Source organism: Lithobates pipiens, unplaced genomic scaffold, assembly GCF_037356315.1.
Source record: "Lithobates pipiens isolate NorthernLeopardFrog02 unplaced genomic scaffold, aLitPip1_a1.2 Scaffold_18, whole genome shotgun sequence".
NCBI lineage: Eukaryota > Metazoa > Chordata > Amphibia > Anura > Ranidae > Lithobates > Lithobates pipiens.
In genome coordinates, this window is record NW_027507758.1 from 247,248,761 (window position 1) to 247,392,939 (window position 144,179).

Here is a 144,179-nt window from a genome sequence, read left to right on the forward strand (position 1 = left end):
TGTATGGCCTGCATTAGACTTGATTTCCAGTTGAAAGTATCTCTCCAAAAATGACATTTTTTGTTGCAGGGGATGCCTGAAATCTGACTTGTATCTTACGCAGACTTCTGGGAAAATTGGTGAGCCAATCACACAAGCTCCTGCGTTTCTGGGGGGGGGTGGTCAGTACACATTCTGTGTACAGAAAACTCCAGGTAGCCATATTGCAATGCATTCTCAAAAAATGACAGCGGCTGCAGATTGAAAAGGAAAGGTAATTTTAACATTCAACCACAATATGATTAGTGTCACAATTATATCTGCTATATTGTTTATACTTTATGTGCCATTTTTTTTTCCATGAAAGTAGAGAAAAAAAAAATTTCTTTAATGCGATTGGATAATGAAAGTCAGCAGAGTTTCCCTTCATTTACCAAGCCCTCATGAAAATTCCCTTGCAAAGTGAATCGTCTAATTGCCTTTAGTGAATCAACACCCATACATTCACACAAACCTGAGTCTATCAATTAATCTATACATTATATTCTACAGGTTTGTAGGAAAAATGCAATTTAAAGCTGATCAGCAGTAGCTCCTATTGACATCAATATTCACCTTTTTAACCTAATAGGTTTTCTGATAATATGCGGTCTTTGACCTTCTTTAGTAAAAAAGGATCAAAAAGACATGCAGGGCGTTGCACAAGAGACCAAAATAGAATCTAATCTACCTGCATGTATGCTTCCCATCCTGACAAGCAAAAGATTTATTGTAAGCTTGTTTCAAATCCAGATCAACACAGCTTTGACACAGAAAGTAAATGTCTATGGATAAGAAGCAATAGCAAATTATGGCTGTTCAGTCAATTGTGCCCATTTCCCTTTATTCCCGAATACCTTTCAAGTATTTATTATACTTTTGTGTTTTGGTACTTTATTATAGATTCAGAGAGAGTAGACGAGACTGTAATATTTCATATCCTTCCATGGACCTGATGCTGGGAGTTATAGTATTATGTACTGTATGCAAAATAATACATTTCAAACATTACTCACATGTAAAAATAAGGATTGATTAATCAAAGTGAAAACAGGCACTGCCCTTTTCTTTGAGATTTTAACCCCTAACAAAAGTGTTAAGATCATTTAAAATTTTAGTTAACACACAGTTGTAGGTGCTTTTGCTTTGCTACAGGAGCACTGCTGGACTGAAAGGGATTTATCAATAACTTTCTGAGCTTGCAAAGATAAATTCCTGACAAGGAAAAAATATACAAAAAAAGTATAATAATAATAATAATAATAATAAAGTGTACATATGAATCACTAAAAATCAGAGGTGCAGTCTGGTAAATGACATAACCAGTCTGCTGCAGCCAGGGGAAAGGTATTCAGTCTCCCCTTTAGCTGGTCATACAGTATACAATTTTCTTGATCAATTTCCTTTATATTTACAACTATGTAGTGCAAGGGGCTGCCTGATTGCATACACATTGAAAGTGTTTAGGTGTGACCTCATGTTATAAGGTTTTGGTAAAGCTAAAGGAACGTTTTAAAAGAAAATTGTATAAAATGTATGGCCAGCCTTGGTCAGTGATCACTTGCTTCCATTTTTATAACAAGTGGTTAAAGTAGAACAGAAGGCAAAAGTTTTTGTTTAGTTGTAGACAGAAAGGAGAGGGACACCCGTCAGTTTTGATTGCTCTCTGTGCCCCTATTCATCTTCTTTATTATTCCTGTTTACCAAAAAAGCCTGGTACACTTTCCTTTTTCTTCTTTTCTTTTTTTTTTTTTCAACCCAGCGGACTGAATGAAAAAAAGCTCAGGAGGAGCCGCTGTACTAACAATCCAATATTAGTACAGTGGTCTACCCCACTGAGCTTTTGTGTTCTGACAGGGGGATCCCCCCTCCCTCCTGCCAGAACACATTGGTCAGCGCTCTCAGCCATGTGCTGATCTGCTGTCAATCGGCACACCTTCAACAGAAGCCAGCCCGGCTGCCGTACACACAGGCCAGTGACACCTGATATTCAGTCCGTGTGTACGGCCCTTTAGCATTGAATGTGAAAGCAAAAGAAAATCCCAAATTTTGGGTTGTCCCCAGAAAATAGACGGGAAATTTTTCAATGGGGACACAAGTTTTGATGACCTGGGGATCACAAAGGTATTCCCTTACTATTCAGGGGTTTCTTCTCACTGTGTTGGCTATGGAGCAGGAAGTGGAGGTAAATCTACACAGTGAGGCACTGGCAGCAAAAAATAAATCGGCAGGGCTTATAACCCTCCCTTATGCGATCCAAAATGAAACAAAACGTTTTGCCTATAGTTCTACTTGAGGCTCGGTTCACACTGGATGCCAATGTGGCTCCCAGCAGGGGTCTGGTGTGTCCTGGTTCACCGTTTCAGGTCTGATTTTAGCCTGCATTTTGGGCTGAATTCGGACTTGAAAGACCAAAAGACACACAGGGCTCCTGTGCAAATTCGGACCAGAGCCGCATCGGAGATATGTGAACCGGCTTCATAGAGAGCCGGTCACATTCTCCTGCTATTGCGAATTGGATGCGGTATTCGCAATAGTGTGAACCCAGCCCCAAGCTATCCAAGATTGTGTGTTTATACAGTTTTAGATATATTCTTACCTATAGTATGTAACAGCAATCAAAAGCAAATATAAGTAAATAATTGTCTTGCAACCAGGTATGCAAAATGTGATTTTTATTTTTCAGTCTGACAAGTGCAGATGATCAGTGATAAATTATTTGTGGTTGTAGTCATTACATCATCGTTTTGTATTCCTAACCCAAAAGCCATGGGTGTACTATCTGGAAAATTTGACAGATGGTATTATCAACTTATTTAATAACAGTCACAACCAAAGGAAAATGGAGCGTCTTCATGATATCAATAAAATCAATGCTTCAGAATTCATAATCAAACACTTAACCAGCAAGAACATTTTTCATAAATCATAAAAACATTTCAAGTGCCGTTTTGTCCTTTATGTTCTCTATGCTATTAGAAAAGAAGAGTGCTTTAGATTGATGGCAATATTTAATTATATTTAACCTTGGAAAAAAACAAAAACCTAATAAAAGCAAAATTATAATTGCAAAAAACATACCAGTATTTACATGTATAATATGTCATATTTCCCTATCTGCTCAAAAGCAGCAATGTTTAAATGTATATGAAACCCCTCAAGCTCGAACATTATAGCAGCAGATTAGTACACGGCTGGGATTCTATGAAATTATAAACCTTTACAGTATCTTAAGGCTTAATATCTTTCATTTAAACTGAAATACAGCATGCTTTTATTTGATGAACATAAAAAGAATGTCGCTAGTACATCAATGACTGGTTATTTACAACAGGATCTATGAAAGCAACACATCAGATATCATTGGCATGGAATTTGAGACTACTAAGCAAAGAAAAAGATAAATCTCCCTAAATTTAAGACTTATGATTAAATTCTTTATTTTTTATTTGTCCCCAACAGTATATTCGTAACTCTTGGTCTTTCTTCCAAAAACTCTTTTTAATGCACATTTTCTTTTCCTCAATCAACTCCCCTGTCGGTTTAATGGTCTTGCATATTCTGCAGTAAAGGCAATGTCCTAGTTATTAAAATAATTAATACATTTATCATATCAGCACATATCAGTACATACACACTGGGTACCAGTCTACACTTAAGGCTGGGTTCACACTTCGCATAGTATGTGCCCAGCTCTCTATGGACATGGTTCACACATCTCCGCAGTGGCTCTGGTGTGGATTGCACGGAGTCTTTTTGGTCTATTTCAGGTCCAAATCCAGCCCAAAATTCATGCTGAAATTGAACCTGAAATGATGAATAGACACACTGGACTCCTGCTGTGAGCCGCTGCGTGTTCTAGTGTGAACCCAGCCTTAACCTAGTATGTAATCCTCCAACTTAAACCAACAGGACATTTTTTAGTGAAGCAAATAATTTATGGAATTATAAAGCAGGTTCTACAACTTGTATTTTTCTCCAGATTCAATACCACAATATTCATAACGAGATGCAATGTGATCAACCTAGATTAGGTGTGTATAGGGAGGGGAGCACAGCAAGTAAATCTATGATGGAAATCAAAACTGGTTCTCCAACTTCTAATGAAGGGGGTGTTTACAGATAGTTTTTTTCAAATAAAACTTGAAAGCCTGACCATTTGGTATAATGGTATTGGGTTTATTTAAAACCTTGAATGTCATCTCATGTTACTTGGGTATGTACATGATTTTGATCAGCAGGACACCGTTAGTGAGCAGATGTTACAAAAATTGCAAATAGCTTTCTATGTTGTCAGAAGTAGTCCAGGTTTCCAACAACCAAATCGATTAAATTCAGGGGTCCGCTGTTGTAAAAGCAGCCCACAAGCAGCTGAACAATATACTTGTAAACAATAAATGGAATTGGAAATATTACCAATGCTCTAAATCTCTACATTTCTGGTACTTTTCTTTCTACGTCCGGTTGACAAATTCTGTTATGTGTCCCAGCTAGCATGGTTCTGGAGCATATAGGGATTGTGGTTATAAAATTAATTTATAAAAGTCTTCCTTAAAAATGTTTGCACATCCCTGACAGTGTTATAGTTTGTATAAACATGGGAATAAAATAGGAATTCATTTACCGAATATCTCTATGTGGAATGAATACATAGTTATTTTCACAGAACTGTTTCTTTACATTTTATGGGGTTAAGTGTTTGGATTCCTTTATAGTTAGGGCTAAGTATTAAGGGTTAGGTTTCATTTTGGGGGTTAAAATAAGATTAGAATAAGTTTAAGGGCTAAGTGTTAGAATCAGGCAAGGGGTTATGTTTTATAACATGGTACAGTGTGGAGTGTTGGGGAAAAGGTAAGGGTAACGTTAAAGTGATTGCAAAGGAGATTTATTATATATATATATATATATATATATATATATATATATATATATATAAACACATTTTTTTTTTAACCTAAAATAAAAACGTTATACTCACCTGCTCTGTGCAATGGTATTGCACAAAGTGGTCCCAAACCTCCACTCCTGGGGTATCCCGTCGGCATTCTCTGCTCCTCCACCTCTGTCTGTTCCCGTAAAAAAACTGCTTGCTATGGGGGCAAACGTGTGAGCAATACTGCTACTGGGACATTTTTTTACCTCCAGTACAGGGCATGTAGCAAGGTAAAAAAAAAAATTATGATTTTAAAACCAATTTAAGATTAAATGTTGGGTTCAGGTTTAGAGGAACAGGGAATGTTTTGTATATTCTCTTTTTATTCAATATAGGGTAATCGTTTTTTCAGTACTGAAAACCCTTTCCCTCCACCTCCCGTGATTTTAATGTTAATACTTCTATCCATAACACTATGCCTGCTGCAACTTTGCTATCATATAGAGGTTTGGTGGTAAAGCTGTAGCAGGCATGGTATACTGTCATCAATTAGAGAAGTTACAATCTAACTCCCTACCACCACAATACATACGTATTTACTATGAATAAAGCTACATTTATGCCAAAATCCATGAATGAAAAGGAATTGCATTTTCTTGTGTTGACTTGCGTTTTGGATACTTTTTTTCCCCTAAAGGCTTTTCATTTTCATGAAGCAGAATAGCAAAATGCAGGCCAATGCACCAAAGACATTGCATGCACAAGCTTTGCCTAAAGCTGGCCATAGAGGGGTATTTTTTATTTATTTTTTGTTTCCATACAGCCAGCAGGTGGTTAGAGGAATCCCACCTTCTGGAACATTGTATTCTGACAGCAGGACCCGCCACCATCAGAACACACTGATCAATTGCTGCAACCACTGATTGACACAAGTTTTCCCAGCATGTCCTTTTGCTTGACTTCTGCTGAGCAGGAACAGCCACATATTTTATCAAATATTGGCCAGTCCCTGCTGAACCTGATAAGTCTATGGCCAGCTTAACACACTACAACTAAATAAAAGTGTTTGACTTTCTTTTTTTCAGTCTTTATAAACCAAGTATTTCCAAAGCCACGCAACCATTTACTGTACGTTTCAAGCGATTGCTTATGGGACGTCGTCTAAAGATAGAACCAGACTTTTTCAATGAAGTCTTTAAACAAATTCTGTTTTTGGCTCATCTTATTACCCAATCGGGGAAATGTTTGGAAGAAAAAGGCTTTAATTGGCAACATACAATTTCCTTTTTCCAAAAACACCTACAGCTAACATCACCTAGGAGCTAGCAATCTTTATAGAAGCAATAATCTGTGTACTTATCTTTGTGACTTGACCTTCCCCTTTTAAGCAGCACAAAAATCAATATGTGCATACGGTAAAATAAAGTGAGTTGTGCAACAAAACGTTTAGTTAGCTGATAAAACCATTTTCATTCATTAAAATAAAATAAATAAAAGCAATGAATGCCCTTAGTTAATGAAAATGCTGCATGCATTATGCTCTAGTGAACCGATCCTAAAAGTTTTTATCCTAGAACCTAAAAAGGGGAAGACAGCCAGATAAACTTAAAGGGATAGTTCACCTTTACCACAAAACTGCCTATGCAGATAAGAGGCATCTGTAGATAAAAACAAATTCTGACTAAAGTTGAATAAACCCCTGCTATAGGTGTAGGCCATTTACATACCTTATGAAGCTTGACTGGAATACTTCCAGGAAGTTGCAAAGTACTTCCAGGACATTGCTAAGTGAGGCCTAGTCATCACTGCTCACCTCCACCATAACAGGAGTGAGCTCTCAAATGCTGAGCTCAGAGCTACTGTATCAGGGAAGAGAGAGTATGTGAGGAGGTGTGAATCAGAGTAAGAGCCTGTGATGGTGGAGGTGAATAGTGGCAACTAGGCCTCACTTAGCAACGTCCTGGGAGTACATAGCAACATCCTGGGAGTATTCCAGTCAGGCCTTATAAGGTATGTAAATGGCCTACATCTACAGTAAGGGTTTTATTCAACTTTAGCCAGAGCTGCACAGTTTGTTTTTTATCTACCAACATCCCTTACCTGCATAGTAGAGCTGCACGATTAATCATCAAGAATAGTTATCGCGATCTTGACTAAAGTGTTTCTCGATTCTTTCTATGCAAAGAATTCTCTCTGCGCTTCTGAAGCCACAGCCCCCAAAAGAAAGGAAGGAAAAAAACGGGCAATCTGCCAAGAATCAAAACATTCTTTATTAGTTGAACTTAAGTATAAAGATTGTAACAATTTGTCAATAGAATAGACTTCCTGTGTAAGTGAAAAAAGTTTAACCACTTAAACACTAAACCTTTTTCTGACATTTGTTGGTTAAAATCATTTTTTTTTGATAGAAAATTACTTAGAACCCCCAAACATTATATTTTTAAGTAGACCCCCTGGAAGAATAAAATGGTGGTTGTTGCAATATGTTATTTTACACTGTATTTGTGCAGCAGTCTCTCAAATGCAATTTTTTTGGAAAAAATGACTTTGACTGAATAAAAAAAAAAAGAAAACTAACCAGTAAAGTTAGCCCATTTTATTTTGTATAATGTGAAAGATTTTACGTTGCAAGAATTGTGATCTTTTTATTCCAAGCAAAATTCTCATTTTGGCCAGAATCGTGCAGCTCTACTGCATATGCAGGTATTTTGTAAAGGTGAACTATCCTTTTAACTTTACTTACCAACAAGATATTAACATGGTCATTAACAAAACTATATATACCGTATAAAACTATTTTTGGCTGTCAAGCCTTTGATTGGATAGTGAAGGAATGCAAAACTGACACGGTTAGCTTTCTTTTCTGTCATCCTATCAGCATGTTTCTTTCTTTTTTTTCAAATACTTTATTGGTATAGAAGGAAAAGGATAACAAACGGGAACAGAATCAGTCTCAGAGTACACAGAGAATAAAATCACGCCATTTGTGCTGGGATGCAGCCCTTATTAATTTGGCGAGAAAGGTGTTCATAACATACACTAGCTGTTGCGTAACTCTATGCATAGAGATGTGGTTAATCCGAACTGTTCAGCTAGAACAAAGGAAGCAGAGAAGGGAGGCTCACTACTCATGGTGGATAAACACATTTGAGGTGTTGTGTGAGCTAACTGCCAAGAAGCAACCTGTAACATTTGGGGTATTTAGGTAAGGATATCGGGCTGGATAGTTTAGAGGAGCGACTTATGCTGTTTTTAAAGAGAATATGCGGAGTAAAGATTCCGTGGCGATAGGTGCTGTTACCTTTTAAGCATGGTATTGTATGGATGGGTTGCCCCCTATAGGGGTAATCAATGTTGGGCTAAGACTGTGTGATCTGAAGAGGAAGGAGGGTATGGAAGAAAGAAAAGAGAGCTAAAGGTGGTAGGGGAAGGGGGGGGTAACAAGGATAGGTCCCGGGAGGTGTAGTATTAGAGAGTATTAGGGGTCTTCACTCAGTGGTCCCTAGCGACATAAGTAAGGGAGGTTAAGGGGACAGCAGTGATCGATCGAAGTCAGAAGGGAGATAGTGTTCCACCCATGGTTTCCATAGGCTTTGATATTTTTTTACTTTGTCTAGGAGAGTAGCTTCTACTTTAGCATGGATCATGGTCCTAGAGACCCTATTTTTGGTTTCTGTGATGCTAAGGCATGGAGTTTTCCAGGCCTTCGCAAAGGTTTGCGTCACCGCGGTAGTGACTTGCAAGAGAAGTTTAAATTGTGGGCGGGTCACTTCTGGAGGCTTTTTACTAAGTGTGGCTGGGTTAGGGTCCAGTGGTCCTTTGAACAATGTGCAAAGAACATGGAAAACTTCAGCCCAGAATGTTTGGGCCAGTGGGCAGGTCCACCAGATGTGGAGATATGTACCAGCATCTGGGCAGCCTCAAAAGCATTTGGGAGGGTAGGTGGGGTGTAATTTGGCAATCTGGAAAGGGACCAGATACCAGCGCATAAGAACCTTATAATTAAACTACAATGCCACGATATTCTGTGACGCTGACTTGGTAGCTTCCCAGATCTCCATTTAGTCCTTGGTGTCAAGAGGAAGACCCAGATCTCTCTCCCACTTAGCTGCATAGGGTATGGGTGTAGAGGAAGGAGAGTCCATAAGTTGGGTATATATGTTGAAGATTAAGCCACAAGCATGGGGGTCTGTTTTATAAGTGCGCTTGAATGTTAACATGGTGGGTAGGGATGTGTCTTTTCAGAGGCATGAGGTGAAGAAATGCTTAATCTGGAGATAACGGAATATTTCCGAGTTAGGGATATCATGTGATTCGCAGAGGGTGGGAAATGACTTAAATTCATTGGGAGTTGTAAATTTGTAGGCAGGAATAAGGTTAGCAGAAGACCACCTGTGGAAAGAAGAAGGGGAGGTCCAGGCAGGGTAGAAGGCTGGATTGTGGAGGTATGACAAGAGTGGATTATGTGGAGATTAGAAGCATACCTATTTTTAAATCTGTCCCAGATCACTAGTAGTGACAGGTTATTGGGTTGTTTAGTGCTCTGCGGTCTCTTGGGTGGAACTACAGTAAGTTGGGTACAGATAGGGGATCGCAATCCACTGACTCCAGTGCCACCCACAGGGGGATTTCCTGTGTCGCGTGATATTTGGGGAGTTGAGCAAGGTGCACTACTTGCTAATATTTGGTGATACTGGGGAGCTCTAGGCCTCCGTTGAGTTTGGAGAGATACAGAACATGCTTTGCGATTCAAGGTCTTTTACTGCCCCAAACATAGTTGAACACATGATGTTGCCGGATTCTTAAAAAGTGGGATGGAACTGGGATCGGCAAGACTCGAAAGAGGTACAGTATTTTCAGCAAGATTGCCATTTTGGTAACTGTGATGCGGCCCATCCATGCCAGGGGGAGTGCAGACCAAGAGAACCTGAGATTGGTTAAATGGGTCACCATTGCTGGGTAGTTGGTGGAACACAATGCATTAGGGTCTGCAGTCATGTTGATTCCCAGGTAGGTGATGTATTGGGGGACCAAGAGAATGGCAGTGCTTGTTGAAGTTGCGGTATGAGGGGAGTATGGATATGTTAAGGGCTTTAGATTTCTGAGGGTTCACTACTAGGCCGGATATTAACGCAAACTGGTCTAGGCTGTTTAGGAGATTAGGAAAGGAGGTTAAGGGGGAGGATAGGAAGAGAAGAATATAGTATACAAAATACTCAAGCGCTGATATAAATGAACCTAGTATCTGAAAAAATAGCTGCACCAATGATAATGATCCCTCACTAATCAAAGTAAAATAAATATGAATATTAGTGCGCTAAAAAACTAGGATGATTAAACAATAATTTAAACACAATATTGTGTCTTAACTTTACATGAATTTACGGGATATACCCTTTTCTTATATCCATGAGAAAGTGCTCTCGTGAAGGAAGAGAAGAATGTCATCCATGAATAGACAGAACGTGTGGTGGTGGCCTCCTAGCTCTACTTCTTTTGATGTCAGGATAGGAATGGATTAGTTGGGCCAAAGGTTTGATGGCTAGGGCGAAAATAAGTGGTGATAGAGGGCATCCCTGTCTTGTTCCTCGTATGGGAAAAGAGTCAGACTTATATCCTGCATACTTAATATGGGCTGTAGGGAAGGTGTGTAAAGGGCATATCCAAACTAAGAAGTGTGGCCCAAAACCCCAACGTCCATGCACAAACTATAAGTAGGGCCAGGAGAGGGTGTCAAATGCTTTTTTTTTTTATGTCAAATGACACGCAAGCCGGTATGCGCCACTTGCGGGCTGCATGGGCTATGAGGACTTCCTTGCGGACATCATCTCCAGCTTGCCGTAGAGGTATAAAGCCTACATTATCTTTGTGAATGAGAGACCTATGATCCAATTCAGACACAAGGACATAATTTTGGCCATCAGTTTGATGTCTATGTTTAATAATGAGATGGGGCGGCAATTATTCCAGGATGAGTCATCCGTTTGGGTAGTATGGAGATAATGGCTGAGAGCGAGAATGGTCGAAAAGAGTGGCCTTTTCAGGATGGAACTGAGGGCTCCTACTAGTAGAGAAGGTAAGTAAGAAGGTCTACAAATTGTTTACAATAGGCAGCCCTAAAGCTATCTGGGCCTGGGCGAGTGTTAGTTTTCAAGGTTTTGATTGCAGTGCAGACCTCTAGATCTGACATGGGTTGCTCAAGGGTAGTATGCTGCGACGTTGATAGAATGGGGAGAGGAAGATTGGATAAGAGGGCCGTTGCGAGTGTTTCGTCAAAAATATTTTTTGTGGAATACAGGTCTGTTAGGTGTTTACGGAACAGGGCCAGGATTTTTATAGGATTACTGGAGTAGGTATTTTTCGCTAGTTTTTCTAGTTTCAAGCAGATGGATTTGCGTGCACAGCAAAATCTGCTAAGGGTCAGAGCGAGAAAAGTGTCTGGCTTATTGCCTTGCATGTATAGTTTATGCCTAGATTGGCTAAGTGTTTTTTCGTCAGATTCCATTAGGAAGAGGTCTAGTTCCAGTCTAGCTTTGTCTAGGGCTTGTCTATGTTGGGGTGAGGGGGTCATCTTGGAATGCAGTGTGGGATCGATAGAAGATGGATTCTAGCTGGCGATGTAGGGCTTGGCTTTCTTTCTTAAGAAAGGAGGCTTTGCTTATACAAACCCTGTGTAGGACAGGTTTATGGGCTTCCCATAATGTTATAGGTGTAATGTCATCCATGGAGTTATGAGATAAGTAATCCTTAATAGCCAAAGCAATGTCTGTTCTGTGTGAGGGATGTGCAAGGAAGGTGTCGTTAAGGCACTACAAACGATCGACTTGTCGCGGTACTAGGAATTCCAGCGAGGTGAGGACGGCATTGTGATCTGTCCATGGGTATGGTAGGATAGTGGATGAAAGGAGAGCTGGAGAGTTCCTGATGAATATTAGTATGTGGTCTATACGAGAGAATGTTTTGTGGGGGTGGGAATAGTGTGTAAATTGCCACCTCACCAGGAGTCAAGAAGGGAGTGTTGCTGTAGCAGTCGCTGAAAGGTGAGTTTCTTGGGGCTAGAGGAGGGTGAAAAAGGTGATTTATCCAGAAAGGGGTAAATCACCTGGTTGGAGTCTCCGCCAATCAATAAGGAGCTGTTTATGCTTGGCGATAACTTGCAGCAAGTGGGAAAGAAATGAAGGAGGATTGCGGTTAGGGGCATAGTAGGAAACTACTTTTACCTCTTCGTTAAGAAGCTGCCCTGAGAGAATTATGCATCTGTCTTCTGGATCTTTAGTCTCTGCCCAGAGCGTAAAGGGGGTTGTACCATAAAAGGAAATTAAGACCCCTCTTTACTTGGTGTCCACTGAAGCAGTAAATACCTGAGGGTAGCCCAGGCCAAAGGATTTGGGGGTGTGCTTTTTAGTGAATTGTATCTTTTGCAAATATATTACACAAGCTTTGGTTGAGGCAAAGGATCGGAAGGCCTTGACTAGTTTATGTGGGTTGTTCATGCCTTGGACATTAAGGGTGTTTAACGGGGCCATAGAGGGAAGCAGAAATGAGGCTGGTTATAGATATGTGGCCTCGAGCCGGACCACCCCCCTCGGGAGGAAAAGGAAGAAGGGACGGGTGAGGAGAAAGAATCAGGGATGGAGATAGATTTGGATATGCTGTGTAGGATGACATGCAAGAGTTAGGGGGAGGGAGGTGAAAACTAGTGACTCGTCCATTTGAGTGGGTCGAGTGGACCTAATCAGAGGGGGAAGAGGCATCCTACGAGGGTCTACACGAGACCTCTGAGGGCAGAGGTGGGGGCTGCAGTGGTGATCAGTGGGGGTCACACCAGCCGCACATTGTAAGCAATTAATGAGGGTTATACAATGTGAAAAGGTCAGATTATGGAGTGAAACTAAGGGGTATGGCATTTTGGGGAGCCAGGGTGTTACCTGTTGTTCAACGGAACCAGGTTTTGGTGGTACCTAGAAATGGGAATGCATGGAATGCAGGTGAACACTGAGGTTAGTGATCATCTATTGCAATTGGCTAGAGCCAACCTCAGCGTGTTACCCTGAAGCGTCACGTGGTGTGGGTAGAGTTGAACAGATATCTGTACTGTCCCCAGGATATGATTGTTTTTGCGTAGTGTATTAGTGCCGAAAAGTATCTACCACAGCTGTTTATTTTATGGAATGGAGAGACGCTCTGGAAAACTGTCTGCACATGGGTTCTCAGAGAAAGCATAAAAATACCAAATTTAGGATCTCTTAGGGATCTGGTTGTAGGTATGTCATGTATGTCCTTTTCTCAGAAAGGGTGGGTATAGAACTGGTGCGAGGGGAGAGATTGACGTTCTGCGAGAGACTATGCAAGCCACGGGCTGGCATCATCAAAACAGAAGATATACAGGAAATAAGAACTGAAAAGTAACAGAACAATACTAGGCTTCGTTGGAGAACTTCCTTTTCTCCTAGCGACCTTATACTGCACCCAGAAGCAGGTAAAAGGGGCAGTAGGAATGGAGATGTGTCCGCCATCATAGAAGGTCATTGTTGCCAGATAAAAGAGGAGAGGTGTCAAAGTGCCAAGTCAGTCAAAAGTGAGGGTACTCACAGGGGTGTGAAGTGGGATGCTCAGCAGTGGTGGAGGTCACCTTCAGTCTATGGAGTCAGATGGAGCCACTGGGGAGAGGCGACTCTGCCTCGGTTGTTCACTGCAAATGTAGCGCAGGGAGCCTTCAGCGAAAGCAGAGCAGGGAACAGGGTGGTGACAGTGGATTGCAGATCGAGTATAGATTCAAAGATTCCTCAGATACGCAGATTGGACCTACGGGCCCTATTCTCATAGTCCTCGAATTGGGTTTGCAGGGTTATATTTTCTTCTCTGAGGGCTTCCAGTTCGTCAGCATGATTGCCCAGAATAGCATCCAAATCTGCTCCTGTTCAGATGTGCTCTGGCCCAGCTTCCTGATCTCCTTGGTAAGGCAATCTGTGATTTGATCTGAGGTGTGTTTGAGTGCTTTCTGCAGCATTCGTTCAAATTGTCTGAGCAGGTCTGGCTGTGCTGTAGAGGCTTGGGAGGGCAGAGGATAGGCTAACAGTTCTGTGTCAGACTCACCCTCATCTCTATGCGGCAGTGGCTTAATCTGTGGGGAGTGCTGTGCCCTGTGTAAGATGGAGGTATCTGTGCCATTTTGGTGGAGGTCCTGGCTAGGACCTCCCGTATTGTTTTTGCTTTTGGCTTCTGACGGGTGCCGCCGGGCACCATGGCGGCCGCTCCGGATCGCTCCTCGGCTCTTGTGGGGGTAGCGTGTATATGTTTTATGACCTGGCAGTCCCCATTGTGCGGAGCCATCAGTCGGACATGACTGGCACGGATGCTTTGCGAATGCGCCGCATTGAATGGGTCCCTATCAGCATGTTTGTTAGTTCATGTGCATGTAGGACATCTGATTGGCCCCCAGTGCAGACTGCGAAAAGCACAATGAAATCAGAGTAAACCATTTCAGCACAGTAGAGGAGTCTGAACAACTCTCAAGACTGAAGGAAAGGCTACGAGGCAGCTATAAAGAATGCAGAACTACATTTATTGTTGTTTTTGTTTTTTTTTCATATCTGCTTAGAGTGCATATTTGAGAATTTACAGACCTTACAAATTTTTTTCCCAAGTTCTCAAAAAAAAAAAAAAAAAAGTGTCTTAGCATCCCAAAGCATTTGTCCTATTAGAATGTCTCTTGTTATCCCCATCAGCTGGGGTATTCAGCAGTGAACTCTAAAGCCATTGTGTTGGGAATTCTGCTACTATAGACGGCTAAAAAGTGAGAAATGTGAAGTGAAGTGGTTTCATTGGTTGGAACCTGGACACTTTACTGCTTGTAGCTAATGCTCTAAATGTAGGCATAAGCAAGGATCATCAACAGTAAATTAAAGGAAATGTCTCACCATATATTATAGTTTGTAAATGACCATGTATAGCATCTGGATGGCTGTGTGGTTCTTTACGGTTCTGAATGGAGAAATTAGCCCAACAGCTATTATTCAGCTGTTGATATTTAGAATTGCATGGAGTCAGTCGTGACTGTTTTACCAACAGAATATAGCAGAATATATTGCATTACAACCAACACAACGCCTACTATAATTTTTTAATCTGTTCTCACCTGGGACATAACTTTACTTATTTCGACCAACATTTAAAAAAAAAAAAAAAAAAAAAAAGTTTGTCTGGAGCTGCACAAATTAAAAACCGATTCTGGAACATAATTTCTAGATTGGAGTCTCACCCACATCACGTTTAGGGATGAAGGTCCAAAACACAGGTCTTTGTATTCTAGATCTTCATTTCTGAACGCATAGGGCCCTAAACCCAGGTACCACTCCGTACAGTGTTAAGCCCCCTGCTGCAGGCTGCTGTAGTCTTTGTACAAATAGTCCAGCTATTGCAACGATGTGCTAAAATCATAAGATGCACACAATTGTGTGTAATGTTCGATGACAAGTAAAAATAATCAGTGATAATGTTTAACTTGTGGAACTCCACCCAAATGAGACAGTGGGGGATATTTACTAAAACTGGTGCATTCATAATCTGGAGCAGATGCATGGTAGCCAATCGGCTTCTAACTTAAGCTTGTTCAATTAAGCTTTGGCAATAAAACCTGGAAGCCGATTGGTTTCTATTTAGTTGCATCAGATTTTTCACTCTGCAGCGTTAGTAAATAACCCCCAGTGTTTCAGATTGTCTTTATCTGTACAATGAAGATGGTCACTTAACACATACTTAATAAATAAGTTGGTACAAAATAGTAAAGTGCAGAGTGCAGCAGCCACATGAGAATTTTATTGTTTACAAATGTGAAATTAAACAAACAGTAACCCACTGGTTACTGCACTTTGCCTTACTAATCACACTGAACATTTCCTACTTTTTGTATATTTTTAATCTCTATACTGTATATCATTGGAAGAGTACAAATACGTCTAAATGTTATATTTGAACTAATGTGTATTTTCCTTAAAAAAACAAAATAAATTGTTTCAGCACTGCCCTCTAAAATACAATTCCATATCAAACATACAATTAGAATTTTGGCGACCCATCTTTACATTTGTAGGACATTTTTAATATTTATTCAAATAAATACAGCACCCAATAGAAAAAAAAAATTCAGTGCTCTTCAGAAAAACAAACAATAGTACCACAAACACAAAAAAGTTAAAATGGTAATGAAGAATAGTTATGTGAAATATCCATGAAAAAAATGAATGATCAATATCTTAGATTGACCATCTGAAGTGCTTTGGGAAAGAAAATGATTCATATTCATCATCACTTTTATATTATATTCAAATCCAAACATATAAAACTGGCATCAATCATTGCTTCTATTTTTTTCAATAGGAAAAAGGCTAGTTAAAAAAAAAAAAGCAAACAGCTTTAAATATCAAATTTGTTTTTAAAAATGGCCAAGTTTACTTTGGTGAAAAGTAATTTTTTTTTAAGTGCTTAGTCACAAAGGTTATTTTCTATTAAACAGAAATTAGATAACTATTATCAACCCCATAAAGGGAAGCCATCACCATAGAAATATGAAAGATGCCATTGCTGACTTATTTTTAAAGGTGTAAGCACCAAGGTCATCATTGTCATCCTTGCTATACTAAGAAGTGTTTCACTAACCTGGAATAAATATGCATTCCCAACTTCATCAACTGCATACCTGTAGTAGATCATTGACAAGCTAGGTTAAGATTACCACCCTGGAACTTATACCAATAAAAAAAGTTAGTTATGACAGTTCTATTTCTAGAAGCACAGGTTCACTTTCAACAGGAAAGAAAAATACACTTTGCTGGCATAAATTTACATTCACCCGTCAAATTTCCATTTTACATTCCCCAGCCATGAGGGGAAATCTAAATACTATTTACAAAGTTTTTGTAACACAATACAAAGAAAAAAAAAAAGCTGAAACTTTTTTTTTTTTTTAATTAGAAAAGTTTGTTTTCACAGAATATTTCCTATAAAAGATTTGTAACAAAGTAGTAATACCTATAAAATGGCTATTACTAAAACAAAGCTTTTGTCAATAAGCCTCTAGTACTTTGTATGAGGAGAATGGCTTCACAAAATGGTAGTCTAAATTCCCACAGTGTGGACACTGTTGAACGTTGCTGTACTCCGAAAAATACTGCATTCCAATGCGTACATCAATGACAGGCTTTCCACAGTGCTTGCAATTCAGTCTGGCCTGTGTCAGCAAAAAATGACAAGAAAAAATGATTATCCCTTCTATGAAATCTAATAATATACATTTAGTATCAACACTCTGCAAGAAATATTCACTCACATCTAGTCAATGTAAAATATTTCCAAACTCAAGAATAAAAATACAATACACGGTCAGTCCTTAGAGATGGTGGCTACATTTCTTTTTTTTTTGTTTCTTAATCTTGCCAGAAATCCTGTAACTTCCGGTGCACTGAATTAAAACTTTAGCCATTGCCAGTTCTCTGTTGTGAGCTATAGAATACCTGTCTCTTATGTTATAGAGATTAGGAGAGGGTGAGGTGTGATGTAGACCAAATCAGAGAATAAAAAAAATGAATGCAGCTATTAAAACTGAATTTAAACACTTGAGTTTAGATATGCTTTATTGGCTGAGTGGAACTGAAATTGATGGGCAGCTCTAAACTTATTGATTATCCCGATGCTGCATTCTCAACATCTATGTTCCCAGATTTGCACATTTGCTTGCAGATGCAAAATTAAACAGTATAAGCACTGGTGACTTGTGGTATTACATTTCCACTCCACTAGTAAGAAATAAGGTTATGAATATGTATACATTATTGCAGTAATTTAGTATTCTTGTAGTTCCAGTGCAGAAAATAATTTGATCCCGTGCGGGTTTTGTAAGTTTGCTCACTTACAAAAAAAATGAAGGGTCTAATATTTTTATCATAGGTGTATTTTAAATGATAGAGACAGAATATCAACCAAAAATCGAGAAAAAAAACAAAACAAAAAAAACACGATACAAGTGTTATAAATTAAGTTGCAGTTCGGTGGGTAAAATAAGTATTTGATCCATTACCAACCAACTATAATTCTGGGTCCCACATACTGGCTACAGTATATGGTAAACAGATTACTACTGTCACTTTAAGAAGGCGCTCCTAACGACAACTCGTTACGTGTATAAAAGACACCTGAATCCACAGAATCTTTCCTCCATTCAAACCTCCCCATCATGGGCAAGACCAAAGAGTTGCCAAAAGGATGTTAGGGACAAGATTGTAGACCTGCACAAAGCTGGAATGGGCTACAAGACCATCAGAAAAAAGCCTGGTAAGAAGAAAACAATTGTTGGAGTGATTATTTGCAAATGGAAGAAATAAAAAATAACCACCAGTCCTTCCTCGGTCTGGAGCTCCATGCAATATTTTGCCTCATAGGTTACGGAAGATCATTAGAAAAAGGAGGGATCAGCCCAGAACTATACGGGAAGAGCTTGTGAATGATCTCAAGGCAGTTAAAACTACAATAACCAAACAAACCATTGGTAATACAATGCTCCGCCATGGATTAAAATCCTGCAGCGCCCGCAAGGTCCTCCTCCTCCTCCTCAAGAAGGCACATGTACAGGTCTGTCTGAAGTTTGCCAATGACATCTAAATGATTCAGAGAAGGATCGGGAGAAAAAGTGTTGTGGTCAGATGAAACCAAAATTGAGCTCTTAAAGCGGAGGTCCACCCTAAAGTGGAGCTTCCGCTCATTGGAACCCTCCCCCCTCCGGCGCCACAATTGGCACTTTTCAGGGGGCAGGGGGGTGCAGGTACCTGTACCCACTTCCGGCGTAGATTCTGCAGAAGCTACGCCCCTTTCCACAGAATCTACGCCCCTTTCCGAAGGTCCCCCACTGCCTGCTGGGAAACACACGGATCCCAGAGACAGCGGGGACCATCCTTATTGCGCAGCGCGACTCGCGCATGCGCAGTAGGGAACCGGGAAATGAAGCCGCAAGGCTCCACTTCCTGATTCCCATACCGAAGATGGCGGTGGCAGCACCCAAGAGACGATCGAGAGATTGGCTTCGGGTGCCGACATCGTGGGCGCGCTGGGCGGGTAAGTGTCATTATTTTAAAAGTCAGCAGCTGCAGTATTTGTAGCTGCTGGCTTTTAAAAAAAAAAAAAATGGCGGACTCCCGCTTTAACTCATCTCACTGTGTTTGGTGGTAGAAAAATGCTGACTATGACCCTAAGAACACCATCCCCACAGTCAAGCACGGAGGTGGAAACATTATGCTTTGGGACTGTATCTCTGCTAAAGGTACAGGCCGACTTTGCTGCATTAAGAGGGCAATAAATGGAGCTATGTATTGTAAAATCTTGGATGAGAACTTTTGTCCCTCAGCCAGAACACTGAAGATGGGTCTTCCAGCATGACAATTACCCAAAACATACCGCCAAGGCAACAAAGGAGTGTTTCAAGAGGAAGCACATTAAAGGTCATGGAGTCTCCATACGCCGGAAGGCGGGGATGATTGGGAGCCACTCTCTCTCTCCCCCTCTCCACGATCACAAGGAGAGAGGGGAGGAAGAGGCAAGACAGCTGAATCATTTGAGAGTGGGGATTGCCCGCTGTAATAGCTTTTATCTGAATTGCTGGGTGTTCCCGGAGCTCAACGTCACATAGTCCCGCTGCATTGATGGGCACTGGTAGGGTGCACTGATAAAGTTCTTAATATTTATTTTTGTAACTTAATTCTACATAAAACATTTAAGTGTCATTTCAGGAGAGGATTTATAAGGGCGTGTTTAGGTTCGGGGCAGGGTAGGGGTTGAGTGGGGCAACTGGTAACGAGTAACCCTTAAGACCTGGCTAGTAGCTCAGGACTTGAAATTTTGAGCCCTGCTGTAGAAAATTTATGGAGGGAGCTGAAATTTCAAGTTGCCAAGTGACAGCCAAGAAACCTTAACCACTTCCCGACCGCCTCACACAGATATACTGTGGCAGAAGGGCATGTACAGGCAGATTAACATACCTGTATGTTGCCCTCTAAGGAGGCAGGTTGCAGGCGCACGCGCCCACCAGGAGATTGATCACGGGTCCTGCGGACTCTGTATTAGCGGGGATGCCCGCGATCGTCTCACGGGGAGGAAGAATAGGGAAGTGCTAATGTAAACGAGCATTTCCCTGTTCTGCCTAAAGACACTGATCACTGCTCCTTGTATTCGGGAGCGGTGATCAGTCTTGTGTCACACGCAACCCCTCCCCCCACAGTTAGAATCACTCCCTAGGACACACTTAACTCCTAAAGCGCCACCTAGTGGTTAACCCCTTCACTGCCAGTCCCATTTACACAGTAATCATGCATTTTTAATTGCACTGATCTCTGTATAAATGTGAATGGTCGCAAAATCGCGCCAAAAGTGTCCGATCTGTCTGCCATAATGTTGCAGTCCCCATAAAAATTGCTGATCGTCGCCATTACTAGTAAAAAATTATTAATAATAAAAATGCCATAAAACTATCCCCTATTTTGTAGACGCTATAACTTTTGTGCAAACCAATCAATAAACGCTTACCAAAAATATGTAGAATGCCTATTGGCCTAGGAAAAAAATGTTTTTTTATATATTTTTGGGGTATATTTGTTATAGCATAAAATTATTCAAAATTGTCCCTATTTTTTTGTTTAAAATGCAAAAAATAAGAACCGTAGAGGCGATCAAATACCCACCAAAAGAAAGCTCTATTTGTGGGGAAAAAGAAACGTCAATTTTGTTTGGGAGACATGTCGCATGACCGCACAATTGTCAGTTAAAGCGCCGAATCGCAAAAAAACGCTCTGGTCTTTGGCCAGCCAAATAGTCCGGGGCTTAAGTGGTTAAGGATTTAGAAAAGATCTATACAGAAGAGTGGACCAAAATCTCTCCTGAGATGTGTGCAAACCTGGTAATCAACTATAAAGAAATGTCTTACCTCTGTGCTTGCCAACAAGGGTTTCTTCACCTATTACTAAGTCATGTTTTATTTGAGGATCAAATACTTATTTTACTCACTAAACTACAACTCAGTTTATAACATTTGCATCATGTGTTTTTTTCTGGATATTTGGTCGATATTCTGTCTCTATCATTTAAAATACACCTATGATAAAATTAAAGACCCCTCATTTCTTTGTAAGTGGGCAAACTTACAAAATCTGCAGTGGATCAAATAATTATTTCCCCCACTGTATGTTCGTGACATGGTATATAGAAGTTACCATAAAAGGTTTTTCACATTTCTGCTTATGACTGTATACATTTATGTGTCTGCAAAAGTAAAAAGGAGAATCCAAATGAAAAATCCAACACTTGTTATGTGACCAGCTGGAACTCTCCCCATGTAAATAAAAAAATATAACAGCTGTGCACAAATAAGAAAATAAAATAAAAAATAATATACTGAATATGATGTTTATTATATGTACTAATTGGATGCACTAATTGAAAACCCACTATTTTTCATGATCATTTAAATGCATCAGTGCTGTTCAATAGGTTACAAAATAGAGAGAATTTATCAAAATTATTCAGAATTCTATGCCAGTTTTCTACAAAAAAATGGGACTTATCACCCCTGAGTCATCTTGTACTCTTATAACTTTTGTCTGTTTTTTCTAAATTTCCACAGGTCTTAAATGCTCAAGCCTATACAACTCTATATGGTTGTATGGCTTTTATAAGGCTGGATTCACACCAATGCATTTTTAGTGCTTTTTGCATTTTGGAGATTTGCACTACAGATCGTGTTCCATAGGAAACCATGTTAAATGGACTGTAGTGCAAATCTGCAAAATGCAAAAAGCACTAAAACTGCATAGGTGTGAATCCAGCCTTACATTTATTCCCTCCTAGTTATTTTTTTCCTTTCTTTGTACGCCATTTTTATGGTCGGTAATAGTTACTATGTACTACTTGGACTAGATTTCCCCAGTGTAGCTTTGGCACTAAATAGACTTGGGAGCCAAAATGCAACTGCACAAACCCCATTGTACTTTTTGTTTCTAATACAGATTCATACAGTCACCAACATGAATGAATTTAAATCACTTTCTTATAAATACCTTATGACAAAGCAAAAAACAACAAGCAAAGAAAAACAAACATTTGTTAGGTTTTTAAGAACTAGTAAAAACCTACCTGACAGCATGGGGAAGCTGCCAATATATCGTAAGTGTACATCGTTCCAAGCTGGTGCCAGCTTCCATCCCATCGAGATTTGCATTTGATGCAGATGATTTTGTGAACGCCTTCTAAACAGTCCACACATACAGCATACAGGTGCATTAACCTTCCTAGGAAAAGAAAAGAAAAAAAAAACTTGAATATTTTCAATGTTATTAAATTGTCATTGTAAGTAAATATAAATCCAGTAATAGGGTTAAAAACTTTAAAGAATGTTTTAAACAGTACCTCAATCAAATTTATACTGTTCTCCTTTAACTCCCACATTGTCAGCATTCAGAATTTTGAAAAAGGGGCACCAATGCAAGCCAATCGGGCTTTACTACAAACCTTATTATATAAGGTATGCTGTTTGAAGAAAAGAGCAAATAGATGGCCTGGAGGTGCTGGAAGTAGGAAGACTGCACTCCAGCCCTTTTCTGGCAGTTCTCTCTGCATCTAGTCTCCAGGGCCCAGCCAGCAAGGATCTCTACTGCCTTGTCATCCAACTCCTGGACCAGACCTTTGAGTGCTTGAATATGAGGGTACCCAGCCTGTAGCTTTGTCCTTTCCATTACTACCACAGCTAGTTACTCTTTGCACCTGGACCAGAAACCTGGATCATTAGGCACAGCAGGCATTGTGGAGTGTGCATTATGCCAACACTCCAGAACACTTCCAGCCACACAGAGTTCTTCTTGTATCCAAGACCAGGCTTTCTGCTAGCCCTCCCGTGTAAAGAATTCATTTTTAAAATTCCTTATAGCACCAGTGGCTTGCTTTAATTTTCTTATAAACTCATTCATGAGAGCCTGTGACATCTTAAAGGGGCGGAGCGGGGCCAGGCTGCTTAAACAGGGGCCGACAACAATTTCAGGAAGTGCCTGTGTGCAGCCACATTTAGCTGCACTGTTACCGTCAGTAATAGACAGGAAGGTTGCTGAATGTCTAGATTAGACATTATTTCTAATTGGACATTTGGAAATCCAGATTAGTGCTTACTATAAATGTTTACCATATTCTTCATATAAATAAAGGGTTCATTTTTATGTTTATCTGGAATTCCACTTTAACTAGATTCAAGGATTAGGGAAATGGATACATTTGTAAAAAAAAAAAAAAAAACCACACAGAATAAGGTATATAAAGTACCTAAATCCGATGCTTGAACGGATTGCCCCAAAGGATCAACTTTGTACATTGTTGGAAATCCAGATCCTTCCACACAGGAGAAGAATAAAATGAATTAAAGGGGTTTTTATTTTCTAAATAGGTTCTTTTAAGCTAGTGCGTTATTGGTTGACTTACCCTTTCCTTCGATTTCCTTTCTAAATGTTTTTTTTCTTTGTCTGAATTGCTCACTTCCTGTTTCTCCTCAGTAAACTTCACACCATCATCCGAGCGGTGTTTAGTCAGCCAGGACAGCTTACTGAGGAGGAACAGGAAGTGAGAAATTCAGACACAGAAAAAAAATTTTTGAATGGAAATCGAGGGAAAAGGTAAGTGAACCAACAACACACTAGCTTAAAGAAACCTATTTAGAATCTAAAAAACTAACCTTTACAGCCCTTTAAGGAACTACATAGAGGTAGTATGGAAAAAGGAATACCCCCCACAACATTATAGTTACATGAAGAATAAAAAGGTGTGATTTTTGGCTAAGCAGTAACTGATAAAAAAAATAAAATAAAATAAAAAAACACTAGGGCATTGGCTCTTCAGTAAAGTTTTTAAGAGCATTTCACAATGGAGAAGCTAAGAAATATTATCTGGCACTAAGGTGGGTATATCAGAACAGTCAGAACAGAACAGTGAGGCTGCCACAGACAAAGGGAGTGTAGGAAGGTAGTGGAAACTGATCCTCGTTGAGCAAGTGTCATGAAAATGGCCAGAACCTCGTTATGGTTGCGCCAGATGAATCCCCGCATGCATGCAGATGCGCGACGGCGGGTGCACGCAGACGCGTGCACAACGTGACAGATGTTGGCGCCCTCAGGCCAATTTAAACCCACAACTGACACATGCAGATTGCTGGATTATCTTCAGCTTCCCGTATCTCCTGTGCCTTGTGTATCCTGATCCTTGGACTTCCCGCTACAGACCCGGCTTGCTGTACCAGTTTATCCTGAACCTCTGGCTTGACCCATGGCTCGTGTCTTAACCTCTGCTCCTGTCTATCCCACCGTGATTGACACCAGCTTGGCTGACTACTCTGCAATCTCCTGCCAGCAATGTATGACCTGGCTTGCTCCTGTACCCATATGGGACTGATTCTACTGTGTATGACCCCTGCCCTGGCTACGGACTCTGTTCCTGGTTAACCCTGTTGTACCACCTTGCATGGCTGCCAACACAGTTTACCCAGAGCACCCCAGCTGCTCTCTGTTAAGCAGCTCATCCAAAAGCAGTACCAGCAAACCATGCTTCTTTGGGCACTGCACTCCCTGCATCACTCCCAGGGGTGTGTTGGACTTAGTCGCAAGGGCGCCCTCTTAGAAACCCGGCCTCACACCTGAAACCTGGCAGCAAGCAAGTCATAAAATCCCTCAAGGGGAATAGGACCTGAGGAAGGTAAAGCATCAAAAGGAGTGCAGATCAGGACAATGGACTTCACTGCATAGTGTGGGATTCAGTGATAACTCACCCTCAAGGATAGAGATCTACTAACATTGGAATCGGAGGATCCCAGGGAGCTCAAACTATATGCCCTTATAGGAGAATACTTCTTTACCTGAAATCGCAAAGCTGGGCACTTTTGGCCTATGTAAATCTAGAGGTATTGTAAATCTAGCTCAAGTGTGCACTAAAACTGTGCTAAAATAATTCCAATAATTACAGGAAGAATACAATATCCCTAGAGGTTGTTTTTTTTTCCAATACCTCCAATTATACCACGCATTCCATGTCCAGCAGAGACAGACAGACAAGACAATCTCCACTATTGTTTTATCAACCAGTTGTCCTTAACACAGTACTTCAAGCAACCTCCAAGCAGGGGAATAGTTGTATAGCTGCAGAGACTCTCCACTCCGTCCAACATGTCTTAGAGATGAGGGAGACCTACTGCACATGCTTTGGCATTGTTCAAAGCCATTTCAGTATTGGCATGGCATATTAGACATAGTCAGTTTGGAGTGCAATTCCCAGATTCCTTTTACCCATCTCACTTGTGCCTTGGGTGGGCTGGAGTGTCATTTATAGCCAGGAAACCATGAAGTGGTGGTCAACCTCTTCTCCAACAGTAGAATCTTGGATTAAGGAGGTTTATTCCTCCCTCTGTTTAGAAAACCAAAATTCATCAGTAAAAGGGGATGCCCACAAAGATTTGTGGAGGGGACGGGAGTGGCTGAGAGCTTAAGCCAACCACTCCTGCCCCCTCCACAGCCCAGTGCTCCAGTAAGCACTGAAGGGGTAGGGTAGAGAGCCGGTGACTGCCAGTCACCGACTCTCTGAACATTGAAGCCTGAGAATTGAGCAATCAGTTCCCGGTCTAAGAGGTGGTGGGGAGCATCCACCTGGGCGAGTATGTCCACACTTCTCTTTAAAACTGTGTGTGTGTGTGTGTGTGTGTGTGTGTGTGTGTGTGTGTGTGTGTGTGTGTGTATATATATATATATATATATATATATATATATATATATATATGTATATGTATATGTATATGTATATGTATATGTATATGTATATGTATATATATATATATATATATATATATATATATATATATATATATATATATATATATATATATATATATAGCGTTCAGAGGCAGTTCAGAGGCAGTAGTGCCTTAGATGCTAGCCATGAGATTTGGTAATGTCACTTTCTCTGCTGCTCACTGTTCTAATAGGTGCTTACTGGAAAGAATGCTGTTTCTGAGCTCCTGCAGTGCAAGGAACTTACAAAACTTGAAGGGTTTAAGCATTGGAAGTGAGCCAGTATATTACTACTTCAGCATCTGTATGATAAGGACATTACTGCTTTCTTTTAGTACTTTGACAGAGCTCTACTAGGTCCCAAATAAGCGCTTTTTTCAATACCTTCAATTTAGAGCTGCACAATTAATCACCAAGAATCGTTATCAAGATCTTGACTAAAGTGTTTCACAATTCTTTCAATGCAAATAATTTTCTCTGCTCTTCTGAAGCCACAGCCCTCAAAAGAAAGTAAGAGAAAAACTGGGCAGTCTGCCAAGGATCAAAACATTCTTTCAGTTGAACTTAAGTATAAACATTTGTAACAATTTGTCAATGGAATAGACTTCCTGTGTAAGTGAAAAAAGTTTAGCGACTTAAACACTAACCTTTTTCTGATATTTGTTGGTTTCAAGATAAAATCATTTTTTTTTGCTAGAAAATTACTTAGAACCCCCCAAACATTATATATTATTGTTTTAGTAGACACCCTAGAGAATACAATGGTGGTTGTTGCAATATTTTATGCTGTATTTGCACAGCAGTTTTTCAAATGCAATTTTTTGTTGAAAAAATTACTTTAATGAGTTAAAAAGATAAATAACCAGTAAAGTTGGCCCATTTTTTTTTTTTGTATAATGTGAAAGATTTTACATTGCGAGAATTGTGATCTTTTTATCCTAAGTAAAAAAATCGTGATTCTCATTTTGGCCAGAATAATGTAGCTCTACTTCACTTGCATCATGCCCTGCAGAGTCGGTCTGTTTTTTCCCCATTAAAAAAATAACCCTTCCTCGATCCTCACAATGGCTGTATCTACAGCTCGCTCTAAGCGGAGTCTGGTGGGTGATCTGTACTCCACACTCAAGACAGCTGCTAGCATTAAATTGCAGGTACATAGTGGTTATCTGTGGAGGCAGGATGTAGAGTCTTTGTATGATGATCGATGGACCCAAGCACTGGAAGTTTTTACTCAGGTCTCATTGTCCCCCTCGCAAAGATTGGCCCAATTATTTTTCCAACATCGGGGTGCATTATACGCCAAAGAAGATGCATTCATAGGGGCAAGATTCATCTCCCAGATGTACTAATGCCTCAGGTACTCTTATTCATATGCTGTGGAGATGGCCCAAATTTCATTATTATTGGTCATCCATCTACAATATACTTAATATTAGCTCTACGTGGATAGTTAGAACCAAAAGGTTGGCTATTTTATCCTGGAGGACCACTTTTTTATCCTGGAGGACCACTGCAGAGGTTAGTTTGCTTTGGACTAGGACTTTGTTTTTAGTCCGTAAATGAATACTTCAGAAACGACAATTATCAACGCCCCCTACCGTCTCTCAGTGCTGGAATGCATTTAATTTGAACCTATGTAGGGAAGAACTAACCTATAAAACACAGGAGCTGTCCCAAGAAGTATCATAAGACATGGTCCCCATGGCTGACCTCTGCTGTATCAACCCCCATTTTCCAGCTTGTAGATGCTGATTTGGAGGCATAGGGAGGATTGGGGCCACTCTGTGCAATAACATTGCACAGGGCAAGTATGTATAACAGACCATGTTTGTTATTTTAAAAGCAAAAAAGTTTGACTTTACAAACGCTTTAACTTTGTTATTAAAAAGCAGCAGGAGAGGGATAAAAACAGATAATATTACCCCACTAATCATATTAGCATTTAGGCCCCTCTCACACGGACGGACCCATTTAGATCAGCAGGGGATCTTTCCGGTTGATTCTTTGTTAATCAGAGCGGGGTGGTTGACAGTTCCGTGGCTACTCAGTTTATGCAGAGTGGACATGGCCAGCCCTGTGCTCTATGGACCAGCGGATGTAAATGGACTGTCAGTTTACACTCGACTGACCTTCCACCTAGATGGAGGAGGGCAGATCCCCTTCCATTCTTTTTTAGCAGACTGAATTGGAGGTAGGCGGGTGTAAACAGGTGTAAACAGACACAAGTTTGTTTATACCTGCTGGTCCATAGGGGTGGCTGGAGGGTCTACTCAGGTCTGCCTGAAAAATTTACAGGCAGACCTGATTGAACCCTTTGTGCGAAAGGGGCCTTATGAGATCACCAATCATTGGTGACAAGGGGATTCCAGCTATAACACTAGGAAGAAATTCCCTGATCCTACTGTACTACTCCACAGTGTGGAGCATGACATCGTTAATCAGTAATGGGGGAAATCCAGCAGGAAGAAGTTTACAGGCAATATTGGTAATTAGTTCTTTGTCCTCAGATTCCCTTTTAAGGGCACAGCTTCCACAGTACAGGACTTAATAAAATCAACTTTTAACCCGAAACAGCGCTACACTTAACATTCAGCTGAAAGGGACATATACCAGTGAAACTGCCGAATATATTGAATTTAAATATTGCATAAAGAAACATTCAAAAGCAATAATCTAGTGGTTTGTAACATAACAGAAAAAAGGGAAGCAGAGAAGCTAGTGGAAAATAACTCAATGCAAAACTGCCTGTTTCCTGTATTGACTGGTTCCAGGTATCTACAGTTGTGTGTCACACGGTTATCCAAGCATTTGCTGAAAGAAGCAAGCAATGCAACAATTAACAGCTCGATTATCTCAAACAATACTTGCTGTACAAGATGCATTTAGCTGCATCTGTGCAGTACCATGGGACATCTAGTTAAAGCATTACTAAAGGCTATTTTTTATTAAAATAAAATAAAACATGTTATACTTACCTGTTCTGTGCAATGATATTGCACAGAGTGGCCCCGAACCTCCTCTTCTCAGTTCCCTCTACCGGCACCGCTTTGGTGTCTTACTATGGGGGCAGAAGTGTGGGCTTGCTCCCAAGCTGGGCTGTGTGTGTCTATAGACACACAGAGCTCAGCCCTGCCCCCCACTCCATCCTCATTGGAGGGATGGAGGAAGTTCATTTTGGAAGTTTTTTTTTTTACAGAGAGCGCATTAAAAAGGTGGAAGAAATACCTTTAGCCTTTGCAGCAAACAACTTTAGATTAAAATGAGATTGCACATGTGCTTGCATTTTACAACATAGTGGACATTTCTGTAAATGGTTTAAAAGGATAAATTCACTTTTTAGAAGAAAAAACAAAATAAATATTTTTTTTTTAGAGCCTGTAAAGCATTGCACCAGCGATCAGCAAATCGCTGGTGCCATGTACAGTGAGGAAAATAATTTTTTGTATCCCCTGCTGATTTGTGTGTTTGTCCACTAACAAAGAAATGAGCAGTCTAGAATTTTAATGGTAGGTGTATTTTAACAGTGAGAGACAATAACAAAAATATCCAGAAAAAAACGCATAAAAAAAAAAAATTATGAATTGATTTGCATTTCATTGAGTGAAATAAGTATCTGACCCCCTCGCAAAACATGACTAATGCCGGCCATAAACGGTTCGAATTTCGAAAGAATTTTCTTTCGAAAATCGTATATCTAAGAATTTTCGTATGAATTTCGCACCATTAGTGGGCTGCAGCAACAGCCGATTTTCGTGCGGAAATAAAATTTGAGGAATCGGACATGTTGGAAATTTTTAGAAAAACTAACGATTTTCTAATCAATGATGGGAGAATCGTGCGAGAAACGTAATAAGAAAAGAAAAATGTACGGAGATAAAAGAAAATGTACGGAGATAAAAGAAAATGTACGGAGATAAAAGAAAATTTACGGAGAGAAAAGAAGATTCCCAGCCAAGAAAATTCTTTTCTGTAGCAACATGAGGTGAAATTGAAGGCTTGGTCGGCCGAATTTCGAAAATCAATGGTGGCATCATCGGATCACAAAAAAAACGAATTTTCTGATTTTGAAAAGAAAATTCGTTTGAAATTCGACCGTGTATGGCCTGCATTAGCACTTGGTGGTAATAATTGACAGCTGTAATGGAACATGATTGTACACACCTGTAGCCAGAACTCATAATTTTAAATCCAATTCCCATTCTTGTATTAATTTTGTCCAATACAGATTTTACAATATTATAAACTTTCTTGATAAGAATACCTACCTACTAAAAAACCCTTAGGGGAATCCTTCCGTTTTTAATTTTTTTAGTACTTTGTGGCAAAACCCTTGTTGGCAATCACAGAGGTCAGACATTTCTTGTAGTTGGCCACAAGGCTTGCACACATCTCAGGAGGGATTTTGTCCCACTCCTATGCAGATGCTCTCCGAGTCATTAAGGTTTTGAGGCTGACCTTTGGTAACTCGAACCTTCAGCTCCCCCTACATATTTTCGATGGGATTAAGGTCTAAAGACCGGCTAGGCCAGTTTCATCTTGAGCCACTCCTTTGTTGTCTTGGATCACTGTCATTCTGAAACACCCATCCATGACTCATTTTCAATGCCCTGGCTAAGGGAAGGAGGTTCTTACCAAAGATTTGACTGTACATGGCCCCATCCATTGTCCCTTTGCTGCAGTGAAGTTGTCCTGTCCCCTTAGCAGAAAAACACCCCCAAAGCATAATGTTTCCACCTCCATATTTGACGGTGGGGATGGTGTTCTTGGGGTCATAGGCAGCATTCCGCCTCCTCCAAACACGGCAAGTTTAGTTGATGCCAATGAGCTTGATTTTGGTCTCATCTCGCCACAATACTTTCACCCAGTTCTCCTCTGAATCATTCAGATGTTCATTAGCAAGCCTCAGACGGGCCTGTACATGTGCTTTCTTGAGCAGGGGGACCTGGTGGGTGCTGCAGGATTTCAGTCCTTCATGACGTAGTGTGTTTACCAATTGTTTTCTTGGCGACTATGTGCGAGGCTGCCTTGAGATCATTGACAAGATTCTCCCGTGTAGTTCTGGGCCGATTCCTCACCATTCTCATGATAATTCAAACTCCATGAGGTGAGATTTTGCATGGAGCCCCAGACAGTGGGAGATTGACAGTTATTTTGTGTTTCCTCTGATTGTGAATAATTGCACCAACTGCTGTCACCCTCTCGCCAACCTGCTGGGCAATGGTCCTTTAGCCCATTCCAGCCTTGTGTAGGCCTTCAATCTTGCCCCCGACATCCTTGGACAGCTCTTTGGTCTTGGCCATTGTGGAGAGATTGGAATCTGATTAATTGCTTCTATGGATAGGTGTCTTTTATACAGGTAACAAGATGAGATTAGGAGCACTCCCTTTAAGAGAGCGCTCCTAATCTCAGCTTGTTACTTTATAGAAGACACCTGGGAGCCAGAAAGCTTGCTGATAGGGGATCAAATACTTATTTCACTCATTAAAATGTAAATCAATTTATAAAACTTTTTTGAAATTCGTTTTTATTTTATTTATTCTGTCTCTCACTGTTAAAATAAACCTACCATTAAAATTATAGACTGATCATTTCTTTGTCAGTGGGCAAATGTACAAAATCAGCAGGGGATAAATTACTTTTTTCCCCCTCACTGTAGGACCCCAGCAGATCCGCCAGTGTATACGTGTGCCCATACATCCCGTACAGGCAAGCAGATACAATCTAAAAGGAAGAGAGAATGAACTACCACGGCACTCCACAGCTCCACAAATTACTAGCCAACAGCTGCAAAGGCTTCTGGACTTTGTAGTTTTCCATTCACAGAACACTGTGAATGAATGATGCAGCCAGGCCCCGCTCGGCCACGTTTTTTTTTTTTAATTGTGACAGCTATAGCGTGGGGGGAGGGGTTGAGAAGATCCCCACTAGATCAGGAAATCAGGGAGGTGCGGGGGTTGGTCCGTTTGTAACATGTTACACCCAAATTTGGTGAATGGTGAACTCCTTTAAGAACCATTGTCTTTTCTCTACAAAATAGACAATTTTATATGCTTGTCTGCTTTAACCGCTTTAATACAGGGCACTTATAGACCTTCTTGCTCAGACCAATTTTCAGCTTTCAGCGCTCTCACAAAATGTTTATAATTTTTTCCCTCCACAAATAAAGCTTTCTTTTGGTTGGTATTTGATCACCACTGGGGTTATTTTTTGCGCTACAAATAAAAAAAAAGACTGAAAATTTTGAAAAAGAAAAAACGTTTATGGATAATGGCACAAATTATTATAATACAAAAACAAAAACAAAAAAAAAAATAAAAAAAATAAAAAAAAACTGTATACAGCTATCAGATGACCCAGCTATTCCTCAGCCTGTCTGCAGGGAAACATAAGCAGGAGGAGCTTCTAGTCCTCTGCTGCTGGTCACATGTTCAAAATGAAAAAAAAACTGTCTTTGGAATACAGAGTAAAAATTCATCTTCGTCAATAAAACTGTTTTAAATTGTCATACATACATGCATACATACATACTGTTGATATCAAAATGTATTATGTTTTGGAAATAACATGGCGTGGGGGCGGATTTCTGCCAGTCACAGGCTATGCCACACCCCTCTAGCTTGTGTCTTAGAATAACAGGGAGGTGAATCCTCTAATAATCAACAGGTAATATCCCCCCCCCCCCCCCATTGTGTTTAGTTGATTAGTGTTCAAGAAGGATGAGAGAGGGAGTGGGCTGTCATTTACCACTGTCTATATGCCCACATGTGTGACACTATAGTTACATGGGCTGCTCAAGATGTGATAGGGAGGAAATGCTCAGCATAGAAACTCACTGAAAACTGAGCACGTGCAGAGCTGCCAACACTGCTCTGCAAAATCCCTAGCCTAGTTGGGGACATGGAAAGGAGGGGGAGGGATTTAGTGACAATTTAAGAATTTTAAGAATTTTTATAGTGGTGATATTATGATAAATAAAACGACTGCAACTAATACATTGTGGTTTAGTGCCATCTACTTTCAAATATGAAGTCTTGTCATGGTCTGTTAAGATTATGCAAAAGTTATGACACTTACAGCATCTTTTAGACAACAAAACTGACAAGAGTTATGTGAGGACAATGAAACAAGTATATGCTTAAAATTGAGGATAATTTCTGTCACCCTGTTTGTGCATCACTAAAAATAAACTCTGCTGTAGATTCACAGGTAAACTCTGGCTTAGAGAGCCATATCTGTAATAGACCTAAGCAGATTTATAAGCCTCATTCCCCTTTACCCCTACGTTAATCTGATACAAAGCATGCGATAAATACTGTACTTACCAACAGTACATGACTATAAGTTAGCATGTTTTTAGACACAACGTTCTGTATGTGTGTGTTTCAGTGTGAAAACCAGTATCTCCAACACTCATCTTTAATCTATTACATAAATCCAAACTGCAGAATTAAAATTAATTTGGGGAAAAATCCAACTGTGGAATCTCCCTATTAAACTACTAAATTAAAACTGTCACAATATTAAATATCTAGAAATATAACAAAACCAATGTCAGATAATTCCATTTTTACGCATGGAGAGTTTAAGCAAAGATCTGCATTACAATTTAATCTTACAGGAAGGAAATTAGCAGAAGCAAGAAACCGTTCAAACCATTCTTAAAGCCAGGCTGTAGCTTCCACAAAAAAAAAAACCACTCAATTAAAGCTTGCAAAGTCATACATTCTTTGGGCTTGCAAATATTTTTCCGCTGCAGTGCAAAAGCCTGAAGCCTGTTTCTGGCTAGATTGCTGCAAAAAGTGCTGTGTGTGTGTGTGTATGTGTGTATGTGTGTGTGTGTATGTATGTGTGTGTGTGTGTGTGTGTGTGTGTGTGTGTGTGTGTGTGTGTGTGTGTATGTATGTATGTATGTATGTATGTATGTATGTATGTATGTATGTATGTATGTATGTATGTGTATATATATATATATATATATATATATATATATATATATATATATATATATATCAGTTTTTATGTAAGTAGTCCAACATGCACGCATAACAAAATCAGCAAAGATTTGGTGTCCGTTCAGAGAGGGAGTCAGTGTTGCAGGGATAATCCGACTGCTCAGAGCTCCAGGACGCTAACGAAGAGTTTGGTTTCCTCTCTTGATAATGTTCCCTGGACTGCCAAAGATTAAACAATCTGAAAGCCTTGTGTGTGTTGTACCTTCCAGTTGTATGGAAGAAAAGACATTCCCAGAGTTAGAGCTGGGTTAGAGATCCACCAAGATAAGGAAGTTTGTGCTTGGCTGGATAAGTCTATGGAAAAAGCCTGTTTTTTCCCCATACTGAAAAAATGCCTTGTTGTAGAGTTTTGAAATTGAATTGAGCAAAAGGTACTGTGTTGAAGAAGGCAACCATTAGGCCTATAACTCTCATTGCGAATCTTACTATGGTATTAAATTACAAAAAGAAGCATCACCACAGGGTGGTGCTGTGGATGTGAAACATTGGTCAACAGTGCCACGTCCTTAATTGGAACCGGTGAATGCGCAATAGCAGCGGCCAGATTAGATGCCGTCATGCCAGTGACGAGCGTTACAAGCATCCCGGCCAGGACAGAGGCAGCTACATAAAGCGCAATGGCGCTTACTATATTCCATGCTGCCTGGGTGAGTGGAGGACAAGTGCATGTGTAGCACATCTACTAAGCAATGGTAGGTTCACTTAGGCTTCTACTACCTGGGGGATGCTTTTTTTTTGTATGTCCTGATTCAAGGACTGAGTGTATATATGCTATCGCTGATCATATGCTTGTGTATCTTTGTAGGTATCAATTTACTGGACTGAATAACAGACCCTGTGAGATATACTGGGGTGGAAAGCAGTGTAGAGGTACCTGGGGATCCTGTTGGACCATTTATGATATTTACATATTGCTGTCCTACTGACAGTATAGCCCATTTCCTGACAATCCCCTTTTGTCCCGCTATAAACTATATTCGATATGGTTACACCACATTGCTTATTGCAGCTGTGGGCAAGTATCCTAATTATATCTTGGGCATAAACATTTATCATTCTTGTTTCTTCTTTATGGTTTATTTCTGTCCATCATCCCTCCCTCTATTTCTTCCCCCCCCCCCTTTTTTTCCTGTTCTTCTTTTCCCTTCCCCCTTCTCTTTACTGGTCCACTTTTTCTCTCTCCCCCCCCCCCCCCCCCCCATTGCTTTTTCCGCCTTCTCTTTTTCCCCTTTAATCATCAAGCAGATTACCCTCTTCTGTTTGCTGGTGGAAGGAAATGTTCTCTTCCCCCCCCCCCATCTCTTGTATTCTAGAAACTGAGCTGCTTACTTCATTTTAGCACACTATGCAACCCTTCCACTCCCCGGTTGCTCTGGCTCACCATGGTGGTGGTCCTCTGCATGTGTCCCCACATCCATACTGCACTCTCCATCCCACATTGTTCTGCTAGTGATCAGCAGCCGGCTGTATACAGTGCCTTGCAAAAGTATCAAGTAAAAGTGTCACATGATCTGTCATTACATATACAAACCTTTTTGAAAGGACAGATACGCACCTTTTTTTGAAAGGCCCCAGAGGCTACACCTAAGCAAGAGGCACCACTAACCAAACACTGCCATGAAGACCAAGGTAAGGGACAATGTTGTTGAGAAGTACAAGTCAGGGTTAGGTTATACAAAAATATCAAAAATCTTTGATGATCCCTAGGAGCATCATCAAATCTATCATAACCAAATGGAAAGAACATGGCACAACAGCAAACCTGCCAAGAGATGGCTGCACACCAAAACTTATTGACCTGGCAAGGATGGCATTAATCAGAGAGGCAGCACAGAGACCTAAGGTAACCCTGGAGGAGCTGCAGAGTTCCACAGCAGAGACTGAAGTATCTGTACATAGGATGACAATCATCCGTACACTCCATAGAGTTGGGCTTTATGGCAAAGTGGCAAGAAGAAAGCCATTACTTTCAGCAAAAAACAAAATGGCACGTTTTGAGTTTGCAAAAAAGCATGTGGGAGACTCCCAAAATGTATGCAGGAAGGTGCTCTGTTCTGATGAGACTAAAATTTAACTTTTTGGCTAATCAAAGAAAATGCTATGTCTGGCGCAAAAACCCAACACATCACTTCATCCAAAAAACAAAACTGTGGGGATGTTTTTCAGCAGTCGGGACTAGGAAACTGGTCAGAGTTCAGGGAGAGATGGATGGTGCTAAATACAAGGATATTCTTCAGCAAAACCTGTACCACTCTGTGTGCTATTTCAGGCTAGGACGGAGGTTCACCTTTCAGCAGGATAATGACCCCAAACACTGCTAAAGCAACACTTGAGTGGTTTAAGGGGAAACATGTAAATTTGTTGGAATGGCCTAGACAAAGCCCAGACCTCAATCCAATAGAAAATCGGTGGTCAGACCTAAAGAGTAAGTAAACCCTGATGGGTTTACTTCTTCTTTGTTTCCCTGCAAAGATAAAGCATAATGGGCTACTATGCATCGCATAGTAGCCCATTATCTGTCACTTACCTGACACAGGAGCCAGTGATGTCACCGCTGTCCCCTGTAGTATGGAGCATCCATCTTCTTCCGGGGTTAAGCTGCTCCGGCCACTCACAGCGCATGAGAGCCGCCACTAACGGCATATCGCCGTTAGCAGCATGCCGCTGCTAACGGCGATAGTGCGCCTGTGTGCCGCTGTCTACGGCACATGCACCGCAGACAGCGGTGACTGTCTTTTAGTAAATATCTCCTAAACCATGTAGGTTTAGGAGATATTTCTTGGACCTACAGGTAAGCCTTAACCACTTCAGCCCCGGACCAATAAACACCTTAAGGACCAGAGGTCTTTTTCCAATTTCGCACTGCGCTGCTTTAACTGGTAATTGCGCGGTCATGCAATATTGCACCCAAACGAAATTTGCGTCCTTTTCTTCCCACAAATAGAGCTTTCTTTTGATGGTATTTGATTGCCTCTGCGATTTTTTTTTTTTGCGATATAAATGGAAAAAGAGCGAAAATTTTGAAAAAAAAAAAGATATTTTCTTCTTTTTGTTATAAGAAAAATCGAATAAACTAAATTTTAGTCATACATTGAGGGCAAAATTTATTCAGCCACATGTCTTTAGTAAAAAAAATGTCAATAAGCGTATATTTTTTGGTTTGCGCAAAAGTTATAGCGTCTACAAACTAGAGTACATTTTCTGGAATTTACACAGCTTTTAATTTATGACTGCCGATCTCATTTCTTGAGGTGCTAAAATGGCAGGGCAGTACAAATCCCCCCCAAATGACCCCATTTTGGAAAGTAGACACCCCAAGGAAATTGCTGATGGGTATGTTGAGCCCATTGAATATTTATTTTTTTTGTCCTAAGGGATTGAATAATGACAAAAAAAAAAAAAAAAAATTTTTTTACAAAAAGTTGTCACTAAATGATATATTGCTCACACATGCCATAGTTATATGTGGAATTGAACCCCAAAATATATTCCGCTACTTCTCCCGAGTATGGGGATACCACATGTGTGGGACTTTTTGGGAGTCTAGTCGCGCACGGCACCCCGAAAACCAATCACCACCTTCAGGATTTCTAAGGGTGCAAATTTTTGATTTAACTCCTCACTACCTATCACAGTTTCGAAGGCCATAAAATGCCAAAATAGCACAAAACCCCCCAAAATGACCCCATTTTGGAAAGCAGACACCCCAAGCTATTTACTGAGAGGCATGTTGAGTCCATGGAATATTTTATATTTTGCCACAAGTTGCGGGAATATTACAAACTTTTTTTTTTTGCACAAAGTTGTCACTAAATGATATATTGCTCACACATGCTATGGGCATATGTGAAATGACACCCCAAAATACATTCTGCTGCTTCTCCTGAGTACGGGGATACCACATGTGTGGGACTTTTTGGGAGTCTAGTCGCGCACGGCACCCCGAAAACCAATCACCACCTTCAGGATTTCTAAGGGTGCAAATTTTTGATTTAACTCCTCACTACCTATCACAGTTTCGAAGGCCATAAAATGCCAAAATAGCACAAAACCCCCCCAAATGACCCCATTTTGGAAAGTAGACACCCCAAGCTATTTACTGAGAGGCATGTTGAGTCCATGGAATATTTTATATTTTGCCAAAAGTTGCGGGAAGATTACAAACTTTTTTTTTTTTTGCACAAAGTTGTCACTAAATGATATATTGCTCACACATGCTATGGGCAGAAGTCAAATTACACCCCAAAATAAATTCTGCTGCTTCTCCCGAGTACGGGGATACCACATGTGGGGGACTTTTTGGGAGCCTAGCCACGTACGGGACCCCGAAAACCAAGCACTGCCTTCCGGATTTAAATATAAAATGCTACCAAAAAACCTGTTAGCGATGGCAGGGATCAGGCCTGACTCTGCGATCGCTGCAGTTATGTGTTTAGTGTTTTGTAAGTGACAGTGATCGATCGATACTGCACTTGGGTGGGCTGGGCAGAGGGGCAAAACGCAGGTGCTAGCAGGTATCTGGGCGGATCCCGCTAACAATGCGTTTTTTGTGACACTTATACTGTGATCGCTGGTGAAAGGGGGTGAAAGGGTTAACTAGCAGCAATCAGGGGGTTAAAACCATTATTGGGTAGTATATCGGGGTACCTAGCGCTATAAAAACCTGGCGGTGAACCTAAAAAAATAACTAGCTACCTAGCGACACTAGCGACACTGATGCAGCGATCAGAAAAATTATCGCTTAGTGACACTGGCAAAATGGGGGTGAAAGGGTTAACTAGCAGCAATCAGGGGGTTAAAACCATTATTGGGTAGTATATCGGGGTACCTAGCGCTATAAAAACCTGGCGGTGAACCTAAAAAAATAACTAGCTACCTAGCGACACATGCAGCGATCAGAAAAATGATCGCTTAGTGACACTGGCAAAAGGGGGTGAAAGGGTTAACTCTAGGGGCAATCAGGGGGTTAAATCTTTATTGGGGGGTGATAGGGGGCTACCCTGGACCTAACACTAACTGTCCTGACAGTTTTTACTGTCACAACTGACACTGAATGCATTGATCAGTAAAGAAATGATCAATGCAATCAGTGACACTGTGACTGGGGGGGGGGGAGGGGGGGCGGGGGGGGGAGGGGGCGATCGGGGGGGGGATCGGGGGGGGGGTTTGTGTGCCTGTGTGTACCTACATGTCAGTGTAGTGTTGGTGCACACTTACTATTAGTCTTCTCCTCGTAGTCCGGTCAAAAAGACCGCCCCGAGGAGAATGACATCACTTCCTCCTTCCTGTGTAAACAATACACAGTGGGAGGAAGCTTCTCATTGGCCAGGAGCGATCCAGAGGGGGTGGCCGAAAACGAACGGCCATCCCCTCATCACGGAGTGCTCCTGGAGGGAACCGGACCGTCGTATCCAACGGGAGGGGGTCCGATCGGACCCCCCACCCGCTGGAAGGCAATCACGTACATCTACGTGATTGTGCCTGCCTGTGCCATTGTGCTGACGTACATTGGCAATACGGCGGTCCTGAAGTGGTTAATCTAGGCTTACCTGTAGGTCAAAGTGGTTTGGAAGGGTTTACAACCACTTTAAGGATTGCTGTTCACAAGCGCAAACCATCCAACTAGAAGGAGCTGGAGCAGTTTTGGAAGGCGGAATGGGCAAAAATCCCAGTAGTAAGATGTGGCAAGCTCATAGAGACTTATCCAAAGCGACTTGCAGCTGTGATAGCCGCAAAAGGTGGCTCTACAAAGTATTGACTTTAGGGGGGTGAATAGTTATGCACATTGACTTTTTCTGTTATTTTGTCCTATTTGATTAACAATAAAAAAAATCTTCAAAGTTGTGGGCATGTTCTGTAAATTAAAATGATGTAAATTCTCAAAAATCCATGTTAATTCCAGGTTGTGAGGCAACAAAACACAAAAAATGCCAAGGGGGTGAATACTTTTGCAAGGCACTGTATGTAACTATGACAGTTTGACTTGTTAGATGGTTTATAATTACTGTTTATTATTGTACATCAATTGTTGGCACTTATTGTATATATTTTCTCCCACCTGAAGCCAACTACCTGAAGCTCCTGAAGAAGTGCGTCAGCGCGAAACATGTAGAGCATTGAGCCTTCAAGCTCTTTTACCTGTGACATCAACTCACACCAGGCCTCCAAATGCTATACATAATGCTATGGTTATAGGTCGAGTCACATTATGGCCCATGAGTAGTATTGGGGATGTTCTTATGTGGTAGTTTGTCTAGCGTATATTGCTAGCAATTTTAAATTGCACTGGAGTCTGTTAGTTTTTTAACTATCAAATGATGACTATATTTTAATATTGTGTATATTGTGGTGCCTAAAAAAATCAATCTAGGTGTTCACTCATTCCACTAAATCTCACTATGGGGTTTCTCTTTAATCTCAGTTGTTGTGTGAGCTCTTAGAGAAAGAATTTTCTTTTCTAGGAGAAAAACTTGTGATTGAGAAGTGTCCAGGATCAGATTCTAGCCACAGGGAAGGCTGGCAAGCAGACTTGTTGAAATGTATCACCCAGCCAAAGGCCTGGAGCAGCTGAATTGTTGACATTTTCTAAACTGCAAAGGAGATGAATCCTTCAAGTTGTCTTGATAGTCTGGGACTTGAATGCCTCGAGTTCTGAGAAGGGCAAGCAAGGGTGCTAAAACTTTTGTGAACATGGGAGCAGGGGATAGGCCAAAAGGCAGTGCAACAAACTGGAAGTGTTTTTCTGTCACTGCAAAGAGCAGAAAGCACTAGTGAGGTTGTTAAATGGAAACATGAAGATATGCATCTTGGATGTCAATAGATGTCATGCATTTCCCTTGTCTCAGAGAGGCAATTACTGACCTTGCAGATTGCATTAAAAAAAAAAAAATGAAGAAATTTGTGATTTTGAGTCCAGAATAAGATGAATATCCCCATTGGTCTTTGACACTGTGAACAGGTTTTGGAGGAATCATTTGAACCTGTCTTTTGGCAACAGCCCATGGGACAAGAGTTGGTTCAGGGTATTCTGCAATCCTAACTGTCCTTGGGTAATTTTTGGCCGATTTAAAAGAAGAAAGCAGTGAGGTGGTAGAGTTTTGAACTCAAACTTGTACCCTATTGAAACCACTAATTGAACCTACAGGTCTGGGAGGTCTATAACCCAGAGAAAGGCAAACGGTAACCGATATCACCCCACTCTTAGGAGTAAGGATGTCCATTCATTTTGAAAAGGGCTTTAGAAAAGACTTTGTGTTCTTTGTGGTCCAAATCTTGTGATTAAAGGAGCAGCTGAACTTAGGTTTGGAAGTTTAAGCCTAGTCAGTACAGTAACAGACTGAGATACAGGGTAACCCCGTTTTACCTGTCCATGATGCTGAACTGTAAAAAAAGTCTAGGCTTTGCCCATCATACACCCGAAAGGGTCTTTGGGAACTGGGTTCTAAAGAAAAGGACTACGGCCCTGTACCTGTATAGGGCCCTGAAACTGACTCCATATATTGCACCAAGTGCAAAGGTGAGAACCCATACAGGATCCAGTGCCCTAAAGTGGATGTAAGCCCTTACATATACCCACTGAAGTGACTAGCATCAGATAATCCAGAGATGAGACAAATCCTCCTTCATACATTTTCTAGTTTATCTGCAGCACTCTCTTCTTTATAACCCTCCAAAACATACATTTTACCCAGCATCTCTCAGGAGTGGGAATTTAAAGTGTCATACAGCAGAGCTCTTTGGGGGGGGGGGGGGGGGTGACACGGAACCCTGATTGGAGAGAAGGGACACACTTCCCTCCTCACAGTATATGGGAACATACACAGCTGTGGCTATCAATTACAGACTATCTGGAGCTCTTCTCCTCCTCCATTAATTGGGTCTTGGAGTCAGGAAAAGCCATCAGAAGTGACTCAGAGAAGAGGACTGGGGCAGTAGAGATTAATCAAACTCAATGCTTTGGATGGGGGCAAGTAGACAGTGTAGAAGAATATGCTTTGTTCATATTTCATGTCTCAGATGTACAACCACTTTAAGCAACATTACAGGCCATCCCTGCAGCGTGGAGTCTGGGTACGGCTCTCAAGGTTTACTAAATTTTCACCGATCCAGATATACAGCTTCTATATAAGCATTAGAAGATGGTGAGGTGTTCTCTGTAAATGAGAAGAGGAGGTCTATTACTTTCAGACACTACCAAAAAAAACAAAGGACTCATGGAATCGTAGTCATACGGAAGGTGCCCAAGGGGGGGGGGGGGCGTGTCCTCAAAAGCTTGCCAGGGTCAAATCATCTGAAAGTATGCACCTATATCCTATGGAATATGAATATGTCTCCTGTGTCCTGAACTGTATGATTTCTAGGTGGGAGAGTAGAGATTCATCCTATTCAAATATCTGCTTTTACTAAAGTTTGTGTAGAAAGTTATTCCTTTTTTAAAACAGTAACGCAGAATAATCTTTAAATCGTTCAAAAACGTATGATCCGGCTGCAGAAAACTGAGTGGAGAAAGACAGTAAGGGTACAAATGTGTTTCCTGAAATCCAAGTAGCATGATCATTCACATGAGAAATGGATACTTTACCTATTTTCCTTTCTACTGTAAAGCAAACTGTCAAACATTCTCAAAGACACATTTCTCAGAATACCTTGATTTATAGGATGCAAAATTCACTATATTTTACAGTATGTTAATGCATTTATAGGGAAAGGTCCACAATAACTCAACAGGAATCATTGCACTGAAGGAAGTTTGTAAACTGAACTTACTTCTGTCACTAATCCTCCCATTCACTATGTTTGAGCTGGAGTGAATATTACAACCCAACCCATGCCCCAGTCTCTGTGTGTATCAAATATTTACCTACCTCATCCAGTGGGGCCCAGATCTAGAAAAGGCTACAGCTTTGCAGTAGTCAGTACAACTGGTCAGAGGTTATGAGGACAGAGCACACACAAAAAAAAACAAATGTACTTTACAGTCTATTTTTGCTGTACCATAGGTTCAACTTTGATACCTTATCTTGGATTTCCTTTTAATATGACTTATAATTATTAACTTATTGTACTAAAATGTTTTACCTTGAAGATGACAAGGTACATCATAGTCAATCTCATCATGCCTAGAAGGGCTGAGAAATAATGTCCCATCCACCAGTGGGAACTGCTCAAATACAGGCAGCACTCGGTGACACAATGCACAGTTGACTACATTTCTATGACTGGCACTAAGGGCGGACAAAATAAATTTCCGTAGGTCCTCCCCCTGTCCAACCTGTGCATCATCCTCCATGCGTACATGGAAAGTATTCAGTTTATGCCGTGGTATGTGAGCTAATAATTCAGAAAGGTCAAGTCTCCGGAGAAACTGCACTGGTGCATCAGAACGCCCAGACCTGTGAGCTTGCAATACAGGAACACTGTAGTCAAAGTGAGTGTTCCTGAGCAGTCCTCCAGAGGCTATATTTTTCTTATGAGGCTCCAAATGAATTGCATTCTTTAAAAATTCTCCTAAATATCTAGAACTGCGAGGAACATTGAAGTGAGAAGGAGAAAGGATGGGGTAGCCAGCAGGAGGAGACTGGCCAGGAGAAACACAAGGAGAACGCAGACCATGTAATCCTCCACTGCTACCCTTTTCTTGGGAGTTCTGTCTGTCCACTGAATGTCTTCGAGGAGGATCAAAGGACAATCCTTTTTGGAGCTTTGTTGTAGCACGGCACTTTTTTGCATCATCAGAAGACTCGGATACAGATCGGCCTGTTGGCTTTTCAGGTACAGATTTTTTCTTCTTGTCATCTTGCATTCGCTTTACCTGATACCAGTCTGTGTCTTTCTTCAAGTGACCCTGACCACAACGGCATGAGCAAAACCGGAAAGCCAAATCATATCCCTTTTTAGTCCACATGTTCTGACGGCACTGCTTTTCATTCCAGCTTCGTGCTCTACCTATACAGTTGAACTGGACAAGTATGCTGCTTTCCCATTCATAAAAGCACTGCAGATGCATCCAGGTACTATGTGGACAGTGTTCATTGTTACAGATGACTTTCTGGTAGTCGTCCTTCTCCAGATCAATAGGTCTGCATACACTACAAATCAATGGTGTAGCACAAGTTGCTTCTGCAAAAGAAAACACAAAACACTAAATATTAGAGAATGCAAAAGGTGTATTGCTTGCATTAGGATACATTAACAGCAGTGTTCCGAGCAAATATGCAAACAAGCTAGAATGCAAAATTGATCTTTAATTCATCCAGAATCATTACTGGCCTTTTAAAAAAAGGTCCATTTGAAGAGATTTGGTTATATACTAAAATGTTTTTAGCCAAGGACATACCTGTAAAGAAAAGAATGGAAACTCTGTGGTCCCCTGCAGCTTTGACTTGTTTCTTCCTCTGAACTCGTGTCACATAGGGTAGTGACTTGAGTTTAAAGGGAGGAACTAGTGAAAGCTATGGGGGACCCACAAAATGGCACTCCTGGAAGTGTCAGTGTGCCAGCGGACAAGTTCTTAATGTAGCAGCACTCAGGGCCGTCTTTAAGGCAGGGCAAAAGGGGCAGCTGCCCTGGGCCCTGTCATTGTTGTGGGGCCCAAAGTAGCTGCCTCATACTTGCTAACTATCCCAGTTTAAATTTCCTTGTCCCTTGAAGTTTTAGCCCTGTTGTTGTGTACAGGTGACTCACCTGCAGTTTACATGTACTGTGCTTGCATGTAAATAACTGGCATTCATATGTAAATAGCAGCAGCATTACTAAGCAAATAGCTGTGGCCAGCTGCATTGATATGTAAATAAAGGTGGCATTCATATGTATATCATGCTTCCCTGCAGTGAGAAGATGATGTGCTGTAACCTCTAGCAATCAGTGAGCAGTATTACTGTACAGTAATCTCTACCAACTAATTAACAAGCAGAAATCATTTGCTGTAACCTCTAGCAACTAATCAGTGAGCTGTAATGTGTGCTGTAACTTCTAGCAACCAGTCAGTAAGCAGTAATGATATGCTGTAACCTCTGGCAACCAATCACGATTGCTGCCTGATCTGATACAGTAAACTGATTTTAAGTCCAGCTTCTATTTATTGTATGTCTCAGAGCAGGTGGAGAGTGAAATTGCATGGGAGGGGGCCCCCAAATTTTTTTTTGCCTGGGGTCCAATCAATATTAAAGATGGCCCTGGCAGTACTAAACGGTTTAGTCAGCAGGAGTGAAAAGTATTCAGTCTCTTCCTTACCAGCAAGTCCTTTGCTGAGAAAACATTAGTAAATTACAAGATTTCTTTATTGCCTTTTGAAGGACAGGTAGATTTGCCTGAGGCTGGGTTCAGCCTTAGTGTGGATGCGGCTCACAGCAGGGGGTCTGGTGTGTCCCTGTTCTCTGTTTCAGGGATGAATCAAGCCCAAATTTTTGCCTGAATGTGGACCTGAAACTGAGCAAAAGACGCACAAGACTCCTGTGCAATCCACTCCGTGGTCGCCACAAAGAAGATGTGTGAACCGGCTCCATTCAGAGCTGGGCACACTCTCCTGTCATGCAAATTGGATGCGGGAAACTCACATCCAATTTGGATGAGTGTGAACCAAGCCTGATATCAAATACGATAATATCTTTCTCTTCTCAATATGAAAAACAAGTAATGCATACAACATTCACAATTGCAATTAATAGCAAAACACTCAAATCAAACTGTTGTCACCCACTAACCCTTAAATCAGTATTAAACCTAAAAACCAAAATGTATTATACTGCAGCTTACCAATTCTTAGATAAGATTGCTGCAGTTAAAAATAAACGATTTGAAAAAAAAAAATATGACAAACAAATGTTCTTAAAAAAAATTAACACAATTGTACTGGTATATGGCCAGCTCACCATGTGAAAATAAAGGGGAAAATTTTTTTTTTTAAATAAGAACACTAATGCAGCCTCCACAATTAAGGATCAGCAAGTTGTAATATATAACATTTTTGTTTTCGGGTTTTCTACATTAAAACGAAGTTCCACCCACTTTTGAAAGTGGACTTAAACTAAAGACCACCCGTCCACCCCTCGTTTTTGGATATTTAACCACTTACGGACCGCCTGCCGTCATTATACGTTGACAGTTTGCAGAGGAATATCGTTTTTATGGCAAGAGCTAGCTATCATAACCCGGTATCCTCTTCTTTAACGGGTGGTCCACTTTCAGATAAAAGTGGTCTCTGCGGCGGATTTGCCGCAAGATCACTTTTATCAGCGGCGGGAGAGGGTTCCCTCTCAGGGATCGTGTCCTTCTCCCTGTTAGGTATGGAGATGAGTGAGGGTAAGATGGCCCCCACCCGTCTCCATACCATTGCAGTTCAGAAGCGATGTTAAAACCTCACTTTCGTTCAAAGCTCTTAAGGAAACATTTTATTTTTTTTATAGCATTTCATTTTTTTATTTTTTTTTAATAACATTTCTTTTTTTTTTGCATTCTAGTGTAAATATGAGATCTGAGGTCTTTTTTTTATTTTTATTTTTTTTAAGAGGTCCGATCATGCTTTTTTTCCAAGGGATGTTTACATTCCTTGAAATAGGAATAAAAGTGACACAATTTTTTTATTTTTTTAAATAAAATATAAAAAGGTAAAATAAATGGCTTGCGTGCAGAAGCAAACGAATACGTGAGTAGCACCCGCATATGAAAACGGTGTGCAAAACACACATGTGAGTTATTGCCGCAATCGTTAGAGAGAGAGCAATAATTCTAACCCTAGACCTCCTCTGTAACTCAAAACATGCAACCTGTAGAATTTTTTTTAAACGTTGCATATGGAGATTTTTAAGGGTAAAGGTTTGTCGCCATTCCACGAGCGGGCGCAACTTTGAAGCGTGACATGTTTGGTATCAATTTACTCGGCGTAACATCATCTTTCACAATATAAAAGAATTGGGCTAACTTCACTGTTGTCTTATTTTTTTAACTCAAATAAGTGAATTTTTTTCCCCAAAAAAAAGTGCGCTTGTAAGACCGTTGCACAAATACGGTGTGACAAAAAACATTGCAACGACAACCATTTGAGGGGTTCTGTTGAAACCAAACCATGGTCAGGTAGACCAACTAAAATTTCAGCCACAACTGCCAGGACAATTGTTCGGGATGCAAAGAAAAAAAAAATGTGGTGTGGCCGTTTCAAGATGCATAATAAGGAGGCACTTGAAGAAAGATGGGCTGCATGGTCGAGTCGCCAGAAGAAAGCCATTACTACGCAAATGCCACAAAGTATCCCGCTTACAATACGCCAAACAGCACAGAGACAAGCCTCAAACCTTCTGGCACAAAGTCATTTGGAGTGATGAGACCAAAATTTAGCTCTTTGGCCACAACCATAAACGCTACATTTGGACCCCTTTCACACTGGGGCATTTTTCAGGCGCTTTAGCGTTAAAAAAACGCCTGTAAAGCGCTTGAAAGAAGCCTCATCTGCAGTCCCAATGTGAAAGCCCAAGTGCTTTAAGAGCCCTTTCACAATGTCAGCGCCCGAAAAACACTCGTAAAGCGCCGCTTAAACTAGCAGCGCTTTACCAGCGTTTTTCGAGCGTTATTGGGGCGCTTTTAACCCCTGCTAGTGGCCAGGAAGCTGCGCATGGGACGTACTTGGACATTCCAACATGACAATGATCCAAAACACAAGGCCAAGTCGACCTGTCATTGGCTACAGCAGAATAAAGTGAAGGTTCTGGAGAGGCCATCTCAGTCTCCTGACCTCAATATCACTTAGCCACACAATTCTCAAACGTGCAGTTCATGCAAGAGAGCCCAAGAATTTACAAGAACTGGAGGCTTTTTGCCAAGAGGAATGGGCTTTACCATCTGAAAAGATAAAGAGCCTCATCCACAAATACCACAAAAGACTGTCATTGATGTTAAAGGGGGCAATACACAGTATTAAAAACTGGGGTATGTAAACTTTAGATCAGGGTCATTTGGGTAGTTTCTGTTGCCATTATGATTTTAAAAGAGTAAACACAGTTGATTGATCATGAATGGCTTCAGCCAAACACTAACCATGAGTGAAAGAAAAGTTTGTGTTATCATTCATATTCTCTGAAAAATGGCCAAGAAATCATAAATTCTGCCAGGGTATGTAAACTTATGAGCACAACTGTATATAGATCATAAAAGACAGTGAAATGAAAGTATTGAAAGGATTGACAGTGAAATGAAATTAGTATTGACAACATTCAGAGTATAGTAATTGAAGAGTGTCAAACTAGTGGAGACACTGTAATGCTTAAAGCAGTATTAAATCCAAAACAAAAAAATATTTTATATTGCAGCTTGCCAATCAATAAATGTTGTGGCTGCATTAATTTAATTTTTAGGCATACTTCCCTTGGTTTTCACCTGGCGATCTGGCCAGTAAAACATCACCTGTATTAGACAGCCCCCACTCTGGATGAAGGAGAACAGGAGGAAACCTTGTATGGTAGCTTGTCAGTCTGGGGGGAGGGGAGTGTTAGATGTCGTAGAAGATTTACCGTATATACTCGAGTATAGGCCGACCCGAGTATAAGCCGAGGCCCCCAATTTACCCCCAAAAAACTGGGAAACCTATTGACTCGTGTATAAGCCGAGGGTGAGATATGCCTGTCCATCCCTGTGTGTGTGTGTCCATCCATCCATCCATCCCTGTGTGTGTGTGTGTCCATCCATCCCTGTGTGTGTGTGTGTCCATCCATCCATCCATCCCTGTGTGTGTGTCCATCCATCCCTGTGTGTGTGTGTGTCCATCCATCCATCCATCCCTGTGTGTGTGTCCATCCATCCATCCATCCCTGTGTGTGTGTGTGTGTGTGTGTGTGTGTGTGTGTGTGTGGCCTTGTGTGTCCAGCCTACCTGTGTCCCGAGCGTCCGTCCGGTCCCGAGCCTCCGTCCGGTCCCGTCCCGTCCCGAGCCTCCGTCCGGTCCCGTCCCGTCCCGAGCCTCCGTCCGGTCCCGTCCCGTCCCGAGACTCCGTCCGGTCCCGTCCCGTCCCGAGCCTCCGTCCGGTCCCGTCCCGTCCCGAGACTCCGTCCGGTCCCGTCCCGTCCCGAGCCGAGCCTCCGTCCGGTCCCGTCCCAGGATCACCGCTCTTCGTCGGCGCCCATTCCCCTGTTCAAATGCCGCGCCTCCCTGTCTGTGATAGGCGGAACACAATTTCCCAGCAGCCTGTGTTCCGCCTATCACGGACATCGTCTCATCCTCGTCCGTAGTACGAAGATGAGACGATGTCCGTGATAGGCGGAACACAGGCTGCTGGGAAATTCAGTGTTCCGCCTATCACAGGCGAAGGCGGAGCCGGAGGCGCGGCTTTTGAATTATAGAATGGCCGCTGTCTGTCTGCTCGACACGCTGATCGAGCAGGCAGACAGCGATGACTCGAGTATAAGCCGAGGGGGGCACTTTCAGCCTCAAAAAAGAGGCTGAAAATCTCGGCTTATACTCGAGTATATACGGTAGACAGATTAGGAAATTGCAGCTAAACTCCAGATAGAAATGTATAAGTGATTACAGCAAGCCACCCCCCCCCCCCCCCTTTTTTTGGGATAAAGGTTTTACACAAATAAATAAAAGCTGACCACTGTAAGCACCTGTCAGCTGTAAATGGTTTGGCCCAACCCTCAAACTGCTACATCCACAGGACAGCATGTGTTGTTGAAAAACAACAGACTTGCTGACCGTATCACAAATGAAAATAAGAAAGACAGCCTAAAAAAAGAAAAAAAACGAATGCAGCCATCACAACTAAAAACTGGTAAGGAGCAATATATAAAAATGTTTTCTACTGGGTTTGACACCACCATAAAGCGGAGTTTCACCCAAATGTGGAAGTTCCACTTTAATGACTCCTGACATGTCACATTTAGCATGTCATTTTTTTTTTGGGGGGGGGGGGGGGGAGTTGCAGCCAGATGGAGGGAGAATGGAGCCAGGTGCACAGAGGAGAGAGGGAGTTGCAGCCAGGTGGAGGGGAGTGTGGAGCCAGGTGCACAGAGGAGAGAGGGGGTTGTAGCCAGGTGGAGGGAGGGTGGAGCCAGGTGCACAGAAGAGAGGAGTTGCAGCCAGGTGGAAGGGAGGACAGAGACAGGTGCACAGAGGAGAGAGGGAGTTGCAGCCAGGTGGAGGGGAGTGTGGAGCCAGGTGCACAGAGGAGAGAGGGGGTTGTAGCCAGGTGGAGGGAGGGTGGAGCCAGGTGCACAGAAGAGAGGAGTTGCAGCCAGGTGGAAGGGAGGACAGAGACAGGTGCACAGAGGAGAGAGGGAGTTGCAGCCAGGTGGAGGGGAGTGTGGAGCCAGGTGCACAGAGGAGAGAGGGGGTTGTAGCCAGGTGGAGGGAGGGTGGAGCCAGGTGCACAGAAGAGAGGAGTTGCAGCCAGGTGGAAGGGAGGACGGAGACAGGTGCACAGAGGAGAGAGGGAGTTGCAGCCAGGTGGAGGGGAGTGTGGAGCCAGGTGCACAGAGGAGAGAGGGGGTTGCAGCCAGGTGGAGCCAGGTGCACAGAAGAGAGGAGTTGCAGCCAGGTGGAAGGGAGGACAGAGACAGGTGCACAGAGGAGAGAGGGGGTTGCAGCCAGGTGGAGGGAGGGTGGAGCCAGGTGCACAGAAGAGAGGAGTTGCAGCCAGGTGGAAGGGAGGACAGAGACAGGTGCACAGAGGAGAGAGGGAGTTGTAGCCAGGTGGAAGGGAGGGTGGAGCCAGGTGCACAGATGAGAGGAGTTGCAGTCAGGTGGAAGGGAGGACAGAGCCAGGTGCACAGAGGAGAGGAGGAGTGGCAGCCAGGTGGAGGGAGGACGGAGCCAGATGCCCAGAGGGGAGGAGGAGTTGCAGCCAGGTGAAGTGGAGGACAGAGCCAGGTGCACAGAGGAGAGGAGTGGCAGCCAGGTGGAGGGAGGACCAAGCCATGTACACAGAGGAGAGAAGGAGAGGCAGTCGGGTGGAGGGAGGACAGAGCCATATGCACAGAGGAAAGGAGAGGCAGTCAGGTGGAGTGAGGACAAGCCATGTGCAAAGAGGAGAGGCAGTCAGGTGGAGGGAGGACAGAGCCATGTGCATAGAGGGGGGCAGCCAGGTGGAGAGAGCGCAGAGCCATGTGCACAGAGGACAGGGTGAGTTGCAGCCAGGTAGAGGGAGGATGGAGTCATATGCACAGAGGAGAGGAGTGGCTGCCAGGTGGAGGGAGTACAGCGCCATGTGCACAGAAAAGAGGAGTACCAGCCAGGTGGAGGGAGCAAAAAGCGAGGTGCACAGAGCAGAGGAGTGCCAGCCAGGTGGAGGGAGGAAAGAGCAAGGTGTACAGAGGAGAGGAGGATTGGCAGCCAGATGGAGGGAGGATGGAGCAAGGTGCACAGAGGAGAGAAGGAATGGCAGCCAGGTGGATCTGCGGACAGCTCCCAGGTTCAGGTTGCTAATGGGTGCAAGTCGAGTGACAGCACATTCGGGAGTTGGGACGGCGGTGCTTTTTTGCACTCCTCTAGATCTTGCGCCCGGACTGCCCTCTCACTCTATGCCACTGGTCACCCTTTCACCTCTGTAAATTATAGGCACCCTGAGGTGAGACACATATTGGATTGTCTTTAATTAAAAAAAAAAAAAAAAAATCTCAAGAAGGTTTTTTAACTGTATATCTATTTTATATATTTTGTAATAACATATCATTATTTACATCATTTGGGTTTTTACTGGAAGGTTAGTTTGCACACAGATTTTTCTATTAATCTGCGTGCTTTTTGCTGCCCTTTCTCATCTGGTAAATTGACAGAAGAAAAGCCAAGCTGGGAGCAGCCTGTATAGACACAGAGCAGTGGGGGGCATAGGCGGGGCAAAGGTGGGAGTGGGCATGGCTTTGTGGGCCGATGGGGGGATTAGGCAGGGCCTTGTGTAAAGATTGAAATGCTGGAGCTTTTCTCTAATATGTTTATTGAGATGTTTGCAATAAAGGTACAGAAGATAATATTACAAGTGGTAGCTCAGAACTAGGGCTAACTTGGCCCTATCAAAATAAACAAAAGCATAGATAATGTACCATCAACCTTTAATGTTTCAAAAGAACAGAGTATGAACTTTAATATTTGTTAGTATAGATGCATCAGGAGTCTTCTATTAAAAATAGTGTGTCCAACCTAAATAAACCTGGACAAAATTATCCAGAGGACTAGGGTTTGGGTCAATATAGAGATGGTTCTGTATATATCGGAAGAAACATTCCCATATCACTGCGACTCGAGAGGGCCTTGCAGGTCACCCCAATGAGATCACGCTGAGACCCACTCGGCTCATGCTGGGTCAGATGGGCGTCTCAGTACCCCCCTCTCATTTTATATATGGACATGTAACATGACCCTGTACCCTGTCTTTTTAGGAGGCTTTTATTCCACATGTAGTGGCAACTCTGTATCTTCAATCAATTATCAAAGTGTAATTTTATGTACTGTGCATGAAATCTGAAAAATACCCTTAATATTCCTTCTCGTTAGGAGCATACGGGGAGGAGGTAGAGATGAGAGATGAAAATAATTAATGAAGAACGGGAAGGGAGGCAAAGGGAGACCGGAGAGAAGACATCCAGTGGAACGGCTGTTCAGGGCGAGATATGACCTGGATATAGCGGGATCTTGGTATACAACGCCCAAGGCTCCCAAATGGCTTTAAATGTCTGGATCCTATCCAAGAGTGTTGCTGTAATGTGTTCTTGGGTCACTATCCAGGAGATTTTGTGTTTTGTTGCCTGGATAGAGACCTTGGGTTTCTTCCAGGCCCTTGCTAAAGATATGTGGGCTTCTAGAAACAGGTTTGTGTTTGGGAGTGTTGTTGATTCTATATTTTAGGGTCTTGGGAGATTGCTATTCTGTGACTCTCCTCGCCAAAGTGAAGAAGTTATTTCTGAAGCTTCAGATGCATGGACATGTCCACCAGATATGATGTATGGAGCATATGTGATTGCAAACCCTAAAACATAGGGGTGAAGCCTCTGGATATATCTTTGCTAGTCTTGTGGGGACAGAATACTATCTGGTTAGTAACTTAACATTCGCTTCAATTAATCCAGTGTTCATTATACCTTTGCATGAGCATCTGAAGGAGAGAAACCAGTCTTCAGGGTCCATGTGGAAGTCCAGGTCAGACTCCCAAGCTGGAGCGTAGGAGGGTAAACTCTTATTCTGAACTAGTGAGGCATATATATGAGTGAAATCCCACCCCTCTGATCCATGAGGTTAGAGCACCACTGTTCATATATAGTGGGGTTTGGGGGAGGGGCGATTTATCTATCCACAGGGTGTAAAAGAAGTGCTTGATCTGAGAGAGACGAAATCTCTCAGCATCGGGCATCTCAAATTTACTGAGGCAAATCCCCAGTGTGATAGCGCCCGATGAGGTGAAAAAGTGACCAATTCTGAATACAGGCGGTCCCCGGGTTACAAGCATCCGACCAACAAACGACTCCTACTAATACAAACAGAGGGCGATAACAGGAAGTGATAGGGCATCTACCCCTAGGACGGGAAATTCACTCCTGTAAGAGTTGTCATGGGAAAAAAGTGTCTCCACTGAAGCTTTGTTAGCAGTCCTTGTTTCCACAACAACCCAAATTTTTAAAAATCCAATTGTCATTGGGACAGAAAGTGAGATGAAATCTTCTGAACAGGGGCACAGACAGCAAAACAAATTATACAGGGGTGTTAACCCTTCCCTATGTTATCCAAAAAGCTTATTTTTTTTTTGGCTGGAGCTACACTTATAAATCTACATAGTTACATAGTTAGTAAAGGTTGAACAAAGACATGTTCTGACAACAAACCCACAGTCCCTATCTTGTTTGTAACCCAGGGACTGCCTGTAACCCCTTATTTTTTTAATGTTGATATTAGGGAGGCCTGTTTATGAAGTGTGTCTGAGAGTGTCACAGAGTGAGTGAGAGGGTGGGGGCCAAGATGGGGGGGCCTTAGTTTTGCGGGACACCATAGGACATAATCTATTGTGTGATGAGGAACAGCTTGTCTCTCTAATGCAATCCAGTCAGGCTTGGGTCCCTTGGAGTAGACTGCTGAGATCTGAGTTAGTTGCGCCGCTTAATAGTGCCACCAAACATTTGGTAGGCCTAGTTTGCCCTGATTCTTCAGCCTGAAAAGGATGTCCCTAGAGAGGCGGTGACCTTTCTTCCCCCAAAGTCCACAATTTTAGCTTGAAATGCTTTTTGGGTATAGTAATAGGGAGGGAACAGAATAGGTATAGAATCTGGGGCATCAGTGTCATCTTTACCGCATTTATCCTACCAAGCCAGGACAGATCACATCTTGTCCAAGTCTTAAGGTCTTCCTCCAGTTTCCATAACATCGGAAGATAGTTAGATGCATAAAGTTTATTTATACAATCTGGGAGAGTGATCTCCAAGTAAGGTATTGATGTTGAAGCCAAGTTAATGGGGAGGTTGTGTTTGAATTGGTTTAGTAGGGGTAGAGGGATTGAAATGTTTAACGCTAGTGACTTTGTGGGGTTTATTGTGAGGCCCGAGATAGTGCTAAACTTATGGAATGTTTTGAGTAGAACAGGGTTGAAGACTAGAGGGGACATTATGAAGAGTAGCATATCGTCTGCAAATAAAGTGCATTAGTGTTCTTGGGTACCACATGCAACCCCCTTGATGTCCGAGTTTGATCTGATAGCTATGGCTAAAGTTTCAATGGCGATCGCAAAGATATGCGGCAATAGGGGGCATCCCTGCCTAGTGCCTTTTTGAATATTAAAGCTTTCAGAGTAGTGGCCCCTAAGCCTGACTTGGGCGCTGGGGGTAGAGTAAAGCAAGTGGATAGTACCCATGAAGTTAGGGCCAAAACCTTATCTCCCCAGGATCTCAAAAAGGTAAGGCCAAGCGACAGAATCAAAAGGCATTTTCTATTCTTCTGATCTTCTTCTATTCTTTTCTGATCTATTGAGAGTAGCATGCCAGTTTGCGGAGGGCCTCCATCCCAGTGGGATTTTAGTAGGGAAATGATATCTATGGCCCTTCTCACCTGATCAGGACCCTGCCTCCCTGGTATGAAGCCCACCTGGTCCTTGTGTATATACTTCTCATGATTTAGATATCATTATTTATAAGGGAGATCGAGCGATTGTTCCCGACCTCACTAGTATCCTTCCTTGCTTTGGGATTACTGAAATAAAAGCTCCGTTTAGGTCTCTGTCCAGGGGGGCTCCATCCCATAGGAAGTTAAAAAAAATTGTGTCATAGAGCAGGCTAACAAGGGACCAGATTTTTTGTAGTAACTACTTGAAAAGTCGTCTGGGCCCGGAATGCTGGAGCTTTTCATGGACTGTAGGAGCAACTCCCCCAATGATGTCATGACGGCACGATATAGTCTCTTCAGAGTGGCATCATGCAAAAGGGGACAGCGGAAGCATCGTTGTGTCCTCATGAAAGGAAGTAACCACTAGAGCTTTCAGCTGTAGGGGAAAAATGTGGATATCTCAAAATCCTTACTGTTTTTTGCAAAACAACCGGTGAGATGTTTAACAGACTGTATAGTTACAGCACATTGATTTTTAAATTTTGACCATAGTTCTTTAAATCCCAGAGTGCAAATATTTAAAAAAGACATAGAACAGACTGCATGAGTGAAATAGAATGACATAAAAGTTGGGGGTCTGTAGGGGGAGCCAAAGGGAGGGGAAAAAAACTGACAAGGAAAGGAGAATATGGTGCAATGTAGAGGGTGAGAATGAGAAATCGGCCTGAATGAGGAAGAATTTTTATAATATGCATGCATGGTGAGGTGAGAGCCCTCAAAAACCTTTAGTATTTTTTTTAATGATTTTTTACATATTTTATTCATTTTTTACTTTACTTATCTTTATTGCTATCATAAGGGGGGCATCAAACTGCCTGTGTAATAATACTGTGCATGAACAGGTTCTCTTTATGGAGATATCAATGGCCTATTAGACCCACAATATGTTCCTGGAATCCTGCTCAAGCAGACTAAGAACAAACAGTGGTTTACCTGGCCATAGCCGACTGGGATTTGACAGCCAGTACCCAGAGACCTCCGAGATGAGCACTTTTGGGTTAACTGCACTGAGGAGAGATGGGACATTTTCCCTGATGTCTCCTTGTTTGCTTTCTGGTGTGACATTTTACCAGTTCAGAGGCTGGTGAGCCCAGGTAAAATTCTTGAGGGGGAGGGGTTGGGGGTGACAATTCAGTAAGTCCATGAGCTTGTTTTAACCCTTTGACTACCACGATCTGTTGGACACATCTTCGGCAGTTAAACGGGTTACTGTGCTGTAACTTTTTACATCATGCAAAGCATTGTCATGACTCAAACAAGTCATTAGTCTTGTGTACTTGAAAATATATATTTCTTTGTGCAATATTAATCCTCCCTGGGGTTTTTCATATTGTGTGAACACACAAAAGCCTGGTAAACACTAGGAGTTTGACGGGTTGAATGAAAAAAACAAAACAAAAAAAAGTCAGCTTCGGTCGGAGCCGCTTTACTAACCCTGCAAAGTTATTATAGCGATCTCCCCTGCTGAGCTGTTGTGTTCTGACAGGAGGATGGCCCTCCCACCAGAACAATCTGATCAATGCTCTCTGTCATTGGTCGGATGCTGGTTTTTCAGCATGCTCATCCAACAGAAATTGGCCAAGCGGCCTACTTCTGTCGGACAGAATGACATACACATGGGCCGAATGTTGGCCTTTTTTTCTTAGGCAGCCGTTGTCTCCCGCCATTCGGCCCATGTGTACCAGGCTTAAGAGGATGTACAAGAACTATGTTTATATTCATTAGTGTAAATTAAAACATTTCATAAATAACAAAAATGTAATAACTGAATAACTGAGGCAAAGTGGTTAGCAATTCTGCCTAGCAGTACTAGTGTCGTCAATTTGAATTCCAACCACGGCACTACCTGCCTGGAGTTTGCGTTTTCTCCCTGTGCCTGCATGGGTTTCTGCTAGGTACCATGGTTTCCTCCCACATGACATGCTGATAGGTTAATTGGATCCGGTCTAAATTGGCCCTAGTATGTATGAATGGGAGTTAAGGACCTTAGATTGTAAGCTCCTAGAGGGCAGAAAGCACTGTGTAAATTGTTGGTGCTGTTTAAATACCTGTAATAAATAATGCATCTTTGAGGAATCCCAGAGATGGAGCTTTAATACCGATTCTGGGACACTGCTGAACATTTATTAGCAGAGGATCCTGAATGCATGAATTGGATAGCATTTCTGTATTTTCAGTCATAAGAGGCAAGATTAAACATGCAGAGACCCATGAGAATGTGATGTGATATCATTTGAATTAAGAAAGAGGGCTGTAGATTTTTTATTTTATTTTTTGCAGCCTGCATTAAATCATGCAAATAGAGCATAAATAATGGAATAAAAATGGTTTGATTTATATGCTGTGTATAATACATCACAAATCTATACTTCTAAAATCCACTTGGACAACAATTAAAATTGCAAGTATATAAAATAAAATAGGGTATTTTTATTTGTTTAAATAACAAACGAACCCTTAGAGCCGGTTCACACAGCGGGCGATGCGAGGCGACACGACTCGCCTCGCTCTCGCAAGTCGCCCCCGTTCTGTACAATGGAACCGTTCTGAGAGGAGCGACTCGAGTCGCTCCGACTCAGAAAAAAGGTTCCTGTACTACTTTTGGGCGACCTCGGGGCGACTTGCATTGACTTCTATACAGAAGTCATTTGCAAGTCGCCGCTGAGGCCGCGGCAGGTCGCGGCGAGGCAAGTCGGAGTCGCCTCGTCTCGCCTGCAGTGTGAACCGGCCCTTACAATCACTTTAAAAAAAAAAAAATCTTGGGATTTTTTTAATTCTCCTCTGCTATATGCCTTTTCGCGGTTCTATCTTAGCCGCCCTGATCGCACGCTTTAATTTCTTGTTGCGTTCTTTGTAAAGCTGGAATGCTGATGATGATCCATCAGCCTTGTATTTTTGAAGGCCTTCTCCTTTGCTTTTATATGCATTCTTACGTTGGAGTTAAGCCACCCAGGACTTTAATTAGCTCTTTTAAATTTCCCATTGGGATGATCTGGCTAATACCCTTATTTAATATGCTCTTAAAGCATACCCATTTTTCCTCCATGTTCTTTGTTCCTAAGATTTTATCCCATTTAGTATCTTCTCACAAGGATCGTAGTTTAGGGAAGTTGGCTCTTTTGAAATTCAGTGTCTTTGTATTCCCCTTATGTTTCCTATTTGTGTGATTTATACTGACGAATTGATCTGTGATCGCAGTTTCCTAAATTACCCTGCATTTCCACATCCTTGATCGGGTCTGTATTGTTGGTAATCAGTAGGTCTAGTAACGCTTTGTTTATAGTTGGTGTATATACCATCTGACCCATGAAATCGTCCTGCAAAACATTTAGGAACTGGCGAGCCTTAGATGAATGTGCGGTTCCTTCCACCCAGTCTATGGCTGGATATTTAAAATCCCCCATTATTAAGACACTTCCCTCCCTTGCCGCTAATCCAAGTTGTGATATGAGGTCCGCCTGCACCTCCTCCCTCTGGTTAGGGGGCCTATAGCATACTCCTAGCATTACTTTGCCCTTAGTTTCTTCCCTTTGTAGCTCTACCCATAAGGATTCCACCTCCTCCCTTGCTCCATTAGTGATGTTGTCTCTCACATCATTTTTGATATACAGGCATACCCCTTCCCGCTTTTTTACCCTCTCTATCCCTGCGATATAGGAAATACCCTTGAATGGTTGTCAGCCAATCATGAGAGCTGTTGAATCAAGTCTCTTAAATTATTATATACATATATATATATATATATAAAAACTCCTCCTCGTACAACAGTAGCTCTAGTTCTCCCATCTTGCCCGCTAGACTCCTGGCATTGGTGAACATGCCACGTAGTTTAGACAGGTCGCATACTATCTCCTTATTGGGTGTTCTGAGATTGCAAATAGGACTTGTTACTGTACGTACCTCGGGTTGAGGCGCTTTAGTCAACCTACTAATGTCCCCAATACTACCCACTGGAATTTGTTCCATGCTGACCATCTCTACCTCTGGGCCCTCCCCCATTGCCTAGTTTAAAAGCCCCTCTCACCTTTCAGCCATCTTCATTCCCAGCAGATCTGCACTCTCCTCCTCATTTATGTATAGATAGTGCTTTCTATAGAGCTGGTAACTGACTGAGAAGTCAGCTCAGTTCTCCAGGAACCCAAATCCCTCCTTTCTACACCAGCTCCTTAGCCACTTGTTTATTTCCCTAATCTCCCTCTGCCTTTCTGGTGTTGCTCGAAGTAATGGAAATATTTTTGAGAAAACTACCTTGGAGGTCCTTTTCCTCAATTTAGCTCCTATGTCCCTAAAATCGTTTTTTAGGACACTCCATCTACCTCTGACTTTGTCATTGGCGTCAACGTGCACCATGACAGCCGGGTCTTCCCCAGCCCCTCCCGTTATCTGTCCACCAGATCCGTGATGTGCCAAACCCGAGCACCTGGTAGACAACATAGTTCAGCGCTTCAGTTATTGTGACAGTTTGCCCTCTATCCTTCTAAGAATTGAGTCCCCTACCATCAGAATTTGTCTTTCCTTTCCCTTGGCTTTTCTCCTACCCTCACTGGGAGGAGTTATTGGAATTCTTTTATACTGTAGGTGATAAATGTAGAAAAATCAGGCCATAAAAAGCCAAGGAGACCCCTGTTGTCTTTTGCAGAAACACACTACGGTTCATTTAACATGGTTTCCTATGGGACACGTTCACAGCTATATTTTTTTTTTTCAGCCACTACGTATTTGGAAAGGATCAAGGACTTTTTCAAAATGCAAAACTGTGCTTTTTTTGGTTCAATATACATTAATGGAGAAGCTGTAGAAAAGCATGTGGTGTGTTTTTTGCTACAATTTGTGTTTTTTTTTTTTTATCCGCCCAACACCAAATTGGCCAAAAAAAATAAAAAAATAAAAATATGCAAAAAAACACAAGTTGCCGCAAAATCACGTTTGCAAAAATCAAAACGCACAGCAAAAAGCACTGCAGAAAACAGATCAAATGCCAACTGCATAGGTGTGCACCGAGCCTTATGCTGGCCACACAGATACATTTTCAGACGAGAATATTATAATCTATTATAATCTTTGTACAGTCGCTGAAAGAATGTTGTTTGAAAATTTCACTTGCTTTTAACATTCTGTTTTAAAATTAATGTAATTTTTGAACGAAAACCACATACCGTATATACTCGAGTATAGGCCGACCCGAATATAAGCCGAGGCCCCCAATTTACCCCCAAAAAAACTGGCAAACTTATTGACTCGTGTATAAGCCGAGGGTGAGACATGCCTGTCCATCCCTGTGTGTGTGTCCGTCCATCCCTGTGTGTCCGTCCGTCCCTGTGTGTCCGTCCATCCATCCCTGTGTGTGTCCATCCATCCATCCATCCCTGTGTGTGTGTGTCTCCATCCATCCATCCCTGTGTGTGTGTGTCTCCATCCATCCATCCATCCATCCCTGTGTGTGTGTGTCTCCATCCATCCATCCATCCCTGTGTGTGTGTGTATCCATCCATCCGTGTGTGTGTGTGTGTGTGTGTGTGTGTGTGTGTGTGTGTGTGTGTGTGTGTGTGTGTGTGTGTGTGTGTGTGTGTGTGTGTGTGTGTGTCCAGCCTACCTGTGTCCCGAGCCTCCGTCCCGTGTCGTGCCTTGCCTTCGTCCCGTCCCGTCCCGTGCCGTGCCTTGCCTCCGTCCCGTGCCCTCTTCGTCAGCGGCCATTGTAAAATTCAAAAGCCGCGCCTCCTCCTTCGCCTGTGATAGGCGGAACACTGAATTTCCCAGCAGCCTGTGTTCCGCCTATCACAGACGTCGTATCATCCTCATCTGTAGTACGAGGATGATACGACGTCCGTGATAGGCGGAACACAGGCTGCTGGGAAATTCAGTGTTCCGCCTATCACAGGCGAAGGCGGAGCCGGAGGCGCGGCTTTTGAATCAGAATGGCCGCTGTCTGTCTGCTCGACACGCTGATCGAGCGGGCAGACAGCGATGACTCGAGTATAAGCCGAGGGGGGCACTTTCAGCCTCAAAAAAGAGGCTGAAAATCTCGGCTTATACTCGAGTATATACGGTACACAGTCTGAAAATTCCTTTGACCAAGAAGTATTCTATTTCTAAATGTTCCCATCACTGTGGTTGAAAACAGACGATTTGACCCCACTACTGATTAGAAAAATTGAATGAACGAACGAGTCACTGATGTTGGAGGAGAAGGCCTGGCTCACAGTCTTTGCTCTAATTCATCCCAAAGTTGTTCTATCGGATTGAGGTGCAAGTTCAGTCAAGTTACTCCACCTCAAACTCGCTCATCCATGTGTTTATGGACCTTGCTTTGTGCACAGGTCCAAATCATTTGGTGGAGGGGGGGGGATTATGGTGTGAGGTTGTTTTTCAGAGGTTTGGGCTTGACCTCGTAGGTTCCAGTGAAGGGAACTCTTAAAGTGTTTGTTAACTCAAATAAATAAATAATATAATAAAAAATAAAAAAAAACAGTCCCTTGAAGCAGATTAAACAGCACAGTGCTTGTGCTGTGTAATCTGCCCCTCTCTAAACTGTAAAAAAATAAAAAATAAAAAACCTCCCCCCTGAACCTGCCAATTCCTGCATCCTCCTCTCTGCGCTGACCACGAAAATCAGGGCTGCTGAGCCATGACCATCATGGTCGGCGTACGTCCCTTCGTCATCTGCAGCCCTGCTCTTAGCTCTCCTCTCTACCTGTGAGCTCCGTGTCTGTCTCCTCGTATATATAGTCACTGCCAGCTCCTCTATTATCGTTAGGCATAACACACTGTATAAATCTTTTATAAAAATTAGGCTTGTAAATACCGATTTAGCACAATCTTCAGGGTTGGTCACATGACTCTCAGTCGGCTTCCAGGGGTTATTGCAGGAGAGGCTGAGCGGCCATGTGACCCCCTGACATCAGAAGGAGATCTCAGCCCCTCCTGCAGAAGCCATGCATCAGAGCTGTACAGTGTCAACGAAATATGTGACTGGCCTGAAGATCGTTCTAAATCTGTATTTACAAGCCTCGTTTTTAGACAAAGACATGTACAGTGTGCTATCCCTGCCCATAATAGGAGGGGCTGGCACAGCTTTATACTTTTGGGTTAACAAACACTTTCAGGCATCAGCATACCAAGACATTTTGGACAATTTCTTGCTCCTAACTTTGTGGGAACAGTTTGGGATGGCCCCTTCCTGTTCCAACATGACTGCTCACCGGTGTACAAAGCAAGGTCCATAAACACATGGATGAGTGAGTTAAGGGTGGAGGAACTTGACTGGCCTGTGCAGAGTCCTGACCTCAACCCGATAGAACACATTTAGGATGAATTAGAGCAGAGACTACAAGCCAGGCCTTCTCGTCCAACATCAGTGCCTGACCTCACAAATGCACTTCTGGAAGAATGGTCAAACACTCCCATAGACACAATCCTAAGCCTTGTGGACAGCCTTCCCAGAAGAGTTAACGCTGTTACAGCTGAAAAGTGTGGGCAAATTCAATACTGAACCCTACAGACTAGGTCTGGGATGGCATTAAAGTTCATGTGTGTAAAGGCAGGCGCCACGGTACTTTTGACAATATAATGTATCTGCCTGTGTTTAAATAGTGCTCACTTCTAAGTTCTGTGACAGTTTTGAGGCTTAATTTCCTCACTAAATAAGTGCACACAGTTGCAGAATAACTGAAAATTGTGGGTGCCGACACCTGTCATATTGCTGCCCATTTAGGAAGATCCGTGGGGTAGATGACCACATTTTATCTTGGCCCTCACACTGGAACCTCGTCAGCTTTGTTGTGTGTCACCTATCTGAAAATAGTCAGGGACACCGGTTACCTCTGCTCTCAACCTCACTGTCACCCATGGAGGAGCAGCATTAATCTACTTTAGTCATGCACATTTCCCCATCTCACCACCTCAAAGGATTTGGGCATGTCAACAGCCACAGTCTATCTGCAACAATCAGTGGCATACATTAAGTGTTCAGCCTGCCACTAAAGACTCCCTCCTATGGCAAAAACAGGAGAGAACTCAGAGCTTAACCAAATGTGAGTGAGGCATGGTTCCACTAGAGCCTCTTTGCCCACAGGGATATTTGCTTCTCCTCCAATGGAAAAGGAACCTTGGGGAAACCCAAGAAGGTGGTTGGTATCTTAAATGGGGGATCTTCCCTACCTATCAAAGTAGCCCAGTAAGACCCAAATATTCAACCCCTCCAGATACAATATCACTGAAATTATGGGGGGAGCATACATTGAGAGGCCCCTGCAACTAGCATGAAGACTTGAAGGAAAATAACAAATCATTCTGAGGTTCCTGTTAGGCCGAAAAGAAACAAAAATATGGAAGACATTAGGTAACTGTGCTGTGTGAATGATGCCCACATATTTCTCATGCGCCGTCCTGGAAGATGATTTGGGAAAAATAGGTGGTAGGTGCTAGTCGGTTCTACTATCATGCAGAGCTAGAGCCGTTGCTTTCTTTTAAAAAAAATAAAAATATTTTTATAATATATATATATATATATATATATATATATATATATATATATATATATATATATATATATATATATATATATATATATATATATATATATATACATACATACATACATACATACATACATACATATATACACACACACACACATATACATATACACACACACACACACACAAACGCTAAATATTTTTGCGCAAAAATTGCACATTAATTCATATGCAACTGCAAATTCCTCCACTGTGTGCCTAATACTTTCACTTTAGCGTCAAGAGTCAAGCTGCCCAAACACAGCTCGATTGCTGCTGAATCAGCTGACATTCGAGCTTTGGGTGGCCATGTCAGCACCAACCAACGCAGCAAAAGTCCATTTCAAAATTGGCTGAACTGTGTTAAAAATGATTGGCTGAGCGGTGCTGCCTGCATTGGTTAATGCATTTGATATTTGGGGTTTTATTTCAAAAAGATCAAGTGATAATAAAATAATCAATTCAAAGTAAAATATTGGATTTGTGGTAAATTGAGTAAATACAGTATGTAAGAGGAAAAAAAAAAAAAGAAAAAAATTGAGATCAATAAAAGCCAATTACCAGAAAGAAATTCATCATTTAATCCAGGGTATACAGTCAAAATTTTAGGAATGTACACAACAATAAAGGGGTACTAATCAGCAAGTTAAATGAATACAATATATCAGTTTGGTAATAGCTTGTTCTTAACTTAGGAATGTAAATAAACATTGCACCAGAGGAAGATCATTCAGTGAATGAAGGCACGCATTTTTCAGTTTCACAATATGTGTGCTTCTTCAGTCATAGAAAATCTCCCTCTGGTGCAGTCATAGCCTGTGCAATAAAAAAAATATATATATAGAATAATATTAATATAATATATATATATATATATATATATACACACACATACATACACACTCTAAATATCTCAAAACCAATATTTAACACATTTGTTAAAGTGCCTCCTGCCCACCCTTCTTTTGCCTAGGCAAATGTGTACCACTGAGCCTCCTGGGATATGTATGTCACATATCCCAGGGCAGTGGTCATCAACCCTGTCCTCAGGGCCCACTAACAGGCCAGGTTTTATGTATTACCTTGGGGGAGATGCAGGCTAGAATATTGCAATCAATGAGCCGCAGATTATATGTGATGTATTTCAGTTATCTTGCAAACCTGGCCTGTTAGTGGGCCCTGAGGTCAGGGTTGATGACCACTGTCCCAGAGGACCTTACTGTGCAATTCACAGAGGAGGAGAAGGGCTGGTGGGCGGGCCTAGTGGCGCATCATTAGAAGGCCCACCTGCTGAACCCAGAAGAGCCAGCGGCCTCCATGAAGTCAGAGATAACATGACAGTGCTGGACAGAGTTGTGGCAGGGCATGAGGGGATCTATATGGAGCAACATTGGATCCGCTGGATGGGCGAGTATCCGAAATGTGCAACACCCACCTGCCGCTAGGCAGGGTGAAAAAACAAAACAAAAAACAAATAACACACACACACACAGGGGTGGGGGCATGTAGGTTCACTTTATCTCAAAAGTAGTCAATTCACCAAAAATAAATGCTTTATTTAAACATAGAATTAGATATTTAAAAGGCAAAAACCCATGCAGTATTTATCTCTTAGTGAACTGACCCCACAGTCAGTCACTGTTCAGGTATGTAGGATGCCACAAGCCAAACAGGAGTATAACAAACTGTATATGGCTATCTTTAGAAGTCACCTGATGTCTAAAGCCCCGTACACATGATCAAAAAAAACGTATGGAAAATACAGATTTCGAAGCAATCGTATGATAATCGGATCGCTGGTACAGAGCTTTCAAGGGCCGATCATGGCAATTCATCCGATATCATTCTATGTTAAAAAATTTCTGTACGATGCCAGATCGCATGATTTTCGTTTAATCAGTACAGCTGTGGTTTCGAAAATGCAATACAAATGCATTACAACACACAACATCACTTCCGAATTTTTATTATGTCGTATGAGAATTTTTGTGACATTAGTAAACACATCAGATTCGATCTGCGATTATCATGCAAAAAAAAAAAAAAAATGGACAATCGTTCATCCGATGAACTTATCGTGTGTACCAGGCATTAGAGTTGCTGACAGTCAGTTGCTTACCATGCAGACAGTATATAAATTCCTGGATGTACAATAGTGTCAAGCAACAGAGTCCTGCAGTTTTCTACATGAAGGATATACACACACTGTAAAGCCCCTTTCACATGGGGCAGATTCCGTCCTGATCAGCAGGGGATCTGCTCACAGATTCCTTGCTGATCAGAGCAGAGCACGGGCAGCTCCATGTCCATGTTCGCTCAGTTTCTGCAGAGTGCAGAGTGCACTGCCTTATGGGCAGCCGGCTGTAAATGGACTTTGCTGTCTATTTTCTCCTGTTTTCTGATCTGATCTGCCTAAAAGGGAGGAGGATGGATCCCCTTCTGTTTTTAGCAGACCATATCGTAGGTAGGCAGGTGATCACACAGCTCTGGCCTCTGGCATTTGTTTACATCCCATTCCAATAATGTCCTGTTGCACCTTTCCACAGACTTCTATGGGCTGATCCCACAAGCATCTCCAGATTTGGGACACTGCTCCATAGACTTCCATGGGGCCCTCTCCTGAATATTTCTGACCTCCACACTGCTCTGTAAATATCAATGGGAGCTACTAGAGCTGCACAATTAATCGTCAAGAATCGTTATCGCGATCTTGACTAAAGTGTTTCACAGTTTGTTCTATGCAAAGAATTCTCTCTGCTCTTCTGAAGCCACAGCCTTCAAAAGAAAGGAAGAGAAAAACTGGCCAGTCTGCCAAGAATCAAAACATTCTTTATCAGTTGAACTTAAGTATAAACATTTGTAACAATTTGTCAATGGAATACACTTTGTGTGTAAGGGCCGGTTCACACAGCGAGGCGAGGCGAGGCGACACGGCTCGCCTCGCCTCGCTCCCGCAAGTCGCCCCCGTTCAGTACTATGGAACCGTTCTGAGAGGAGCGACTCGAGTCGCTCCGACTCAGAAAAAAGGTTCCTGTACTACTTCGGGGCGACTTCGGGGGCGACTTGCATTGACTTCTATACAGAAGTCCTCTGCAAGTCGCCGCTGAGCTCCCCGAAGGTCGCGGCGAGGTAAGTCGGAGACGCCTCGCCGCGCCTCGCTGTGTGAACCGGCCCTAAGTGAAAAAAGTTTAACCACTTAAATACTAAACCCCTAGAGAATAAAATGGTGGTTGTTGCAATATTTTATGTCACACTGTATTTGTGCAGCGGTCTTTCAAAGGCAAAAAAAAAACTAATCAGTAAAGTTTGCCCATTTTTTTTTTTGTATAATGTGAAAGATTTTACGTCACAAGAATCGCAATCTTTTTATTCCAAGCAAAAAAAATAAAAAATGTGATTCTCATTTTGGTCAGAATCGTGCAGCTCTAGGAGCTACTGTGCAGAACAGATTACTAGGGCAGAACGCAAGCAAGCACTGGAGGCTGCAGCAACTAGGCTGAGGCAAGAAGAAGGAATCTGGGGAAGAAGGGGGCAAGGTAGTTTAAATCAGAGTGGTCAATGGGGTGGGAGAAAAAAAAATTAAAGTACTTTGAGCAGATGTGCATTAAAGTAGAAGTCCAGCCTAACACTAAAGTCTTTGCATCTACAGACATCCACGATCTAACACTAACCTATCCAGCCCTGTAAAGAAGAAATCAGTACAGGTTTTTTGAAGCCAAGCCGGTCTCCAGAGGCGGAAGCTCTGCACAGGACAAGGCCGACAACGGCTGTGAAATGAATGGGGAGTGATGTTACCCATAGACTTACTATTGAGCTTCTGTTGTCGCCTCCTCTGCACCTGCCTCCACAGCTGACAGCTCAGCATGGGATTGGGTCACATCGGCTTCAAAAATGGTATATATACTGATTTCTTCTTTACAGAGCTAGAGAGGTTAGTGTTAGATTGTGGATGTCTGTAGAATGCGAGATTTTAGTGTTATGGTGGACTTCTACTTTAATCCCATAACTATATGGTTGCCTTATCAGGCATGGTTATTCCCCTTCAGTATTTTAAGTGCATCTATGGTCACAATTTAAGACCACATATTAACCACTTGCCACCCACCAATAGGCAAATGACAGCTGCAAAGTGGTTTCAAAATCCTGACTGGACGTCATAGGACGTCTTCAGGATTTTGAGCCGCTGCTCCTCTGACAGGGGGGGTCTTTGCTGATTGATTATCAGCACACCCCCCTCGAGGATGCCCACACTGGACCACCAGGGACGCCACCAGACCACCAGGGATGCCCAGCACCAGGTATGCCACCCTAGACCACCAGGGATGGCAGTCAGTGCCCACAATGGATGCCAATCAGTGCCCACAATGGGCATCACTGATTGGCATGCATTGTTTGGCACTGATTGCCATCCATCAGTACAAAACAATGCAATACAATGTCGCTTATCAGTGCCCATCCGTGCCGCCCCATCAGTGCCACCTCATCAGTGCAGTGCCATCAGTGAAGGAGAAAACATGCTTATTTACAACGTTTTGAAACTGAAACAAAAAAAAAAAAATTTTCAAAAATTTTCAGTCTTTTTTTATTTGTTTAGCAAAAAATAAAAACCGTAGAGGTGATCAAATACCACCAAAAGAAAGCTCTATTTGTGGGGGAAAAAAATGATAAAAATTGAATTTGAGTACAGTGTAGCATGACCGCGCAATTGTCATTCAAAGTGCGACAGCGCTGAAAGCTCAAAATTGGTCTGGGCAGGAAGGTGTTTAAGTGTCCAGTATTGAAGTGGTTAATTTACCATATTGTATTTAAATATCGCTAGCCTACTTTTAATGGATTCCCTTACTGTGAAGAGATTTCATCTCACCTCCAGTTAGGCTATGGGACAGTGAAGGAAAATCTCCCCAATGGGAAGTGGTAGTAACCCTCCCTCGCTCTATCAAAAAAAGTTTTGCCTCTAGTTCTGCTTTAGGGAAACGGCTATTAGGCTTCTAATGACTTCTGTTCTTACATATGAAACATCAGGCTTAGGCAAAGTAAATACAGCTAAATAAAGAGGTAACTGTAAACCAATAAGTGCACAGGTATACAAATAAATTTTTAGTGTAACTTTTTTATTTATTTTTTTATTTTTTTTAGGCTTAACTGCCTTCAAAGTATATACTACTGTAATAGACCAATGATATTTCCTTCCTCAGTCACTGAACAGTGCAGTAAACTGAAACCACAATGAACACCTAAAACGAAAGTGGAAATGCACAGTATTTTAACATAACGTACCATTTCGTGTTTACTGTGGTGCAAACCGACCAGGGCTGTCCCTAGACAACTAGAATGTCGGCCAGTTCCTACTGAATCGGTTGAAATGTAAGCTCTGGTGGGCCCTGCTAGTACCACCAAAAACTCAAAAATCAGCTGAGCAGCAACTGTATTCTATCAGATTGGGCAGCACCACTGTATTTAGGCAGCAAAGAGTCCCTTGATCCATGAATGGGTGATGTGGGCTGACTTAGAGAAAACAGAACAATGTATAGCTAAGCTTTAGTAAACTGACCCAGAGCAATATAAGGCTTCATGTACATACAGCCTATTATGACCGACAGGAAAAACGCAATACACAGCAAAATCACCCATGATTTTGCCGCCAGCGGTCAAAAACATTCCTGTTCTGAATGTGATACTTCTGCGTTTAGGAGAGGGTGGTTAAACCTCCCCTAACCACAGCAGCTCCTAAACGATCCTAGAAGCCTATGTGTACATTAGCACATGGGCTTTTCTAGAAATGGCTTTAGAAACTTTGGCAAAAATAAATAAATTTAAAATTAAGTTTAAGCGCTCTAGTGTACATGAAGCCCAAAAGAAACACCAAACTGTAGAAGAAATACAAGCATCACTTTAAGTAACTTATCTAGGAGGCCCACTTTAAAAAAAAAAAACACAGAATTATTGTAGCCACATTCCCCAAAGTGAACTTATCCTTTAAAGGATATGTAAAGGTGTTTAAAAAAAACAAAAACAAAAAACACAAGTCATACTTACCTCTTCTGTGCAGTTGGTTTTGCACATAATGGCCCGATCCTCCTCTTCTGGGGTCCCTCAATGGCGCTCCTGGCTCTGCCTCTTCTCGAGTTCTGGGGCATTTGTGCGGGCGCACTCCCGTACCTTAGTGCTGCATCCATTGACACAGACAGCAGGACTCAGCCTCCCCCCCCCCCACCCCCATTGGATTTGGTTGACAGCAGCGGGAACCAATGGCTACTCTGCTATCAATCTATCCAATCAGGACCCGAGACACTGGCTGGAGCTGGTGTGCTCGCCCCCCGTAGCTGGAAAGACCAGGTTCAGGCAAGTAAAAAGGGGGCTCTGTGGGGGGGGGGAGGGTGCTGCATCACAGGAGGTTTTTCACCTTAATGCATAGAATGTATTAAGGTTAAAAACCTCAAGGGTTTATAACCAGTTTAAGAATGAATAGCGCCGCAACGCATCAATGAGTACAAAACAAGTTTTTGTGCACATTAATGTACACGTTACCCAGCACATCAGTGTGAACTGAGCTTGTGAACTTGTGTTAGGATAAGTGCTCATTCACACGGTCGCTCAGTGCTGTTTAGCATTTATGTTCAAGCTGCATGCTGGCAGCCCATATTAGTGAGTAGACATGCATCGTCTGTACAGACTCGCCCGCACAGGTATGCAGGGATGGATGCACAGACCCCAACACAAAGCCTGCGTAACCATTAAACTCGGCTGTGCGAGCAAGTACTTGCATCCAGCGATATAAATTGCCTGGGCGCAGTTTGCTGCAGGTCATAAACATGCTGCGTTTCATGCTATACAAGGCTGAGCACATGTGTTAAATGAGAGCTTTACAGCCAAAGAAGCTGCTATCGTAGCCTGTTTGATCTGCAGTTGACATGATGCTGCACATGTGATCAGTTATGACACCAGCCAAATGATGGCTTGACGGTTCAGTTAGGAGCACAATAAACTGAGTTATTTATGGTATGCCATGAGTGTAACCAGTTTGGAAAAAACATCAATGGGTTTAGTTCTTTTGGTTGCTGCAATGTTGAACAGTTCTGTACAAAGAGGAAGTCCGACTACCAAGAATCATTCTTGTTGCAGATTGGCTGTTATCTGCAGAAATGTCCCTCGTTTCGCATTTGTGAATGGCATGCTAGAGAAGTAAAAGCAATTTCTGCAGTCTCTCTGCCTGCTCTATAAACCCGAGACAGCTCTTTATCATACCTCTCAACTTTTTGAGATGGGAACGAGGGACACCTATTAGCAAAAGAATGTAGGCATAGGAAACACCCCCTTAACCACTTAAGGACCGCCGTATTGCCATTATACGTCATCACAATGGCACAGGCAGGCACAAGCACGTAGATGTACGTGCCTGCCTTCCAGCGGGTGGGGGGTCTGATCGGACCCCCTCCCGCTGGATACGGCGGTCCCTTTCAGTGCCGGAGCGATCCGCGATGAGGGGATGGCCGTTGGTCAGTGACGAACTTCCTCCCCTGTGAAAATGTAAACACAGGAGGAGGAAGTGATGTCACACTCCTCGTGGCGGTCTTTTTGACCGGACAGCGAGGAGTGAAGACATACAAGTAAGTGCACCAACAGTCCACTGACACATAGTTACACATAGGCACACATTTCACCCCAGTCACCCCCCGATCACCCCCCCGATCGGCCCCCCGCCCCCCCCAGTCACAGTGTCACTAATGCAGTGTTCATTTATTTATTGATCACTACATTTAGTGTCAGTTGTGACTGTAAAAAGTGTCAGGGCAGCTAGTGTTAGGCCCCTTTAGGTCCAGGGTAGCCCCCTACCCCCCCCCAATAAAGGTTTAACCCCTTGATTGCCCTCCCAGTTAACCCTTTCACCCCTTTTACCAGTGTCACTAAGCGATCATTTTTCTGATCACTGCAATAGTGTCACTGGTCCCGCTAGGAAGCTAGTTTTTTTTTAGGTTCAACGCCAGGTTTTTATAGCGTTAGGTACCCCGATATATAACCTAATAAAGGTTTTAACCCCTTGATTGCCCCTAGAGTTAACCCTTTCACCAGCGATCGCTGCATAAGTGTCACTGGTGACGCTGGTTAGCCAGTTAGTTATTTCGTTATTTAGGTTCCCCGTCAGGTTTTTATAAAGCTTCAGGTACCCCCATATAAATACCCAATAAAGGTTTTAACCCCTGATTGCCCTTAGTTAACCCTTTCACCAGTGATCACCGTATAAGTGTTACGGGTGACGCTGGTTAGGTAGTTCGCTTTTTATAGCATCAGGGCACCCGCCATTTATTACCTAATAAAGGTTTAACCCCCTGATCACCCGGCGGGTGATATAAATTTGGTTTTAGGGTCAGAAAGGGTCTGCGTCGCCCCAGGCAGTGCTAGGTTAGTGCCAGTACCGCTAACACCCACGCGCAAAGCATACACCTCCCTTAGTGCTATAGTATCCGAACAGATCAATATCTGATCAGATCTATACTAGCGTGCCCAGCAATTTAGGGTTCTAAAAAAACGCATTGTTAGCAGGATCAATCCAGATACCTGCTAGCACCTGCGTTTTGCCCCTCTGCCCAGCCCAGCCCAGCCCACCCAAGTGCAGTATCGATCGATCACTGTCACTTACAAAACACAACACACATAACTGCAGCGTTCGCAGAGTCAGGCCTGATCCCTGCGATCGCTAACAGTTTTTTTTCTAGCGTTTTATACAGTCGCTGACAGGCTAGGTGCTTTTTTACCTGTGAGTCTCACTACTGTACCCCTAAATTTAGAGCCCAAAATGGCAAAGCGAAGGTACACTAGTGAAGAGGCCTACACGTTTCTGAGCATGACAGATAGTGAAGAGGAAGACACTGATCTGTCAGATTCAGGCTCAGAATACGAACCTGTAGAGGACAGCGCCTCCATGTCAGATAGCTCTGACGACGAAGAAGAGGTCCCTGCTAACGTCAGGCGTACCCGACCCCGATTTTCTGATGTTGTTGAGGTGCAGGAACCGCAAGTCCCTCGTATGGAGTATAGAGCCAGTACTAGCGCCGCTCATCCTTTTGGTGAACTGGCAAGCACCAGCGGCCTAGTACACCCTGGACGTACATCCAGCACTGCAGTATCATGTGGTGACGTGGCGAGTCCCATAAGTGCAGTTCAAGCTGGCGAGGTGGCAAGCACAAGTAGTGTCCCGCTGCCACCAAGAAGACGAAGACAGGCCCGTCGTTCCCATAGTGCCCTTCCTGCAGAATTCGCCAATCCTGATTGGGTGCCCACCACTTCTGCAGCACCAGTACTTCCCCCATTCACTGCCCAACCCGGTATTCAGGTGGATACAGATGATTTTACGCCACTCGATTTTTATTCTCTGTATTTCACGGAAGATCTCTATAGATCTATTGTGGACCAAACCAATTTATATGCTGGTCAACACATCGCCGCTAATCCCCAGTTGCCGTCTCTTGCCAGAGATTGGAAACCAGTTACGGTTTCCGAATTTAAGACCTTTCTGGGCCTTTCCCTCAACATGGGCACACATAAATTCATATATCAATATATCATTTAGTGACAACTTTTTGTAAAAAAAAATATTTTTTTTATTTTTTGTCATTCAATCCCTTGGGACAAAAAAAAAAAAAATATTCAATAGTCTCAAGATGGCCCTCGGCAAATAGCTTGGGGTGTCTACTTTCCAAAATGGGGTCATTTGGGGGGGGTTTTGTGCCATCTTGGCATTTTATGGCCGTCAAAACTGTGATAGGTAGTGAGGAGTAAAATAAAAAAAATTATGCCCTTAGAAATCCTGAAGGCGGTGCTTGGATTTCGGGGTCCCGTATGCGGCTAGGCTCCAAAAAAGTCCCACATGTGGTATCCCTGTACTCAGGAGAAGCAGCAGAATGTATTTTGGGGTGTCATTTCACATATGCCCATAGCATGTGTGAGCAATATATCATTTAGTGACAACTTTGTGCAAAAAAAAAAAAAAAAGTTTGTAATATTCCCGCAACTTGTGGCAAAATATAAAATATTCCATGGACTCAACATGCCTCTCAGTAAATAGCTTGAGGTATCTACTTTCCAAAATGGGGTCATTTTGGGGTGTTTTGTGCTATTTTGGCATTTTATGGCCTTCGAAACTGTGATAGGTAGTGAGGGGTGAAATCAAAAATTTGCACCCTTAGAAATCCTGAAGGTGGTGATTGGTTTTCGGGGTGCCGTACGCGACTAGACTCCCAAAAAGTCCCACACATGGGGTATCCCCATACTCGGGAGAAGTAGCTGAATATATTTTGGGGTGCAATTCCACATATAACCATGGCATGTGTGAGCAATATATCATTTAGTGACAACTTTTTGTAAAAAAAATTTTTTTTTTTGTCATTATTCAATCCCTTGGGACAATAAAAAAAATATTCAATAGTCTCAAGATGGCCCTCGGCAAATAGCTTGGGGTGTCTACTTTCCAAAATGGGGTCATTTGGGGGGGTTTGTGCCATCCTGGCATTTTATGGCCGTCAAAACTGTGATAGGTAGTGATAGGTAGGGAGGAGTAAAATAAAAAAATTATGCCCTTAGAAATCCTGAAGGCGGTGCTTGGATTTCGGGGTCCCGTACGCGGCTAGGCTCCCAAAAAGTCCCACACATGTGGTATCCCTGTACTCAGGAGAAGCAGCAGAATGTATTTTGGGGTGTCATTTCACATATGCCCATAGCATGTGTGAGCAATATATCATTTAGTGACAACTTTGTGCAAAAAAAAAAAAGTTTGTAATATTCCCGCAACTTGTGGCAAAATATAAAATATTCCATGGACTCAACATGCCTCTCAGTAAATAGCTTGGGGTGTCTACTTTCCAAAATGGGGTCATTTTGGGGGGTTTTGTGCAATTTTTGCATTTTATGGCCTTCGGAACTGTGATAGGTAGTGAGGGGTGAAATCAAAAATTTGCACCCTTAGAAATCCTGAAGGTGGTGATTGGTTTTCGGGGTGCCGTGCGCGACTAGACTCCCAAAAAGTCCCACACATGTGGTATCCCCGTACTCGGGAGAAGTAGTGGAATATATTTTGGGGTGCAATTCCACATATAACTATGGCATGTGTGAGCAATATATCATTTAGTGACAACTTTTTGTAAATTTTTTATTTTTTTTTTGTCATTATTCAATCCCTTAGGACAAAAAAAATAAATATTCAATGGGCTCAACATACCCATCAGCAGTTTCCTTGGGGTGTCTACTTTCCAAAATGGGGTCATTTGGGGGGGGTTTGTACTGCCCTGCCATTTTAGCACCTCAAGAAATGAGATAGGCAGTCATAAATTAAAAGCTGTGTAAATTCCAGAAAATGTACTCTAGTTTGTAGACGCTATAACTTTTGCGCAAACCAAAAAATATACGCTTATTGACATTTTTTTTACTAAAGACATGTGGCTGAATAAATTTTGCCCTCAATGTATGACTAAAATTTAGTTTATTCGATTTTTCTTATAAAAAAAGATGAAAATATCATTTTTTTTCAAAATTTTCGCTCTTTTTCCATTTATAATCGCAAAAAATAAAAATCGCAGAGGCAATCAAATACCATCAAAAGAAAGCTCTATTTGTGGGAAGAAAAGGACGCAAATTTCGTTTGGGTGCAATATCGCATGACTGCGCAATTACCAGTTAAAGCAGCGCAGTGCGAAATTGTAAAAAGACCTCTGGTCCTTAAAGCGGGAGTCCACCGGGACTCCGCGTTTTTATTTTTTTTTTAAAAGCCAGCAGCTACAAATACTGCAGCTGCTGACTTTTAAAATAGTGACACTTACCTGTCCAGCGCGCCCGCGATGTCGGCACCCGAAGCCGATCGCTAGGTCGTCTGTCGGGTCCTGCCGCCGCCATCTTGGGTATGGGAATCAGGAAATGGAGTCTTTCGGCTTCATTTCCCGGTTCCCTACTGCGCATGCGCGAATTGCGCTGCGCAATAAGGACGCTCCCGCTGCCTCTGGGAGCTGTGTGTTTCCCAGCAGGCAGCGGGGCACTTGCGAGAAGGGGCGGGCACTTGCGGAAAGGGGCGTAAGTTACGCCCCTTTCCGCAGAGAGCTGTCCCGGAAGTGGGTGCAGTTACCTGGATTATCCAGGTAACTGCACCCCCCTCCCCCCTGAAAGGTGCCGATTGTGGCACCGGAGGGGGGGAGGGTTCCAATGAGCGGAAGGTCCACTTTAGGGTGGACCTCCGCTTTAAGGTGTTTATTGGTCCGGGGCTGAAGTGGTTAAAAAATGAAAATTATAAAAAAAAAAAAAAAAAAAACACACACAAATAAAAAAAAGAAGATGTGTGTTTTTAACCACTAATATTGCTTTATACTGATTTTGACATTTACAAATGCAGCAATTAAGAAATTGGATAAAAGGTTTAGCACTGTAAAACATGTTTTGAAAAGGTAAATAGTGCATTTTATATACAGCTATAAAGGTCAGATCAAAATGAGGGACAAATGAGGAGGAAAGAGGGACAAAGGGACTTTTTTTTCCAAATCAGGGACAGTTGGGAGCTTTGTCTAATCTATAACAACTTTAAGTATTATTATTATTAATAATAATACTAATAATACTACTACACCCAAACTCCATACATGGGAGGCCATAGAGGAAGCAACAAAAAACATGAGGGTATAATTTAGCAGATCCATTCCTGCTGAGGAAAATGCAATATTATCTCAGTAAGTCACTGATTCGCCTAATATGCAAAAACAAAAATGTGGCCATGATCACACTTAAAGTGTTTGTTACCCCAACATGTGCCAGCTGTTCTATGTACTTGTATGAGAAAGTACCATGTTCTCTTTGTATTGGTGATGATGATGGTACATTATACAATATTTATAAAGATTTAGACCAGAGGCGATACTCATAATATGCTCTTTGTATTGCTTCGTTTGTGTGAAATCCCTGGTGTCCCTGCCATTCTCTCTGCTTTCCTATTATAAACGGACTACACTAAGCAAAGGGAACAGCATGGTCAGTTCTCCAGCTATGCTGGGAACTCAGCCTGCTCTTCTCCAATGATCAGACATTACAATCCGATTGTACAATCTCCTTTAGATCTCCCAAAACTCTGTAGTGCAAGGTTCTGCATGAATGGACACAAACTGATTGGATACATTAGATACAGTGCAAAAGTATTCAACCGCCTTGGCTCGTTACCCATTTTGTTACATTACAGCCTTTAGTTCAATATTTTTTAATCTGAATTATATGCGATGGATCACAGTTGGTGAAGGAAAATTAGAAAAAGATACACATAAAACTATTTTTCAGAAATAAACTGATAATTGGCATGTGCGCATGTATTCACCCCCTTTTAATTAAGGCCAGAAAAAGCTCTGGTGCAACCAATTACCTTCAGAAGTCACATAATTAGAGGAAATTATGTCCACCTGTGTGCAATCTAAATGTCACATGACCTCTCATTAAATATACACATCTTTTTGAAAGGCCCCAGAGGCTGCAACACATAAGAGGCACCACTAACCAAACACTGCCATGAAGACCAATGATTTCTCCAAACAAGTAAGGGACAATGTTGTTGAGAAGTACAAGTCAGGGTTAGGTTATAAAAAAAAAAAAAATATCCAAATCTTTGATGAACCCTAGGAGCACCATCAAATCTATCATAGCCAAATGGAAAGAACGTGGCACAACAGCAAACCTGCCAAGAGAAGGCCTTACACCAAAACTCACGGACCGGGCAAGGAGGCCATTAATCAGAGAGGCAGCACAGAGACCTAAGGTAACCCCGGAGGAGCTGCAGAGTTCCACAGCAGAGACTGGAGTATCTGTACATAGGAAAATAAGCCTCCATAGAGTTGGGTTTTTATGGCAGAGTGGCCAGAAAAAAAACATTACTTTAAGCAAAAAACTGCACATTTTGAGTTTGGGGAAAGTCATGTGGGAGACTCCCAAAATGTATGGAGGAAGGTGCTCTGGTCTGACGAGACTAAAGTTTAACTTTTTGGCCATCAAAGTAACACTATTTCTGGCGCAAACCCAACACATCACATCACCCAAAGAACACCATCCCCACAGTAAAACATGGTGGTGGCAGAATCATGCTGTGGGGATGTTTTTCAGCAGTCGGGACTGGGAAACTGGTCAGAGTTGAGAAAAAGATGGATGGTGCTAAATATAGGGATATTCTTGAGCAAAACCTGTACCACTGATCTGACGATTTGAGGTTAGGATGGAGGTTCACCTTCCAGCAGGACAATGACCCCAAACACACTGCTAAAGCAACACTTGAGTGGTACACATGTAAATGTGTTGGAATGGCCTAGCCCAGACCTCAATCCAATAGAAAATCTGTGGTCAGACTTAAAGATTGCTGTTCACAGGCACAAACCATCCAACTTGAAGGAGCTGGAGCAGTTTTGGAAGGCGGAATGGGCATAAATCCCAGTGATAAGATGCAGTAAGCTCATAGAGACTTATCCAAAGTGACTTGGAGCTGTGATAGCCACAAAAAGTGGCTCTACAAAGTATTGATTTTTTTTTGGGGGGGGGGGGGGGTGAATTGTTAGGACAAAAGAACAGAAAGTCAATGTGCATATTTGTTGTTTGTTTCACAATAAAAAACAAATTGTGAACATGTTCTGTAAATTAAATGATGCAAATCCTCAAACAATCCACGTTAATTACAGGTTGTAAGGCAACAAAACTCAAAAAATGCCAAGGGGGTGAATACTTTTGCAAGGCACTGTAGTTCTCATATTACATAGCAGAGCTGCAAGATTAATCGTCAAGAATCATTATGTTTTCCAGTAGCAATCTTGATAAGTGTTTCACGATTCTGTCTATGCAAAGAATTCTTTCTGCTCTTCTGAAGCCACAGCCCTCAAAAGAAAGGAAGAAAAAACTAGGCAGTCTGCCAAGAATATCAACATTCTTTAGCAGTGGAACTAAAAGTCTAAACATTGTAACAATTTGTTAATGGAGTAGACTCTGTGTGTGTAAATGAAGAAACTTTAACCACTTATGCCCTGTACACAGGGCCAGACTTTCCGACAGAAAAATGTGCAATCGGACTGTGTTGTTGGAAATTCCGATCGTGTGTGGGCTCCATGGAACTTTTTCCGTTGGAATTTCCGACACAAAGTTTGAGATCTGGATCTAAACTTTACCGACAAAAAAATCCGATCATTTAAATTCCGATCGTGTGTAGACAATTGCGATGCACAAAGTGCCACGCATGCTCGGAAAAAATTACGAGACGAAGGCTATTGGCCTCTTTATAGTCCCATTGTATGTATTTTCCGACAACTTTGTGCGACCGTGTGCATGCAAGACAAGTTTGGACCAAAATCCGTCTGAAAAAATTAGACGGATTTTGTCATCGGAATGTCTGACCGTGTGTACAGGGTATTAAACGCTAAACCTTTTTCTGACATTTGTTGGTTTCAAGTTGAAATCTTTTTTTTTTTGCTAGAAAATTACTTGGAACCCCATAACATATATTTTTTTTTAGTAGAGACCCTAGAGAATAAAATGGTGGTTGTTGCAATATTTTGTGCAACTGTATTTGCACAGCGGTCTTTCAAATACAATTTTTTGGAAAAAATAATTACTTTAACCACTAGGCATCCACGCTATAGCCCAAAGACAGCTACAGCGCGGACGCCAATTGCTGGGAGGGCGTCCCTGGACATCGTCCTGTTCATTTCCCCTCTGAACGCGCCGCACGGGCGCGCATTGGATGAATTCTGTGTTGGCCGTGTCCCTTGGGACACAGTCGATCACAAATAGTGCTAAATGTCCAATCACAGCAGCCATTTAGCACTCAATCTGACAGTGTCCAATGAGAGATGATCTCATATATAAACATATGAGATCATCTCTCATTGCCGGCTCTCCCTCACACAGAGACAGCGTATGAGGAGGGAGAGCAAACGGCTGCACCGTGAGTGTCAGAAAAGAAAAAAAAAAAAGATAAAGTGCCCACAGTGCCATCTGTCCCCAGAGCCATCTGTGTCGCGTGTCATCAGTGCCACGTGCCATTGTCCTGGTGCTCCAGGGCCTTCAAAAGCGTAATAAGTAGTATCATTTATGCTCCTAGAACATGTGATGGAGCTCCCTGCATGTTGGGCCTCTATGTGGCCAGGCTGTGAAAAAGTCCCACACACATGGTAACATAATACTCAGGAGCGTCAGAATGTATTTTGGGGTGTCATTTGTGGTATACACATGCCATGTGAGAGAAATCACCTATTACAATGACAATTGTAATTGAATGGTGGTAAAAAAAACACAACATCAAAAACCTCAACATGCACCTTACTAAATAACTTGGAATGTCTACTTTCAAAAAAAGGGGTCGTTTGGGGGTTATTTGTACTTTCCTGGCTTGTTAGGGTCGCAAGAAACGAGATAGGTCACCAGTACATCAGGTCTGATAAATTTTTTAGGATTTGCACCACAGCTTGTAGACGCTATAACTCACAAGACCAAATAATATCCACTAATTTTGGTTATTTTTACCAAAGATATGTAGCAGTATAAATTGTGGCCAAAATTTATGAAGAAAAATTTATAAATTTGCAAAATTTCATCACAGAAACTAAGAAGAATGTGTTTTTTTTTTTCAAAATTTTTGGTCCCAGAGGTGATCAAATACCACCAAAAGAAAACTATTTGTATGAAAAAAAAAAAGGACAAAAAAGGATAAAAAATACCATTTGGGCACAGTATTACATGACTGAGTAATTGTCATTCAAAGTGTGAGAGCACGGAAAGCTGAAAATTGGTCTGGACATGGGGGGGGGGGGGGGTGTTAAGTGCCCAGTTGTCAAATGGTTAATGAATTAAGCAAAAAAAAAACCTAAACCAGTAAAGTTAGCCCAATTTTTTTTGTATAATGTGAAAGATTTTACGTTGCAAGAATCGTGATCTTTTTATTCTAAGCAACAAAAAATGTGATTCTCATTTTGGCCAGAATTGTACAGCTCTATTACATAGTTTTTGTAAATCTAAGGTTGATTGACAAAACATTGTAAAATGTGTAAGATCGAAGACCTACACTACAGCAAGTACGTCAGATGGCATTTTATCTGCTAGCACACAGCATATCATAAACAATGACATTTTTTATTTAGTAAAATCCTTGAGATCAGGTTGATGATAATCCTGAATGGTAGCTGCCCCTTCAGTAAGCCTACTCTAAAAACACAGAAAGTTGGCCCAACTCCCCCTAATAGTTAGGTGTAACGTAATCTTGGGAGGCTATGCGTCCACAAAAGGAGCACACTTGTTCATTTTGCATTACCCTTACCCTGTTTATGCTATGATTATATCTACATGTGCAATGTTCTTTATACATATGGATAATTGTTAGGATACTTTATATACATGAACATCCTAACATTGTTTCTTTTAATTATAGCAAGTCTATATTCTGTCCAACTATTGATCTGTCGCAATCCCCTCCTTTTCTTAATAAAATGTGTTCGGGGGGGGGGGGGGGGGGGGATCATTGCCATCACCTTTTTTTCATTCTTTGTTGCAGATCTGCAGTATTTGTCTGCATGCATGCAGTTCAGGGAGGTCTTTGCCCCATTGTTTAGGGCAGGCTTCCAGATGGTGGCAACAGTAGAGCATACCTAGCCAACGAGCATCAGCATGGACACTTGCAGTCTCCATCAAAAGTGCATGTGGCAGGGTGACAATGCAGGAGAGCATTTAGGAGGCAGATCCAGGGTGTTTTCATCCTAAAACAAGTAGTACCTGATCACTGATCACCAGGTATTTAGGGTAGCACTACTGCCTTGCAGGTCCCCAGCTCAAATCCCAGTCAGGACGCTATCTGCGCAGAGTTTGCATGTTCTCCCTGTGCTTACATGGGTTTCCTCTGGGTACTTCGGTTTTCTCCCACATTCCAATAACATGCTGGTAGCTTAAAGCGGAACTTTAACCTCCCCATCAGCCTTTAACAATCTTTTTACATGAGGGGAGGGGATACCTTTTTTGGGGACCTCAGCCTTGCACTACCAGAATGATGTGTATAATGCCCACAGCCTCCTGGTCTACTGACATCACAGGTCCCTTTAGGTCGCAGGACACTCTACGTTGCATGTGCAGCACCATGTCAACAGGGGTCCAGGTGTCTATTTGTGTGTTTTGCATCTGCCCCCCCCCCCCCCCCCCCCCCCCCCCCACAGGGCATTGTATAACCCGACAGACAGGCAGCATCAGAGGAAGCTTGGCGGCACAGGACTAGGTGTTCTGCAGTGAAGCAGCAAATTCCCAAATAGCAGCATTGGATCACTAGGTGTGCGAGTATGCTTTTAAGAAACAGCTAAGGGAGAGGGAAGTTAATTTTACAGCAGAGGGCCCATGCCGGTGATGTAAGCTGAGCAGTGCATGTGCAGCTAACTTTACATGCCGGAGAATGGTACAAGGAAGGAAGGAAGGAAGGTTTTACTGCAGAAGAGGCATTGCATGTCTGTTCTGCTAAAAAGAGCCTACTTGATCAGTTTGTGACAGTGGAACTTTTGTTCCTATTTAATTGGCCTGTGTATGTGAGATAGGGACCTTAGATTGTAACCTCAGAGAGCAGGGACTGATGTATGCATGTCTGCAATAACAACAAATTAATTTATTAAAATCTACTCATATCCATTCTAAGAAAGGCCTTTTGATATGGAAGCTGATGTTAGTGATGGGATATTTGTAACACTGTGTGGGCAGATATGAAAGGCCGATCTGGTTGAAGATGTCAGTGATGGGTATGTGTAGCACTGCGTGAGTGAAGGTGTAAAGTCAATATAATTGAAGTAGTCAGTGATGGGGTATGTGTGACACTGTGTTACTAGACAAGTAAGGCTGATCAGATTGGAGATGTCAGTGATGGGGTATGTATAGCACTGTGCAAGGAGACGTTCAGGCTGGGTTTGCATCATTGCAAATTGGATGCAGGTTCCCCGCATCCAGTTTTCAATAGCAGGAGATTTTGACCAGCTCTCTTAGGAGCCGGTTCACGTATCTCTGCTGCAACTTCGGTGCGAATTTGCACAAATTCAGGATGAAATCAGACCTAAAACAGTCAACCAGGACATACCCGACGCCTGCTGGGAGCCGCATGCGGCGATGGTGTGCACCCAGCCTCAAGCCTGATGTGATTGGAGACATCAGTGATCAGATATGTGTAGCAGATATGCAAGGCTGATCCAATTGGAGATGTCAGTGATGGGGTATGTGTAGCACTGTGTGGGCAGACATGCAAGGCTGATCTGATTGGAGACATCAGTGATTGGGGTAATGTAGCACTGTGTGGGCAGACATGTAAAGCCAATATAATTGGAGAGGTCAGTGATGAGGTATGCATAGCAGTGAGCGAGCAAACATGTAAGGCGGGCTGATTGGAGACAGTGATCAGGTATGTGTAGCACTGTGTGGTCAGACCAACATAATTGGAGGAGATATAAGTGATGGGGTATGTGTAGCACTGTGTGAGTAGACATGTAAGGCTGATCTGATTGGAGACTTTAGTGATTGGGTATTTGTAGTGCTGTGTGGGCATACATGCAAGGCCCATCTTATTGGAAATGTCAATGACTGGGTATGCATAGCACTGTGTGTAGCAGACATGTAAGGCCCATCTGATCGAATATATGTCAGCGGTGAGGTATGTGCAGTAGACATAAGGCCTATGTGATCGGATAGGTCAGTGGTGAGGTGTGTGTAGCAGACATGTAGGGCCGATGTGATCGGATATGTCAGTGGTGAGGTGTGTGTAGTAGACATGTAGGGCCGATGTGATCGGATATGTCAGTGGTGAGGTGTGTGTAGCAGACATGTAGGGCAGATGTGATCAGAGATGTCAGTGGTGAGGTGTGTGTAGTAGACATGTAGGGCCGATGTGATCGGATATGTCAGTGGTGAGGTGTGTGTAGCAGACATGTAGGGCTGATGTGATCGGATATGTCAGTGGTGAGGTGTGTGTAGTAGACATGTGGGGCCGATGTGATCGGAGATGTCAGTGGTGGGGTGTGTGTAGAAAACATGAAAGGCCGATGTGATCGGAGATGTCAGTGGTGGGGTGTGTGTAGTACTGTGTGGGCAGACATATAAGGCCGATGTATTGGCAGTCCCATGTATGGCAACTGGTAGAGGGGCCCGATCCTCCAGCAGGCAGTGACAGGTGCGCAGACTGGTTGACATGATGCCAGGCTCTTACCATTCTTGTTGTCACAGGAAGGTGCGGCCGATGCCACCGGCACTACCGCGGAGGCTGCAGCCAGCAGAGTGACCGATGCAGCTGTGGCTCCCGCTGTGGCCGCTGCCATGCCTCCTCCTCCTCCTCCCGCAGCCGCTGCCATGGCTCCATTTTCCTGCTCATCCCCGCTGCTATTAGCGCGCTTGTTCTTCTTGCCCTTGCTGTTCTTCACGTTAGGCATTGCGCACACAGCTCCTACTTCCCTCAGACGCGCCTTCAGCTATTTGCCCCGACGGCCTGCATGGTGTCCGGGCTGCAGGCGGAGGAGAAGGAAGTCTATGAGGGGGTGTGCGGCCGCCTTGTAGGCTTCGGTGCAGTGCTAGCACGTTAGATGCCCGCTGCCCATGTACAGAGGGTGGCTGCACCAGTAGCCAGGATTAGAAGGCGTGTCTCGTTGTTTTGATTCTGCTTTCCGTGGACTCGGTTCCACCCCTCTGTCAATTTTTCCCCGTCTGTCGTGACGTCACGACCCCGCGGCCCATCCCTACGTGACGCCACCGGCGCTCCCTCCACCCCGCCTCTATCCTGTCCCTGTTCTGAAGGCGTCAATGTCCGTGCCCACTCTGACACCCAATCAGAGCGCGGGAATTGGGTCGAGGGGTGTGCCTTGCCTGCTGCCGCATTTTTCAGTAGAGCACAATAGAGTGGAGAGAGTGTGTGGAGAGTGGGAGTCGTGTCACGTACACGCGTGGTGTGCTTCTTGTGTCACTGATATGTGTGTGTATTAGTAAGACAAGGGGCTACGTGTCTAAGATGGGACATAGCCTCACAGTAATGAATGGAAATCCCTATTCAGGAAAGAGACAGACCCTGAGCACACGAGTGATTTGTCTAAGAAGTGAAACAATAACATTTCTATTTGATTCAATGGGGAGTAACAGAGCTTCTCTGGAGCAGGATTGTGTTTTTGGCCCAATGGACTTTAATAGGTGCACCTAAAAATGTACTTAAAAGTTAATAGCTACAGTATGTGTAGATACTGACTGAATTTTATGTTGGGGGCAGAACTCCCCTTTAACCACCTAAGCCCTGGATCATTTTGCTGGTCAAAGACCAGAGCACTTTTTTGTGATTGGGCGCTGCATCATTTTAACTGACAATTTCGTGGTAATGCGACGTGGCTTCCAAACAAAATTGGCGTCCTTTTTTTCCCCATAAATAGAGCTTTCTTTTGGTGGTATATGATCACCCCTGCGGTTTTAATTTTTTTGCGCTATAAACAAAAAAAGAGCCTCAATTTTGAAAATAACGCATTATTTTTTACATTTTGCTATAATAATTATTCCCCAAAAATATATAAAAAAAAACATTTCCTCAGTTTAGGCCGATTTGTATTCTTCTACATATTTTTGGTTAAAAAAATGCAATAAGCGTTTATTGATTGGTTTGCGCAAAAGTTGTAGCGTTTACAAAAAAGGGGATCGTTTTATGGCATTTTTATTAATCTTTTTTTTTTTACTAGTAATGGCGGCGATCAGCGATTTTTATCGTGACTGCGACATTACATCGGACATTTTTGACACATTTTTGGGACCATTGTCATTTATACAGCAATCAGAACTGATTCCTGTGTAAATGACACTGGGCAGTGAAGGAGTTAACCAATAGGTGGCAGTGTAGGGGTTAAGAGGGTCCTGGGGCGTGTTTCTAACTGTGAGGGGGCGTGGCTGTGTGTCAATCCCGATGACAGGGAGCAGAGATAAGTGACAGTGTCACTAGGCAGAACTCCCTATTCCTCCCTGTGACACGATCACGTGTATCCCTGCGGCGATCGAGTCTGCGGGACCCACAATCCGACTCACGGAGGTGCCGGCTGGCATGCGTGCTGGCGGCGGCGTGCACACGAGGGCACGGCGGCAAATTTAAAGGGACATACAGGTACCCCCTATTTGCCTGTCCATGCCATTCTGCCGACATTCATCGCCGTGTGCTGGTCGGCAAGTGGTTAAAGCGATGTTCTGGTCGAAATTTTACTTTTTAGATAAAAATCCCCCTATCATCCTCATGCTTAATGTAGTCTAGTAAAGGTCCGTTTTGTATTTTTGCACCATTGATTTCTTACTTTTGTAAGTCCCAGCAGGCAGCGTCCATCTCATGTGTGGGCATCTGAAGCCAGACTGTATCTCTTCCTGTATTCCATGCATGCTGGTTACCCAGCATTCACCTCCAGATCTAACACATGCTCAGCAGCATGAGCAGTGTAATAGGTTGCAGATCGGGTTTCCATAGCAACAGCATCGTAAGTTGCCGCCCCCTAGCTATGGAAACCTCTCCTCCCCCTCCAGGAACCAGGGGGATTATAAATCTAGAAATATAAAAAGCTCCTGCAAAAGGTAATTACATTTTTAAAAGATGCTAATTGTTTCCGTGCAGATTATATATATATATATATATATATATATATATATATATATATATATATATATATGTGTGTGTGTGTGCACAGAAACAAGGGATATCATTTACAATTAGCATCTTTTAAAAATGCAATTACCTTTTGCAGGAGCTGCCCCAAATTGCCCCATCAAAACTGCACAAACATACTGCCCCCATCAAAACTGCACAACCATACTGCCCCCATCAAAAATGCCCCATCATACTGCTGCCATCAAATTGCCCCATAATACTGCCCCATCAAAATTTCCCCTGTCATACTGCTCCATCATATTGCCCCCATTAGAATTGCCCCATCAAAACTGCTCCCATTGTACTTCCCCCAACAAAATTGCCCCATCATACTGCCACCTTCAAAATTGCACCCATCATACTGCTCCAATCAAAATTGCCCCATCATACTGCCACCATCAAAGTAAGCAGCTCAGGGACAGGACTCAGGAGAGCAATACATTAGAATGGGCGCTAACACACACAAATAAAATTGACTCTCACAGTGACACTGACAGCAGTGTGCAGCAGCACAGATGATGATGACACCTCACTGACACACACATCCCCTCCTGAGTCACAGTGACAGTCTCTCTCCAAGCCAAGTGCTCCCTCCAATCCACTCCAGTCTAAACAGCACTGACAGTCCCGGGCCCAGCTTGCCTTGCTCGAAGAATACAGCAGAGCAGACCCGCACACGAGGCTCTGGCCTCTCTGCTTGGCTCCATTGCACCATGACATAACACGACATGCTCAGGCACCGCCTCCACCAGAGCAGCCTGATCACACTGTAGCAGGCACTGGGATGGTCTCAGCCAACTCCGGACCAAGCCGAGCATCAGAGCCCTGTTTTTAACTGGCAACCTTTTACTTTTACTGGCATTCACTGGCAGGAGAAAATTGCCTGTTTTTTACTGGCTGCCAGTAAAAATACTAATGGTTGGCAACACTGGATCAAAGGCACCTTCATCCCAAAAAGATTTGTTTTCAAAATTTTTTTGAACAGAAGGGGATATTAAAGTGGTTGTTAAGCCACTATCTGATCTTTATATCATCCCCTCTGTCAGATAAAAAGCTGCATCCTAGTGCCTGTGTGTTATTTAAAAATAGATGGTTTCTACCTGTATTAAAGCAGAAGTAAACCCATCGATTTAACAGTTTAAAAAAATATATATATTTCTGGCATGCCGAGACTGCTAACTTTCACATTGGTTGTGCTCGCAACCAAACTGTCAAACCATCCAATGGCTGGTGTCATAACGGATCGCATGTGCAGATTATGGCAGTTGAAGATTAACCACTTCAATACCAGACACTTCCCCCCTTCCTGCCCAGGACAATTTTCAGCGCTGTCGCACTTTGAATGACAGTTATATAACACTGTACCCAAACTACATTTTTTATCATTTTCTTCCCACAAATAGAGCTTTCTTTTGGTGGTATTTGATCACCTCTGGGGTTTTTATTTATTGCTAAACAAACTAAAAAAGACCCACATTTTTGAAAAAAAAAAAGTTTTTCTTAGTTTGTCATAAAATTTTGTTTTCTCCTTCACTGATGGGAGCTGATGAGGAGGCACTGATAGGCACTGATGAGACGGCACTGATGGGCATCGATATGCAGCACTGATATGCAGCACTGCTGGGCACTGATAGGCAGCACTGATATGCAGCAATGGTGGGCACTAAAAGGTGGCACTGATGGGCACTGACAGGTGGCACTGATGGGCACTGACAGGTGGCACTGAGGGGCTGTGACAGATGGCACTAATGGACACTAATAGATGGCATTGATGGGCAGCACTGATGATTATGTACTGACAGGTGTTACCGCTGGGCACTGATTGGCACTGTGATGGGCACTGATTGGCACTGTGGTGGGCTCTGATTGGCACTGTGGTGGGCACTGAGAGACTTTGAGAGGGCACTGATGGCAGCTGTTGGGCACTGATTGGCACATCTGATGGGCACCTCTCATGGGGGCTTGCGTTGATGACCAATGCAGACCCCCCTCTGACAGGGAGAGCCGCCGATTGGCTCTCCCTGTCAGTTTGAACCGAGGAATGCCGTTTACTGGCACTTCCTGGTTCACACGATGATCACGTGGTAAGAAGCCTCTGTCAGGACTCCGGTGTCAGGACTCTGCAGCCCTGATACATGGGAGTCAGCACAGAGAGGGGAGGGTAGAAACTGGTAGGATTAGCCAGCTATTTCATACACAGCACAAGCACTGTGCTTTATAACAGGCTTTAAAGGAACATGATCTTCTTTAATGTTGCCAAAACACGCACCAGCTTCTTCTATATCAATCCACTTCAATAATTCAAGGGATTACAATAAAAGAGGCCGAGTGTTTAATAATAAGAAACAGAAGCACTGCAGATTACTCCACAGCACCCAAAAGTGAAGAACCAGTCCCATTTTTTACCCAAATCATTTTAGTGGGTCAGCATAACTGGCAGGCAACCAAAATTTTTATATGAAGGCCAACATTAGTCATGCCTGTGTTCTTGTCATGTTGGAATTATTTTTTGTCCCTCGCACTGGAATTTTTAACTTTTCTCTCCATAATTTGATGTATACAAATATATATATATATATAACGTAGGTGAAGGTGCTAAATCTGATACCCCATTGAGCGAGACAGAATATGAAGGCTACATTGAGACTCCACCAGCATGTGACATTCACAAGGAGTCTCCATCAGCATGTGACGTTCACACAGAGACTTCACTAGAATGGGATGTTCACACAGAGACACCATCAGCATGTGACGTTCACATGGAGACTCCACCAGCATGTGATATTCACACAGAGACTCCACCAGCATGTGTAGTTCACACGGAGACTCCACCAGCATGTGTAGTTCACACGGAGACTCCACCAGCATGTGACGTTCAAACGAATACTCCATCAACATGTGACGTTCACACAGAGACTCCACCAACATGTGATGTTTACACAGAGACTCTACCAGCATGTGACATTCACATTGAGACACCACCTGAATGTCACATTCATGTTGAGACTGTAGCACAGACGTTCATGTTGAGAACCCATCAAAATACCAGTGCAGCCATTTGAATATCTCCTCCGATGAAGATAAGGGCAAGCTTATAGAAAAGGATAGGCAGATCCTGGTGGTAGGAGATTCTGTTATTAGAGGGGCAGAGAGGGCAATCTGTCAGAATGACCGTGATCGACGAACAATATATTGTTTCCCGGTCGCACGAGTTCGGGACATTGCAGATCGGATGGATAGATTGTTGGATGGGGCTGGGGAGGACCCAGCTGTTATGTTACATATTGGAACCAACGACATCATTAGAAGAAAATGGAGCACCCTACAAAATGATTTCATGGACTTAGGGGCTATATTGAAGAAAAGGACCTCCAAGGCAGCATTTTCAGAAATACTGCCCTTATCTCGAGCCACACCAAGATGGCAGCAGGAGCTTAGGGAGCTTAGCAAGTGGCTAAAGAACTAGTGCAAGAAGGATGGGACTCCTCCAGAATGTGATGTTCACAATGAGACTCCTCCAGAATGTGACATTCACGTAAAGAATTCACCAGCATGTGACGTTCACACGGAGATTCCAGCAGCATGTGACGTTCATACCAAGACTCCACCAGCATGTGATATTCACACTGAGACTCCACCAGCATGTGATCAAGATGGGGGCAAGGTTACAAGAAAGGATAGGCACATACTAGTGGTAGGGGATTCAATTATTGGAAAGATACAGAGGGCAATCTGTTGCAAAGACCGTTATCCTCAAACAGTATGTTGTTGACTGGGTGCTCGGGTTCGCAACATTGCAGATTGCATGGAGAGATTGTTGGATGGGGCTGGAGAGGACCAGCTATCATGGTATATATCGGTACCAATGACAAAGTTAGAGAAAGATGGAGAGCCCTACAAAATGATTTCAGGGACTTAGGGGCTATATTAAAGAAAAGGTCCCCCAAGGCAATATTTTCATAAATACTGCCGATACCTTGAGCCATACCAGAGAGGCAACAGGAGCTTAGGGTACTTAACAAGGAACTGGTGCAGGGAGGAGGGGTTTGGTTTCATGGCGAACTGGGCTGACTTTTCAGGCGGTTACCATCTTTATAGTAGTGATGGATTGCACTTAAATGGGAGGGGTGCAGCTTCTTTGGGATTTAAGATGACCAAAATGTTGGAAGAAAATTTAAACTAGGTGATGAGGAGGAGGGATTAGAGGATGATTTGCTAGTGAATATGGGGGAGAGAATATTCAATTCAAGCCATCACCGGAATCCACTACGTCATCAATCTCTTAAAAGATTCTCATCAGCAGCTTCTGAATCACAAACTATTAATGTAGTTGGACAAATTGGCTTTTTCCTAGAAGAAAACTCAACCTAAAGTCTGAGGAAACCTCCCAGGGACCAGGTATGGCTGAACCAACACAGGTCCCTACACTGGTGACAGATGCCACTCCAGTAACTGGAGGGTTCTCCCATCAGGCCTCCATTTTTGTTTTTGGAGCTTCTGAATCACCATCAATATAGCTGGACAAACAAGACAATTGGGTGTTCCTAAAAGAAGACTCAACAAAAAAGTCTGAGGAACCCTCCCAGGAACCGGGTACAGCTGTACCAACACAGGTCCCTACACTGGTGGCGGTTGTTACTCCAGTAACTGGAGGGACTTCCCATCAGCACTCAATTTCCCTTTCTGCAGCTTCTGAATCACTATCAATATAGTTGGACACGCAGGACAATTGGCTGTTCCTAGAACAAGACTCAACAAAAAGTCTTAGGAACCCTCCCAGGGACCAGGTACAGCTGTACCAAAACAGGTTCCTACACTGGTGGCAGCTGCCACTCCAGTAACCGGAGGGTCCTCCCATCAGCCTTCCATTTTCATTTTTGGAGATTATGAATCACCAACTATCAATGTAGCTGGATAGACAAGACAATTGGCTGTTCCTAGAAGAAGACTCTACAAAAAGTCGCAGGAACCCTCCTAGGAACCAGGTACGGCTGTACCAACACAGGTCCCTACACTGGTGGCAGCTGCCACTCCAGTAACTGGAGGGACTGCTGCAGCTTCTGAATCACTATCAATATAGTTGGACACACAGGACAATTGGCTGTTCCTAGAACAAGACTCAACAAAAAGTCGCAGGAACCCTCCCAGGGACCAGATACAGCTGTACCAACACAGGTCTCTACACTGATGGCAGCTGCAGTAACAGGAGGGTCCTCCCATCGGCCCTCCATTTTTTCATTTTCAGAGATTATGAATCGGCAACTATCAATGTAGCTGGACAGACAAGACAATTGGCTGTTCCTAGAAGAAGACTGAACATAGAGTCTGAGGAACCCTCCCAGGGACTAGGTACAGCTTTACCAACACAGGTCCCTACACTGGTGGTGGCTGCCACTCCAGTAACTGGAGGGACTCCCCATCAGCAATTGATTTCCTTTTCTGCAGATTCTGAATCACTATCAATATAGTTGGACACACAGAACAATTGGCTGTTCCTAGAAGACTCAACAAAAAGTCTGAGGAACCCTCCCAGGGACCAGGTACGGCTGTACCAACATAGGTTCCTACACTGGTGGCGGCTGCCACTCCAGTAATCGGAGGGTCCTCCCATCAGCCCTCTATTTCCCTTTCTGAAGCTTCTGCAGAAGCTTTAAGGTTAAGCGTTATGGTTAATGAATAATATCACATTCTAAGGGGTAAGGTAGAACGAGGGTGAGAATGGAAGAGAGAGAGTTGGAGGAAAAGAATTTGGGGGGCTGGGGAAATAAAGGGTTGTAAGGGTTCCCTCCAACCTGCGCCACCCTTCTTTCCTCCAACCTCCCTTCCCCCTCTCATTTCCTCCCTCTCTCCCTCTTCCATATTCCCCCTACCCCTTGTACTACCTTTCCCTTTAGAATGTGATATTTTTGATTAACCTTAAAGCTTAATGTCTACATTTGGCAACTCTTGGAAGACTTGGTTCGGTTCCCCACGGGCCTAGCAGGCTGTTTACCACCAACATCTCAGGCAATTTTTTTACAGGTGATTGTGTTTGATTGATGTATTGTCGATCTACATTAAGTAATTGATTATTTTGTGAAGTTTGGGGCCAGTAGGCTTTTGAGGCGTGTGTTGGACCGGCTATAAGAGGAGGTTGGAGGCCTGTATGTTTTTGAGGCATGTGTTGGACCAGCTATGAGGGAAAGTTAAAGGGCAGTATGTTTTTGAGGCATGTGTTGGCTTGGCTATGAGGGAAGGTTGGAACTCTTTTTGTCTTCAGAGGTGGAAGGAGTCTTTCCAGCTTTCTTTAGGTTTTCTCTGCTGAATATGAGAACACCTTCCCATCAGTGAGGTCCTTCATGGAGAAGTCCAAGGCCTTACTCACACGGGGGGGAATGAATCTGTATCCTGTGTTGGGGCTGAGTTAATCCCAAAAAGAACATCCATGTGGGTGCAGTTGAGCAGACACACACTGGGTGCGTTCGGGCTGTGCACCGGAACCCACACAGATGTCACATTGGGTACAGCCACTGCAACCCAGTTGACAGCAATGGGACTGCCTACACAGAATGCTGGGAACAGCTGTGCATCCTCATTCCGGTAAACACAGCCCTCCCATGGGGTATAGATTCATACCCCCGTGTGAATGAGGCCTAAGGGTGAATGGAATATTTAGCTCCATTGTGTTGCTAATTTGGGGACCACTGTACACCTCTTTATTGTTATTTGGGTTACTCCGGTTTCCTCCCACACTACAAAGACATGCTACTTTGCGTCGGGGGTGCAGTGTTGAGCATAGCTGCCTTCCCAGCAGCTGACCCAGGTTTGATTCCCGGCCAACGGAATCTCCAATACTTGGAGTCTTCAGAGAGAAAACCGCTATACAAGGTCATTGCTGAGTATATATTAGTGGTAGAATAAAGAATGAAGCGAATATGTTGTATGTTTGAGGAAGAAAATGTTCCCCTAGAATCTATAGAAGGTGAACCCAGCAACTGATAGAAGACGCTTAGGCTGTGCTCACACCTAGGCCTTCTGGATCGTGGGCGGAATTACTGCAATTCCCGAATTACCAGAAAACACGGAACACACTTGTGATCCCATTACTTTCAATGGCATCCTAATCACGGGACAATATTGTCACCTGACAAATCACGCAAAGAAAATTGCGGGACGCCTGTTTCCTAAAAGCAGTTCTGCGATTTGTCAGGCGTCAATCTCAGCAAAATCACGCCTCGATTGGAGTGATGTTGAAAGTAAACAGATCACAAGCATGTCCCGCGTTTTGCAGCGATTCAGGAGTCTGGAACACCTAGGTGTGAACAGAGCCTCGCCGTGTCCATCGTATGACAAGAACTTCCTGCACAGACGTCCCCCAGCAGGAATATTACACCCATACTCCCCCCAGCAGGAATATTACATGATGTTCCCCCCAGCAGGAATATTACACCCATACTACGCCCAGCAGGCAAATTACACCCATACTTCCCCAGCAGGAATATTACACCGATACTCCTCCCAGCAGGAATATTACTCCCCCCAGCAGGAATATTGCACCGACACCCCACCATCCTGACACTGATGGGGATCTCTACTGAGGGTACTATACCAGGTCCTGGCATCCCACTGTGTTCCATCACATGGCCCTTCAGTATGGCTTCCCTCATCTGTAGGGCACTTTGCTGCTTGGAGCTGGCATCTCTCAGGGTCACCATCTGGGCACACAGGATTCTCACTGGTATATCGGTCACTCTCAGAGTATACCGACCTATTGTGTGCTGATAACAGGAATCCTGCTGCAAGTATCTGGGAACATTTAATCTGCTCTCTCCTTCTATCAGCATGTTCCCTGTCATCATATTGGCACACAACTCCTCTGATTGGCTCCTGCAAATAACATTTAAAAAAAAAAAAAAAAAATTAAAAAAAAGAAAATAAATAATATTATTATTATTATTATTAATCACTCCCCCGGTCGCTGTGATATGACGCCCTGGACTTTCAGTGGAGATATTGGGGTGACGGGTGCTGCTGCAGGCATCATCCACATACTGTATCTTTGTTTTCAGCCGGTGACTCCCTGCAATGTAAAAGCCATTATAGCGTCTGTTTAGCTGTACAATTGCTTTTACAGGCAGTGAGAGTGGATGGGGTCCTCAAGGTGTTTGGGGTGAGGGGGATGGGCCCTTGAGGTGTTTGAGGTGAGGGGGATGGGCCCTCAAGGTGTTCGTGGTGAGAGGGATGGGCCCTCAAACTGTTTGGGGTGAGGGGGCGGGCTCTTGGGGTGAGGGAATGGGCCCTCAAGGTGTTTTGGTGGGCCCCTAGGGGTGTTTGGAATGAGGGGGATGGGCCCTCGGGGTGTTCGGGATGAGGGGGATGGGCCCTTGGGGTGCTGTGGATCGGGACAGGGGGCACCACGCTTGGCTGGGATGAGGGCGGCACCCACGGTGTCATGTTCTACTCTCATATATTGCCCCATCAATAGGAGAAGGTCAGACTTGCTCCTGTCTGGGGATCATATCTATGTAGCACTGACTCCCGAAGGAGCGGCTGATTTTATTAGGCTTACCGCTACCTTCTTCACCTCGTATGCATCTAGGGGTTTCCTGAGGTAGATGGCCCAAGAACTGGAGAGACCGACGCTAGATCCACTTGAAGGCATTTTTATTTGCGAAAAATAGTTAACAAAACGGTCTCTCGACTTAGGGTTACAGGGTTAGGTAGAGAAAATCCAGGTACTCTTAGTGCTAGTGTAAAAAAGTCTCTCGTATCAGCAAATACAGAGAATAGCCATTCACAGCTGGATTTTCACCCTTATGGATAGTCCTTCTCTCACCAGGCCTAGCAACCAACAGGGTGTTTAAATTAAGAACAAGTCTCTGCCACAGCCTCTATGTAGGTCACTTTGGTAAACTGAAAATTTGTAGAGCCCTTGTATGGTACCAGTATCTTGCAGCCAGTCCAGCGATACCACCTTCCAAGCTTTGCATGACCTTCTCCCAAAGAGTCCTCCCCTGGATACCTTCACAGTTGCTGGGCCTCTCCAATAACCGAGACGGCATCGGACCACCTCCGAATCCTTCCTTCAGTTTCCTCACCTCGGGCTAGCCATCCCCGAGACATAAAATCAGGTGGATCCGCACCCCAGGCCATGACAGTCCTGGGGGGTGGTCAGGGGGACCAGGACCATCAGCCAGAAACCACTTCTAGACCGGAACCCCGATACACATGGCATCCGCACCTTAAGTACCCTCTCCCAGGAAGCACAGCAAGAGTGACACTCCCACTGGGCTGGTTTTCAAGAGAGAATAATCTCAATACACCCAACTAGACTGTGTTTCAATACCTGCCAAAAGTGACAGCACCACCTATGGCCAGGCAGAACATCCTGCAGTCCAGTCAGACTGGTGCTGAGGTCAAAATTTAGAACAATTAAACCCAAAACCAAACTGCGGTTTAAGGGTAAATTTTAATGACAAAAACACATAGCGCGCACTCTTCAGGAGCCAGCGCTACATCTATAATGTCACACTATATGGGGAGGGGGCTTTCTATTATACCCGCTCCTATGCTGATAATCGCTGTACAGCACACCTGGCCTTTGACCCTTTGGGGGAGTGCATCTCCAGTGTTGGTTCCTCCGCTCTTCTCAGTGCTGGGAGACACCACAATCTCATCTCTGGTATCCTATTAGGACAGAGCTGATTGGCCCAGTGCTGTCACCTGACCAGGTCACACACTCTTCCACATTGGGGTGTAGGGAGGGAAAGGTGAACTCCGCTGTTGAAGTGAAGAATGTCTTCGTAGAGTAATGTAACGTTTTCCTTCCATTCTATTGCAGGTTCCATCATGTCTGTGGAGTTCACCGTCCCTCTGGCCTTCAGAGACCTCCTGAAGAGTGGTGGTGTGGGGCAGTATGTGGTCCAGGAGGTCCAGCCTGCATGGCAGCTGCTGTCCCGGCTCAGTGCCGAGACCTTCTATGATCCCGTGTCCTTCTTCTATGGTCCATGCCCTTCTCCTTTGATCTATGCCCCTTCTTCTCTGATCCATGCCCTTCTTCTCTGGTCCTTGACCTTCTTCTCTGGTCCCTGCCCTTCTCTGGTCTTTGCCCTTTTTCTCTGATCCTTGCCCTTCTTCTCTGGTCCCTGCCCTTCATCTCTGGTCCTCACCATTCTTCTCTGTTCCTTGTCCTTCTCTGTTCCTCGCCTTTCTCTGATTCTCATTTCTCTGATTCTCATCCTTCTTCTCTGGTCCTCACCCTTCTTCTGGTGTTATCAGTGTTACTGGTAAACACTGAATGGGTATAGTGAATGGCAGGACACCACACACCCCCTCAACTGTCTAGATTTACATTAAAGTTTCAAATACAAAAATCCTTCATTGCTGCAGACCTCAGTACACGTCAATATATACAGAAAAGTGAGTAGACCCCTTACATTTTTTTAAAATATTTTATTCGATTTTTCATGTGACAACACTGAAGAAATTACACTTTGCTACAATGTAAAGTAGTAAGTGTACAGCTTGGCAACAAAAGTGAGTACAGTGAAAATGTCCAAATTGGGTGCAAAGTGTCAATATTTTCTGTGACCACCATTATTTCCCAGCACTGCCTTAATCCTCTTGGTCATAGAGTTCACCAGAGCTTCACATGTTACCACTGGAGTCCTCTTCCACTCCTCCATGTTGACATCACAGAGCTGGTGGATGTTAGAGACCATGCACTCCTCCACCTTCCATTTGAAGATGACCCACAGATGCTCAATAGGTTTTAGGTCTGGAGGCAAGCTTGGCCAGTCCATCACCTTGGGCCTCAGCTTCTTTAGCAAGGCACTGGTCTTCTTGGAGATGTGTTTAGGATTGTTATGTTGGAATACTGCCCTGTGGCCCAGTCTCCGAAGGGAGGGAATCATGCTTGGCTTCAGTATGTCACAGTACATGTTGGTATTCATGGTTCCCTCAATGAATTGTAGCTCCCCAGTACCGGTAGCACTCATGCAGCCCCAGACCATGACACTCCCACCACCATGCTTGACTGTAGACAAGACACACTTGTCTTTGTACTCCTCACCTGGTTGCCACCACACACGCTTGACACCATCTGAACCAAATACGTTTATCTTGGTCTAATCAGACCACAGGATGTGGTTCAGTAATCCATGTCATCTTTAGAAGAGGCTTCCTTCTGGGACAACAGCCAAGCAGACCAATTTGATGCAGTGTGTGGCGTATGGTCTGAGCACTGACAGGCTGACTCCCCAGGCCCCCACCCCTGCAACCTCGACAGCAATGCTGGCAGCACTAATACGTCTACTTCCCAAAGGCAACCTCTGGATATAATGCTGAGCACGTGTACTCAATTCCTTTGGTCGACCATAGCGAGGCCTGTTCTGAGTGGAACCTGTCCTGTTAAACCTCTGTATGATCTTGGCCACGGTGCTGCAGCTCAGTTTCAAGGTCTTGGCAAACTTCCTATAGCCTAGGCCATCTTTATGTAGAGCAACGTTTCTTTCTTTTTAGATCCTCAGAGAGTTCTTTTCCATGAGGTGCCATGTTGAACTTCCAGTGACCACGATGAGAAAGTGAGAGCGATAACACAAAATTTAACACACCTGCTCCCCATTCACACCTGAGACCTTGTAACACTAACTAGTCACATGACATTGTAGAGGGAAAATGGCTAATTGGGCCAAATTTGGACATTTTCACTTAGGGGTGTAGTCACTTTTGTTGCCGGCGGTTGAGACATTAATGGCACTGCAAGTGCACTTGGAAGTGCAGTCACTGTAGATCTGAGGGGGACATGCAAGGAAAATAAAAAACAGCATTTTAGCTTGCACATGATTTCAGTGCAATTTCAAGTGCACTTTGCACTTGTAGTGCAAAGTGGATTTGCCTTTCATAAATAACCCCCATTGTATGAACCCAAGTCTGTCACTGGTGACACAGAGAATTCATTAGTATCTGTGTAATGTAACGTGATGTGTAATGTGAGTTTGCGCAAGCCGAGAATTCCACCGATATCATTCTGCCTGTGCAAATCTGAATTTCTGCTGATAACAATACTTTCCAATCATACAAATGTATACAACGCTCCCAAATCGCCCCAAAGATGCTGTTTGCAGGACTTTTCAGAACGTCCCGCAAGCACACCGCCCAAGTGTGAAAAGTCACACTGAAATGAATGAGAGGTTGTTTTCAGGCATTATTTAGAGGCTATTTCTAGCGCTAAAACGCCTGAAAACCGACTCAGTGTGAAGCTAGCCTAAAGCCGCGTACACACGTAGCCGTCTGTCCGATGTACTTCGGACTTTCCGAACGGGCTACTTGCCCACACACAGCACTTTTTCAGTGGACTAATACAGCGTACTAAGTCCGCCGTACTATCCGCCCTACTGAACGGACTCGTCCACACACACGGAGGAAAGTCCGCTCTTTTCGAGCGCGTGTCCAGGTAGGCGGGGCCCGCGAAGTATACGTCGCTGGCCCCGCCGCCTGGTATGGACTTAAAGGGGAACCCCAACGCCAAAAAAAATAAGCGTGGGGGTCCCCCCAAAGTCCACAACAGACCCTTGTCCGAGCACGCTACCCGGCCGGCCAGAAAAGGAGGGGCGAGCGAGCGCCCCCCCCCTCCTGAGCCATACCAGGCCGCGTGCCCTCAACATGGGGGGTGCCTTGGGGAAGGGGCCCCCCCACCCCAAAGCACCTTGTCCCCATGTTGATGAGGACAAGAGCCTCTTCCCGACAACCCTGGCCGTTGGTTGTCGGGGTCTGCGGGCGGGGGGCTTATCGGAATCCGGGAGCCCCCTTTAATAAGGGGGCCCCCAGATACCGACCCCCCACCCTATGTGAATGAGTATGGAGTACAATGTACCCCTACCCATTCACCTGTAAAATAAAGTACAAAAAAAAACACAACACACAAGATAAAATAATTTATTGCACAGCTCCGGGGGTCTTCCGTCTTCGGGGGCCTTCTCGCCGGACTCCTCCGCTATCTTCTTGTAGCTCTTTTACTAGCGGAGGAGCCCGGCATTCTTCTTCGTCGCCGCAGCCTCTTCTTGTCCCCCTCTTCGGTTCTTCTGCCGGGCCACCGCGCCTTCTTATAGCTCTTTTACAGGCGGTGGCCCGGTCTTCTGTCGCCGCCGCCTTCCGTTCTTCTTCTTCTTCTCCTGGAGATGTTGACTCGACGTTCTCTCCGGCCGCAATGCCAGGGATGCGCTGCGCTGCCACTTATATAGGGACAAGGGGCGGTGTCACATGGGTTGATGTCACATGGGTTGGTGTCACATGGTGACCCCGCCCCCTTACGATGTCACAGCCCCGAAGGATGCTGGGACTGTCGCCATGTGACATCAACCCATGTGACCAACCCATGTGACATCAACCCATGTGACACCGCCCCTTGTCCCTATATAAGTGGCAGCGCAGCGCGTCCCTGGCATTGCGGCCAGAGAGAACGTCGAGTCAACATCTCCAGGAGAAGAAGAAGAAGAAGAATGGAAGGTGGCGGCGGCGGCGACAGAAGACCGGGCCACCGCCTGTAAAAGAGCTATAAGAAGGCGCGGTGGCCCGGCAGAAGAACAGAAGAGGGGGACAAGACCCCCGAAGTCGGAAGAAGAGGCCGCGGCGACGAAGAAGAATGCCGGGCTCCTCCGCTAGTAAAAGAGCTACAAGAAGATAGCGGAGGGGTCCGGCGAGAAGACCCCCAAAGACGGAAGACCCCCGGAGCTGTGCAATAAATTATTTTATCTTGTGTGTTGTGTTTTTTTTGTACTTTATTTTACAGGTGAATGGGTAGGGGTACATTGTACCCCATACTCATTCACATAGGGTGGGGGGCCGGTATTCGGGGGCCCCCTTATTAAAGGGGGCTCCCGGATTCTGATAAGCCCCCCACCCGCAGACCCCGACAACCAACGGCCAGGGTTGTCGGGAAGAGGCCCTTGTCCTCATCAACATGGGGACAAGTTGCTTTGGGGTGAGGCGGCCACGCGGCCCCCCTTCCCCAAGGCCCCCCCATGTTGAGGGCACGCAGCCTGGTACGGCTCAGGAAGGGGGGGCGCTCACTCGCCCCTCCTTTCCTTGCCGGCCGGGTAGCGTGCTCGGACAAGGGTCTGTTGTGGACTTTGGGGGGACCCCCACGCCGTTTTTTTTCCGCGTTGGGGTTCCCCTTTAAGTCCATACCAGGCGGCCGGGCCAGCGACGTCTCCTTCGCGGACCCCGCCTACCTGGAGACCCGCTCGAAATGAGCGGACTTTTCTCCGGGCGGGAAAAGTCAGTTCATTTCAAAAGTATGGCGGACTGGCATACACACGGCCGGATTGTCCACCGAAATGCGAGTCCGGCGGGAAGATTGGAGTGTAAAACTACATTCTAAGTCCACTACTTTCGGGTCAAAAAAGTATGCCGGAGGCTACACACGGGGGGATTGTCCGGCGGACTTGAGTTTGCCGGACTTTTCCACCCGCTTGTTTGATCGTGTGTACGCGGAATTATTCTTCTGCATCTAGGTCAGTGATGGCGAACCTTGGCACCCCAGATGTTTTGGAACTACATTTCCCATGATGCTCTGGCACTCTGCAGTGTAGTGGAGCATCATGGGAAATGTAGTTCCAAAACATCTGGGGTGCCGAGGTTCGCCATCACTGATCTAGGTCTTGACAAATACCTTTACAATGTGAAAAAAATTACATGCTTTTCCACACATAGCATTGTAGTTTTGCTGGTATAATTAACCACTACAGATCCGCGCTAATGCCGTCATTTGGCAATAGCGCGGATCTGTAGTGGTTAATTATACCAGCAAAACTACAATGCTATGTGTGGAAAAGCATGTAATTTTTGTCACATTGTAAAGGTATTTGTCAAGACCTAGATCAGTGATGGCGAACCTCGGCACCCCAGATGTTTTGGAACTACATTTCCCATGATGCTCCACTACACTGCAGAGTGCCAGAGCATCATGGGAAATGTAGTTCCAAAACATCTGGGGTGCCAAGGTTCGCCATCACTGACCTACATTTCCGGGACTACGTCTATTGACGTCGTCCCGGATACGAGCGGCCTGCGCGCCCCCTGAGGGGCGCGCGCGGCGCGCTCTGTGATCGGCGAGTCCGTGAGACTCGCCTGATCACCGATCCGTGCAAGGGGTCGATCCCGACCTCTTATCACGTGATCAGCTGTCAGCCAATGACAGCTGATCATGTGATAGAACGGAGCCGGTAATCGGCTATTATTCCTCCTCGCGCTGATAGCGCGAGGAGAGAAAAAAAAGCCGATCACCGGCGGCCGTGATCGGGACATCAGTCCCGATCACGGCCAGCAATACAGCTGACCACCTGCCCCCTGCCAGTGCCCACCTGCCCACCGCCGTGCCATCCTGAATAAAAGTAAGTGCCCCCCATCAGTGCCCCCCATCAGTGCCCATAGTGCCCACAGTGCCACCTACAGTGCCACCCACAATGCCACCCACAGTGCCATCCAGCAGTGCCACCAACAGTGCCACCCACAGTGCCCACAATCTGCCTCAAAGGTGCTGCGACCCAGTGCCGCCCATCAGTGCCCAGCAGTGCCGCCCATCAGTGCCCAGCAGTGCCGCCCATCAGTGCCCAGCAGTGCCACCTATCAGAGCCACCTATCAGTGCCACCTATCAGTGCCCATCAGTCCCATCTATCAGTGGTACCTATCAGTGCCCATCCGTGCCACCCATCCGTGCCACTTATCCGTGCCACCCATCCATGCCATCTTATCTGTGCCCATCTTTGCCCATCAGTGCCGCCTTATCTGTGCCCATCGGTCATGCCTTATCTGTGCCTATTAGTGCCGCCTTAACTATGCCTATCAGTGCCCACCAGTGCAGCCTATCAGTGCCCACCAATGCAGCCCATCAGTGCCCACCAATGCAGCCCATCAGTGCCCACCAATGCAGCCATCAGTGCCGCCTAATCAGCGCACTTCAATGAAGGAGAAAAATGACCCGTTTGCAAAATTTTATAACAAACTATTAAAACATAATTTTATTTTTTTTATTTTTTTGCATCTTTTTTTGTTTGTTTAGCAAAAAATAAAACTCCGAGCTGTAACTAAATACCACCAAAAGAAAGCTCTATTTGTGGGAAAAAAATGATAAAAATTTCATTTGGGTACAGTGTTGTATGACCGCGCAATTGTCATTCAAAGTGCATCAGCGCTGAAAGCTGAAAATTGGTCTGGGACTGAGGGGGGTTTAAGTGCCCAGTAAGCAAGTGGTTAAAGTGGAACTTTAACAATAACAACTTGATAAAAAATAATGTTCTTTAGCATGGAACATACATTTCAAATGAATAATAATGCTATCAAAGTTAGTGTGTGTTGTAAATTGCCTCCAGCATTGCTCCTGTTTCTTCTTGCTGGAGGATTCCATTTTCCTGAAACCCAAAGCCCCTGAGTAGCAGCAAAATGGGGGCTCAGAAAGGAATTATTTTCCCCTGCTGTAAGCAAATTTGCTGGGGTTTTTCGCCTTCCTCTGGAGCAATTGTGTATATGGGATTGTATGATTTTATTTATTTATTTTTATAGGTTGAACTAGATGGACTTGTGTCTTTTTTCAACCTGACTATGTATTTATGTAAGTAAAACATAAAGTGGAACTAAATCAATTAGTCTAACAGTTTAAAAAATAGATATTTCTCAATCACAGTAAAACCAATAATGTAACATTGGTTTGTGTCAACAACCAAACTGTCAAATCATCAAACGGCTGGTGTCATAACTGATCACATGTGCAACACCATGGCAGTTGCAGATCAAACAGAAGCAGCTTCCTTGGCTATAAAGGATAGGAGGATTCAATTCAAGGCTGTCAGCAGATCAGCCACTACAAATTTGCAACACTACCTTACTAGGGATGAGCTTCATGTTCGAGTCGAACATACGTTGGACTCGAACATCGGCTGTTCGCCTGTTCGGCGAATACCGAACGTTATGGGCCGTTCGCGCCAAATTCGCATGGCGCTCACGGGCCGCAATGCACTGCGCCATCGCAGTGCATTGCTGGCTCATGATTGGCCAAGCATGCACTGTGACCCCGCATGCTTGGCCAATCACAGCGCTGGCAGCGAGGAGAGCCATGATTGGCCACAGGCAGGATGCCTGTGTCCAATCATAGCTCAGGCTGTGTAGTACACGCCCCACACTATATAAGGCCGCCAGCGCGGCGGCCTTGTGTAGTGTGTTGGCGTCTGTAGGAGTTAGTGGGTGTTCTGTGTACCTTCAACACAGTATACACCGTTCGTTATTGGCCGATTTTGTGTTCTTGCTCTTCTATACACCGTTATATCCACCTATATAGCTAGCTATCTTGCTGTTTTTAAATAGAGCTTGCAGTCAGCTGTAGGAGATTGTGCGTACTGTCTGCGTGCCCTGACCTCAGTATACACCGTTATATCCACCTACATAGCTCTTCTCTAATTAAGCCATCTGCCATCTGCAGGAGTGGGTGTTGTGTGTGCCCCCAGCACAATATACACTACCCAATTGGTGGTTTTCCCATCTCCCTTCAGGCCATTACCATGTCTGGAAGGCCAGCGAGGAGAGGCAGACAGGCACGAGCCGATAAAAGATGGCAAGCAGGCTCTGTGTCTAGAGACAACAGTGCTGGTCGTGGACGCGGTGCATCGTCATCATCAGCACGTGGCCATGGGACACGCTTGTCCTTCTTCTTGTCCAGCTGGACATGTTGAGCACCACAGAGCTCCGCCTGTGCAGGGTGCTGCCTCTGCGCGTTATTCTAAAAGTTCTTTGGTGTAGGCCTTTTTTGAGACGAGTGCATCAGATCGCGCCGCTGCTATTTGCAACATATGTCTCAAGCATATCTCGCGTGGCCAAAACATCAGCCGCTTGGGCACCACATGCTTGACCAGACATTTGTTGACCTGCCATGCAGCTCGTTGGCAAGCGTACCTCAAAGACCCACACCAAAGAACAAAGCGGACCTCTCCTTGCTCCTCATCAGCTGGGATCTCCAACCCCACTAGACCTTCTGAAACCTGCTCTGAGAGGAAAGAAGGTGTAGAATTAGGTGTGTCACAGCCAAGTGCTTCCGGGCACTCTGCTAGCAGTACACCCACGTCCGATTATAGCAGGCAAATGTCCCTGCCCCAGCTGCTGGACCGCCGAAAGAAGTTCACTCCCAGCCATCCACATGCCCAGCGGTTGAATGCTAGCTTGGCTAAATTGCTAGCACTTCAACTGCTGCCTTTTCAGTTGGTAGACTCGGCCCCCTTCCGTGAGTTTGTACAATGTGCGGTTCCTCTGTGGTAGGTCCCCAAACGCCACTTTTTCTCACGGAAGGCGATTCCGGCTCTCTACCGGCATGTGGAAGGCAATGTCCTTGGACAGGGACAGGGACGTTACCTGTCTTTCACGGCCCATTGGGTCACTCTTCTGGCAGCTGGGAAGGATGCAGGACAAGGTGCAGTAGTGTTGGAGGTTGTTCCGCCACCACGCCTCCAAAATGCTACTATTGGTTGTGACACACCTCTCTCCTCCACCCCCTCCTCTTCTTCTTCCTCCATGGCCTCTTCCAGTGCTCTGTCCTCAGAACCAGCGGTGCTCCGTAGGCGTTCCAGGGGCTACACAAGTACGCAGGCAAAACGATGCCATGCCGTGCTTGCGCTGGTTTGTTTGGGGGACAGGAGCCACACTGGGGCAGGTGTTTTTTTTTTTTTTAAATTGTAATTTTTATTGAGAGAAATTTTACAGAATATAAAGACATACAGAACTGACAATAGACAAGGAATGTCTGGAGCATACCGTATTGGAGAGACTGATATAACCTCATGGTGATTACAGGTATACAGTAGCAGTCAAAAAATAAAAATAAATGAATAAAAGAAAACAAAGCGAAACAAAGCACATAAAGGAAAAAAAAAAACAACAGAAAAGTAGTACGTAAAACAATATTAAAATAAAAAGAAAGACTGAGAGTCATCGTATATTTCGTAATGCAGATGTTGGGGTCTTGAACTGGTGCTTCAATAACATGACTAAAATCTGACAGAAGAGGGCTTCCTACCACTATAAATTTCCTCAAGAGATAAGGTAAGCTTCGAGTGGCTGTTGGGCCAGTAAAAAAAAGACTTAAAGTACCGACATGATACCAAACACTGGGGATCGAGAAGGATAGGGAACACTAGGGGATAGCTAATGACTGGGTGGCTAGGGGTACCGAGGGCACCTGTGGGAGCCCAAAGGTCGAGGTGTCCCAGGGGGCCCAAATCAAGCCAAACCGGTCAGTTCCATCCTCCACCATAGCCGTCAAATGTTCCATTCTGCGTATGTCCTTGATGGTTTGTATCAGCTGAGTCTGGGTTGGGGGCTGAGTAGATAACCAATTAGAGGGAATAGCTCTTTTAGCAGCAAGCAGAACATAGGAGGCTAATTTATTAGCTGCCTTCCCCAACCCCGGGAAGGGAAGGCCTAGGAGAAGGTGGACAGGATCCAATGGAATGTAGGTGTCAAAAATCTGCTGGAGCATGTGAGATACCATGGACCAGAAAGGAGCAATTAGAGCACATTGCCAGAAGATATGATAATGTGTTCCCTTGGCCTTTCCACACCTCCAGCACATGGGAGAAAGAGAGGGGTCATATCGATGAATAACCTCGGGGGTCCTATACTAGAACAGTAGGACTTTATATGCTGTCTCTCTCTGTGCAACGCATCTGGAAATTTTAGAGGCGGAGGACCAAATTCTGGACCATTGTGAGAGAGTGATTTGTTGATGAAGGAGCTGCGACCATTTGTCCATGTAGGAGTGGGATAGGGCAGTGAGAGAGGACCTCTGCTGAAGTATATGGTAAATACTAGAGATAAGCTTTGCTTGGTAGGGGCCCTGGGAGCAGAGCAGCTTAAAAGGCGTCGGTGTGGTGAGGGAGAGAGAGGGGGATGGGGCAGATGTTTTGTCAGCTCTGCAGGGGCAGGCCGAGAGGTGGTTGACGCCACGCCAGCTTAAGCCAGGAATGGTGGTTTGCGACAATGGCACCAACCTCCTCTCCGCCCTCCGACAGGGACAACTGGCCCATGTGCCCTGTGTGGCTCCTTAACCTGGTGGTGCAGCGGTTCTTGGGCAGGTACCCAGGCTTACAGGATGTTCTGAAGCAGGCCAGGAAACTCTGTGTGCATTTCCACCGATCATTTAATGCCTGTGCTCGGCTGGCTGAGCTCCAAAAGGAGTTGAACTTGCCCAAGAACCGCCTTATATGTGACATGCCCACCAGGTGGAACTCAATTTTTGCCATGCTGCAGCGGCTGCACATGCAGCAGAGGGCCATCAATGAGTGCCTGTGCGACTACGGCACCAGGACAGGGTTAGGGGAGCTCGGTTTTTTCTCACCTCGCCAGTGGGGCATGATCAGGGATGCATGCACTGTCCTGTCACCGTTTGAGGAGGCCACAAGGATGGTGAGCAGTGACAGTGCATGCATCAGTGACACTGTACCTCTTGTCCACCTCTTGGAGCATACGCTGCGTGGAATAATGGACAGGGCACTTGAGGCAGAACAGAGGCAGGAAGAGGAGGACTTCCTTGCCTCTCAAGGCCCCCTTTATCCAGACAGTGTTCCTGCTGTGCCACCCATCACACAGGAAGAGGAGGAGGAGGAGGAGGATGATTGTGTCAGCATGGAGGTGGAGGCTGGCACTCAGCATCAGCAGCAGCAGTCTTGTAGGGATGATTTACAGTCCCAAGAAACCCGTGGACTTGTACGTGGCTGGGAGGAGGTAGCTGCGGATCATGTTCTCCTTAGTGACCCAGAGGACTCTGGACCGAATGCCCCAGCTAACCTACGCTGCATGGCCTCCCTGATCCTGCAAAGCCTGCGGAAGGATCCTTGTATTCTTCGGATCAAGGAGAGGGACCATTACTGGCTGGCCACTCTCCTTGATCCTCGGTACAAGGGTAAGGTTGCCGACCTTATCTTGCCATCGCAGAGGGAGCAGAGGATGAGACATCTCCGGGAGGCCTTGCAGAAAAGTCTGTGCAACGCGTTCCCAGAGACTGGGAGGTTACAAACTCCTGGTCCTGGACAACGTGTTGCTGAGGCATCGGTCAGAAGGAGTGGTGGAGAAGGTGGCCGCCTGACCGATGCGTTCAGACAATTTTTTAGTCCGCAGCCCCAAGGTATGATCGGTTCCAGCAACCATCGCCAGCGTCTGATTTACATGGTGCAGGAATACCTAGGGGCAAGGTCAGACTTGGACACCATCCCCACCGAAAATCCTCTGGCTTACTGGGTCTTGAGGATGGATCACTGGCCAGAGCTTGCACAGTATGCAATTGAGCTACTGGCCTGTCCTGCATCCAGCGTTCTTTCGGAACGCACCTTCAGTGCTGCTGGTGGCTTTGTTACCGATCACAGGGTGCGCCTATCCACCGACTCAAGATGAATCAGTCTTGGATCACCCACAGCTACCAAGCACCTGAAGCTGATGTAACCGAATAATTTTTTTTGAAATATCACATCCCTTCAAGACTGCCTATGCTGATGCTGAGTGACTGTCCTGTTATGTTGATTGTCTATCCTCTTCCTCCTCCGCTGATATGTTGGAAGAACATTTTTGGTTCTGGGTGATGCCACCGGCCCAATTTTTCAGCCCCTGTTTAACAGGGACGTTTAATTACAATTTTTGATGCAATGTTTTGCAGCAGGGCTCATTCCTGCACCACAACTAGATTATATGGGAGAGGTTGCAGTGTCGTGGCACCAGCACCAGTGCCTAAGGCCCAATTTTTCAGCCCTTGTTTAACAGGGGCTCGTAATTACAATTCTTGATATAATATTTCACAGCAGGGCCCGTTCCTGTGCCCACCGAGAGTAACTCTGAGGACTTATAGTGTTGTGGCACCAGCACCAGCACCACAACCACCAAAGGCCCAATTTTTCTACCACTATTCAACAATGGCATGTAATTACAATTCTTGATATAATCCTTCACAGCAGGGCGCTCCAGCGCCCACCAAGAGTCACTTTGAGGGCTTACAATGTTGTGGCAACACCAACACCTTGTTCCGCCATTTCTGCAGAGCATATAGGGCAGGCCCCTACTTTCAAACATCCAACTTACAAACGTCTCCTACTTGCAAACGGAAGGAGACAACAGGAAGTGAGATGAAAAAAGACGGACAGCAAAAAAAAAATTATACAGGGGTGATAACCCTTCCCTATGTTTTCCAAAAAGCTTAAAAATAGATTTTTTGACTGGAGCTACACTTTAAAAATGTACCAGTTGAAAATTACAAACAGATTCTACTTAACACAACAAACCTACACAGTCCCTGTCTTGTTTGCACCGCCTGTATACTGCTGTTCTGAGTATATAGGGCCTGGGGGCCACACGTATTTCCTTTTTTTAATATGGGTATGGGGTTCCCCTTAATATCCGTACAAGACCCAAAGGGGCTGGTAATGGGCAGGGGGGCTACCCATGCCATTTTTCTCAATGATTTTCATCCATATTGCCGGAACCAGATATAACATTAAAACCGCAAGCAGTTTTAAATTAAGTTTTTTCCTTTAAATGTCATTTTGTGCAGGGACTGTTCTAAACACGGGAAACACGTGGCACTTCACATGCATACTATAGACACCCCCCCCCCCCCCCCAGGCACGATATTTAAAGGAATATTTCATATTTTTTTTTCACTTTAATCGTCAACATTTTTAAAAACATTTTAGGCATTGACCCATGTCCCCTGGGGCAGGAGCCAGGTCCCCAAACCCTTTTTAGGACAGTATATTGCATATTAGCCATTAAAATTAGCACTTTTAATTTCGAACGTTCGAGTCCCATAGACTTCAATGGGGTTCTAAAGTTCGTACGAATTTTGGGTCGGTTCGAAAGTTCTGGTGTGAACCGAACCGGGGGGGTGTTCGGCTCATCCCTATACCTTACATAGTTTTATAGTTAGTCAGGTTGAAAAAAGACACAAGTCTATCTAGTTTGACCAATATAAATAAATAAATAAATAAATATAAAACCTCCATATCCAGGGCTGGCCCAAGACATTGTGCTGCCTGGGTTCAAGGTTAAAAAAAAAAATCAATCCTACCAAAGGGCCCCCATATCCATTATAATCCATGATAAATAAAAATAAAATTAAGCTTATTAGGAAGTAAGATTTACATGCAACAGCACAGTCTATATGCAAACTTTTATGACATATGTTAAATTCCAAGAGGTGGACTAGAGTAGTATATGGACAGGCTAGGGTAGTATACAAACAGACTAGGGTGGTATAAGAACAGGCTAGAGTAGCATATGGACAGGCTAGGGTAGTATAGGGACAGGCTAGGGGTAGTATACGAACAGGCTAGGTTATTATATAGGTTATTAAATGACAGTGGCAATGCTGGTGGGGGGTGGGATCAGTGGCAGTGCTGAGAAGGGGGGTAAGTGGCAGTGCTGGGAAGGGATGAGATCAGTGGCAGTGCCATAATTAGTGAGTTCAGTAAATTGCCTTTAGCATTGCTCTTGTTTCTTCCTGCTAGAGGCCACCATTTTATTGAAGCCCAGAGCAGTCACTTCCTTATTGGAAACTCTCATCTTCTCCTTGTTCTCAAAAACGATATGTTATTTTCTTCAATTAAAATATGTAAATTTCTAGCAGAGTTTGTCCTGTCACCTCTTGGCTTTTCTTTTCTCTTTCCCAAATATGTGTCCCCTCAATACAGTATTGTATTATTCCTGTTGAGTCCTTCCCCCTTCAGCTACAGTAAATCTTAAAGCTGTCAACTGATCGGTCTCTAGTGGCTTTGAGTTTAAGCACAGTGCAAAGAATAGAGAGCAACTGAGCTTGTGCAGAGCTGTCACAAGAAACTTTCCGTTTCTTGTGACTTGTGATTATCATCTCAGAGTACCCTTTACATTATTATCACTGATTCTCTAGCCACCAATGCAGTCAGCCCTAATTTCGAACCTGGGAGAATACACAATGGGGGTTCAATGGGGGTTCCAAGTACACTGAATGTGCACTTGGAAGTGCAGTCGCTCTAAAAATATGAGGAGTAGATCTAAAATGAGTAGAAGCTCTGCTGATTTTATCATCAAATCATGTGCAAGCTAAAATGCTGTTTTTTATTTTCCTTGCCCCCTCTGATCTACAGCGACTTTACTTTTTAAGTGCACTTACAGCGCAATTTGGAATTTCCTTTCCAATCATGTGCAAGCTAAAATGCTGTTTTTTATTTTCCTTGCATGTTCCCCTCTGATATACAGCGACTTTACTTCCAAGTGCACTTACAGTGCAAAATGGATTTTCCTTTAGTAAATAACCCCCGATATGTGACTACACTTGCTGCAAGCTTGTTTTAGCTAAGTAACTTGGAAAGTACTGAAGTTATTGGACAAGCATGCTAGTAAATAGCCCCCAATATGTCCTTCAGATATTTGGTTCTTGATACTAGAAACGTTTTGATCAGAAATAACATGCATCCATAACTTTACCCTGGGCCTAAGTCCTTCAAAACATGCAGTTTTATACTCCATCACTTAGTATAGCTGTATGTTACGTCTAACTGCTTACCACCTTTGTTCAAATGTGCTTATTTGGAAATAAACTCAAGTGCCTTTATATCAGTTAGCAAACTGTAATTACTGTATATACCTTACAAAATCATTGGATCTGAAAAGATACTTCCATAATCCTCCTGATATTGTTGAAATGAATCTATAATATGGAAATAAACAACATTTTGAATTAACCTCCTCACGCCCGCCCTATTGCCGAAATGACGGCCGTAGAGCAGGCGCTTTCGTCCGGGAGGCCGTCCCTGGACGTCCTGTTATTTACTTCCGCAATGCGCGCCGTGGGCGTGCATCGGGGAAGTTCTGTGTTTGCCGTGTCCCCCGGAGACAGGCAAACACAGATCGCTGTGAACGGCCAATTACAGCGGGCGTTTACAGAGCGATCGGCGTGTCTAATGGGAGATGATCTCATATGTAAACATATGAGATCATCTCTCAGCGCCGCTCTCCCTCCTCACACAGACAGCAAGTGAGGAGGGAGAGATGAACGGCTGCAGCAGCCTTGAGTGTAAAAAAAAAAAAAAGTGCCATCCTCCCCCAGTGCCATCCTCCCCCAGTGCTATCCTGCCCCAGTGCCATCCTGCCCCAGTGCCATCCACCCCAGTGCCATCCACCCCAGTGCCATCCTGCCCCAGTGCCATCCGCCCCAGTGCCATCCACCCCAGTGCCATCCGCCCCAGTGCCATCCGCCCCAGTGCTACCTGCCCCCAGGGCCACCTGTTAGTGCTATCTGTCCCCAGTGCCACCTGTTGTCAGTGCCATTTGTCCCCAGTGCCATCTGTCATCAGTGCCACGTATCAGTGCCATCTGTCATCAGTGCCACGTGTCATCAGTGCCACATAGTGCCATCTGTCATCAGTGCCACATATTAGTGCCATTTGTCAGTGCCACGTATCAGTGCCATTTGTCATCAGTGCCACCTGTCAGTGTCACGTGCCATCTGTTGTCAGTGTCACGTGTCATCAATGCCACTTATCAGTGCCATCTGTCATCAGTGTCACGCGTCATCTGTGCCACGTATTAGTGCCATCTGTCATCGGTGGCACGTATTAGTGCCATCTGTCATCAGTGCCACGTATTAGTGCCACGTGTCTTCAGTGCCACGTTTTAGTGTCATCAGTGCCACGCATAAGTGCCACGTGTCATCAGTGCCACGTATAAGTGCCATCTGTCATCAGTGCCATCTGTCATCAGTGTCACATGTCATTGTCCTGGTGCTCCAGGGCCTTCAAAAGTGTAATATGTAGTCAACAAGTTAGATGTGTAATTTATGCTCCTAGAACACGTGATGGCGCTCCCTGCATGTTGGGCCTCTCTATGCGGCCAGGCTGTGAAAAAGTCCCACACATGTGGTATTGTAATACTCAGGAGGAGTAGCAGAATTTTCTTGGGGGTGTAATTTGTGGTATACACATGCCATGTGAGAGAAATAACCTATTACAATGACAATTTTGTGGAAAAAAGTAAAAAAAAATGAAAAATCTTAATTTTGCAAAGAATTGTGGGAAAAAAATGACAACATCAAAAAGCTCACCATGCCTCTTATTAAATACCTTGGAATGTCTACTTTCCAAAAAGGGGTCATTTGGGGGGTATTTGTACTTTCCTGACTTGTTCGGGTCACAAGAAGCGAGATAGGCCACCAGTACATCAGATGTGATCAATTTTGTGCGATTCGCACCACAGCTTGTAGACTCTCTAACTTTCACAAAGACCAAATAATATCCACTAATTTGGGTTATTTTTAACAAAGATATGTAGCAGTATAAATTGTGGCCAAAATTTATGAAGAAAAATTTATAATTTGCATAATTCTGTCACAGAAACAAAGAAATATGCGTTTTTTTCAAAATTTCCGGTCTTTTTTCATTTATAGCGCAAAAAATAAAAACCCCAGAGGTGATCAAATACCACCAAAAGAAAGCTCTATTTGTGGGAAAAAAAGGACAAAAAATTCATTTGGGTACAGTATTGCATGACTGAGTAATTGTCATTCAAAGTGTGAGAGCACCGAAAGCTGAAAATTGGTCTGGGCAGGAAGGGTGTTTAAGTGCCCAGTAAGCAAGTGGTTAAAAAAATTCTCTTCCCAACAGCATTCAAAACAGTGTCAAGCCAGGGTTGCTTTTCTAGGCCTGTTCCTTCTGCTTGCTGAAATCTAGAATTGCTGTCAGCATGCCTATGACATCATTTGGCAGCTAGTTTGAAGAAATACCAAGAGAAATATTGATTGCTAACTTTCTTGTGAAAAATCCCAGCAGCCAGACTGCCACGCTTATCCAATAACTTCAGTACTTTCCAAGTTACTTACCTAAAACAAGCTTGCAGCAAGTGTAGGCACATATTGGGGTTTATTCACTAAAGGAAAATCCACTTTGCACTGTAAGTGCACTTGGAAGTAAAGTCGCTGTAGATCAGAGGGGGACACGCAAAGAAAATAAAAAACAGCATGTTAGCTTGCACATGATTGGATGATAAAATCAGCAGATTTCAGATCTTCCCCTTAGATTTACAGCGACTGCACTTCCAAGTACACTTGCAGTGCAAAGTGGATTTGCCTTTCGTAAATAACCCCCTTAGTGATCTGTATGCTTGCATTCATAATACAGTAAGACCTGTATATATGGAGCATTAACTCATTAATTCAAATATTGAAGCTACTTTATTATCAGGACAGCAAGGCAACTAGCATTTTTCGATGGAGAGGTCTGCAATGACAGTCTGCCTATTGTATTACTAGGTATGAGGTTCAGGTTCAAGGCTGTCATGGGTTCCCAGCAGACATTTATGTGCAAATTGACCTATTTAAAAAAAACAAAAAAAAAAACATAATTCATTGCATGGCCTTTGAACTATGGCCAAGAGGGTAAGAAGGACCAAGAAAAGGGCCTTTGGGATAAGGCAGCCTGTAGGCAGGTTGAAAATGTGTATAGTTTAGTTGGCCAGCAGTCGGTCCATGCTGGAGAAAGGGTTAATTGTTTTTGGTGCTAGCCGGCCCACCTGTACTATGAAAATGGAGGTATGCATGGGCCACTACATTATGCTAGTGAGGATTAGTGAGGATTAGGGACAGGACATTGTTCTTATTGAACTGTATGCTGCATCATGTTCAGTAAAAGTTATATTAACTTTTCCAAGCCTGGTCTGAAGTTTTTCAAAGGGGTGCATAATGGTTCTGGCTCTCACACAAAGAGCTTTATTATGGTGGTATTTAATCACCACTGGGGTTTTTATTTTTTGTTAAACAAACAAAAAAAGATGGAAAGTTTTGAAAAAAATATGTTTCATAGTTTGTATTGACACATCTCCTAATAGCAGTGCTCGGCCACCCATGCCTTTTGTTTGACAACAGCATGCATATTAGCCCTTCAAATCACCAGAACTGCAAAGTTCACCACCGCTGAAAAAACCTGTATAACAGTTTAGGAACTGAACCTGAGCAGATTGGTTCATCCTTGCGCAATGCTCTCATTACAGGTGTTCTTTCAATGCTGCTTAGCGTGCTACATAAGTGCCTGAATAAAAGCTTCTTAGGTTCTTCTCAGTTCCAGTGCATTGTGGTTTACTGCCTGATGCTTCTACAAATTACTTCGATTTTTATCCTGGCCTGTCTGTAGATCCAGTTGCCTGTCTCGCCTCCTGCTCCAACCTTCTGCCTGCTTTTTACCTACATCATATGTGCTTCATGAGTCATGACTCAACCTTGGCTTGAGCTTGACTGATAATCAAAGAACCAGGCGAATTATCAGTAGTATTTGGGGAAACTTGTTAGCATTAAACTCGGGTGTGTTACACAACCAAATGTGACCTTGTTCACAGGAATGTTGAATTTGTAGTTTAAACAATTTAGCCATATACTTGTATCATCATACCACTAAAATGTATGACCATGACTTATGACGCACGTGTGGCCGGTCACCTCTGGCTGTATGGGCTCCCTACTGGACAGTGACAACATTGACTAGTAAGCAGCATAGGGGACTGGAACTGCAGAGCTGCAGCACCCATCTGCCGCTGCAGATTAGTGGAGAGATTCTGTGTGTTCCTGCCTGCTCACCATGCCCCTCCTCTTGTCAGCAGCGGGGAGATTGAAGTGTAACAAAACCCAGGATCCTGGATTCATTATATCTGGTCTCCTACAGTACACATGTAGTGCCATGGGGTTTAGTCAGGGAGCTCCTCACCAAATTCCTTGTCAGGGGTAGCTACCATAGTTAAATTGTTAGAGATCCATTGATTTCTCCCTAAGTTTGGCCTTGTACTTTTCTCTTCTATCACTAGGTGGCCGGACACTTGGTGATACTAAATATGACAAGGGCAACCTAAGGTCAGGTTATGGGTATGTGGATGTCCCAGCCAATAGGCAGGCGTTTTCTTTAATCCCTTGGCCTGTTGGGAGAGCCTATATACTCGGGTCAGGTCAGGTGATCTGTGTTCTGTGCCATCCGGACTGCTGTCTGGGTGAAAGTGTGTCGCCTGCCTGGGCTGCTAGGCTGGAGATTGGGCCTATCCCAGGGGCATCTGGCTGCCAGGCTGTGTATGGGCCTTTCCAGAAGTAAGAGGGCAGCACAGGGTTGGGACTGTAGCTTGCAGTCCAACCAAAAGTGATGGCTCTCTCGGCCAGAGAACCTGTCAGTGGTCGGAGGTAGAAGGGAATCTGTCGCCACAAAAGGACCAATCGCCTTTACCAGGGACCACAGTGAGTAACTGAAGCAAGTACTGGAACCATGTTCTCACTGAAGGGAGCGGTGGCGAATCAGGAAACTTCAGGCGGTGATCAAGTCAGGGACCCAACCAGTGGAGGAGACGCTTGCAGAGCAGCCTTGCGTGTCAAGCCAGGGACCGAGCCGGTTAGGAGGGATGAAGCTTGAGGAATATCTGGAGTGCAAAGCTTGGGACCCAGCAGAGAAGCAAGGGTGATGCTTGAGGGGATGCCACCGCCAACCTTGGAGGTGCTCAAAGGATTCATAGTCAGTGAATCAGTGAGAGACAGCTCAGTATTGGAGAACTGCAAGGAGCAGTTGTAGTAGAGCTTAAAGAACTAATACTTTGAGTTAGGGACTGTTACCATAGGAGACAGCAATCCTGCACATGCAGAAGTGGCGCCTTGCTGGGGCCTTTTATTGTATGGCTGTTCTCCTATTGAAGTCTCGGAGTCTGCAACTATCTAAGGGTGTCCTGGTCCTAACCTTTTTCCCTTTTTTCTGGGTCTGGCCTTGCAGTCATTACTTGCTACTACCGCTGGAGACTGAGCCATTAGAAACTACCTAACCAGCTACCTTATAGCTCTAGTTCTGCCTACACTGCCTTAATGCGCACCAACCGTTACTGGGCCCTAAGCCAGCTGAAGAGTAAGGACTAAAGACTGTCCCTAATGCCGCGTACACACGACCGGACTTTTCGAGGGACTAGGTCCGACAGTCTTTCCGATGGACTTTCGGCAGAGTTCCAACGGACTTTCCGAATGAATGGACTTGGCCACACAATCACACCAAAGTCCGACAGATTCGACCGTGATGACGTACGACCGGACTAGAATAAGGAAGTTCATAGCCAGTAGCCAATAGCTGCCCTAGCGTTGGTTTTTGTCTGTCGGACTAGCATACACATGAACGGATTTCTCGGTCCAGCGGAGTTCCGGTGGAAAAATTTAAAACATGTTCTATTTCTAAAGTCCGCTGGATTTTTGGCAAGCAAAGGTCCGATGGAGCCCACATACGATCAAATTGTCCAACGGACTTGTTCCGTTGGACCTTTGCTGTCAAAAAGTCCGGTCGTGTGTACGCGGTATAAGAGTTCTTACCCAGAGACCTTTTTCCCCTTGGCTTAGTTAAAGAGTTACCTTTTAGGAGGTGCTGCACCATAACCCAGGCAATCCCTTAGAGTGCACTCTAAATCAGTGTAGTATCAGGAATACTCATACTGTATTTTTTTTTGTTGCTGATTCAAGTATTGATTTCAGTTAGTGGTCTAGAGCCTGATCTTAGTTATTACTCATTTATTTATTTACTTACTTATTTACCCGCTGTGTGCTCATTTATATCCTACTTTATATCCTACTGCCATTTATTCTAAACTTGAGCTTCTGTAGGTACTTGCAGTGATTTTTATTCAACCATGTGTATCAGAGGGCTGAGGTTGCTGTTGGAGTTGAGGTGCAGAACAGAGAATTCACATTACCAAGCGACTCCGTTGGTTGTGCTACATTTGACTTCTGGAGACCCTCTGTGTTGCCAGCAGGTGGCAGAAGGGTATTATAAAGGCTCAAACTGTATAAAAGCCCCCGATAGTGGGAAGGGATTTGACTTCAGGATAGCTTCCAGGTTGTGGCTTTCAGGAGTTCCAGGAGTTAAGACAGAGAAACAGGATTCGGCAGAGTATCAAACCACAAGGCAGAGTACCAAACCACATGGGCAGCTGGTAGACGGGGCATCTAGAGAGTCAGAACAGGGAGAACAAAAACCAAAACCCATTGTGCCAGAAATGCAGAACAGAGTAAGCACATGACAGTTTGAACAATGTACGCCATTGGATTTAAACCTAATTCCTGGCCGAGGTTAGCTGGGTGCTGCTCCCTAGCCTGAATATCTGCCAGAAGATAGTGAGAGTACACACTAATATTACAGTACAGCACATAAACTCATGCCAAGGAGAGAACACAAGGAGGAAGAGGTAACAAGGAAAATCACTTAATAACGAAGAATGTACCGGTAAGCATCTGCTGACACATTATCACAGTGCAGCAGCTACTTGGCCTGGCAACAAGCAGCACTAAAAAGTATTTAAAAATTCTGAGGAACAGCAGACATAAGAGATTGCCATTAAACATTCAGGCCCTGTTTACACTTCAGCCTAATAAAAAATACTTCAGGCCCAAAGCTTACAACCAGGAACATTTTCAGTGGCCTGCAAAAGCACACACACTATTTTGAATGCCTTTTTATGCACTTTGACATGTTTCTGCATGTACTACTCCTGTCACAATGTGTAATGCTGTATTTAAAAAAATGTCAACTATGACAGAGAATAAGTGTGGAAAGACCTCTTGGCATCAAGAGATATTTTTATTGCAAATTGTATGCATGAGTGTTCATGTCATTAATGCACCCCCCTATGTAGAGCACACAGGCCTCTAAAAATCTATGTGAATCTCATCAGCAGCAGTTATTATGTGTTGCTTTGTTCTGAGTTTTTATAAAAACCAAAAGCAGAGCAAACCATGTGTGCACTTAAAAAGCAACTCTTAAGCCCCTTTCACACAGGCCGACCATATGTCTGTCTTTCATCCATCTGTTTTCGGATGAAAAACAGACATACAGTACATGTATCCCTATGGGATAGCGGATGTCAGTGGATTGACATCCGATGACATCAGTCTCTGCTATGCTCCGTTTCTGATGACGGAAGGTAAACCCTATTTTTCCATCCGTCTATGGACCGTTCTAAGATAGGTGAGGAAAGCTAGACTGGTTGCCTGATTTCTTTTCATTAAAAAAATCATTCTGGTGGAAGATATATTTTTTCACCAGTAATTCATATTTTTACCTATTCCATTCACATACCTTAAAAGAGTTTTAAAGGCAAAAGTTTTTTTTATATGTTAATACATTCTATGCATTAGGTTAAAAAAAAACTTTTGTGTGTAGCAGCTCCCCCAGCATCCCCTAATACTTGCAATGAGCCCCTTCTTTATCCATCAATGTCCATCAATCAGATTCCCTCGGATGTCTGGGACTCTCCTCCTGATTGGCTGGGGCACAGCCATGGCGCCATTGGCTCCTGCGGCTGTCAATCAAAGTTAGTTAGCCAATCAGGGGAGAGAAGGGGTCGGGCCTGGGCTCCATGTCTGAATGTATACTCGGGTGCCCCCAAGCAAGCTGCTGGTCTGTGGGGGGCACTCGTCAGTAGGGAGGGGCCAGGAGCAGTAAAGAGGGACTGGAGAAGAGGATCCGGCTTCTCTGTGCAAAACCAACTGCACAGAGAAGGTAAGTATAACAGGTTTGTTATTTATTTTTATTTTTTTAAAGCAAGACTTTACAATCACTTTAACATAAAAAAAAACATACCTGAAATGTAGTCCTTGTATCTGTTCTTCGTTACGTTTACCATATTAAAAGTGTACATTGCCTAAATATTTTTAAAAGTGTACGTTACCCTAAATATTTATAAAAAATACCCTAAATTGTTCTATAAAAATATCTAGGTATTCCATTCATCTAGAAAATAGATAGTTAACCCCAATTGTAATAGGCCTGCCTGGGTGGGGGTTGGGTTCCTTATCTTTCTGGATCTTAAGTACTTGATAGATGACAGGTATCTGGAATAAAATATCTTGCCTCTCTGTTTGTATTTTTCTTTTTGCACCTTCCTTTTCTTTAGACCCCTCAGTTTTTTAGGCTACTAGGATCTTAATTTCCTTTGTCAGCAGGGCAAATGACTGTTTTTTTTTTTTTTTTCTAAAGCTCTAATACCTTATGGGCCGGTTCACACTATTGCAATGTGAAAACCCTGTGAATCAACTGCGGGTTCCCGCATCACACCCAGCACGCATGGCAGTTCACAGTGCCATATGCAAACTGCTGGGGAGTGTCATTATATGTTAACGATACACCCATTTCAGCTCGCATATCACACTGGGAACTGACAGATCGCACATGAATCGGATTGCATATATGTGAACACACATGCGATCCGATTCTGGTCCGACCTGAAAAAAGTGTTATATCAGCCATATCTGTATGGCTCACATCGCACCCGCACAGACATCGCATGTAATGTGAACAGCAGTGTGCTGCGCATTACATGCAATGTCTGGCATCGCAATAGTGTGAACTGGGGCTATATCTTTATTATAACACAATCCACTGATTTCAACCTCCTTAGAGCAGAACTCTGTGCCAAAACGTTTTTTCATGTTCTTGTTGCTGATCTCCTACCCTCACCAACTATGCCATCCATGTTTTTTTCAGCTCTGTAGTTCATCTGCAATAGCCTGCTGAACTTGCTGAAAAACGGTTATTGCCTGGTGATTTCCTTTTTGTAAGACCTCTGGCTGCTATCCCTCCCGTATCCTCAGCCAGCGGTCTGACACGCCGCCTTGTAGTTCTTTGAAAGCGAGCAGAGAGTTCTTTTTTTTGCTTGGCTCACTGTAGTGGGCAGAGGGGTCTCACAGCCCCTGGTCTGTGCCACCCATAGAGGTCAAATCCTCCTCCTCCTCCCTGCCAGCATTGCCCCCACCCGGCCGTCATCTGTCTTCAGTGAGTTACAGATAATCAGGATGACAGAGCACATCTCGGGCTGATAGGTCTGTATGTGAGAACACCGCTCATGGTGGGGTGACATCCCTAACCTGTCTTGTGTGTTCCTTGGCTTCCATGATGTGGTTTGTTCAGTAAGCTTCTCTAACAAACCTCTGAGGGTTTCACAGTACAGCTGTAGTTATACTGCGATTAAATTACACATAGGTGGACCCTATTTACTTATTGGGTGACTTCTGAAGGCAATTGGTTCCACTAGATTTTAGTTTGGGGCAGTAGAGTAAAGGGGGCTGAATACAAATGCACGGCACACTTTTCAGATATTTATTTGTAAAAAAAAAAAAAAAAAAAAACTTCAAACCATTTATCATTTTCCTTCCACTTCAACAATTATGTGCCACTTTGTTTTGGTTTATCATATAAAATCCCAATAAAATACATTTACTTTTTTTGTGACAAAATGTGGAAAATTTCAAGGGGTATGAATACCTTTTCAAGGTACTGTTGCCATTACAGGAAGCGATCATGACCTTGGCCTTAACATTACGCTCTAACCATCTGAGCTAACCAGCTGATGTCTAGGTAGTGGGTGCTGTAAACAAGTAAAATTTCCTGGATTTGGAGTTCTTAAAACATTTATCTAACATAAATCTATTTCAAAGACATGGATAGGAACACCAATATCCCTACCAGAAGCTGCCATCATTCGCAGCAGGTAAAAAGGGACCCACAAAGGGCAATGGGGCGATTTCTGCTTTTCAGGGGTACCTTGGCAAAATACCTAAAGAAAGGCCTAAATTCCCCAAAAAAATTTCAACAAGCCTGCCTGGATCAGACTTTTTTTTGCTACACAGGTTTTTATTATGTGCAGGCCAGCAGCCGGTGTCATAACAACCAATGATATCAGGGGTTCAGAGCCGAACAGATAAAGCTATAAACACTTTTGACTTAAATGTGGTGTCTCAGGTGGGCTGTGTGAACTCTCAAGTGGCTATGCAGGGTCTCTGGTGGCTATGTGGGATCTCTGGTGGTGGACTCTCAGGTGGCTATGCAGGGTCTCTGGTGAGCTGTGTGGACTCTCAAATGGCTTTGTGGGGTCTCTCGTAGGCTGTGTTGCCTCTCAATTGTCTACGCGGGGTCTCTGGTGGACTCTCAAGTGACTATGTGAGGTCTCTGGTGGGCTGTGTGTAATTCCAAGTGGCTATGCGAGGTTTCTGATGGTGGCTATGTGGTTCAAGCATAAATGAAAACAGGTTAATAGCTAGGTAGGATTTTAGATTGGGTTGGGTCAACATATTCATTTTTTGGGCTTTTTTTTTTGTTTTTTTAGGCAGTATACCTCTTATTTTTTATGTTTACATTCATATATTATTAATATGAGTTTGGGTATCAGATATAATATAATGAAGCAAAAATGTTACTAGCAATATATATTGGGACCACTAGATGGCATTAGAGAATAGTTTTATTATCAGTATTATATTTTCATGATCACATTATTGAATTTTGTTTGTTGCGGTCTATTATCCATCTATTTCATTGGTTTTGGAGCACAATGCTCTTGGTATTGTTCAGGTTATATGTATTAATTTAACAGGCCTGCTTATTTTTGGCATATAAAAAGTTAACTGTACAGAGTATTTACTGACTGGGGTGTACACTAACACCACTCCCCGACAATGTCTGGATGTGAAAAAATGCGTAGGGAGGGGCTTACAGCCAGTGACCTAATTTCTACTGTCATTGGAATGCCTCCTAGTGCCTAAAGTTTATGTTTTTTTTTTTTTCAAATGATTTATTTTGGGTACAAAAAGTAATCAACAAATCGCATCAAATTCTGAACAGCGAACAAGTAGTCAAACAAGATAAGTGCATTAAGGGTACAAAAGTGCAGATCAGACTGTACAGAGATGAACAGCGCTAAAATAAGACTACTAAGTGCACCCAAGGATGTTTAGGTACCCAGGTTTTTAATATAATAGATCGGGGGGGGGGAGTGGCTTTAAAATGTCAAACCAAATTGCTGGCCATGGTGGGAACTTTTCATACATTTTATAAAAAGGAAAAAAAAAAAAGGCAATATGCAACGAGTTACTTTTTTTTTTCTTGATTTGTCTCTTCTCCGATCTGGAGTACTACTGAGCATTTTAAAAAGGGCTGTGGAGGTACCTGTGGATTTAGAAGGAGAGAAGGAGTAACTTGTGGTAAACAGGAGGCATAATATACCCAATGAGGTGATTGTTATATAAAGTGCATGCAGATCTTTCTTATGGAAAAAAAAAAAAAAGAGGAGGTCCTTTGAATGTGGTAAGTAAGCACTTTTATTATATCACGGACACAGATCCATAGTAGTTACTATGTGGGTTATAGGCCACCTTTAGTTGATGGACACTGGTACACTTTAAGACAGGAAGTCCACTCCCTATATAACCCCTCCCGCTACTGGGAGTACCTCAGTTTTTTCGCCAGTGTCTTAGGCGTTGGTCACAAGTAAAGATGTGCCGTGCTGAGCTCCACTGGAGCAATTCTTGCTGGGGCTAGCTATGCAACCAGATCTATTCAAAGTGTCTTTTCAGGCCGAATTGAATGGTACCAGGGCCTCGTGGCGGAAGAAACGAGGTTTAGCCCTTTTTAGAGAGCTGGCTCCCGGGATCCAGAGCTTTGTTTTTTTTTCAGCCATAACGTTTTTACTGGCAGGGTGCTTTACGGGTCCAGGAGTGTGGGTTCCCCAAGGGTACCGGTTCCTGACGGTTTGGTAACAGAACCTACTGTGAGGGGTGAAGATTGGGTCTGTTGGTTTTACCACAGAAAACCCTGCTGCGGGAAAGGTACGTGGAGTTTTTCTAAGGCATTAAAAAAATAAATAAATTCTTATGAAATGTCTCCTTTAAGAAAAAAAGTAAATGCTGTCATGCTTAAGAGTCACCACTGGAGGCTGTATAGAGCACGTACCTTGTCATGCTTTCCTCAGAGTCACACTGTCAGCAGGAACAGCAGGCTTTTCCTCTGGCTAGCAGCTCAGTTTGGGTAGGATTTTCTTCCACTAAACTCCCCCCACCTGGACCAAGCTCTCCCCCTCTCCCTGGAAAAGGGGAAGCTAAAACAATCGGCTTGCCACTCTGTTTTTCCGACACCTCTGCACGGTGGCTCTCAGATCTCCTCCTCACCATCCCTCCTTCACACACATGCCGATCCTGATGGCTCGGAGGCCCGTGCAAGAAAACTTTCTTTTGAAAGAGAAAGGAGGGGGGCACATGCGACAGAGGGGGCAGGGCTTGGTGCGGCTTTGGTGTCCTCCAACGTCCAGTGCGGGAGTATCTTTAACCGCTTCCCAACCGGCGCACAATGATGTATGTCGGCAGAATGGCACGGACAGGCAAATTGGCATACACGTACGTCCATTTAAAATTGCCACCGTGCCATCACGTGTGCGACGCCAGCGGCGCACACACTTGCCAGTCGGGGAGTCTAACCGCAGGTCCTGTGGACTCAATCACCGTGGGGATACCCACAATCATCTCACGGGAAAGGAGAACGGGGTGATGCCAATGTAAACCGCATCTTCCCGTTCCGCCTAGCAACAAGTGACAGTGATCTCTGCTCCCTATGATTGGAGCAGTGATCTGTAACTCACAGCCATGCCCCCCACAGTTAGAAACACGGACTAGGACACACTTAACCCCTACACTGCCACCTCCCAGTTAAACCCCAGTTAACCCCTTTCACTGCCACCAATTTGTGAAAAAAAAAACAAAAAAAAAAACACACACGTAAATTTTGTTTGGGAGCCACGTCGCACGACCACACAATTGTCAGTTTTTCACCACCGCCTAATCGCAAAAAGTGCTCTGGTCTTAAGCCAGCAAAATGGTCCGGGGCTTAAGTGGTTAAAAACTAAATTTTTGCTGGCTGCAGATGCCAAAGGGACACGAGCAAAAAGGCATGTAAGAGGTTGGTGACACAGGCATTCCTATTGACACATTTTCTATTAGCATCAGGCTTAGCATTAATAGCAGCGGCAGGGTTGGACTATTGCTCAAGCAGTGGATGCGATCCTTCCGGTAGTACCTCTGCATTTGTGCATCGGGCTATGGTTGGAAGGGGGGGTTAGAAACACCCCAAGAAAGGGCTTCTTCAGCCGCAAAAAAAATAAAAAAATAAAACCATCTCTTAAAAAATAAAAAAAAATTTGCATTCCTCCCCTAAAAGTTCTGAGGTGGCTGGTCAGAGTGAGCCATCTGGGCTGTCAGGTGTTGCAACTGTTTCTAACACTGCAGCCCCTGTCTATATTACTCAAGAGTTTTTTCCCTCAACCATATTAGGATTGGAGCAGAAAATAGAGGCTTTAATCGCATCCCAGAGTGGGACTAAGCGCGACAGGTTCACAATCTCTTACTGAACTGGTCCAATCCACATTCATGTTACCGTTAGCTGAGTCGGTTGATGAGCCCACTTCTTGTTTGGGTTTGATAAAGCCTCCCCAAGCTAGTCATGCTTTACCTATCCATTCATTACTGAAAAAGCTTATGTATTCTGAGTGGGAGCACCCAGATAAAGTTTTTTCCTCCGAAAAATGTTGACTTTATTCTATGGAAGAAGAATTTAATAAAAAACAGGGGATACCAGCAATTGACACTGCTTTATCCTCTGAATAAAAGTTTGACTTGTCTGGTAGACAATGCTCAAATGCTGAAAGGATCCAACAGATAAGAAGTTGAAATTCCTATTAAAGAATAATTGTTCTCTGGCAGGTTCAGTGACTCAGCCTGCGCTGGCAGCAATCGGTGTATGTCAATCCTTGAAACACGTGCTCAAGATTATTCCTGATCAGCAGGCCCAAGGTTTGGCCGGGTTACCTGGGGCATTATGTTTTGCAATAGACGATATGAGAGATTCTATTCTCCAGCCCTCACGCCTTATGCTGGGGCTGGTGAATATGCGTAGAATACTATGGCTGAAAAATTGGTCAGCCAAAGCGCCATGCAAAAAGCTCCTGGCTGGTATTCCATTTTGCGGTGAACGACTGGGGATTATCTGGATAAATACATCCAAAGCATTTCTTATGGGAAGAAAACTTTAAACAAACTTCTTCTCCAGTACCAGGGGCATCAGCCTCCAAGCAGTCACGATGGCCTCCACCATCAAGTTCAAGAGGTAAACCTTAGTCAACCGGGGGGGATGGGGGGGGGGGGGGGGGGACTTCTGTAGTTCTCAAAAGGTCTGGCAGGAAGTGTGTCGAGATAAATGGGTGGCTTCCTCAATAACTCTAGGGTACAAACTAGAGTTCCGAGAGTCCCAGTCGCCTTGTTTTCTCAGATCAAACTTTCCCAAAGATCCAGAGCAAAAGAAGTTTCTCTTTCAAGCATTGGACCATCTTTTGTCTCAAAAGTTAATATCGGTGGTTCCCACGGAGGAGCAGGGATTAGGGCTTTAGTCAAACCTTTTCACGGTACCAAAACCAAACGGAGACTTCAGACCCGTTCTAGATCTCAAAGATGTAAACTTTTTGAATATCCACTCTTTTCACATGGAGTCAATCCGATCAGTAATCTCCATTCTACAAGGTGGAGACCTTCTAGCGTCAATCGACATCAAGGATGCTTACCTCCATGTACCTATTTTCCCGCTCACCAGAAATATCTACGCGTCAAGATAGAAAATCTTCATTTTCAGTTGGTAGCTCTGACTTTCCGTCTAGCTACTGCACCTTGAGTGTTTACAAAAGGTCCTGGCTCCCCCTTTAGCCAGATTAAGGACTCAACGTATAACGATTCTAGCTTAGACAATCTGCTCTTGATAAAACAGTCAATAGCCCGCTTAGACCAGAGTTTGTTCACCACAGTCAGCTACCTGGAGTACCTAGGTTGGACTCTCAACCTAGAGAAATCTTCTTTAAAACCATCAAGGAGATTGTAATACTTGGGTCTGATCATAGAGCTCAGAAAAGGGTGTTTCTATCCCCAGCCAAAGATCAGTTCCATAAAAGGGAACCGATTAAGGCATTTAGAGAAAAAGAATCCTTCTATATGACTTAGCATGAGATTGTTGGGAAAGATGGTGGCTTCATTCCAGGCTGTTCCTTATGCTCAATTTCATTTGAGGCTACTGAAAAACGTGTCCTATCGACTTGGAACAAGAAGGTCCAAGCTCTAGACTTCCCAATGCATTTATCCCCAAAGGTGCGTCAATGCCTCAGTTGGTGGTCGATAGCCTAGAATTTGCAGAAAGGGAAATCCTTCCTACCAGTTGCCTGGAATGTGGCAACAACAGATGCCAGCCTTCTGGGCTGGTGAGCAGTCCTGGAAGAAGCATCTGTCCACGAGAAATGGTCCAAATCTATAATGACCATGCCCATCAATATTCTAGTGATTAAAGGCCTGGAGGCTCAGATTACGGACTTGTCCTGTCAGGATCAATTCCGACAATGCCACGGCAGTGGCCTATATCAATCACCAAGGGGGCACAAGAAGTCGTGCAGCCCAGAGAGGTGAATCATATCCTAGCTTGGGCAGAAAACATACCTTGCTTATCGGCAGTCTTCATTCCAGGAATAGAGAATTGGCAGGCGGACTACTCGAGTCGCCAGCAGTTGCTCCCGAGAGAATGGTCTCTTGACCCCGACATTTTTCTGACAATATGTCAAAAATGGGGAATTCTGAACATGGACCGGTTTGCATTCAGGTTCAACAAAAAGATCGACAATTTTGTGTCAAGGACAAAGGATCTGCTGGCATGGAGAACAGATGGAATAATTTTTTACCGATTTATGCATTCCCTCCTGTTCGCCGCAGGATCAAGCAGGAAAGGAAGGTGGAGATTCTTGTGGCCCAGGAGATCTTGGTATGCAGAGATCGTAAAAGATGGCAGTAGGGGACCCATGGACCCTACCGCCAAGGCCAGACCTTCTCTTACAGGATCCAATATTCCATCCTACCTTACAAACGCTATTGAAGCCCACTTTCTAAAGAAGCGTAGGCTGCTTAATGCAAGGAAGTCGGCCTCCAGAGTCATATATTATAGAGTCTGGAAGGCAAATGTCTCCTGGTGTGAACCCAGGGGTTGGCACCCCAGGAAATATGTCATACGTAGAATCCTCGACCTTCTATAGAAATGAAACTGGCTTTGAGTACTATCAAAAAGGCCAGGTTTTTGGCTTCATCAGTACTTTTACAGTGACCACTTGCTTCGCACTCATTGGTTCGTAGCTTAATCCTCCGGTTAGGTCTCCCCTGAACCCTTGGGACTTGAATCTAGCCCTGTCGGCATTACAGAAACAGTCTTTTGAGCCGATACAATGTATTCCCTTATTCCTTTTCACTAGGAAACTAGTTTTTCTGGCAACCATATCTTCTGCAAGAAGGGTATCAGAGTTTGCTGCTCTTTCTTGTAAAGAGCCACATTTATACACAAGGATAAGGTTGTATTGCGTCCTCATCCTAATTTTTCTACCTAAGGTAGTATCAGGTTTTCATTTAAACCAGGATATTGTTCTACCTTAATTTTTCCCAGAACTCTGTTCTGCAGAAGAAAAGTTATTACATTCTCTTGATGTGGTGAGAGCAGTCAAAGTCTACTTGAAGGCGACTGCTCAGATTTGAAAAACTGATGTTTTTTTTGTGTTGCTTGAAGCTCCTAAGAGGACAGGCAGCATCGAAATGTACCATTTCTAAAAAGGAAAAGAGGAAAAGTTCCTAATTTTCATATTAAAGTGCACTCCACCAGGGCCGTTAGTAATTCTTGGGCATCACCAAGCCTTCATGGCTCAAATCTGCAAGGTCACAACTTGGTCTTCAGTCCATACATTTACCAGATTCTATCAAGTAGATGTAAAAGGTCATGAGGATATTTCCTTTGGGCACAGTATGCTGTGGGCAGCAGTATAAGTCCTCTGGTCTCTTGGTGCCCTACTTTTGTTGCGTCTCCCTCCCTTCAGTTGGCATTGCTATGGGACATCCCACATAGTAACTACTATGGCTGTGTCCTGTGATGTACGATAAGAAAATAGGATTTTTATAACAGCTTACATGTAAAATCCTTTTCTTTGAAGTACATCTTGGGACACAGAGGAACCTTCCTTCTTTTTGGTGAACACATGTATTGCTTTGGTACAAAAGCTGAGGTACTCCCAGTAGTGGGAGGGGTTATATAGGGAGTGGACTTCCTGTCTTAGGGTGTACCAGTGTCCATCACCTAAAGGTGGCCTATAACCCCCATAGTAACTACTATGGCTTTGTGTCCCGTGATGTACTTCAAAGAAAAGTATTTTACAGGTAAGCGGTTATAAAAATCCTATTTTTACAAAAGGTACTCCAGCGTATGTGTGATCACGTTGAAGATCTGGCAGATTATTAATTCACCAAGAAGGTCTGGCACTGCACTTTGCAGATTGATGGACTTATCGTGTTTACATTATGTGGCCCTGTTGCTTTATTTTGCACCATTATATTGATTAATTTGCCATAGCACAAGAAAGTGGGTTGTCACTTTTATTTATGAATTCACAATGAATTTTATTAATTCTTTTTTGCACAGATTAGAATTTTATGTATTTTTTTTAAATTATTACTGAAATAGGTTTGTTAAATGCACTGGTAAGCAGGATACTTATGTCCTAACAGTTTGTTTTGAATACTTACTGGAAGTACTGCCCCTTTTCTCAATAACTGTAGCTGGTGACCTTTCAAAAATCAGGAACTTTTCAGCTCTCTTAAAAGGCACTGATTGACGATGTATACAAACTGATATTTTACATGTTCCTGGCAGCTAAAATATCCATCGCGACTGCCTGGAAGACTCCAGTTGTAGACATACCCATTATAAAACCTAAGCTTACTTGGATTATAAAACTGATCAGTATAAAGCAGGACAAACAAGGCAACATTTTAGAGAGTTTGGGATGCTTGGCTTAGCTGCTTACAGTCACCATCTTCATAATCGCTGGTTGGTGAGCCTGAGTGGGCTTGTTGGGTTTCCTGTTTACATTTTTATTTTAATTTTTTCTTCATGCTACTTTTTTGACCATACCTCCTTCTTCACAGCGCCCACTTGGGACATAGTTTTCAGATTGAATGGTTACTTTGATGGTGGATAAGGTAGTACCGCTGTTAGCAGCTTATCTTCAGATTATTGTTTTGGTCTTTGTGAAAACGTCAGTCTTCAGCTAGCCCAGAACCTTGGCGTGGTCCTTTATTATAGAATGTATCCTGTTATACAGTGCCATTTTTTGTATTCAGCTGGCATTCCAACACCAAACGGGTGATGCGATAGAGAGATGATAGAAAAAAAAAAAAAAAATTCTCTTCATCTTTTCAATTAACGGTTATTGATTTTTTATATATCAATTACTTACCAATGCCAGGGTTCCAGACCTGTCTTCCCACAGCCAGTGCTTCTTACTGCTGCAGGTGACTGGCATCTTGGATACAGAATGTGGCTGTGGCTCCGAGGACCCACAGCCAAGCTCACCATTGTATTTGTGCAGCGTGTTTTGTTAATGGTCTTGCAGCCTTGGGGATGGGGCAAGTGAAGTCATCCTCACCTAGGTGAGGAATGCAGAAGTGGGAGTGGGCATTGATTAAAACAAATAAGTTCGGTACCCAGTACCCCCTCCTTAAAACCAAAAACTGTACCTCAGTTATAGGTAGGGGGGGAGGAGGAGGTAAACCAGCGGGACTCCTTTTGAGAGAAAATTCCTCTTTAAGAATACATAGATATTTCTTTTTAAACCAAAGTTTAGCATCCCTTAAAGTATTAAGTGGTTTTGTGGTATAAGAGATAAGGGGATTAGAGAACACAATTTGGGTTTTATAGGGTTTTTTTTTTTGTTTTTATTAAAGATGCGTTTCCAATAAGATTTGTAAGCGGTTTTCTCAAAACACTGGCATAACAATCATCTACCATAACCAAATTGGAAAGCAAAGATTCTTAAAGGGTTACCCACAACAGTAAAATCAGTCTGTATATGCAGTAAAGCAAGCTCATTATACTCACTGTGGGACCTAGGGGTTAATCCTCTGCAGTGTGTAAAGAGGCTGTTTGATCCTGTCTTCTCTGATACTCCTCTTCTTCCACTGTCCCCAATCCATCTCTTGATGGAACAGAGCCTTGGAGGCAAGCTGTACACTCAGTTTGTGTGTATTGCTAGAGCATGCATGTGATCCGCACAGGGCCAATCAGCACTATCCAGACCAAGGGTCCAGGGGTCCTGCAGCCTCATAGGACAATCAGGGGAAAATGAAAACTCCTCCTCCAAGCTTTAACTAGTGCTCAGCTGGACACTGATAGAGGTCATAAGTCTGCTTTATACTGTTGATAAGAAAAGGTATTTAGCAGTTTACATTTACTAATAATTGAATCCTCCATGTTCTGTGTACTGTAAGAGACCAGATACAGTGAATGCAGGGTCCTGGGTTTAGCAACACTTTAAATAAACACTTTGGATGACAATACAAATATATCCAGATGTTATTATACTACAAACATTGGAGCCAGCGCCAGTATGTTTTTTTTGTAATATTTGGAAGATTTACATAATACACAGATACTCTTTCAGGATTCTAAATTGTGAATACACTTTATTGCTGGTACACATTAAAGGTGCCAAAGGAATGTATTTTCTAACAAAACATTAATGTAACAAAAAAGAAAAAGTTATCATGAATGTCCGATATAAAAATACCACATTTATCATCTTGATTGTGCACAGGTTTTCCTGAAGAAAATAGTTTTCTCTTTCGACTAAAAAGGATGTTACTCTTTAGTGCAGGCAAAATGACTTCTGTAATCCAGATTACTCCTGAAGCAGCACAATATCTGTGTCATCATGTACCCCTTGTAAAAGCAGTTCTGTATCATATGTTAAAATCTTCTTGCGTTTGGCAGCTTTTAAGGTTCCAACCATGGCTTCAAATAAATTGGCACACTGGTCATCATGAAATAATACACCGAACTTTACTTTCAGTTTTCCATCCGGGTCTACAAACAAAAAAAAAAAAGTTACATCAAATTAGCATCGCAATGAAAAGAGGTACTGTTTTCTTTCAGTTCAGCAAAGATTCAGCTTCAGCTTCCTCAGTTCAAGAGGAACTAAAAGTCTGCAATACTTACCTCTTCTTCAGCAGACTGAGGTCCCTTGCCAGCACCGGTTTTCTAATTGCCGTCTTCCAGGTAACGGAATGTGTCCAGGTTCAATGGTTTGTACTGGAGTGCAGTCATCCTGGCACACAGGCTTTGTGCTGAAATGTAAACTGAGCTGCATAGGGATACAGTGCCTTGCGAAAGTATTCGGCCCCCTTGAACTTTTCAACCTTTTGCCACATTTCAGGCTTCAAACAGATATAAAATTGTAATTTTTTGTGAAGAATCACCAACAAGTGGGACACAATTGTGAAGTGGAACGAAATCTATTGGATATTTTAAACTTTTTTAGCAAATAAAAAAAAACTGAAAAGTGGTGCGTGCAAAATTATTCGGCCCCTTTACTTTCAGTGCAGCAAACTCACTCCAGAAGTTCAGCGAGGATCTCTGAATGATCCAATGTTGTCCTAAATGACTGATGGTGATAAATAGAATCCACCTGTGTGTAATCAAGTCTCTGTATAAATGCACCTGCTCTGTGATAGTCTCAGGGTTCTGTTGAAAGCGCAGAGAGCATCATGAGGACCAAGGAACACACCAGGCAGGTCCGTAATACTGTTGTGGAGAAGTTTAAAGCCGGATTTGGATACAAAAAGATTTCTCAAGATTTAAACATCCCAAGGAGCACTGTGCAAGCGATCATTTTGAAATGGGAGTATCAGACCACTGCAAATCTACCAAGACCTTGCCGTCCCTCTAAACTTTCAGCTCAGACAAGGAAAAGACTGATCAGAGATGCAGCCAAGAGGCCCATGATCACTCTGGATGAACTGCAGAGAACTACAGCTGAGGTGGGAGAGTCTGTCCATAGGACAACAATCAGTCGTACACTGCACAAATCTGGTCTTTATGGAAGAGTGGCAAGAAGAAAGCCATTTATCAAAGATATTCATAAAAAGTCTTGTCTAAAGTTTGCCACAAGCCACCTGGGAGACACACCAAACATGTGGAAGAAGGTGCTCTGGTCAGATGAAACCAAAATCGAACTTTTTGCCCACAATGCAAAACGATATGTTTGGTGTAAAAGCAACACAGCTCATCACCCTCAACACACCATCCCCACTGTCAAACATGGTGGTGGCAGCATCATGGTTTGGGCCTGCTTTTCTTCAGCAGGGACAGGGAAGATGGTTAAAATTGAGGGGAAAGATGGATGCAGCCAAATACAGGACCATTCTGGATGAAAACCTGTTGGGGTCGGCAAAAGACCTGAAACTGGGATGGAGATTTATCTTCCAACAAGACAATGATCCCAAACATACAGCAAAATCTACAAAGGAATGGTTCACAAATAAACGTATCCAGGTGTTAGAATGGCCAAGTCAAAGTCCAGACCTGAATCCAATCGAGAATCTGTGGAAAGAGCTGAAAACTGCTGTTCACAAACGCTCTCCATCCAAACTCACTGAGCTCGAGCTGTTTTGCAAGGAAGAATGAACAAGAATTTCAGTCTCTCGATGTGCAAAACTGATAGAGACATACCCCAAGCGACTTGCAGCTGTAATCGCAGCAAAAGGTGTCTCTACAAAGTATTAACGCAAGGGGGCCGAATAATTTTGCACGCCCCACTTTTCATTTTTTTTTATTAGTTAAAAAAGTTTCAAAAATCCAATAGATTTCGTTCCACTTCACAATTGTGTCCCACTTGTTGGTGATTCTTCACAAAAAATAAAATTTTTTAGAATATATAATGTCCCACTTTTCCTCTATTTGGACTCTGTTTTCCCAAAAATTTAAAATTTTTATATCTATGTTTGAAGACTGAAATGTGGCAAAAGGTTGAAAAGTTCAAGGGGGCCGAATACTTTCGCAAGGCACTGTAGCTCAGCATACATTCTAAAGAAGACTGCAAGCAGGCAAGTTTATTGCATTGCAGAGGAGACACTGCATGCCTGTTTGCAGTTTCTAATTGAAAGTAGAACAAAAAAAAAAAAAAAAAAGTTTACATTCCTTGTAATAGGAATAAAAAAAAAGTGACAATTATTTTTAATTATTTTTTTTAAAACAGTGTAAAAATAAAAAGGTAACGTAAATAAGAAAAACTTTTTTTTTTTAAACACGCGCCAAGCTCATGTGCAGAAGCGACTGCATATGTGTGAGTAGCACCCGCATATGAAAACTGTGTTCAAACCACACATGTGAGGCATCACCAGGATTGGTAGATCAATCTAGCCCTAGACCGCTTCTGTAAATGCAAAATATGCAACCGGTAGAATTTTTTTTAAATGTCGCATATGGAGATTAAGGATAAAAGTTTGTCGCCATTCTACAAGCGGGCACAATTTTGAACCGTGACACGTTGGGTATCAATTTACTTGGCGTAACATTATCTTTCACAATATATATATATAAAACAATTAAAAAAAATTTTTTTTTTTTTAAAAGTGCGATTGTAAGACTGCTGCGCAAATATAGTGTGACAGAAAGTATTGCAACAACTGCCATTTTATTCTGTAGGGTGTTGGAAAAAAAAAATTGATAAAAATGTATGTTTGGGGGTTCCAAGTAATTTTCTAGCAAAAAATAAGTTTAACTTGTAAACACTGAGTCTGAAAAAGAGGCCTGGTCGTTAAGTAGTTAAGATAAAAAACCTTCTGTGTGCAGCAGCCCCACTAAAACCTACCTAAGGTCCCTCTTTGTCCACAAGTCTCAGCTGTCCAGGATTCTCCTTCCTGATTGGCTGGGACACAGCAGCAGCACCATTGGCTCCCGTGGCTGTCAAAGTCAGCTAGCCAATCAGCAGAGAGGGGGGGTAGGGCCAGGTCGGGCTTACTGTCTGAATCGACACACTGAGCAGTGACTCAGCTCGGGTGCCCCCATAGATAGCTGCTGGCTGTAGGGGTGTGGAGAGAGCACTTACCATTGCATTAGGAAGAGGTAGGTATTGCAATTAGTCACACACGATAGGCACAGTGGTGATATGGACTTTTCTAACCTATGGCTATGTAGTGAATGAGTAATGGTAGCACTATATGTGCATGCATAGTGCAATATTGTATATGGAAATCGAAATACTCACTGGTTCAAAACGGATAGTGAAGTGAATCCACTTAGAGTGTACAGCAGCTGTGTTATATATACACAGGGTCACTTTTAAAATATATTTTTTTCTTTGCACTTAATAATTCGGGTGGTGCCGATTGTCATGCACACTTAATTGCATATCTTTAATAAGCAACAAAGCGCCTGCTTTTTTGGAAATTTTATTTTATATGAGGGTTCTTCAAAACGTTTTCACACTATATTCATAAAATCTTTGTTTGGCAAACAATTTAAAAACATGAAATCGGATTCTTAGAGCACCAAGTTAGCTAAAGGGAAAGCACATCAATTCTGGCTGGATGGAGGATCACTAAGCTTCAGTCACACTAGTGCAATTTCAGATGTCACAGAGTCGCATGATAACAGAAATCACATGGTTTTCAATGGTGCCCATTCACATTAATGCAACTCAGCACAGTGCAATTTTGGAAGAAGTTACTGTACTACTTGGTACAATTCAAGTGCAATTCTGGCCCAACAGGATAGGCAGACCCCATCAACGTTGCACTACATAGTTGCACAAAAAAAGCGGATCAAAAATCAGATTGTCACAGTGTGAACCTACCCTCCGTCAAACTTCAGAGGAAGCCTGAGAAGGAAGGAGTCACTTCAGTCACTTGAGTATCAAATTTTAGCTTGAGCTACTAAACTTTGTAAGCAAAAGGCGACAAGTGGAAACAAATGAAAGAGCTTGTTGTCTGGATAAAGGTCTACTTGAGATTTCTTGACAAGATTTCATATTCACCGAGCCATTTTTTTTTTTTTTTTACCTCTTGTGCCAAGACGATGGATCTGCTCCACCAGGAGACTAACTTCATGCTCCACATTCATTATCAATCTGCAATATAAAAAAAATAAAAAAAAAGTCATCTTTCAATTTAAATGGAATACCTTCATAAGATTTAATTATATAAGAAAAAAAATAAAAAATCTAAATTTCATTCCTATATCCCCAAAAAGTGTACATTGATAAATACAAAGGAAGAATGTACTCTATACAGAGCAATGTGGTACTTATTACTTGCCCTCCTTTCCATTTACAGTTGCGATTATGGTCACATGATACAAGCAATTTTGTAGCTGCTACAGAATCATTGCGTAGGTGTGTGTTCTCTTCATTAAGCCCAGGTTCACACTTGTATGAACAGACATCGCATGCGATTCTCATCTGCACTGCGGTGCTGATCGCATGCAATGCGAGTTTTCAGCCATGCACTAGAATTGGATCAAATGGGTGTTCTCACCCACGCGATCCGATTCCTGTGCGAGTTCAGAGTTCGCACTGCGATTTGATCTGCGGGTGTCATTAACATTGTATTTGCATATATGTGAACTAGAGCTGCACTATTCTGGCCAAAATGAGAATCACAATTTTTTTTTTGCTTAGGATAAAAAAGGGTCACGATTCTCTCGGCAGCAATATATATATATATATATATATATATATATATATAGTGAAAAAAGGAAGAAGATTTTAAACTTGAAACCAACAAATGTCAGAAAAAGGTTTAGTATGCAAGTGGTTCAACTTCCATCATTTGCATACCAAAGTGTATTTCTTTGATCTAAAAAGGACAAATTGTTACAGTGTTTAGACTTATTTCCACTGCTAAAGAATGTTGATTCTTGCAAGATTGCCCGGCTGTCGGCTTTAGCAGAGCGAATTCTCTGCATAGAAAGAAATCAGGAAATACTTTTTTCAAGATCGCAACATGTTAAAAAAATAAATAAATAAATAATAATTCTAATGTGAACCTAGGCTAACAAGGCAAAAACTTATGTTTCCCCTAGCCCCCCCCCCCCCCCCCCAAATACATACCTGAGCCCGATCTGGATCCATCACTGTGCCTGAGAGCTCTCTCCCTCCTTACTGGACTCAGTGACAGCAGTGGGAGCCATTGGCACAAATCTGCTTGCATGCAGTCTTTTACAAATTAGCGTTAGTTCCCCTTTAACCCACATGCCGACCGGGCCATAGCCGAAAGATGGCTACAACGCGGTCGGCTTATTCTGGGAGGGCGTCCATGGACGTCCTCCCAGAATCTTGCTGCCGCGCGCACCCAGGAACATCCGTGACCGGAACCGGCGCATCATGGTAAACAAACCGGCGTCACGTCATGACACTGGTTCCTCCCTCCCCTCTCTGTACCGATTGGTAGAGTGAGAGGGGAGAGTCAGAGATGGCAGCAGCGCTGTGGGCTGGATGTAAAGTGCCAAAATATATATATATATATATATATATATATATATATAAAATCACCAAAAGAAAGCTCTATTTGTGTGAAAAAAATAAAATACAAAAATTTCATTTGGGTACAGTGTTGCGTGACTAATTGTCATTCAAAGTGTGAGCACCAAAAGTTGAAAATTGGTCTGGTTAGGAAGGGGGTTTAAGTGCCCAGTGGTCAAGTGGTTAACAGGGGAAAAAAAGAAACTAAAAGCACAATGCACTAACTTGAACTGTAAATAAAGCTGGCCATAGATGATATGGGTTGCAGGAAAGAAAAAAAAAAAAAAAAATATATAAATTTATATATAATCACAGAATTCCCCCATTAACACAGATCATGTTGATAGCTCTATGGGAGACATCCCCTTATTGAAGAGCAAAATGATTATTGCTAGTTGCTATAGCTGCTGGCAAGAACCGCATCCTAAAAAAAAAATCCAATGCTGGTTAAGTCCAAGTTGATCAATGGATCGACTTGGGTACAATCAGCAGGTCCATGCATGGTTTGAATCTTGGCCAGTCCCTGCTGAACCAAGATTCAAACTGCCTATGGCTGGCCGAGTGTGTGCCGAGGTTCATTGGGGTTCCCTTCAGAATAAAAGGCACCATATCAACGTGCATAGCACATATTACCATGTAATGCAATAACAACCGCAAGGAAATTGTGTAATCAGGCCCCAACATCTGGTTTCAAGTGAACTGATTAACTAAACCTGTTTTTATACTGATAAACTTAGAAATGTAACCCTACAAAGTCACTACTTGTCCCATTTTGGATTTTTCTATGGATTGTGTTTAAAGACATAAAGCCAGAGTGCACGTTGCGTAAATCTCAACTTTTTCTCAAGTCAAGACTCATTCTCTCCCCTAGGCTAAGCCCTCCCTAGTGTTCCCCATCTGACAGCCCTCAATGTTTAAAAGATGCAGTCAAAAATCAACTTTATCTAAGGCTGAGCAAATGGCGCATACCCAGCATTTTATGACTGATAGGAATGAGACCAATAGTTCACATACTTGCCCTCCCTTCCCTGGTGTGATTAAAGTGCCCAAACAGTCAAAGTACAACAGGCTACGATGGTTGTGGTACAGTTATGCAAGGCAGTGGTGGTCAACTGAGTACATATAGGGGACCCTAGTTGTGGCCCCAGACAAGTCCGGAGGCTAGCATTAAAACACTGCTGCTTCATTATTGTGTGGTAAAACACACAATGCATAGTAACACAAGAAACAAGGTGTGTGCTCTGCAGTGCCAATAATTCTAAATGGCACCGAAATGTCCAGTACTGGACATCACATGCACCCCACAGCTCAGATGTTCATCACAAAAGATACGAAGAGGCAGTTTTGCATTTACAACCATCAATTTAGCAAACATGAATTGTAAAGAAACTCACATTCACTGTGATCCTTCTCTCAAAGGCTATTTTTACCTTCTACACCCATACTTACAGGAAAAAAAAAAAAAAAAAAAAAAAAAGGTATTGTTTGCATAGTAGCCCATAAAGCACTGCAACAGTTATCCGTACATTGTGGGTGCACTATACAAGTTCTTGAAGACTTTCTGCAGCCACTGAAACATACCAAGTTACGGAGCTTTGGGTACAGGGCTGCATGGAGTGTGAACAGACTAAAAGTGTGGTGGCGGATAGAGCAGCTTCGCCACCATGCTACATCTAAAGGACGTGTAACCTGTTAAGATGGAGTTTGCCTTTAAACCTTCATCAAGTTCTTCAGCAATCCATAGCTGTGAGCTCAGAGTAGCAGCCCTTGCCTCTTATCACAACAGGACCCCACATTTAAGAGCCAGTGTGCAGGTAAATTTGGGCAGTCTTCACATTCGTGGCTTTTGTTTACATTGCATCGGCCATTCCAGTTGCATTTATCTGGCTCCCAACGTATAGCACAGGCTGCACACCGGGACGGGGACCGGCGGGGTGCGAGGGTTAGTGGGCAGCATGTGACCTGAAGGCTGTACATGATGGAAGAAATAAGGGCAGATCTATACTCACTCAAACAAACATTCACTTAAAGTGGAATTTCGCTCAAAAAGTGAGGTCCCGCTGGTTTGCTCCCTCCTCCACCTGTAATGGGGTTTGTTTTTTATTTATTTATTATTTTGGGGGAGAATGAGTACCAATTTATATTTGTCACATGTCTGAAGAGGCTGTAGGTCCAATGACAAAGCGCTTCACAAGCTTGCGCATGTGCAGTGGAAAGCCAGCTGTGTTCCTGAGGAAGCCACGGATAGCTCCCGTATCCAGGATAGCAGCACCAGAAACCCACAGCATCAAGAAAAACCAACTAAACCAGGGACTCCAATCATTCTAAGCAAGCAGCCAGTTTATTGTCTTTCAGGCTTTAGGGGGGGCCGGACAGCCAGCATCAGTGCCCCATCATTGGTTCTAATGGGCAGAATAGTGCCCCAGTGATGGGATCGGTAGGGGAAATAGTGCCCCGTCATTGGAATAGGGCCCAAGGGCCAGATAAAAAGGTAAGAAATGGGCTATATCTGACCCTTAGGCGGCAGTTTGGAGACCACTAAACTATAGGAAGACAACAGTGGACCACATGCACTGGTAAGGTATCCGATTTTTAAAAGATAGCAGCTATAGCATTTGTTTTTTTCTCAAATCAAAATACAGAATCTAACTAAAGTTTCTTTAACCACATCAATACTGGGCACTTAAACACCTTCCTGCCCAGACCAATTTTGAGATTTCAGCGATGTCGCACTTTGAATGACAATTGCGTGGTCATTTTTTCCCCACAAATAGAGCTTTCCTTTGGTGGTATTTGATCACCTCTACTTTTTTTTTTTTGCTAAACAAATAAAAAGAAAAAGACCGAAAATTTTGAAAAAAAAATATGTTTTTTTGTTTCAGTTTCAAAACTTTGTAAATAAGTATGTTTCTCCTTCACTGATGGGGCTGCACTGACGGGCACTGATGAGGCGGCACTCATGGGCACTGATGAGCTGGCACCAATGGGCACTGATAGGCAGCACTGATAGGTGGCACAAATTGGCACTGATAGCTGGCACGGATAGGCGGCATGAATAAGCGGCATGAATGGGCACTGATATGCAATACAATGTCGCTTTGTTTTGTACTGATGGATGGCAATCAGTGCCAAACAATAATGCATGCCAATTGGATACGGCTGATCACGTGGTAAAGAGTATCTGTCGGAGACTCTTTACCGAGATCTCAGTTGCGGGGTGTCAGACTGACACCCCGCAACAACGATCGCCGCAACTCAAAATCCTATGCTGTCCAGTCAGGATTTTGAAACCACTTTGTAGCCGGTAAGTGGTTAAAGAACCTATCAAGATAACATAGGAGCTGTGATAACCAACTTGTTTTAAAAAAAAAGGTGCAGGTTCCAGGGCTTTTACCCTCGTCTGTTACCATTTCCTACCTTGAAAAAAGCATGCAGGATATAAGACATGTAGACTTTTCAGACTTCACTGGTCACAAATTTGGAATAATGTGTAGACCTATTTCACATGGTGCTCCATCTGCAATCCACTTGTTCAGCCAGGGGGAGGGGGGGTGATGTAGGTGGGTGTAAAAGGAAACAAGTCCGTTTATACCCGCTCCATAGAATGGAGGTCCCAATAACATCTGCCTGAAAAACTGAAAAGGGGCCTAATCAGCCACTTCTAATTCTTTTGCCTACTCTTATTTACATGTGGTAGATTAATGTGGTAGGTACTTCTCATGCGAAGAACATGCAGGATTGCCACTGCTGAGCCTTCCTTCGGAAAATGCTAGGTTGCCATCATAGTCCTTTGGCTTCAATAAAGCCAGCAAGGGACTGGGAACAAGAATGCAGATGAGAACTTCTGACCTCTCTCCAACGTTGCCATTTTATGAAAAGTTACTCAGATCTTGCTGGTAGCAGTGGGCCAGCATACAAGCCAGGAAACTAGATTTTTCAGAAGGTGGTCAACAACGGCAGCCCTCATACGAAAAGTTTACTTTTCTCAGTTTTCTTTTTATCTCTCACACACACACACTTTTGTACTGCATTTTTTGTGCAGTACAACACACGACCTCCTAGACAGCTGTCCAGGTGGCATAGAACACCGGACTCCACGCAAATATATAGGCTCTCCCAGCAGGCCAAGGCATCCAAAAACACCCCTGCCCATTGGCTGCGATACCCCATATACCCATAATCTGACCTTGCATTGCCCTTATCGTATCTAGTACCCGGCCACCTAGTGGTAGATAAGGAAAAGTGCAACAAGGCCAAACTTAGGGCAAAATCAATGGCTCTCTAACAATTGGCCAAGATGACTATTCCTGGCAAGTCAATTTTGAGGAGCAACCCTGACTAAACTCCAGGGTGCTACATGCAGATAAGTAGGGCGATGACAGGAGGGACCCGGTCATAAGTGCTTTTCTTCCCCGTCTGCTGTATTGTACACAGCCATGCATGCGCAGCTCAGCATGCATTAATGGCACCTGATCTGTGCTGTGATGACCCTCCCGTACATATTTTCAGGAGTGGCGTCATCTTGGCCTGGGCATTCAAGTGCCCGAAGAGCTGGAACCCTGAAAGTAAGACCAGGTGAAGATGGAAGCCCCCTAGACCCACAGAATCTGAGACACTGCAGCACCGGAAGGCTGTGCATAGCAGAACAGTATGGCATTAACCTGAAGGGGGTATGAGAACAAAAAAAAATTCACAAACTATAGTGTAACAACGTTACATTAGCAATTTCCCCAACATGCAGTCATGGTATATCCATGAAGAAACCTATACACTGTGGTATGACACTTAGACGCAGGAAGCCGTATTTGCGGAAGTTTTGAAAAGACTTTTCCCTTCACCCACTCCTTCCTGTTAAACATCAGGGCTTCTTCACAGAAACATTCCAAGTCACTAGCTGGGGATGTAACCGCTGTTTATATAACCAAGCTACTTTAAAGTCGACCTTTACGCGAACCATAACAAATAAAAATACAAAAAGACATAAGCAAAATATAGATTTAATAAAATTGCAGGCTTTAGTTTCTGAGAATTGTTTTAACTTTTCTTCCTCCCCCCAGTGCTTTTTTCCAACGAATTCCAAAAACTCTGAAGATTCTACCCCTCCTTACTTCCTGGATTTCTAACCTGCCACCTGCACAAGAAGATCCTGTGCATGCAGAAAAAAAAAAAAAAAAAAAAAAAGGGAAGGAGGAAGATGTCTTTGCCAAGAGATGCAGAGTTTACACAGAATTTCCCAGGAATGCACTGGTGATGTAGCCTTCTCAGGAGGCATCTGTGAGGCCCTGGCTGTGTCACCAGGACCTCTAAAATCCAGGAAGTGTAATGTAAAGCAGAGCTCTACCCAAAAAAGAGAAAGCTCACCTTGTCTTCCTTTTATCAGTGTCTGGCATTTTCCAGTACTGCTTCTGAATGCAATTTTATGACTTTCAGGAAACAGCCCATAAACTCCACTGCTGATAAACGTTCATGTGTGCATGGAGACATAGGATAACAGAGTGATAGCGTGGAGTTCATGGGCTTTCAAAAAAAAAAAAATGCCGTTTATGAGCTCCAGTGTGCATGGAGCCTCATAGGCATTACTAAAAAAAAAAAAAAAATCTTGTATTGTTTTCACTGAAGGAGTTTTGTAAATGGAGGAGGTGCAGCCTCCCCTCCTCCAAGACTGGAGCAGACAGAAGCTGATGCAGCTGTGCACGATACCCAGTCAAGGCTCATACACCTGCATTGCTCCGAGAAGGGGACCGATTTTCAGTGAGCGATTGAGACACAGCTAACAGCATTCTGTTAGCAAGCAATACTGAAATCTCCTGAAAGCCCATTTATTTTTATTTTTTACAGTCAAATAAGTGGTTTTGATAGAAATAACGTGCTGCAACCAAGAGCCCAGTGATTTCCTCGCAGTTACCACGCAGCCCCCCCCCCCCCCAAAAAAAAACGCCATGCCCATTGCAATGAATGGGCAGAGCTTCCAAATCGGCCGAATAGCACTTTGAAAGTGCTAAAATACTGAACTTTTTTTGGTAAAAAGTGTCCTGAAAAGCACAGTATAAAAATGGGTGTCGCTTCCGGCCAGACGCTGCCAGTGTGAAAGGGGTCAAAAAAACGAAAAAAAAAAAAAAAAAAAAAAACTCACTCTCGACAGCTATAGCTTTCTACAGCCAACACTGCTGGCTTTTTTTTTTTTTTTTTTTTTTTTTAATATAACGTCCACTGTGCATGAGGCCTTAAAACAAGAGGCAGTTAACCTACCAGCATGTATTTGGAGTGTTGGAGGAAACCAGAGTACCCAGAGGAAACCCACAAAGGCACAGGGAGAACATCATTTTATGGTTTTGTTAAACTTCCTCTCATGCTTCAGATGCACTGAAGTCACGCAGACCTAAGGCTTTATTGGCAGCCCTAGAGTTTTTATAGAGCCTTGTGATCAGTGTAGATGGATTAATAAACAGAGCGATTATTCAAGAGATCAGAAAGGTCTTTGTACAATATCTGGGCTGTAGGGGATTTCCATGTTTTCACCGTTCTGCTACAAGAGGATGGTATAAACATATGAGAAGCTTTTTCTTCCCTTTCAATCTTTGCAGCCTCAGCGCTAGAAATCTTGTTAATTGTACATTTCCAACATCCTAAAACATGGCAAAGCTATGTCCGATCCACTGCCAGCCCACTGTCCAGGGTGCCCTTGGTGAAGCAGAACTCTGCAGATGAGACGTGTTGGTAACAGAAGCAACCCATTTGGTGGCATAGTACACTTCACCTACACATTGTATACCCTATATTGGGTGGCACAGTGGTTAGCACTCTCGCCTAGCAGTAAAAAGGGTCGCTGGTTCCAATCCCAACCATGGCTCTACCTGCCTGGAGTTTGCATGTTCTCCTTGTGCCTGCGTGGGTTTCCTCCGGGTACTCGGGTTTCCTCCCACACTCCAAAGACATGCAGGTAGGTTATTTGGCTTCTGTCCAAAATTGGCCCTAGTATATGAGGATTATGGGCTCCTTAGTATATAAGGATTGTGGGAGAAAACATGCAGGCAACTATTTGTGAGGCTGGGGGCCGGATATGGCTGCTACTGGGTCCGGATTTGGCCCGCCATTTAGTGATGCCTGGTATACAGTATCCAGCACAGCATACCCTACTGTCATCTGCAGACAAGTCCAAGCTAGCCTTACTAATATTTTGCCTGGCCCTGTAGAACTACCAGTCCTGTGATATTATACCCACATTTCTCCTGCATCTTCAGATTTACCAAAACCCATGTAGTGCAAGGGCCTGCCTGATTGCAGACAAATTAAAACTCCTACTACATGGTTTTGGTAAATCTGAAGACAAAAATCTGCAGAAAATCTATGGGGTCTTACAGTTCTCTTGGGCGTGTAACCTTGACATCGCAGCTACCTCCACTCCTGTTCCAACAAAAAATAAAAAAAATTCCCCAGGACACTAGAATTGCATTTCCCAGTCTCTAGAGCTCTACAAATCCCAGTACATTAGTTGCATTTTTCAGTTTTAACTCTATAAAGCCGGCCATCCAAGATTCAAACCATGTACGGGCAGGCTGAATGTTTCCAAGTTGAGTGATCAACTTGGGTACAACCAGCCTGTCAGATTCTACATGAGATTATTGCCAGCAGCTATTATAGCCACTAGCAGTAATTACTGTACTCACCTGGTGGGGGTGGCTTCCTATGCCCCCTCCCCCTCGGGCAAACACAATGGCTGACACTGACCGTGTTGATGGGGGAAATGAAGTGATTTTTCTTTCCTGCAAAATCGCACATCTATGGCCGGCTTAAAACAAAACAAAAAAAAACAGCTGGCTACATTGATACTGGCCCTTTAAAGGCTCACCATATTAGTTACAATCTGGCAATTAAACTACAGGGGCTGGTCTCTCTCTCTCCCTCCAAGGGATAACTCATCAGTTTTTTTTTTGCTGCCATCTGTGTCCCATTATGATTTTCCCTTCACTTCCTGCCCCATAGTC

At 43.5% G+C, this 144,179-nt stretch overlaps 2 protein-coding genes across 2 annotated transcripts in view; both read right to left on the minus strand.

Annotated features, from left to right (window-relative positions):
- Window positions 1–2,676: 2,676 nt before the first annotated feature.
- On the minus strand, window positions 2,677–84,045 carry HECA (hdc homolog, cell cycle regulator). The gene is made up of 4 exons (XM_077486744.1): window positions 83,541–84,045; window positions 42,834–43,874; window positions 22,064–22,218; window positions 2,677–17,120 (listed from the first exon to the last, which is right to left on the minus strand). The coding sequence occupies exons 1-4, from the start codon at window positions 83,758–83,760 to the stop codon at window positions 16,956–16,958; spliced, it is 1,581 nt and encodes a 526-aa protein (XP_077342870.1). The 5' UTR covers window positions 83,761–84,045; the 3' UTR covers window positions 2,677–16,955.
- Window positions 84,046–130,332: 46,287 nt separating this feature from the next.
- Window positions 130,333–144,179, minus strand: part of ABRACL (ABRA C-terminal like) — a 15,510-nt gene continuing 1,663 nt past the window's right edge. The window contains exons 2-3 of the mRNA XM_077486745.1: window positions 134,735–134,802; window positions 130,333–130,760 (exon numbers count right to left, since the gene is read on the minus strand). Coding sequence (XP_077342871.1) covers window positions 130,576–130,760; window positions 134,735–134,795 — 246 coding nt within the window. The 5' untranslated portion in view covers window positions 134,796–134,802 and the 3' untranslated portion in view covers window positions 130,333–130,575. The remainder of the gene's footprint in view (window positions 130,761–134,734; window positions 134,803–144,179) is intronic.

What these genes read in the sequence shown, in the direction of transcription:
- HECA (XM_077486744.1), bottom strand. Translation starts at nt 83,760, where the DNA reads ATGCCTAACGTGAAGAACAGCAAGGGCAAGAAGAACAAGCGCGCTAAT. An exon ending in TTCCTGTGACAACAAGAATG is followed by an intron (nt 43,875 to 83,540) that starts GTAAGAGCCTGG and finishes TTTCTTTTGCAG; the next exon opens with AAGCAACTTGTGCTACACCA. An exon ending in CAGCTTCCCCATGCTGTCAG is followed by an intron (nt 17,121 to 22,063) that starts GTAGGTTTTTAC and finishes TTGCTGACACAG; the next exon opens with GCCAGACTGAATTGCAAGCA.